Below are 118,731 nucleotides of genomic sequence, written 5' to 3'. Positions count from 1 at the left end.
TCCTCTGCCCTGCCTGTCCTCACTGTCTCTAAGGGAGAGGACATGTGCACGGTGAACCGTCTCCCAGTGCCTGGCAGCGGATGGGTGACACCTCGTGCCAAGGACCGGGCAGACCAGGGCAGGGGAGCATCTGCGTGTTTCTCTGATGCAGATTCCGTGCCGCGTCCAGGCTGGAATACGGAGTCCCCGAGTCTGGCCGTCCAGGTGGTAAGGACTTCGGTCCTATTACAGCTTCTGGGGCAGAGGAGGTGGAGCTGGTGGCGGGTGCTGGAGGGGGGACCCTCCCACTGACACAGTACATCCTCCTGGGGAGAGGCCGGCTCAGCCCCATCGGGGCGGACGTGGTCGGGGGCTGAGCTGGGTGCTTCCTGCAGGGCTCGGAGGATGACACACGCGGCCATGCGGGGCCGCAGGCTGGTGAGGAGACCACCGCCATCCTCGCTTGACCCTGCGCGGCGCCGGGGCTGACGCAGAACCACCTCCTCACCTGCCTCTTCAGCCCCATGGAGCCCGGACGGCTGGGTGTTCATGGTTGGGGCTTGAGGGGCTTTAAAGAACACCCCTCTTCGCTGTCCGGGCTCAGAACATTGCGGGAAAAGCAGACTCAGGAGCCCCTCAGGGGGTGTCAAAATGCCTGCTTCGAGCTGACCGGGGCCCGGCCTGAGTTCTGTCTGTGGCCAAGGGCGCTTGCTAACTAGTCACCCTGATTTCGACAAACACCACCTGGTCGCGGGCCCCAGGCAAGGCATGGGCTAGAATCCACGTGTCCTGCAGAGGTAGTTCCTGAGGAGCATGGGCTCAGTTCCGCCTCCCAGGCCCACCTTCAGAATAGTCCCTCCTCCTCCCAAGGGAGGGGCAGGGGTGTGGAGAGAGAGGCCGGGAGGATTAATCCTCCCTGATGAAGTTTCCCCACGTGGGGCAGGTGGGCCTCTGTGTCTTCTCTGATAGTCTCGTTCCTGGTCTACAGATGAGGACCTGGAGGCCCAGAGAGGGAAAGGGCCTTACTCCAACTCACACAGCTTGTATGTGGCAGAGCAGGGATTCAGCCCTGTGCAAAAAGGCAGAGATTGGGGCCTCAGTCTCCCCACCTGTACAATGGGGGGAGGGGTTTCACACTGCACCCTCTCCTCCAGCTCAGAAACCACAAGGCCTGAGCTAGAATCAGCTCCACCGCACGTCTGGTCACGTTTAACCTCCCTGCGCCTGCTTCCTATCTGAGCACAGCTGAACGATCCAGTGTGGACATCAGGGTTTGTCTGCCCAGTGTTTACAACAGCCGAGACTTGGAAACAACCTAAGTGTTTCTCGATGGATGAATGGACAAAGAAGATGTGATTATCTATGCAATGGAATATTATTCAGCCATAAAAAGCAAGGAAATCCTACCATTTTTGACCACATGGACGGACTAGAGGATGTTATGATAAGTGAAATAAGTCAGGCGGAAAAAGACAAATACCACGTGTTCTCATTTAATACGTGGAACAAAAACAAACAAAAACCACCAAACTTGTAGAAAAAGAGATCAGATTTGTGGTTACCAGAGACAGGAGGTGGGGGGAATAGAACTGGAAGACAGTGGTCAGAAGTTACAAACTTCAGTTATAAGGTAAATAACACTAGGGAAGTAACGCACAACACGGGGACGGTAGCTAACCTTGCTGTACGATACATAGGAAAGTTGCTGAGAGAGTAGATCCTAGGAGTTCTCATCACAAGGAGAAAAATTTTTTCTTTTTATTCTGTCTATATGAGCTGATGGCTGTCGACTGAACCTATTACGATAATCATTTCACAATATATGTAAATCAGACCATCATGCTGAATGCCTTAAACTTACACAGGGATGTATGTCAATTATTTCTCAATAAAATTGGGGGAAAAAAAGATTTGTCTGCTGCCACACTATATTTTGGGCATTTCCTGGTTGTTCTAGAACCATCTACATCTTTGGGTTTATTTTTTATTTATTTATTTTAATTAATTAATTATTTATTTTTGGCTGCCTTGGGTCTTCGTTGCCGCATGGGCTTTCTCTAGTTGCAGCGAGCAGGGGCTACTCTTCATTGCTGTGGCTTCTCTTGTTGCGGAGCACGGGCTCTAGGCGCACGGGCTTCAGTAGTTGTGGCTCGTGGGCTCAGCAGTTGTGGCTCGCGGGCTCTAGAGCACAGGCTCAGTAGTTGTGGCGCACGGGCTTAGCTGCTCCGCGGCATGTGGGATCTTCCCGGACCAGGGCTCGAACCTGTGTCCCCTGCGTTGGCAGGCGGATTCTTAACCACTGCGCCACCAGGGAAGTCCTCATCTTTGGGTTTAAAACATGTTTTGGTTGCCCGGATGGTTGTCCACACTCCTCCCTCTGTGTGCCCGCCCCCTCAACACCTCTTCAGCCCCGTGTCCTGGGCATCTGGGGGCGCCCAGGGTCTGCTGGTCTGAGTGGTATCGTCCGTCTCCTCCCAGCTCCCTCTCCCTCACCGGTCTCTCCGCATCCCCCCTTCCTGGCTCTGGATTTGCTCCCCTCCCACTCCATCCGTCTTCTTTATCTGTCTTTGCTGTTCCTTCCAGCTCACCCTCTGTCACCACTAAGCCGACCAGAACGATTCTCTGTACAACTTGAAAAGTGATGATTGTTTCCTTTCTCTTCTATTCTGCTACAAAGCCTTTTTCTTTTTATTTTTTCTCTTTCATTCTTTTTTCTTTTTTTAAAACACAACCCTCCAGCTCCAACCAACCACAGCCAGGCCCTAGGGGCCCAGATTCCAGCCCAGAGGGGTTCAGTTTGGAGCCCGAGGCAAACCCCACCGCCTGTCCCCCGCTGGCCTCAGCCTCTGGAAAACCTGCCTGGCATCTACTCCCCTGCCCCCAGGAAGGTGTCTTGTTCTCATACAATTCAGAGCAACCCTAAAACAGCCTCAGAGTTCTGTTGCCAGGAAAAAAAAAAAAACTGAAATAAAAATGACGGCTCCCCTAAGAGCACAGCAGTGTGAACACCAGAATTAACAACGACGTTAAATCAAATCTCATGCATTACGCAGAAAGGCTTACAGTGCGAAGCACATTTGTGAAATGTACGGTTCAAATTTTCTGACTCCGAGAGGTGGCCCCGAGACGTTCTCCTGTGGCTGCTTTGATAACAGTCTCCCTTTCACAAAAGATAATTGTGGAATCCTAGCTCCAGCAGGCGTGGCCCTGTCACCCTTCCCTTGTATCAAAGCACAATTTCCACAGCCAAAGAAAGTGATTACGGTGATAATGTGTTGGAGACACACGCGGCGCGTATCAGCCTAAAACAATGAAACATGATGCAGAAATGAGGGCTCCAGGGTGTCTCTATTGACAGGACGTGTGAAATAAATTGTCCAAACATTCACTTTTGCAGAAATGACGGAGATTTTAAGTGACTTGGGAGATTAGACTGGCTGCCCAGAACTTGTAGCTGACATGTACCAGGAATGAATGAATCCTGCCCAGAACAGAAACGTCTGTAGGCAAAGCAAGTGGCCGGTCTACCCTGAAGGGATCCAGGCTGCCGTCACTGGGGGAGCAGGCAGTGGGCACCCCGCTTCTGGTACGGCTCAAACTCACAGCCGTGTGACCCTAGGCAAGTCATGTCACCTAGTGCGGGGAGTCCAAAGCCGGAAGGCTCAGCTTGGGTCTCTGTCCTCCACGGTGGGAGTGAAGCCGGGGTAAGCTCTTTGAGCTTTTTCTTGTTTGTGTAATGGAAGGGCAGTCTCCACTCTGCGGTTCCCCGTGTGCTTTTCAGCCTCTGCTTTGTGCCAGGCAGTGCCAGTCTCACAGTTATAGAGGTGAGCGGGTTACACTTCCTGCCTTCAAGGGGCGTGCAGAATAGTTGGGAAGAAAGGCAAATAAATGCACAAACTACGTCTTTTTAGAGCTACTGCAGTATGCACAGGACTCAGGCAGGCGCGGGAGAAAGATGGGAGACAGGGGAGAGTCCCGGGCAGCTCCCAGGCTTGAGGTATGTGGGCCCCTGAGGGTGGGGTCCTCCCCTGGGTTGGATGGGATGGAAGAGGCAGGGCGAACCCTGCTGTTGGTTTGATAACAAAAAGCTTTACTGTTTTGTTATCAGAAAAATAATTGCTCAGGGGAAAAAAATTCACTGACAGAAAGTGCAAACAAAGTGAGCATCCTTTAAAATTTTACCACCCGGCGAGAACCATTGTTAATATTTTGAGGCATGGGCACTTTCCTAACACTGCTCGTAGAGATGTAAATTGGTACAATTACAATTTAGCAAGCTGTTGAAGTTAAAGCTGATCCGGCAATTGTAAGTCGAGGGAAAGAACCAGAAACGTAGGTACAGAGCATTACTGCAGCGTCATCAGAGCAGATAATTAGGCGAAGCCTGAGTGTCCATCAATAGAAGAAATAGCAGATGAATGAAAGTTACATCCACGTGATTGAATAGTGTCCTGCAGGTAAAATGGATAACCTGGATCTGTATGTTTCCACATGGCTAGATCTCCAAATATTATGCTGAGAGGGGAAAAAGTTGCAGAGTGATAAACACAGGGTGCTATCACTTATGTAAAGTTTTAAAACTCCCTAATCCTATATATCGTTTATGAATTGAAAATATTACACTTTTGGAACAATATACAGAAGGAGTTTTAAAAAAGTGACTAGGAAGGAGACATACCAAATTCCTCATGGAGGAGAAGAACAAAAGGGTCTTTAATTTTTACTTCATTCTATCTAAGTTTTTCTAAGGATTCTTAATATATCTAAGTGTTCTGCTTCCAGTATGGCTGAGTAACTCTGTTGAGATTTGACTTTCCCACAGACAACATCTATAAACTCCAGACAAAATACAAAAGAACAAAAGTAAACAAAGAGAAAATCAACAGTGACTGGAGAATGAACCAGGACAGATTCTGGAGGGAAGTCCACACTTGTAGAATGACAGGAGATAAGTTTACATTATGTGGCTTTTAACCCAAGCCAGGCCAGAGCTGTCAATTCTGATAGAATGGCTATGTCAACAGTAGAAAATGACAGTCTTTTTGGCTTGAAGAACAGAGGGCAGAATTTGGGACAACCAGAGTCACTAGAAGGTGGATAGAGGATTCCAGACAGGAGAGAGGCAGACAGGGAGAGCCTACATTTTGTGCATAAACTCTGCTGAAAGTTCTGCCTGATCCCTGAGCCACACAAGCAGGACAGACACCAGCTAATGATAAAAGAACTAAACTGATGTTTGAGCTACCAATTGACACAGCTTGCAGTTTGAGTTCATCCAAGTTCAATGTCTGCTAAAGCAAACAAAAACCAGCACTCTTCAGAGAAACATAACAGAACCCAGGGTCTCTACAATATAATTCACAACATCCAAGATACAATTAAAATTTTTTCATCATACAAAGAAATAGGAAAATGCAACCCCACTCTAAAGCAATCAATGGAGCTCAACCTTAAAATAATGCCGGTGTTAGAAATTGCAGTCAAGGATGTTAAAGTAGCTATTACACACATCCTCAAGTATATAAGGGAAAATATGATTAAAGTAAATGAAAAGATAGGAAATCTCAGTGAAAAATAAAAATAGAAATCATTAAAAACACAGGGAAATTCTATAAGAGCAAAATACAGTATCTAAAATTATTTTATAAAGAAAAGAAAAAGAAACCCGTTGGTTGTATACAATAGGAGAATGGAGTTGATTGTAAAGAGTTATCTTGAATCTAGACCAGTAGAAATTACCCAGTCTGAATAACAAAAAGTAAAAGGATTGAAAAAATCTGATCAGAGCCTTAGGAACCTGTGTGACAATATCAGAATGTCTCACACACACACATAATTGGAGCTCCAGAGGCAGAGGAGGGAGAGAATAGGGCACAAAACAATTTTGAAAATTAATGGCCGAAAAAATCCACAATTTGGTGAAAGACATAAGTTTTCAGATTCAATAATCTCAACAAACCCCAAGATAGATAAAAATCAAAGAAAAATACACCTAGACACTCTATACAGAGACTTCTGGGAATTATGCAGAGAACAAGGACACATTGCATACAGAAGACCAAGGATGGAAGTCAGCTGACCTATCAGCAGAAACTATAAGGCCAAAAGACAGTAAAACAACATCTTGTTCCAATACAATAAAGGAACAATAAAAGGCCAAAGGAGGGGAAAGATTTCAAAATAGAATTCTATATCAGCCAAAAATACTCTTCAAGAATGAATGTTAAATAAAAACTCTTTTTAAGTAAAAGAAACCAAGGAACCTTTTTCACTGGCCGATCTGCATCACAAAAAGGAATTCCTTCAAGGTGATGGAAATGACAACACGTTGAAACCTGGATGTTTAGGAGGTAATAAAGAATGTTGGAAACAATAAATATCCGGGTTATATAAAAGAGTGCTTTCCCTTCTTAATTTAAAAGAAGTAAACTGGATTGTTTGAAGCAGATATATATAATATTGTCTGATAGGATTTATAATATATGTAGGTGTAATACATATGACAGCTGTAGCATTGAATACAGCAGCAAGGGACTTATTTCAAGGTTTCTACCTTTTACATGAAGTGGTACAATATTAATCCTAAGTAAACTGAAAAGGTAAGGATGTATATTACAACCCCTAGAACAACTACTAAAAAATAATGCAAAGAGATATAGCTTTAAAAATAGATAAATTAAAAGTGACTTCTTAATCTGCCTGCCAATGCAGGGGACACGGGTTTGAGTCCTGGTCCGGGAAGATCCCACATGGCACGGAGCAACTAAGCCCGTGCGCCACAACTACTGAGCCTGCGGTCTAGAGCCCACATGCCGCAACTACTGAAGCCTGCACGCCTAGAGCCTGTGCTCCACAACAAAAGCCACCACAATGAGAAGCCCGCACACCGCAATGAAGAGTAGCCCCTGCTTGCCACAACTAGAGAAAAGCCCGTGTGCAGCAACGAAGACCCAACACAGCCAAAAATAACTAACTAACTAACTAAATAACTAAATAAATAAATAAATTTGGATTAAAGAGAAGTAAAGATAAAGTCAACTGAAAAAAAAAAAGTGACTTCTTAAAAATACTCAGAAAATTTTAAATAAGGTAAGAAAGGATAAACAGGAGGAAGAAAAGCAGAGGGGACAAAAGGAATAAAATAATATAAACGGTAAACCTAAATCCATCTGTGTCGATAAAATTATCTCTAGTGTTAATGTACTAGACCCTACAGTTAAGAGGCAGATATTGTCCAAATGGATAGAAAAAAAAAAAAAAAGGCATAACTATATATGCACTTTAAAGATAGGTCAAAAGTAAAGTGATGCAAAAATATATACCATGCACACAGTGAGCGTCAGAAGTCTGGGGTGTCTATATTAATAATAAATAGGCTTTAAGACAAAGAATATTACTAAACATAGGTGGCCTTTTATAATGATAAAATGGTCAATTTATTTAGAAGACATAACTATCATAAATATGAAAGTACCTAATAATATCACTTAAATACATAAAGCAAAAAGCCCACAACAGATTTAAGCAATTTCCGTAATTGTAGTTGGAGATTTTAGCACTATATTGCATCAACTGAAAGATGAAGTAGATAAAAAGTTGGTAAAGTCATAGATAGTCTGAACAACACTACCACCACCTTGGCGTAATGGACATTTATAGAGTGCTACACTCACCAACAGAAGAATATACAATCTTGTCAATTGTACGTGATATAATCACCAATACAGACCAGATTCTGGGACATAAAACAAGTCCCAATAAATTTAAAAGAATTGAAATCATGTGAAGACGACAATGAAATCACATTAGTAATAAAAATCATATCTAGGAAAAACCTAAATATGTGAAAAAAATTTTTGGAAGAAAAAGGAGCCACGTTTCTAAAGAATCCGTGTGTCAAAGAAGAAATCATAATGGAAGAGAGAAAATAATTTGAACTGAACAGTAATGCAAAATATCGACAATTGGGAAACAGAGATAAAGCAATACCTAGAGGGAAATCTAAATGCTTATTTTAGAAATAAATAAAAATAAAAAAGAATAGTCTAAAATCAATGACTAATGTTCTACCTTAAGAAACTATACATACAGGCAGACTTTGGAAATATTGTAGGTTTGGTTCCATACCACTGCACAAAAGTGAATACTGCGATAAAGTGAGTCACGTGGACTTTTTGGTTTCCCAGTGCATATAAAAGTTATGTTTGCACTGTACTATAGTATATTAAGTGTGCAATAGCATTATGGCTAATGAAACAATGTACATACCTTAATTTAAAAAGTAATTCGTTGCTAAAAAGTGTTAACCATCATCTGAGCATTCAGTGAGTCATAGTAGTAACATCAAAGATCACTGATCACAGATCACCGTAACAAATATAATAATAATGAAAAGTTTGAAATACTGTGAAAACTACCAAATGTGACACAGAGACATGAAGTGAGCAAATGCTGTTGGAAAAATGGTGCCAATAGACTTGCTTGATGCAGGGTTGCCACAAACCTTCAATTTGTAAAAAATGTAATATCTGTGAAGTGCAATAAAGCAAACTGCAATAAGGCAAGGTCTGCCTGTGTATATATTTGACGCCACCCGTTGGACACAGCTGATTATCCAGGCGTGGGGTTCTCAACCTACTGGGCCTATTTTATATATATATGTGTGTACACACACGCACACACACACACATATATATATACACACAAATCAGTAGAAGGAAGGAAATGCTAAAGAATGAAATAATAACAAAAAATAGACAACTACAGAGAAAATTAACAAAGCCAAACTTTACTTCTTTGAAAAGATAAATAAAATTCATGAACCCCTAGCCAGATATATTAAGATAAAATAAACCACAAATTAAGAATGAGAAAGCTGGGCTTCCCTGGTGGCGCAGTGGTTGAGAATCTGCCTGCCAATGCAGGGGACACAGGTTCGCGCCCTGGTCTGGGAAGATCCCACATGCCGCGGAGCGACTGGGCCTGTGAGCCACAATTACTGAGCCTGCGCGTCTGGAGCCTGTGCTCCGCAGCAAGAGAGGCCGCGATAGTGAGAGGCCCGCGCACCGTGATGAAGAATGGCCCCCGCTTGCCGCAACTAGAGAAAGCCCTCGCACAGAAACGAAGACCCAACACAGCCAAAAATAAATAAATAAATAAATAAAATATTAAAAAAAAAAACTTAAAAAAAAAGAATGAGAAAGCAATGATCACTTTAGAGTCTACAGAAGGTAAAATGATAATTAAAATATTATGAGAAATTTTATGCCAAAAATTCAAAATAGGTGAGATGAAAAATTCCTTGAATAATTCAACTTAACTGAAAGTGACACAAAATGAAACATAAAATAGTCTTGTATATTAAATACATTGAAATTAAAAAAAAAAAGTCTTCCCCCAATGAAATTCCTGGCCCAGATGGCTTCACTGGTGAATTCTAACAAATATAAAGATGCTCTTTCAGAAAATAGAATACTTTCCACTTGTTTAATAACATAATTTGACATTGCAAAGCAAAGAAATCTATAGTCAATATCTCTCACAAACATAAATACAAAAATACTTAACAAATATTAGTAAATCAAATAAAGCAATATAAAACAGATACTACATCATGACCACATAGAGTTTATCCCAAGAATTCAAGGTTGGTTAAACATTGAAAATTAATATGACTCACTGTATATAGAGAACAATGGAGAAAATCCACATGTTTTTAAATAGATGTTGTATAAGCACTTGACAAAATTTAGTAACCATTCATGATTTAAAAAAAAAAATCTAAGCAAACTAAGAATAGAAGAGAACTTCCTCTTTCTATTAAATAACATATGTAATGGTCAAACTGTTGAAACTTCTTCCCTAAAATCAGAAACAAGACAAGGATGCTTACGCCCACCACTTCCATTCAAATTATATTGGAGGTCCTAGCTATTGCAACAAGGCAAGAAAAATAATAGGCATAAAGATTGAAAAGAGAGAAGTAAAACTGTCTCTATTTGCAGGTGACATAATTGTTTATGTAGAAAGCCATGAGGGAGCTACCAAACAGCTATGATAACTAATAAGTGATTTAACATGGTTTCAGGGTATAAGGTGTTCAACCAGGAAACAGAAACCACACAATAATTTTAAAAGAAAAAGTTTTGTATAAACAATCACTAAGTATAACAGGGGAGTAACTATGAAGGTATAAAGTGATCCCTAAAGAACACTGCAAGAGAGTACCCAAGGAAGGGACACCTGGAAGGAAAACACCCCTTCCCCAGGGCTGGGATTCAGACCACTTTGGAAAAGTGTGGTTGCAGCCCTCTGGATGCTGAAGTTTGCTGGGTTGCCTGGGCAGAGCTGATCCACAGTCACTGGATATACTGGAAACACCCCGAGGGTTGCAGGTAAGCTGAAGCTGGTGGGTGGTCATACAGAGGGAATTGGGGCTTTAAATACTTCTGTAAGTTTAAAAAAAATAAAAGAAATGGCTCCCAGGTACTCCAGCTTACATGGACCTTGAGTGCTAGATGCTTCTTTCCTGATGGTGTCAGTGAAATTCCTGGGGAGCTCTCTCCCTGCATGGCTTGGGTCGTGTGGCCCATCCTTTAACAAAAGAGCATAGCTGGGGTGGCCCCGGCAATCTGAGTTCCAACCAGCCCCTCAGATGATTCTGATTCTCACTCAGGTTTGAGAACTGCTCCCCTAGAATGACATTAAAGGCATGCCTTATGTCCAAGTTTTGGATAATTTTTCTTGATCCCCCAAAAAACTGGTCAAATTACATTTTTGTAGTATTTGGCCAAATTCTTTCACATCAGTGCAGGAAAATGTGTTAATTAACACATAGCCTCCCTGTGAAATTGTTACAGTTTAGAGACATACGTTTTTGGCGAACTGCTAAGGCCAGAGAATTTCCTTCTGTCTGGAAATTTTGTAAGGAATCTAGGGTTGCATTTTCAAACGCAGCAACTTTGGCTAATGCTGGACCCAAGTTTACTTTGGACCCACCCTCCTCTATTTCTCTCTCATCTGCACACATGTACACACATGCATCCAAAGAGCAGTCTGCTTCTAAATGTTTAACCACTGGCTCTCTAGGAATGTAAAGCCCTGATTTGTGGCATTTGCCAATTTCCATGGTGTAAATACTCCCACCGTGGCCAGTTATAAACTATCAACATGAAGTCATGGACTTCCCTGGCGGTCCAGTGGTTAGGACTCTGCCCTTCCACTGCAGGGGGCGCAGGTCGATCCCTGGTTGGGGAACTAGGATCCTGCCTGCCACACAGTGAGGCCAAAAAAAAAAAAACAAACATGAAGTCAGCGAATGAGGATTTGGAAGAGACGCACACAGTGATTCTCTGGGGCTGGCGCGAGCCAGTGCCGTACTTCCAGAGGTGCCCGTCCCTGGCTGGGCCTCCCCTCCACTTGCGGGCGGTGCCTCCGCCTCACCAGAGCCCCAGCAGTGGAGGCCGTGGGGACAGTTCCTCCTGCTGACTTAACTCCAGGTGTGGGAGAAACTGCGGGTAGAAGCACATCCGCGCACGCCCTCTGGAGCCAGCCTTTCTCAGCCTGGTTTTCCTACCCCGCAGGGACCTGCGGGGCTGCTACTAGCACCGGTGGATCTCTGTCACCTGACGACAATAGGGACCCGTTCGGAGCTGCCCCGCCCGTAGGCGGGAGTCCTTCCGTTCTGTTTGGAAACCAGGGATCCTTGGGGGTGGGTGCCGGGGCCTCGTCACGCAGAAGGTGGCCAGTGGATATAGCAGCAGCTACAGCCAGCACCCAGCGCTCTGTGGGTCCTCCCAGGGGACAGAGCAGGCAGGTCAGGGTGTGGACGGTGTGGCCTGGAGGGTGGTCTCACACTCCCAGATGACAACCACCTGCCCAGACTTCTCCCCAGGACACGCCTGGGAGTCCCTGGGGGAGCCCCCAGCCACTGTCAGAGCTGCTGCTCAGGGGAGGGCGGGACATCGAGGTGGGGACCAGAAACCACCCAGCAGCATCACCAGAAACTGCAGGCACTGTTCTCGGGGAGCCATGGGGGAGTCTGAGAGATGGGTTGGGGGGCAGAGCAGAGTTTAGTTAAGAAGCCCTGCCCCCCACCGTGGGACATGCAGTCTGGGCTGAAAGGGTGGGGAGGGGCAGTGTGTGTCGTAGCACTTAGCTAGCCTGTGCTCCCTCATCTGTCCCCTCACGCCTTGGTGGAGTCACCCAGGGGCCAGGTCGCCATCCGCAGCCCCAGACTGGCCCGCTAGCCGGGTCAGGAGTGCGCATGCATGCAGCTTGGTCGGGGTGGCCACCAGCCAGCCCCACGGGCCCCACGATGTGTCCAGTGTCCAGTGTCCAGAGAGGCAGAGTGGCCGGGAACCACCGCCTGGGATGAAGTCACCTGCTGGCCGTGTGACCTGGGTGTGTCCCTTTAGGTCCCTGTGATTCGGGTTCCCTGGGAGGGGCTGACGTGTCAGAGCAGGTGCGAGGAGGAAGCCGGGTGGGGTGGGCACACGGCAGGTCGTCAGGGAACAGCCTCCTTGGCAGGATGATGTCACGGGCTCTCCACTCTGCGGGCTCTGTGGGGACGAGGCAAGGGGGGCAGCCCTGGGTGGTCCCGGGGGGCAGAAGCCGCAGGGAAGCTGCTTGCAGACACCCTACGGAAAGGTGTCTGTTACGGGTTGAATTGTGTCCCCCTGCAAAGAAGTTGAAGTCCTAACCCCCTAGTATCTGTGAATGTGACCTGATTTGGAAACAGGGTGACTAAGTTTAAGTGAGATCATTAAGGTGGATCCTGACCCGACTTGTTCTTATGAAAAAGGGAAATCTGAACACAAACATGCACACAGGGAGAAGGCCATGTCAGGTGGAGCAGAGACGGGGTGATGAGTCTACAGAAGCCAGAAACAGATTCTGTCCCACAGCCTCAGAAGGAACCAGCCCTGCTGCTACCCCTTGATCTCGGACCTCCAGTCTCCAAACTCCCTGCCTTCGTGAAGTGGCCAAAACCATACGAAGGTGACTCATAGTAGGTTATGAAAGTCTCAGGAATCAGAGCAGGGAAGGAGAGAAAACGCCAGGTCTTGTTGAGGGAGCCTGGAGACAGCTGCACTGGGAGGGGACTGTGGTCATGTCCCCGAGCAAGTGGGAGAGCCAGCCAGGGAGACAGCTGGGGAGGAGCAGGCGGGTGAGGACACAGCACGTGCAAAGGCCCTGTGGCGGGAGCAGACCCAGTGGGTTCCAAGTAGCACCCGGAGGCCACGTGGCTGGAACAGAGCCATGAAAGTGGAGCAGAGCAGGAAGGGAGGCTGAAGGGGTCAGAGGAGGCAGGTCCTGCGGCCTTGGGGACTTCAGCTTCTGCTGAGCAAGGAGGGATAGCAGGGGTTTAATAGAGGCGTCGTCACACTGGCTGCCGGGCGAAGGGGAAGGTGACCACGCGGTAATCCAGGGGAGAGGATGGCTGAGACCCAGGTGGTGGTGTGGGTGGTGAGACATGGGCACATCCTGCTAATATTCTGAGGGCACAGATGACAGATGGCCAGTGACCAGGGGTGGAGGGCCAGCCCACATCTTAGGAAGGCTGAATCCCCCCAGGATGGGGTAGGTGAGGGAGGGGTTGGCCTGGTGGAGACCGAGCCGTTTGAGATGCCTGCTGACATCGGTGGGGCTGGCCGTGGGCAGCTCGAGTCCATGGCAGCGGTCAGGGCTGCAGATGAAGGCCGGGGAGCCACCGGCACAGAGACAGAAAGCCAGGAGGCTGGACAAGGCCAGTGAGAATTCAGGAGTGGAGGGAGCACAGACCCGGGGTCCACAGCGTTCAGCGATCAGGCAGAAAAGCTGGAGCAGTCCGACTCTGTTACCTGGGCCAGGGGGGGACAGGACCCCCACTGGGGGCTCCAGGGGGCAGTCACTTTGTATCCAATCCCATTCTCTGGCCACAGCTGGTCCAGCAGTGGGCTCCTCAGCCAGCTGGGCCAACCAGAGCCCTCTGCACAATGTCTGGAGCCAGGATGCAGGGGGTCCGGCTTCCCAGTTGGGCTGTTCCCGGTTTGACTAAGCCCCAGGGCGGTTGTGGGAGCTTGGTACCGCCCGGGAGGCAGAGAGAGCGGTCACGTTGATGTTGAGACGGGGCAGTGTGGACACGGCCCCTGGGCTCCACACAACACCCGGCCTGGGTTCTGGTACTTGCGACCATCGATCCTGGCCCTAACAGGTGTGCCCGCACCTCCCGGGGCTGGGGGATCTGTGCATGGAGGGCGCCCCAGAGCTCTCTCCTCTCTCCCTCCCTCCCTCCCTTGGGGTGGGGACCTGATCAGGAGGCAGGACCCTGATTTTCAACCTCTCCAACTCCCATCTCCCTGCCCCATGTGCTCCCAGAGGCCTCTCTGTTGAAGGCAAGGAAACAAACCACAGGGCTTTGAAATCATCCATCGAGTTTAATGCATCGTACAGAAGGAAAACTACATGGGCATATTTAAGACAAACACTTTTTCTCTAGTCCCACTATCCATCGGACGGTCCTCCTTGGTCCAAAAAACTAAGTCTCAAGACACATTGGCAGCTACCCCTCCCGGGTCCAACCTTTCATATCTTCCCGTTACACTTTTTTAAAAATTTAATTCAATCCATCCAAGAAGAAAAACAAACCAACAAAAAAAGGAACCTGAAGACATTTACATCGCAAGCCACGCGGTAATGCATAATTGGCATCTAGAGTAACCAATATATAAGACGTGTGTCTTACGGTTCACTTTGTTCATCAATAAAAGAATATAAAAATCTTGTTCAACCCAGTGTTAAGTGTATTAAAATAGATTTGTATCGTACAGCACAGTTTCTCCCGGAGTCGTGAAAATGACAGGAGGGACCATGGCAGTCTGCGGGGTTCCGGCCGGCCTCCTTGCTCTGCACCTGGCAGCGTGCGTGCATGCGTGTCTGGGGCCACGTGTGCACACGCACACGTGTGTTCAATGCAATTCGGCACCGTGTGATGTGCTGGGGGCGGGAGTCCTGTGGCTCCCGGATGCTCATCCTGTTGTGCTAAGTCCCTCGGGACTGGAGAAGCCAGTGGGTGTGACAAGCCCGCGTGGCCCATCCCGGATGCAGGGCAGCGGGCACCCTTCGCGCTCGTGGAGACAGCAAGAGGCACCCTTCAGTCTCCCGAGGCCACTGCCCTCTCTTCCTCCCCCTCCCCCCACTTCTTAAAAAACCCTCTGGGTCCCTCCAGTTTGGCAGCTCCCCCGCCCGAGGGGTTTTCCGTTCATCCCGGGCAGCAGAGACCACTGTGAGCAGGAAAAGAAGTCACCAAGTGTCCCCTTCACATTAAATATCTCACAATAAAAACGCCATACAAAAATGTAAAGTTATTTTTTGGCATAGTGTCTGTACTGGCAAGAAAAGAGGAATGGAATACTTTTATCGGCTCTTCAAAGGGAGGAAAGAAAAGGCTTCAGTCGTTAAGTTGAACGATTCAACCCAAAATAGAAAACCTGCCAAACGCCTCCCTGGCGTGGCTTCAGCTCCATCTCTCGCCCAGAAACTCCACGAGAAAAAGACATCGAGGGCAGGATGAGTCCAAAAAGTCGGCGGAGGGAGGCGCGGGGCGAGGGCGCCCCCCAGACCAGGGGGCAGACGGAGGCCTGGCTGGGCCGCAGCAGCGTCCCCTGGGGAGCTTCCTTCAAGTTAAACAGCTGCGATTCTGAACGCTAATAACACTTGACAACAGGGATCGGGCGTCTGGAAGGCCTGGCGTGAGCCCGACGGCCCCGTGAGGGCGGGCGGCTGAGTCTACCTAGATTTGCTACCTGCCTCTCGCCCCAACTAGCTCTACTACTTGGCTACGTCGTGTCCTCGGCTCCCCTCCCGCAGGGCACCTCGGCCCTTCCCTCTCCCGCGGGGGCGGCACGAGGCCGAGGAGACAGCTGTGCCCAGAAGCCGGAGGCCCGGGCAGCCCCCCGACGGCAGGGAGCTGACTCTGCGCCCCGACCTGGCTTCCGGGCGTCCCATCTGACCTGAAGGGCGCAGGACTCCATCCCCACCCATCCTGGCTCTAGGACTCTCACTCAGCTTCTTCTCCCTTCTTTCCTGTCTCTGTCTGGTTTTATTTTTGTCTGAAATTCATAGTGTTTATGAATTAAGGCTGACAGAACCCTCAGGTCTTGCGAGCAGGGTCCCAGTGACTTTCCGTGGGTGTGAAGACGGGTCCCTTGGGGTCAGTTGTGCCCCGGGGGGTGCTGGAGGGCAGAGTGCAGGGCCGCTGCTGAGGGCTTGGTCCAGGGCCCGGCCAGCAGCGGGGCGGGGCTGGTGGTCGTCATGGTGACCTGGAGCATCTGCTCGCCCTGTATCAGTCTCAGGAGGGCCCTCAGGCGGTCCAGGGACGACTGGGTGCCCCTCTGCTGGGCCAGCAGGCTCGTCTTAAGCTCCAGGCATTTCTGTCAGGGGGAGGGTGTCAGAGAGGAGGGGCTCAGAATTCAGTGACACAAGCCACCTGCGGCAGCCACCCCTCAGCACCTTCTCGGAAAGCCCCTCCCTTCCACCGCAGAGGCTGAAAGAAACCAGGAAGAGGGCCTCACGCACACCGGGCAGAAGCGAAAAATGGAATTAAACGGCAGCCAGACCCACAGGAGAAGTTTGTTTTAAACATTCAGGGCTGGAAATGATGTGCTTGTGCAGGAATGTGGGAACGTTCTGCCTCGTGGTTGTGAGGCTGCCTAGCTGACCACATCTACCTCTGCTGCTGGACGAAGCTCCGAGCCTGTTCTGGCTCAAGCGCAGCCCTGGAGAAGACCTTCAGGCCGCTGGCCGGTTTTCTGCTCTTCCTCTTGCCTGCTGTATTCATGGCTTTTTCTAGCCTTTTATATATCATGGCGACACAGTGAAGTGGTTAAGGACTGACACCTCAAGTTAGAGTTTTAATTATTTGCTGCCTGGGCAAATAAACTCCTTGAGTCTGCGTCCCAAACTCTAAGATAAGAATAATCACAGAGCCTCTTCATAGACTTATGGAGAGGATTAAATGGGATACTATATTTAAAGGGTTTTACCAGGGCCTGACACTGCTGTTACCAACATCACCACCATCCTCAGCACCATCAACATCACCATCATCATCACCTTCATCATCACCGCCACCACCACGACCACCATCACCATCATCACCATCACCACCATCATCACCATCATCACCACCTCATTATCACCACTTTCATCATCACCATCATCACCACCATCACCTCCATCATCACCACCATCACCTCCATCCTCACCACCACCATCATCATCACCACCATCATCATCACCACCACCACCATCACCACCACCACCATCATCACCATCATCATCACCACCATCATCATCACCATCACCATCATCATCACCATCACCACCATCATCATTACCATCACCACCATCATCACCACCACCACCATCACCTCCATCATCATCATTGCCATCATCACCACCACCACCATTATCATCATCTTGTTTATCACCACTCTACAGGGAAGAAATCACTGTGTTCACTTTATACAAGAAAAAACTGAGGTTCAGAGATGGTCAGGGCCTTGCTGAGGTCACAGAGCTGAGAAGGAGCAGAGCCAGATGCTCAGTTGCTTAATAACTATTTGTCGAATGAGTCACAGAGCTGCCTTCTCCACCTGCTGACTCGCTAAGTGATGGTGGTGAGTCTGTCTTCCCCTGGGGCCTCCGTAACCAGACAGTGATGCTTTGGCTCTACATGCCACGGTTCTAAGGGCAGACCCCGCGCCCCCGCCCTGCACACCTTCACTGCCGAAGCCAGGCGCCGGTCCCGCTCCTCCAGCTGCCGGTGCTCGCTCTGTAGCTCGCTGCCCCTCTGCAGCAGCTTCTGCTTCTCCTCTTCTTTGACTGTGAAAAAGAAGACCAGGCCCCACAGGGAACTGCAGGCAAGCAGGGGCTGGACCGCGGCTGAGCAGGAGAGGCAGAAAGAATCCTAGGCCCAAGCCTATAGGTCATTCTGGCCACATCCTCCTGCAGGGGCCCGTGGCTCTCGCTGGATGCACGGGGGCTGGAATTGCATCCCCGCAGTAACTGCCCTGCACACAGGGCTAGTCCCAGGGATCTTTGGCCCAGAACAGCCTCTGCTGGGCCCAAAGTGAGTCCAGCGGTCTAAGGGCGGGGGTGGACAAAAGGGAATCGGTGCCCTTTCCCAGCTCCCGAGGGTGTCTTACCTGTCTTGTGGGTGACGTAGGAGTGCACAATAGCCAGCATCCCGGTCCAGGGCACACCTTCGTCTTTCTTTAAGGCCTGGAGGGCAGATGGGGAACTGAGCCAGCGGACAGCCCGGGGCCCACCACGCCCTGGCTGTGTAACCCAGGCTGGCGGGGGGACGAGCTCCCTGGGCTGTCACAGCCACCCTCTCCCTAGGTCCCCACAAAACCCAGAGTGACAGGCACTCACGAGAGTTGCGTTCTTTGAAAAAAAGATGACCCCCCAATGATTTTACAAGTAATACATTCTGTAGAAAAGCCTACTTTTAAAAACACTGATACTTCCCCACTACCCAGCCACACACAGGTATTTTCTCCCAGGTTTTTATTATTCCGCACACTGTTTTTTCTCAGACGGCTGATGATCAAACTATACAGCAGCTATAAAACCTGTTTTTTTCTTTTTCTTTTTATTTATTTATTTATTTATTTTTGGCCGCACCACATGGCACGTGGGATCTTTCCCAACGAGGGATCGAACCCGCGCTCCTTGCAGTGGAAGCGTGGAGTCTTAACCACTGGACCGCCAGGGAAGTCCTATTTTTATTTTTTTAAAACATAATCTCACATAGTGAACAAATCCCAAAGAATCGCAAAATCCTTGTAAAAAATCATTTTCAATGACCACATCTCACTGAGTAAAGCGCTGGAATCTACTTCACCAACTCCTGGGGGGAAGCCAGGCTGTTTCCTTCTTCTCCCTTTTATAAAGAAAGGCTGAGGGGCTTCTTTTTGCACAGAACTTTTCCTGTATAGAACTATTTCCTTAGACTCTATTCCCCAAAGCAAGATGCCAGGTTTAAAAAGCGTACACATCTTTAACGCAACATGTAAGAGGGCCCACTTCACCGCACCATCACCGAAGGGGGTGTTGTCGTTTTTGCTAATTTGATAGCTTTTCATCTGCGTGTCGTTATCAGTGAGATCAAACGTGCTAACTGGCACTGTTTTTTGTGGTTTTTGTTAGTTCGGTTCTTCCCCGGGAAATCTGGAGTCACGACGTCAGACAGCTGCAGAGGGAACCTCTTCTCACTCTACACCCGTGGTCCTCAGCCGGCAGTGTCTGGGATGGCCATGCTGGGGCTGCTACGGGCATCTAGTGGGTGGAGGCCAGGGACACTAAACGCCCTGCAGTGCACAAGACGGCCCCCAAAATGGATTATCCTGGGCCAAACGTCAATTGTGCCCAAACTGCGAAGGCCTGTTCTTCAACCAACTCCTCTCCTCACCCCTCCACGGCCCTCCCAGTCTCTGCTCACGGGGGGGAACGACCCAGGAAGCAGAGATGGTCTGAGTAGGCTCAGACACTCTGCCTGGTGAAGGAGGGCCCTGCGGTTCTGGGAGATGGTGAGGGTGAGGGTGCGGCCGCTCCCCAGGGACACGGCCTCCTGTACCTTCTGCTGGCACTTGGGGCACACCCACACGCCCTTGGGTGCTGTCTTGAGGGGCGGATCCAGGCAGCTGAGGTGGTAGGCCCCTGGGCAGGTACCACAGGGCTGCAGGTTGGCCCCTCGCTTGCAGGCAGTACAGTGTTCATCGTGGGTGATCTCGTTCTGGAAGGGACGGGAGGGTGGGAGGCGGGTCAGCCGGGCTGGGGTGCAGGACCTGCCTGGGACCCAGCTCTTCCGCCAGGGTTCTCAGCAGCTCGGGAAAGGCAGGAGGAGGAAGGGTGATGACCAAGGGGGCACAGGCCTGGGAACCAGGAGGAGAAGCATCCGGGTCTCCTGCCTCAAAGCCAGCACCCCTCCAGGTCTGTGCGCTCCGCGCAGCAGGACTTGGGCTCAAGGCACCTCCTGTCCCCGCGCCCGGGCCGGCCTACGGCTACAGGGTGGCTGCAGACAAAGGCTGTCCCCAACAGCACCGATCGGCGACACCGCAGGGTTATGGCCGCAAACAACACGGCCTAACGGGAGTTTCGTCACGTGGTGCTTGTTAGCGGTGTGACTGTTACAGGCATGGAGGGACTGGAAATGTCCTTTACAATTAGATCTGAAACTTAGTAAAGAAAGACACTGAAAATAAACTCTGAAGCCGTGCCCACAAATGAGGTCATGATCAGCCAGCATCCTGGGAAGCAGGGACGTGGTGCATGCGTGGTGAGTTGGGGTCTCGCACGATCATTGAAATGTGGGTGTGTGGGGTGAGACCCTGAGACCCAAGTCCAGTCCCTTATGAGGTAGGGAATGAGGACCAGAGAGGACCAGCTCTGCCCAGGGTCACACAGCGAGGCCAGACAGAACACACTGGCACCCAGCATCAGCTGCTTCCATTCAGGCCTTCGTGGCTCCCGGTGTCCCTGCGTCCGGAGGGCTCCTGCTTGAACCTGCGGGCTGAGCCCTGTGGTGACGTCCAGCTCTGCCGGGCAGGCTGAGAAGTGGACTGGTGTTGTACAAAGGCCTCAGCACTGAGGACGGAGCCCGAGGCCCTCGGCTCCACTCCAGGGCAGCAGGATGCTGGGGTCCCGCGCCCCTTGCCAGGAGTGACCCTACCTGGACTGTATGGAAAGCATGCCCCCGCCCCCAACCAGGCGTGAAGACCAGGGGACACGTACCTTCCAGCAGGGGTCCTCATTGGCTAGCACAGGGAAGAAGGGTGGAGAGCATGTTAGAGGGCACGGGAGGAGCACCCATCAGGACTGGAGTCCACGAGGCCCAGTGTGAAAGGAGCATGATGGGAGTATCACAGGCCCCAGTGACTCCTGGGTCCTCACCCAGGGCCCGATGGGAGTGTCATAGGCCCCAGTGACTCCTGGGTCCTCACCCAGGACCTGATGGGAGTGTCACAGGCCCCAGTGACACCTGGGTCCTCACCCAGGACCTGATGGGAGTGTCACAGGCCCCAGTGACACCTGGGTCCTCACCCAGGGCCCGATGGGAGCGTCACAGGCCCCAGTGACACCTGGGTTCTCACCCAGGGCCCGATGGGAGCGTCACAGGCCCCAGTGACACCTGGGTTCTCACCCAGGGCACCATGGAAGTAAAGGTCTCTGCCCCAGTCATGGCCAGGACCCACCCAGAGATAGGTTGATCGTGGCCCCTGAGCTCCCTGAGGCACATGGCAGCAGTGAGCAGTCCAGCGGAGAGAACATCGCTCCAGGGATCCCTCAGAGTGACTTACTGTCAACTCGTTTTCAGCCATAACCCACTTCCATTCTAGTGAGTGATGCCAAACCACGTATTTTAATGATCACAAAAAACAGTTTTCTTTTTAATTTCTGGAAATCATACCATCGAGTGGGGAAAACAGTTCCTGCGTGTACACAGCACTCGACAGTTTACAAGGTGCTGTCACGTTCCCCCCTCCTGTCACTATCCCAGCTCTGAGAGGCCGGGACATTATGGGCCCGTTTCCACAGATCAGCAAACCAAGGCCCAGGGAGGTAACGTGGTATGCGAGGGCAAGCGTGGCCATGGCGCAGAGGGCCTGGTGAGCCGCGACGCGCTCTCCACCGGTCAGCAGCCAGGTGGCCGCTGCTGTGGACAGGGCAGGCTGGGTAGCCGGGCCGCTGCCAGCAGAGGGAGGTATGGCCCAGCCCAGCCCCACAGCTGCCCTGCGGGAGAAGCGCTTACCTCTTGCTGTGAGGAACAGGGGGGTGTTGAGATAGTTGGACGCCAGCCGCTTCCTCTGCAGGGGACAGAAAACCAAACCAAACCACCAGATCATGGGGAGCCCTCCTTGGCCACACTGACCCCGCCCAGGGTTCACCCAGGACAGGCTCCCCATCCTGGGCTCCGGACTCCAGCCGGACACCCGCGGCCAGAGGCAGAAACGGGTACAGACACAGGGGCGTGGGGAAGGGGAGAGACAGGTCGGCCAGGGCAAAAGCCAGCAAAGGCTCTGCCCAACGGGTCCATCCCTGCTCCCCGTGGGCACGTCTGCCCCATTCAGGAAGGACGGTTAGGGCTCTCCGATTGGGGCAAATCAGTAACAAAGCTGACATCTGGCTGTCCATCTGTGTTCCTCCTGTATCTTCTTTCTCAGCTGGTTCTGGGGTCAGGTGGGGAAATGAGGTGTATTATGGATTGGCTCACTAAACCCCACTTCTCGGCATGAGTTCCAGGAACCCTGACAACAAAGAGTGGCCCCTGGTGCCCAAAGCATCACGGGTAGATGGAAGTTCCTGGTATATTCCAGAAGGTGACTTTAGTCCTGGGCTTTAGCAACCACAGGCCACGTGGGTTCAGACCTTGGTGGTTCGACATGGCTTTGGCTGTGGCAAGATGGTTCTAGACTTGGGTGATGGGCTGTAAACCCAGCTCTCTCAATGTGATTGGGCCGTGTTCAGGGCCAAGGGAGGGACCCACGGAAGCGCTGCTCCTGGGCTGTGTCCAGGGCTCAAGGTCACAGGGCTTTGCGTCGGCTCTTGATTCGCTAATCAGGTCACCTCTGGCCGTGGCCACAGGCTTCGGAGAAGAGGTCACGGCCATGCCCACAGAGCAGCGGATGCTTCCATCAGTGAACACAACCAAGGGGACAGCGCCCGTACTGTACGGAGGACACACCGTGTCCCTGGGTGGGGATGCAGAAACGGCTCCGTGACTCTCACAAACGGGGCCCAGCGCTTGGGGCCATGTCTCAGGACACGGCTTGCTCAAAAAATTGGCGAGGAAGCGAGCGGGTTTAACACGTGTGTTCTCCGAGCAGGCGTCGGGGGACGGTACAAGCAAGGACAGGCGGGCGGGCCGGGGAGCTAGGCGACGCAGACACAGGTGGGCTCTCCCCACGGGGCCACCCACGGGAGCCTCCCTCCCAGCGAGGGCCAGTCTGTGAGCCATAGATTTGGGACCACTGGCCCAGGCTGATGAACGCCCCAGGGGAAGCGAGCACGGCATTTCGGTGACCCTCCTCCGGGCCCTGCAGAGTCTTGCTGGCCTCTGGAACATGCCAGGCCCTGGCCTCTGCAGACACGGCTCCACGTCAGGGGGCTGCCCGACTTTGGGGCCTTCAGGCAATGGCTTCTGTTCTAGGGGAAGATTCCAGGGAGTTTTTCCTAGGAAAGCCCAGAGCATCTGGGAAAGGCTGCTGGCAGCGTCTGCAGAGCCGGCTTCTGGGAGATGACATCTGGATTTTAGCCTAGAATTTTGGACTTTAATTTGCAAGGGCAAGAAGATCTCATTCTGGATTCAGTTCCTCCCTGGGAATGTGCTGATGGGAGGGGGCCAAGGTGCTCCCTGGAAGGCATCCTTAAGTCCTGACACTACATCACTGGCTGGTGTTTGGTTACTCTCACCATCTCCTTATAGGGCCGCAGCGGGCCCCGGGCGGGCAGTCTGGACGGGATTTGGACTGGGAGGGAATTCCCTGCCTTGGAGTTCACTTTAATGCCCTATTTTACCAGTTTCGGCTATCCGGGGAAAGTGCACGCTGCCCACCATGAGGAAGCAGTCTTGGAGCTGGGGTACCGCCGTGTGAAGGGGAGCTGGGCTCAGTGCGTCGGGAGGAAGGAAAGCTGGGCATGCCTGGCCATGTCTCTTGTTCCTGGCCTCGTGCCTCCACGCGGAGGGAAGTCAACTGGAGTCACGGCCGCTCCCTTCCCTCCTCCCACTCCACTCCTCCCCGGGGGAGACAAGGAACCACCCTCACTCAGCCCAGCCCCTTCCGGGCCTTTCTCTCTGTGGCCTCACATTCTCGGCTCTCCAAGTCATTAGCTTGGCAGAGCCGGCCGGGCTCCGCAGTTGGGCCTGAGTGGTCCCGGGAGGCCCAGGCGGCCAGCACTGCCTGCGACCAGACCTTATGCCGGATAATCAGGGTGAAGAATCAGCCGGCTGCGACCGGCATCCCAACCACACCCCCCAGGGCAGCCTAGGTGAGGAGCCCCACTGACATCCCGGTCCTCTGCAACTGTCTCTCAACTGATTCTGAGCCCAGGAGGTAAAGAAAGAATTATTGACGGCACTCCCTGAACTCTAATCCCTGGAGGGGCAGGTGAGGGAGGCCAGCCCAGGAGAGCCTCCCCCTTCCCTGGTGTGGAGACAGCGGGTCCCTCACCTCTGTCTCCAGGAGGCCGCTGTAGGCGGGGTTCGCTGTGCTTCTTCTCTTCCGCTCCTGGCGCTTGCTCTGGATTTCTGGAAAGGCACATATGCAGCAGTTACTGGCATCTTCCTGCCCCAGGACCCTGGATGCCTCCTCTGCAAACCCCGGGCGCCACCATCCCTTCCTGCCCTGCAGCCTCTCTGCCCAGCATCCGCGCCCCAGAGCGGCCCCGGGCGGGTGGGTGCCCCCGGAATCGCTCACTCTGAGGCAGGGCAGACCTGCTGGCCCCAGGCTGAGGGCCTGACTGGTGGGAGGCTGGGAGGTTCCCAGAATCCAGGCCCCTGCTCTCAGCGAGGCCCCATGTGCCATCATCCGGCCCGGGGATGTGTCTCTCATGGGACCCTGGGGACAGCAGATGCCCGTTGGTCAGACGCTGGCCTGGCTGAGCTGCAGGGGGGACTCCGGGCTCCTGGAAAGGGCAGGTGCAGCCTCTGTTCGGCAGCCTGACCCCCCGGGACGCCAGGCACGAGTCCTCCTGATGGGGCCCGGCGTGGTGGGCCTCATGCAGCTCGAGAACTGGGTTTTCTCTCCCCCTCCTCAATTTCATTTTCTTCCTTTTGCTTTGACTGCCAGGTGGGCCCTGTCTCTCTGTGTGTAGCTGTTTTGACATTATTTCCGCATCTCTGTCTCTTGGACCTGATTTCTTCTTTGAAACTGCCTCAGTATTATTCGTGTGTTTCCTGTAAGGCACCTCAGACCCTCTTTGGGAAAAGATAGGGTCCAAATAAATAAGTATTTAGGGTATCATGGGCGAGAGGGAGGAGTGTTTTCACAATGAGGATGATTTAGAAAAATCATAACATTCCCAAATGTATTCGCAGAGTGCTTTTATCTCAGTCGCCACGACACCCCTGCGAAGTCTGAAGATGTGGTCTTCCTCACGTTGTAGATGAAGAGACTGAGGGTCAGAGTGGGGAAGGAGCCTGCCCAAGGTCACCCAGCCGTAAGCAGCACGGCCAGGACCTGAACACGGGACTTCTGGCATGCATGTGCAGACCAGTCCCACTGCCCCAGGCTGCCTCCATGGCCCCGAAGGCAGGGCACAAATAGCTCTCAAAGGCCGCCAAGCACAGCTGGATTCCTTACACTCAAGTTCAAGCAGGCGTATTCAGACATTCAGATGGAAGGCTCAGAGAACCCCTTCCAGCCCTGCACAGCAGAAGGAAGGGGGCCACGAGCAGGGGCTGCTCAGATGAGACTTGCCCACTGGGGCCAGGTGAGTGGAGCCTGGGGGTCTGGGTGGCTGGGCCACACCCTTGTCCCTCTCCACCCACATCTCCACCCCAGCTGCCGTCAGAGAGCGAGTCAGACCCAGGGAATGCAAAGGGAGGCGGCCGTGGAAAGGCCTGGACCCACCTCCTGGGCACGTCTGACTCAGCTGTGAGCTGCGTGGGGTCTCCAGGTCCCTTCCCTTCCCCGGGCTTCAGTCACTCACCTGCTGTGATGGAGAGAACCTCCACCCGAGATTAAAGCCTGTAAGTGCCTCGGGCACTGGGGGATTCAGTTCATTCCCTTCCTTTCCTCGATTTTAAGGAGGAAAAGCAAGTTAGTTTTCCTTCCCAAATCCAGATGTACTTGGGGTGTAGGGATGTTTCCACTTCATAAAATATCTTTAGCGGTGAGGTCAGAATCGTGGAAAACACCCTGAGCTGGGAGTCGGGAGACCTGGATTCCAGCCTGGGCCTGATACTGACTGGCTGTGGGACCTTGAGCAAGAGAATCAACCTCTCTGGCCTCAGCTTCCCCACGAGTGCAACCAGAAGGTTGGTTTCCATGCTTTCCAGGCCCTTAGAGTCTATGACGATGCACAGAGCTCATTTGTGATTGCTCTTATCGGTGAAGTCAAACAGCACCTGTAGTATTACGCTGACCTGTCTGCTCAAATAATGTTCTGATTTCCACCGATGGGTTTGGGGGCAGACAGAGCCCATGGACCAGTTCGACAGCAGGGGAGGTGGTGCTGGGCACTCCTCTTGGTTCTTTACAACAATCCCAGGAGGAAGGGTGGGTTATTATCCCATTTCACAGACAGAGAAACTGAGGCCCAGAGGAGCTGGGTGACTTGCCCAAGCCTGAGTAGTTAGTAACGGCCGAGCTGGGCACCCTGCTCTTATCACTTCACTGTGCTGCCTCCAACTTGGGGGCAGGGAACCCACAAGCTCCCTCCAATAGACACAGTGGGTTTTGTGCACAGTCACAAGCTGGGAGAGCAGGCAGGCGCCTTGGTCTTTGTGGTTACCACCTGGCACTTGGCACCAACCGCACAGAAGGTGGGTAACACCCGGGCGCTGCCATCTGACCGGGAATCCAAGACCCACCGCTTCTGTCTGATGCCAATTCAGCACACCCCTGCCCCCATCCCGCAGACCAGGCCCAGCTCCGCCACAAGGGCCCTCACCTTCCAGATGCTCCGTCGTCACCAGGCCCAGCGCTACCATGAAGGCGATTTTCTGAGGGAAGGAAACGGAGAAGGGTTAATGCGGCTTTTCTATTTTGGGTTTCCTTAGTTTTCATTTAATGCCCTTTCTCTGTCCCAGGACACCACCCAGGACCCCGTATGACATCAATCATCCTGTCTCCTTAGCTCTTCTGGGCTGTGACGGTTTCTCAGACTGTCCTTGTTCTGGATGACCTTGGCCGTTTGAGGAGGACTGACCAGGAATTTTGTAGGCAGACCCTTGTCTGGGATTTGCCTGATGTTTTTCTCAGGATTAGACTGGGGTCTTGGGTTTTGCAGGGAGACCACAGAGGTGAAGGGCCCTCATCCCATCCCCTCGGTGCGTTGCACGTGCCGTCAGCGTGGCTGATCACTGTGACGTTGACCTTGATCACCTGGCTGAGGTGTGGCTGTCAGGCGTCTGCTCTGCAAAGTCCCTCTTTACCCCACCCCCGTCTACGCTGTCCTCTTTGGGAAGAGGTCACTACGCACGGCTCACATCTAGGGAGGTAGGGATTAGGTCCCACTGGTGCTTTTTGTTTTGGCCATATAGACTTTTAAAAAATTGTATGTAGAATTTATCAATATTTTCTTTTGTAGTGTCTGGATTTTTGCATCTTAGCTAGAGACTCTGAGTTTAGAGAGCAAGTTGCTTATGTTTTATCTTAGTACCTAGAGTTTCACTTTTTCCAGTTAAATTTTTGATCTGTTTGGCATTCATCCTGTTGTATACGGTGTATATGGATTCATTTTATTCCATGTGGCCACTCGTTTGTTCCAATACCATTGATTGAAAATTCCATCTCTCTGCTTTTCACTGATTTGAGGAGTGAATCATACCTAGATTATCATACAAACACACACACACACACACACACACACACACACACACGGCCTTCTATTCCGTTCCTTAAATCTTCCCATCTATTCATGAGCTACCACCTCACTTTTAGTTATCAAGGCTTTACAGTAATCTGATAGCATTAGAATCCCGTCCCTGTTTTTTCCTGTTCTGAGCTTCTTCGGTTCTTCTTGTTTATTTTTTCACGTGAAATTCAGAAACCATCTTTGGTAGTTCTGAGAATGAGGGAATCAGTTGGTGTATTTCCTGGGATGATGCTAAAATTATAACTTAACTTAGGACATAAGGACAGCCTAATATTAAATTTTCCTCTCCAAAACCACAAGGTGTTTCTGTTCTTTCTTTGTCTTCAGGAGTTTCAAACTTTTCCTCAAACAGGTATTGATTATCACGTTTATTCCTTGGCAATTCATCCTTCTGTTGCAATCGCAAATGCAGTTGTCTAGAAAGCTTCTAACAGGTTGCTATGTGTTTCTCTAAAGACTACTGACGTTTGTAAGTTAATAACACACCCGCCGCCATGCTGAATTCTCTTATTGTCTGCAGCAGTTTTTCCATTGAGATTCTCCTGGGTTTTCTACAGCATCTCAAATAGCGACTGTTTACTCCTTCTTTCCAGTTTTTACTTCAAAGCTGTTAAAAATAGTTTGCCTCAATTTGTCAGCTTTAAATCATATTCTTCGATCCACTGACAGTTCCAACTCTACAAACGTGACAGTCTGAGAGCTTATTCCTCCTCTCTACCTTCTCTCCCTCGCTCTCTGTTCACTTAGGTGAATCTTACACATTAATATTTATGTGTCATCTTATACATGTAATATTTACATTCTGTTCCAGCACGCTTACCCTGTTTGTTTTACTCTGTAGTTAAATATGCACGACGCTCAACCAGCGTTGGTGCCAAGCTTTCCCAAGCGTCTCGTGGTTGATGGGGGTTGAGTTTCTAGTAGTTTCTCACGAACGGCTCATGGGAACAACATTTCCTGAGTTCCTGGCAGATTTAAAACCTTTAGTCTGTGGCCTTTCAACGTGAAGGACATCTTGGTTGCACATAAGATCCTTGGGTCCCCTTCTCCCTTCCCGCTCTCCTGTGTTCTGGACTGAATGTTGCTGTGGAAAAGTTAGAAGCCGGCCCAGTTGTTCTCCCTCTAAAGCAACTTGATTGCTTTTGCCTGGATGCCTACGGATCCTTTTGTTTCCATTAAAAGTCAGTGACTTTACTGGGCTGTGACCCAATGTTAACCCAGCACACACGTCAACTTCCCCTGGTACCTAGTGTGTCCTTGCAGTATAGAAATTAAAGTCTCCTTTTATTTCAATAAATTTTCTTGAATTACCTTTTTTTAAATTAAAAAAATTTTAAATTATTATTATTAATTTTTGGGCTGCTTTGGGTCTTGGTTGCTGCACGCGGGCTTTCTCTAGTTGCAGCGAGCAGGGGCTACTCTTCGTTGCGGTGCGCGGGCTTCTCATTGCGGTGGCTTCTCTTGTTGTGGAGCACGGACTCTAGGTGCGTGGGCTTCAGTAGTTGCAGCACACGGGCTCAGTAGTTGTGGCTCACGGGCTCTAGAGCGCAGGCTCGGTAGTTGTGGCGCACGGGCTTAGTTGCTCCACGGCACGTGGGATCTTCCCGGACCAGGGATCAAACCCGTGTCCCCTGCATTGGCAGGCGGATTCTTAACCACTGTGCCACCAGGGAAGTCCCTTGAATTATCTTTTAAAAACAGTGAAGCATCACCACGCCATGAAAAGTCAGGCCCATCAGATTCAATCCTGTAAGACGTGTGCTCACGTCAACACAAGACTACTAAAAATGACTGAGGTGGCCACAGAGCTGCTCAAACAGGGATTCTGAGGTCCAGCGAGCTTCAGCCAATTGATGCCAGCACAGGCTGCAGTTTGGTTCCACCTGGTTTCAATGTCACTTCTAGGGTCCTGTGGCTGAATGGACAGTGGCCTCTAGGAATCTGCCAGTCCTGGCACCCCCTTCACTGGCCTGAACTGGGAAGACTGGGCTGGGCCAATACCAGTGGAGCCCATGCTCTGCCTCCTGGTTCCCCACTCAGCCTTCTCTTCCCTCCAGCCCTTCCTTCGCAGAAGATAACTTCAGCCCACCATCACTGACATAACAGAAGCAAACTGCCTACCACATTATAGCCAAATTCATATCGCAGGGAACCGTGGGCAAGTTTTACTGTAGCTCTTCTGCCCCGTCATCTCGCTTTTCTTCTTTAAAGCCTCCAATTATCCACCTGTTGTATCTTCTTTGCTTGTCTTCTCTAGGTACCACTTCCTAATATTTAAAAATCCATTCTTTCTTTTTTGTTTTGTATCCTTCTCTCACTCCTGCCTCCTAGGTCTTACTGTGTCTTCTGCTGTGTCTATGGTGCCCTGTGCTCCTCCAGTTATGTATTTATGTGATGGTCTTACTATTTTTTCCTGAAATTTTTCAGCTCACGTTTCCCTCTCTCTAGTACTTCAGCCATTTAGCCATCTTTTCCTTCAGTCCTTGTCTTTCAGCACTGCAGTTTCCTTCTTAGTAGTGATTATTGTATTCATTTCTTTCTTTTAATTCATAGTAGAATACTGGACTTTGGGGGTAGTATTTTTTATTTATGGTAAACATCGCTTCTCTTTCTCATATTTCTCCTTACGGTGGCTTTGTACTGACTTCACTCTTCCAATACGGTGCCTCAGTGGGATTCTGTTTTATCACGCCTCCTTGCTGCCCAACAAGGTCAAGGAGGGTCTGTGGCATCTCCTCTGCTCCTGGAGGCCTTACGGAGGTTCTCTTTCCATATTCCTTTGTGTGGTCCCAGCCCTGTCTACCCTAAGTGCAGCTCATAGACACTGCCTGTCCTTTTGCACTTGAATACAGACTTGTGATCCTCAGTATGGCTGACTCTTTCTGCAACCTGCAGCTCCCTGGCCTTCAGCAAGGCCCCGCCCACACCACTCAGTTCTGCTGCTTCATATATATATGAATACATAATTTATACATATATATATATAATTTTATATATATATAAAATTACATAATTTTCTATGCTTCTTTGTATCTCTGTGGTGCCATATTCCAAAGCACTAATAACCTCTGTTCATCCTGTCTAGTAATTTTTTTTTATTTCAATCACCATGTTTTTCATTACCAGATTTTCAAATAATTTTTGTAACCGTCTGATGTTTTATTTTCATGATTTTTTTGCTTCATTATTCCTTATTTATTTCAAGTGGATGTTATTCCTTTATCTTTAACTTCTTTGAGTATCCTAAACATATTTAAAAGTCATTGCTATGAATACGCCACAAAATTAGCTTTACCTTGAATAAATTCATGTTCCAAAAGTTGATTTTATTGATTGTCCTTCTTAGCATTAGATTGCATCATGTGTTTTACAATTCTGTCTACAGACTCACCTTGGGCACTGCTTCTTTTCTTCTCTGTTTTATGTTTCATTTTCTCTCCCTACTGCTTACCTTCATCTTATAACAAGTTTGCAGTCACCCTGGCCTTGCCCAGCCCAGGGGTGGCCCCAGGATCAGGCTGGCTCCTGGACTAGCAGGGAAGCCTGGTTCTGCTCCTCTCTTGCCAGAAGAATTTTGGGGACCCACTGCCCCTTGGGAGCTGCCTGGTCACCCTCATCTGATTCTGAACCTGGGGGCCACAGTCTGGAGCATCCGTCGTGCTCACTGCCTGTGTTTCTGGGACACAGTGATGCACAGCTATATCTTTACCACTGGCTCTTCCTGCATGCTATCTGTTGTTGCTGAGGGTTTGCAGCAAAGAGGTATGGTCCAAGCGAGAACTCAAAGCCATCCCAATGGGGGCTGTGCTCTGATGGGTTTCAAGAAGGGGGGTGACCAATACAAAATTGAGGAGACCCTGCCATTTTTGATGATATGGATGAAACTTGAAGGCATTATGCTGAAAGAAATAAGGCAAACAGAGAAACACAAATGCTCTATGATTTCACTTATACATGGAATCTTTAAAAAATGAACTCTTAGCAACAGAGAACAAATTGGTGGTTGCCAGTGGCAGGGGGTGGAGCTTGGGGGAAATGGGTGAAGGTAGTCAAAAGCTACAGATTTCCAGTTATATGATAAATAAGTACTGTCCAGCATTGGACTGGAGTTAACAATACTGTCTTGTAAATTTGAAAGCTGCTAGGAGAGTAGATTTTAAAAGTGCTCATCACACAAAAAATAAATAACCATGTGAGGTGATGGATGTGTTAACTACAATCACCCTGGTGATCATTTTGCAATATACACATATATCAAATCATTATGTTGCACACCTTAAACTTATACCATGTAATATGCCAATTACATCTCAATAAATTCTAAATGGAAGAATTTTTTTAAAAAGAAGAGGGGTGACTTGGTTGTTTCTGAATTGCCGAAAGATCCTTCTAGCTGCAGGGAAGAACCCATCTAGGGGTTGGGAGCCTGGGCAGGGCCAGGGCAGGAACCGGGGCTGTGGCAGCAGGGATGGTGTGGAAGGAGGGAGCATCTGTGTGCACGGGTCTTGCCCAGACAGGCGGCCGGGGCTGGCGTGTGGCAGGGCTGGAACAGGGCTGGAACTCCTGCTCTGGCTGTCATTCCAGACATGCTAATCTGAGGGTGACCAGCTTGGACAGATGCTGCCTGAGGCCAGGATAATGAGTAGCACAGAAAAGGCCAGGCTCTGTCCTAAAGAAGGCAGAGGACTTGGAACAGGAAAGAGCTGATGGGGCCTGGGGCAGAAGCCTGGAGCCCCGATTCTGTCTGGGTTGAGTGGCGGACATGCTAGCCTCTCTCAGTCTGCCTCCTTGTCTGTACAATGAACACTGTAATTCCTGCCCCACCTACTTCGCAGAGCTGCTGGGAGGATGCGGGAGAGAAGGGGAGGAAGCACGGTTAGCTATGAAGGCTCACTCGGCAGAGAGGTGGGCTCACCACACGGGTCCCTTCGATGCCTTGGGTGGGCACTGTCATCTCATCTCATCTCACAGGCGCCTGTGGGCTCAGAGGTGCTGGGCATGTGGGGTGTATGGACACTGGGACCTCGACAGCCGCTACCCCAGAAGCCACCGTAGAGCTGAGCCTTACAAACAACCGTCAGTGTCTCTTGACCCCAAATCCACGCCCCACCCCAGGACCCCTGAGCCCGCGTCTGGCTCAGCTGGTGAAGTTTCTGGGGCAGCTGCTGCTCTGGCCTCAAGCGCTCCTGACTTAGATTCTTCACGAATAGGTTCAAAGGCCACCACGAAACCCGCGTCTGTGCAGCACGACTGCTCCCAGCCCTCTTCTGAAAGCAACTTTAATAAGGATTTTTACACCAGGACATGTTGTAATTGCAAGTTCTATTTAAGTCATTACACGTATTTACACTAATTATGTAATTAGATGTAATTATACTAATTGTATAAATGCACAATAATTGACTAAGATATACTTTGAAAGAACAAAGAGAATCTACCCAGAAAACCTTCCCAAAAATTAAGGGTGCAGCAAACCCCATGGGAGGACAGAAGTGTGCTCATGGGAGCCTGAGCTGCGAGCTGGCCCCAGGCCTCACGCCGCTCACGGTAGGTGCTCATACACTGCCACCGAATGGAACGGATTGTCTCTCTTGAGACAAAACTGGGCCTGAGGCCACAGAGGAAACTGGCTCCATCTCAGCCTCGGTGAGTGGTAGACTCTATGAATTCCCAGCAGGCTTTCTAGACACGTCAAAGGACAATAGCCAAGTCCCTCTCCTGCTCAAAGATATTCCATGGCTCCCCACTACCCAAGGAATCAAGTTCCACCTCGGCAGCATGCGTCGGGTCTTCCAGGATTGGGCTCCGATGTCTATCTTTAACCCCATGTCTAGAAATTCTCACACACACATGCTACCCACGGTCCAAACAGACCAGCTGACTTTCCTGGGAGTGCTGAGTCCTTTCCCCTCTGCCCGGGCAGTGCCCTCCCCCTGCCTCTTGGCTCTTTTACTGAAACCCTACCTGTTCCCCTAGTCCCTTCGATTGTGCCCCCTCCCCTGCAAGGCCTTCCGCAGTCCCTCCAGATGGAAACACGGCTCTCTCCCTCTCCCTGGATCTCCCACAGCTCAGAATCTGTAACTCTCTGATGACACCTGACATTTTTTTAACCCAAGTTCAAGTCCTAGTGGCCGTGCCTGTGTCTGCCAGTAGGAGTGAGTTTCCCTGGAGCCAGGACGAACTACATCTGCCCCATCTCAGTGTCCCTATCCTCAGCCCAGAGCCTGGCCTGCAGCAAAGGCTAAGACATGATTGACAAATAAATGAATGGATGAATGACTTCTTTGGATGACAGCACTTTGATAAAAAGAATCAGAAGGAACTGGAGGAGCCCAGAGGGATCTCTTCTGCCTGCTGGGGATGGGTGGTCAGGGAAGGCTGCCTGGAGGAGATGGTTTCTGAAGGGAATCTTGTAAGATAACCAGTCAATAGGGAGAGAAATGGGGGCCAGACAGGGGCAGTCACATGGAGAAAGGCCCAGGGGGTGGTGATTTTGGCCCAGGATGGCTGAGGATGCAAGCAGGAACACAAGGACGTCGCTTGCTGTAACCAAAAATTCCACAAAGAGCTGACATTTAAGGCCTTCAGGGTCCTGCTGTGCCACCTTCAGACATTCAGTGAACAGTGGGGTGGAGGGAGGAGCAGGGCTGCTTTAGGGCCACACGTGCCAAGAGCAGCGCTGTCCCCTGGACGGAGGGTCCTGAGGACAGGGGGACGGGTGGGGACAGCGGGGGCTTGGGGTGGTAGGTAACAGCCAGCAGTGCCCAGGCACTGTTCTGGGGCCTCGGCAGACACTGACTCATGGGATCCTCCCAAAAACATCGCCAGGAAGGCAGACTCGCCCGTGCCATCCTCACAGATGAGGAAACCGACGCGATCTGCTCCCCACACCCGCGCACCCCGCCACAGCTGCGCTGGGATGCAAATCCAGGCAGTCTGGTCTACGATTGGTGCTACCCACTGCCCCACGCTGCCGCTCAGCCAGCAAATCCGGGACACACAACGGCTGAGACCTCGGCTCACTGGGCCAGTGCTGCCTGGAGCTCCCACTCTGCCCAGGGCGGCTGTGCTCTGGGCTTGTCGGAGTGAGGCCCGTCCCCACTCCCTGGGCAGCCGTGTCCTACAGCGGCCCCCAGACCACAGCCACCCACCTCGGGGTTCTCCTGGCTCGGGGGCCGGTCTTCCTTCTTCTTTTTGGTGGCCTGAGCTCCCTGAGATGGCTCCTCTGTGGGCGGCCGCGACTCCGCCGTGCTCTCGGGCTGCGTCTGCACTTGAGGCTGAATGATGATGACCTGGAGACGGGGCAGAGGGGTGAGGGGGGAACTGGAGGGCCCAGGGAGGGCAGGCCCACAGGGCCCAGGGCCAGGAGTGTCTGCCCCAGACGGGCACGGGGCCTCGAATGGCGGGATCACAGAGGAACGAGGAGGCTTGCACCCACCTCTCCAGTCCACGGGGTGCCTGCACCCTAAGGAGAGTCTGCATGAGAAACGGTCCTGATTTAGGAACCAGAAGGCCTGGGTCCAATCCTGTGCTACTGTCTCCCAGCTGTGTGGCCTCGGGGAGGTCACTTCACATCTCTGAGCCTCAGCTTCCTTATCAGTAACACCTTCGCAATACCTACTTCCAGGCAGGCTGTGAAGATTCAGGCGGCAAGAACTCAAGGCAGGTTGGTTTCTTTCTCCCCAGTTCACATGCAGGGAAACTGAGGCTGAGAGGGCTCAGACGTGCTCCCTGCCTGAGGTCATCAGGTTAGGGAGCAGAGGGGCTGGGACCCTTCCCGGGTCTGTCTGGTTGCCTGCCCTGCCCCCCCCCAACTCCCACCCTGCCCCTTCCTCCCCCCCGACCCAGGCCACTGTCTCCGAGGTGCTCAAACCTGGCCTGGGGGTTTGGGCAGATGGGAGGAAGGAGGTCCCGTTTTGCTCGCTCTGAGGGGCCCTGCCAATCCTGGGGGGATGGAGAGGGGGAGGGGAGTCTAGACCCCACTCAGCATCAGGCAGAGTAGACCCGATCCAGCGGTCCTCATGGGGTTCAGGTCTCATTGGTTGGGGTGAGGTGCCTGGAGCTGAGAAGTTTGAGATTGACTTCTGCTGCCCGGCCTCTCCCTAGGCCACAATCTCCTTCACCTGTGAATCATCTATCTTATTTATTTTTTTGGACATTGAATTGGGAAAGAATCGTTATCTTTTTCATGGATCTAGGTAAAAGAATTTACCAGGAGCAGCCCTGGGTCTGGCCTCAACCAGGAGTGACTCGAACTGTTTTTCCCTCCTAAGAACACATAGTGACTTGTGAATTTTTTTCTTGGATACTTGCAGCAGACTTTGTTTTTTCTTCTTTCTTTTTTTCTGTGACTTGTGAATTTGAAGCTCTTATGCATGAAGAGAAAATGCATCCCATTTTTCTGCTGGCTTAAGGGAAAGGACTTTGTTCTTCTTTGTATCATAATTTTGAAATCCCAGAATTCTCTGGATGGAAAAAAATGCTCCCTTTTTATATTCATGGGAAGAAAACAGTAAGATCCCACGCAGAAAAAAGGGCAAAGAATATCCTCAGATGAGCCACATGGAAGGAGACAGCATTTTTGAAAAGTACAGGGAAACCTTCAAGTTCAATACTAACCAGAGGAATTCCACTTTCAACGACCAGCATCTGTTTGCATCAACTAAATGAGCAAAAAATGTTTAAAAATGACAACACTGAATGCTAGTGAGGTTGCAGTGAAACAGGCACACTGAACCAACATACGTCTGCTAAGCACCCCCTCTGGACCAGGTACCATCCTGGGGTGCACTTTTCCTCACTGGAACTTGCCATCCGACCCTGGCTGGTGATAACTCTTTAGGCTTGGAGAATCCTTGGGGATACTGTCCGTGAGTGGGAGAGCTCAAAAACATACCCAGAAATATACTGAGTGCAATAACATACGGCTGCAGGAAAGCGGCTGACACTCGGGCTGGGAAGTAGGGGACACGGGCCATAAGCAAGAGAGGGGCAGCCTGGTGGACCCTGAATTGGAAACAGAGGAAAAGAGGCCAAAGAGAGGAAACGGCACCTCCTATGCAGCCCCAAACACCTCACACAATCATCAAGGAGCTCAGAGGGGAACAGGAAGAGGATCTTAGTTTTAGTTTTAAATCTTGGCAACAAATCATAGATATTCCGTTCAGGCACCCAGGGTCCCAAAAGTCCTTGACTATCTCCCTCCATCGGCAGAGACCCTTCCAGTTGTCCACTTGGCCACACTTCCAACAGGTGAAGTAATTCATCCATCGACCAATCATTCTTTTCCTACTGGTATTAATTCATTCAGCCACACAGTCTTTTGCTCACATATTCATTCCCTTGTAACCCCATTATTCCCAGGCCAATTCATTCATTCATCCACACCCTCATTCACGCAGCATTCATTCTACCACTGACTCATTCATTCATTTGTACACGCCCCCCTCCCCCAATTCACGCACTGATTCATTCACTTATTGTTCATTCCCATGCTGTTCATTCAGTCCTCTGTTCACACTCCATCCATTCCTTTGGCCACCGAATCATTCTGCCATCCGGTCATTCATTCTGCCCGGGCCCCCTTCACCTGGCCCCTCGGGGAGCCTGCCCGCGGGCGCCCTCACCTTGTTGTCGGCACTGATGAGGAGGGGCTGGACTTTGACGCTGTCGCTGACCACGGACACGGCGGTGCTGGGGGCCATGGCGGTGGCATTGCTGGGGGCGGTGGAGATGAGGGCGTAGGCCACCCCGGCGCTGCTCAGAGGAGAGGTGACGGTGGCAGGCTCGGGAAGGGCACGGGGCTGGCTGCCGGGCGTTGGCACATGGCTCACGGTGTTGTTGGCAGTGGGGAGGGCTGGGCTGGGGTTCTTGATACTGACCACGGTGGCCTTCTGCAAGGCTGGGGGCTGCTTGGGTGGCCGGTCCCGGCCCGGGGTGATGGGGAGGCTGTCTGGAATCAGAGTCTTTGGCCTAACCTGGGGAGGGAGGGACAGTGGCACGGTCAGATAGACACACAGATGGGGTGATGACAGCCACGGCAGATGACAGGGGCACAGACATGACCTGGTCAGGGACTCCCACGTTAGAGGTGAGGAGATGGCAGCAGAGAGACCGTGGACCTGCCAAGGCTGCCCGGGTCCTGGGCGTGCACTGACTGGCCCGGGGGCTCTGGTCGCGGGTGTGTGCCTGTGTGTGTGTGTGTGTGTGCGCACGTGCATATATTGGGGCAGAGGGAGAGGTGGCCCTTGGACTTTTACAGTTGAGGGGTGTACGTGGGAGTGAAAACTCCTAGGAAAACAGCACTGACCTTGAGCAGAAGCCTTTCCTTGGAGCCCCAGTCCTGACCCTTCCTTGCTCAAAAGCCTTCCGTAGCTCCCCATGGCCATCAAGTCACTGACAGGCAAAGCTCAACTCCATTACTCAATATCCAAGGCCCCCAGAAGGCCCCTGTTGACGTCTCCAGTGCTATGCCTGCTCCCACGTCCCCTTCCAGTGCCGCCAGGCCTGCGGTTCCCGTCTCCCCACCGCCACCTGCCTCCTCTTCTCACCCCCGTGTCCTCACGCTCCAGGATCCTTCTGGGGTGCTCGCCCCCGAGGCCTGCCTCCACCCTGGACTACCAAGACGTCCTACCCTCGGAGCCCTGCTTCTAGCACCATCTCCTCCAGGAAGCCCTCCCGGACCCCCAGGCAGGCTATGAGCCTCCTCAAGGCTCCCATAGCCCCTGCGAATCCTTCTGACTCAGGCCGATCACTCTGGGTTCAAATCATCTGATTCCTTGTCTGTCCCCCTCCTGGAATCTGAGCCTCTTGGGGACAGGATCCTGTCTAATTCAGCACAGGTGGGCCTTCAGCGAGGCTGCCACAAGGACAAGAGGGCCCAGGGCAGCCGCCCCTCACTGTCCTCGAGCTGGGGGCATCTGCCCAGGCCTGCAGCCCCAGGACAGGCAGGAGCCGTTGTCGCCTGTGCAGCTGGCAGCCCCTCGCAGCTCAGCAGCAGGTGTCCCGCAAAGCTGCGTACTGGGCGGTACCCAGCAGGCTTCTGCTCCAGACCAGGCCCAGCTACAAAGGCTTTGAGCCCCGATTCAGTCCTCACGGCCGCCAGGGAGGCACTGGCACCAACCTCTCTGCAGACGAGGAGACGCAGCCCAGATGACTTGCCCAAAGTGCAGAGCCCAGTGGGGGACCCCGGCTGGAACCCAGGCCCATGGCCTGGCGTCTGCGCCATCTCCTGAAATATACCCTTTTGTCCAGAGTTTCTAACACTTTTTTGACTGTGACCCATATTCAAAAATCTCCATTAGGACTTCCCTGGTGGCGCAGTGGTTAAGAATCCGCCTGCTATGCAGGGGACACGGGTTCGAGCCCTGGTCTGGGAAGATCTCACATGCTGTGGAGCAACTAAGCCCGTGCACCACAACTATGGAGCCTGTGCTCTGGAGCCCACGAGCCACAACTACTGAGCCCGTGAGCCACAACTACTGAGCCCATGTGCCACAACTACTGAGCCTGCATGCCTAGAGCCCGTGCTCCACAACAAGAGAAGCCACCGCAACAAGAAGCCCACGCACCACAACGCAGAGTAGCTCCCGTTAATCACAACTAGAGAAAGCCCGCGCACAGCAACGAAGACCCAACGCAGCCAAAAATAATAAATAAATAAATGTATTTTTTAAAAAAAATCTCCATTACGTTGTGATCCAGTCCAGAAACAAACTGTTCACGAAAAAATGCTTATGATGCGTCTTGGTATTTTCTGCTGTCTTTTAGTCCAGCCTAGTTTATTCCATTAAAAAAAAAATCCTGGTCATGACCCACTAAATTGATTTCTCAATTCCTCAGTGTGAAAAACTGGGTCTGGTCCAAACATCGCCTCTGAAGGGCAGGCAGAGAAGGCAGGAGAGGAAAGGGACTCCCACGACGTCGCACCCAGCTCAGGGCTCACCTAAACCTCACTGCTGAGGGGCTGTGGATGGACAGACAGACAGACAGACAGCCCGGGGCCCACCCGCAAGCTGCTTACCTGAGGTAGCACTGCCGCTCCTTGCCCGGCCAACCTCTGCAAGGAGCTCACCTGAGGACCCGTGACAGGCACTGCAGTGATGGTTCCCAAAGCCTGGAAGACAGAGGAGGGCGGCACTGAGACAGGACACGGCACCGGGACCCACACGACCCCACCCAGCCGGCACCCGGCGACTCTCCCCAGCCTGGCGGCGCAGGGGTGCCTTGGAGACAGCGAACTCTGCTCTCCTCTCTCTTCATGGTAAGTTTTTGTTTGTTTGTTTGTTTGTTTTTTTAATAATTACTGTTGTGGGCACTTGCTATATGCTAGGCCCTGTGCTAAGCACCTCGATGTATGTATGTATGTATGTATGTATTTATTTATTTATGGCCGTGTTGGGTCTTCGTTTCTGTGCGAGGGCTTTCTCTAGTTGTGGCAAGCGGGGGCCACTTTTCATCGCGGTGCGCGGGCCTCTCACTATCGCGGCCTCTCTTGTTGCGGAGCACAGGCTCCAGTCGTGCAGGCTCAGTAGTTGTGGCTCACGGGCCCAGTTGCTCCGCAGCATGTGGGATCTTCCCAAACCAGGGCTCGAACCCGTGTCCCCTGCACTGGCAGGCAGACTCTCAACCACTGCGCCACCAGGGAAGCCCCTTAATGGTAAGCTTTTAAATCACAAAAGTAATATGTATCATGCAAGAAATTTTGGAAACCAGAAAAAGAAAGAGAATGGCATCCCCAGAAAACTATCACTGTCTCACATTAGCTTCCTTTTAAGTACGTTTTCTCTATAGCTGTACAGGGAATTCTGTAACCTGTTTGTTTTTTTTTTCATATTGATTCCCTGCAAACATTTTTTGTTATTTTATTTGATCTATGAACATACAAACATGCAAAGTGAAAAGGAGGGAGGAAGGGGCAGAAAGAAAATGAAGGAAGGAGAGAGTTTGAGAGACAGAGAAGAGGGAGAGAGAATAGAGCAGGGAAGACAGAGAAGGGAGAATAAGGAGTTTATTAGATTTATAAAAATTACCTTAAGTTTACAGAGTACACACAGCTCAATTTGCCTATAGTTGTGACCTGAATAATCCTGCCAAATTTCAGGACAGGCTATTTAGTAAACATGATGTATGTCTTGACAAAATAAAGGAGGCTACTAATAAGAACCAGTGAAGGTTAATTAAGAAAAAATCATGCTAAACTTGGAGCTTCCTTCCTTCCCAGTTTCCTTGGACTTGTCTTTTCTCATTTCTCCAGAGTGGAATCCACTCTCATTTTACCCAAAGACACAGCACCGCTCACACCAAACAGAATGTGATGTGTAACCTGTTTTTCTACTTGTACTTAAGGACACACGTAAGGTTTCCTGAAGTTGTTACCATCTCCATAAATCACTCCTTTAATGGTTATAGTCTTTCATTCAGCAGACATCATGTTATTTCCTCAGCCAATCCCATCCTCCTAGGAATTTGGGTTTTATTCCCATCCTTTTCCAATTAATAAACAGTGGTGCAATATACATCTCGATGGATAAAGCCATTTCTGCATCACAAAGTATTTCTGTAGGACAGAGTCTGAAAACAGGAATCAATGGGTAGGAATTTTATTTATTTATTTAGTTAGTTAGTTATTTATTTATTTAGTTAGTTAGTTATTTAGTCTGCGTTGGGTCTTCGCTGCTGCACGTGGGCTTTTTTCTAGTTGCAGTGAGCAGGGGCTTCTCACTGTGGTGGCTTCTCTTGTTGCGGAGCACAGGCTCTAGGCGTGTGGGCTTCAGTAGTTGCAGCACGTGGGCTCAGTAGTTTCAGCTCACAGGCTCTAGGGCGTGCAGGCTTCAGTAGTTGTGGCACTTGGGCTCAGTAGTTGTGGCTCACGGGCTCTAGAGCACAGGCTTAGTAGTTGTGGCACACGGGCTTAGTTGCTCCGCAGCATGTGGGATCCTCCCAGACCAGGGATCGAACCTGTGTCCCCTGCATTGGCAGGCGGATTCTTAACCACTGCACCACCAGGGAAGTCCATCAATGGGTAGAAATTTTAAAAGGTAGGACTATTTTTGGCCCTTGATATATGTCTCCACTGTGCTAATTCAGGAGGGGCCATGACCAGGGCTCACCCCAACACACCCTCAAATCTCAGCCTCCGAGTCAGGGCTCTTTCCAACGCATGATGGGATGGCCACACCTGCAGCAGGGTGGATATTTAGGGTGTGGAGATGGGAGATTACACCCTCCCAGGGACTCCAGGCCCACACAAATACAGAGGATGTGTTTTGGGGTGCCCGTTTGCCTAAGGTCCCTTTTCTAGGAATCAACACTACCTACAGCTGATGAAGGGGAGGTTCCACATGGCCACATTTGTACCCCATGAGCCTGCCTGATGGGGAGAGGCATCTCTCACTCAGGGCCAGCCAAACCACCAGTGACCAGAGAGGTTCTCTCTTGAACTTAGAAGCCAAATTCTTAACAAAGTGTTAGCAAATCAACCCCAGCAATAATATGAAGGATAATACATCCTGCATAAGTTGAACTTATCCCAGGAATGCAAGGCTGCATCACCATGTGAAAATCACAAAAAAATGTATGGTTATCTCAATGTATGCAGAGAAAGCACTGAACAAAATTCAACATCCATTCATGATAAATAATTTCAGCAAACTAGGAAGAGCAAGGAACTTCCTTAACCTGATAAAAGGCATCTATAAAAAATGAACAGCTACCATCATACTTAATGATGAATGTTTTTCCACTGAGATCAGGAATGAGACAGGGATGTTCTCTTACCACTCCTGTTGCCATTGGACTAGCAGTCCTAGCCAGTGCAATAAGGCAAGAAAAAGAAATAAAAGGCCTTCAGATTAGGAAGAAGAAATAAAACTGTCTCTGCAGTTGGCAGTAGTAACTACGTAGAAAATCTGACGGAATCTGCAAAAAAAGGCTGTTAGAACTAATAATTGAGCTTAGCGAGGTTGTAGGATACAAGTTCAACACACAAAAAGCAACTGTATTTCTATATACTAGCACAAACATTTAGAAGTTTAAAAAAATGTTTACCTGCCATTTGCAACAGCATCAAGAAATGAGGAATACTTCGGGATAAATACGACAATAGCTGTATAAGAGCTGTACACTGAGAACTTTCAAACACTGATGAGAGAAATTTTAAAAAGACCTGCATAAAGAGAGGGACATACCATAACCATGGATCAGAGGCCAGTATTATTAAGATGTAAATGCTCCCCAAATCGATCTATGGCTTCAATACAGCCTCCATCAAAATTCACCCCGAAAAGGGTAGAAAATGACAAGGTCCTTTTTAAATGCATGTGGAAATGCAAAGGACCCAGAATAGCCAAAACAACTTGAAACAAACAAAAAACATCAAACGAACAAAGTGAAGGACTTATATTTCCCAACTTTAAGACCTATTATAAAGCTACAGTAATCGAGACAGTGTGGTAGAGGTGTTAAGTTATGCAAATAATAGATCAACGGAAGTGAATAGAGTCCAAAAATAGACTCAAACATATATGGTCAATTGATTTTTCAGCAAAGGCTGCAAAGTCCATTAACATAGTGGAGAAAGGACAACAGTTTCACAAATGGTGTTGGAACAAGTAGATACTCATATATTAAAAACAAACAAGACATAACTAATCCATATGTCTCACATATTTTTTAAAAACCCAAATGGAGGGCTTCCCTGGTGGCGCAGTGGTTGAGAATCCGCCTGCCAATGCAGGGGACACGGGTTCGAGCCCTGGTCTGGGAGGGTCCCACATGCCGCGGAGCGGCTGGGCCTGTGAGCCACAATTACTGAGCCTGCGCATCTGGAGCCTGTGCTCCGCAACAAGAGAGGCCGCGACAGTGAGAGGCCTGCACACCGCGATGAAGAGTGGCCCCCGCTCGCCGCAACTAGAGAAAGCCCTTGCACAGAAACGAAGACCCAACACAGCCAAAAAAAAAAAAAAAAAAAAAAACCCCAAATGGATCAGAGACCTAAATGTAAAGCCTAAAACTGTAAAATTTCTAGGAGAAAACATAGGAGAAAATCTTTGGGGCTGTGGGTTAGGCACAGTGTCTTGGATACAACACCAAAAGCATAATCCATATAAGGACAAATTAATACACTAGACTTCAAAAAAACTAAAAATTCCTGACGTTGGAAAGACAGTGTTAAAAGAATGAAAAAACAAGCCACAGACTGGGAAAAAAACATGTGCAAATTACCTATCTGATAAAAGACTTGTATCCAGAATGTATAAAACAACTGTCAAAACCCAATAACTGGAAAACAAACAACCCAATTAAAAACTGATTTGAACAGAACACATCACTAAAGAAGATATGCTGATGACAAATAAGCAAATGAAGAGATACTAAACATCATTAGCTACAGAAATGCGAATTAAACCACAGTAAGGCACCACTATGCACCCATTCAGACGGCTACAATAAAAAAGGCTGACCAAGTCCAGAGCTGGTGAGGGCGTGGAGCAGTGCATGCCCTACTCTTGGGAACATAAAGCAGTGCAATCACACTGGAACAGTCTGGCAGTTTCGTAGAAAGTTAAATATACATTTACTGCTATGGACTGAATGTTGATGTCCGTCCCCCCAGAATTTGTACGTTGAAACGCTAATCCCCAGTGTGATGCTTTTGGAGATGGAGACTTTGCAGGTGATCAGGTCATGAGGGTGGAGTCCTCACGATGGGATTAGTGCCTTCATAAGGACAGACCTAAGAGGGCTTCCTTCCCCTCTCTCTCTGCCACGTGAGGACACGGCAAGGAGTCTGCCATGGTTTAAATGTTTGTGTCCCCCTAAAATTTGCCTGTTGGAATCCTAACTCTCAATGTGATGGTGTTAGAAGGCAGGGCCTTTGGGAGGTGCTTAAGCCAGGAGGGGGGAATCCTGATGAAATGAATGGGATTCGTGCCTACAAAAAAGGCTGCAGACTCTTAGCTCCTTCCCCCAGGCAAGAATACACCAAGAAGTCTGCAGCTGGAAAGAGAGCCCTCACCTGACCATGCTGTCACCCTGATCTCCAACTTCCGGCCTCTAGAACTGTAAGCAATAAACTTCTGTTTACAGTAACCACCCAGTCTGTGGTATTTTGTTATAGCAGCCCGAATGGACAAAGACAGCATCCATCTGCAAATCAGGAAGAGGGTTTGCACTGCAAACCAAATCAGCCAGCACCTTGATCTTGGACCTCCCAGCTTCCAGAACTGTGAGAAATAAATGTCTGTTGTTTAAGCGCCCCCCCACCGCCCCCCCCCAGTGGGTGGTATTTTGTTATAGCAGTCCCAACTAAAACATTCTACCCCTAGGCATTACCCAAGAGAAGTGAAAGCACACTCCCACACAGAGGCTTGTTCCGGAATGTTCACAGCAGCTCTACTTGTGATCGCCCAAACTGGAAACAGCCCAGATGTTCATCAACAGGTCCACAGATGAACAAACTGTGGCAAATCCACCCAATGGAATATGACTCAGAAATAAAAAAGGAATAAGCAATTGATACACACAACGTGGATGAATCTCAAAGTAATTTTGCTGAATGGAGCCAGACAAAAAAAAGACTTATTGTTGTATGATGCCATTTATATGAAATTCCAGAAAATGCAAACTCATCTAAAGGGATCAGAGGTTGTGTGGAGATGAGGGGATCGGAGGAAGGGATCAAAGACACAGGGAAATTTTTGAGGGTCAAGGGTGTGTTTACTATCTTGATTCCGGTGATGGTTTCACAGGTGTAGACCTATGTCAAACATCTTGCACACTTTAAATATGATAATTTATTGTATATATTATTCCAACAAAGCTGCTAAAAATAAACCCCCTATTTCCCCCCTTATAGCTCTCTGTCCCCGCAATGAGTGTCATCCTTCTCCAAATGACACAGCAGAGGCTCACAACCCACAGAGCTGCTTCTCCTGATTATGATGGGATGGTTCCTCCCTCCTCGGGAATTTTCCACCTGCCCTAAGTGGGCAGAACTCTGAGGTTCACGTCCTTCTAGCCAGCTGCTTGCCTCTCTGCATGAAGCCAAATTATCCACATTTAACTGGAAATTCACTGTGGACGTTTGTTGGAACAGAGCTTTATATGCAATGCAGAGAGCATCCAAACAGACACGGTCACTTTAAGAGGAAGCGTCTCAATCCACAGTGCCGTTTTCAGCCCCTCTCCAGCACCGCTAGGTGAGCCCTGCCCAATGCCCATTTTAAAGGCTCTGCCCGTCTTCTGCAAAGGGATGCGCGTAGAAGGCTGTGCCCTCCCTCCCCTGGACCTGCTGTCTCGTCGTCATCACAACCCCTGGGCCCCGGCCCAGACCTGGGCAGGTGAGAGGCAGGCACGGAGGGAGCACCATTTGACTCACAAGCTTCCAGACGATTCCATCAACCTGGGGACCACAGGATGAGAAGAAGCTGGCCTGTCCATCCAGCAGGTTCTGTGATGAAAGGCCCACACGGGCACTTCACTCCATCAGTGGGAGGAGTTGTGTGGTCCCCTGGGTGCAGGGGTTCCTGCACGGGTGACGGGCAGCCAGAAGATCCCAGGGCCCCAGGAACACAAGGGCAAGTCCATGCCCAACACCTACAGGAGCCAGAGAACAGGCACAAAGCTGCCTTCCCCGGGGACTCCCTTCTGGCTAAGATCCCCAGTCAAGCCCTCCAGACGAGGGGTGTGTGCCGTCTGTGTGTTTTTCCAGTCCGTGTGTCTCTGCACATGGCAAGGCGTGAGGGTTGCTGTGTGTCCGGGTGTGTTTTTGTACCAGCTACTCCATTCCCTGGCATCCACTTGGGCGCCTGTGTCCTGTGTGTTTCCATATGGATTCTCCTCTGGGTACCTCTTTTGCTCTGGTCCGTGTGTCTTGCGGATGCCACCGTCTGTGGTTCTAAGCCTTCACTGCAGGTCGGCGCTCAGTCCTCTCTCCTGACTTGGGACACCGGGGACATGGGTCCACACACCTTAGAAATTCGCAATCAGGGAGGGGGAGGGAGGGGACCACGAGAGGGAGGGGTGGGTGGAGGCTGCTGGGGGGGCAGAGACCCCGAGGTCGGAGTGGGTAGGGGGGAAGATAGGGGGAGCTTTACTTTGACCTCGTTCTCAAATACTCAGTTACCAAGAAAGAAACAGGACCCGCCACGGGGGGAATACCGAACGCCTGCGGGATGTTCACAGCACAAAGATCGTTCGCTTGCTGACTCCATGAACTAAAATACTGCCTGACTCCAACCCGACAGCTGGCATTTATACGACTGCCAGGGACTCGGGGTGCCCGATGGCTCATTAAGGAGCACCTTACCGTGTGTGGGGTGCCCTCTGTGCCGCAGCACCAGGAGGAACACGGAAGAACGGATGACTCCCTGGGTCAAAGCCCAAAGTCCCAGGCTTTGGGGAGGAGTTTGCTACAAAGAGGCAGCTGAGCAGGGTCCCTCCGCCACCCCGCTTCTGGGAACCGTGGGTTTCTTCCGGGAACGCCAAAGCCCCCTTCCACCCCCTGTCCATCCTCTGATCGCCACCTATTTGCTTCTCTTCGCTCCAAGGCTTACCCCAGAGCACGTTTTTCCACATCCTTATAAACCTTTAATTAACAAGCTGAAGAGACATTTTATCTGGCAGGGCCTGACCTTTCTGCTCCGTGTTGGAATTTATCGATACCAGCAGCAACAATCATCTCAGAGGCTATTTCACCAGCACCAGAGAGTTTATAGCCGCAGTTTTGTCAAGAAAAACGAGCTCCTATGACCGCGGTCACAGCTCTAAGCATTTTAAGGGGGACAAAAAGGGGCATGAAAGTCAAAGATAACTTCACATTTTTCCTCCATCGGTGGAGTCCCTGGGGCAGCCTGGGAAACCCTGGAGAAGCCCGCTCGCGACCGAGGCAGGTGGGAGGCGCCCAGGAGGCAGGTGTCTGTACGCAGGGTGGGGACGGACTGGGCTTGGGGCTGGGCTCGGGGTTCTGGCTCTAACACCAGCCACGTGTGGCACCCTTGCTCTCCGTGCCCAGTCTCCTCGTCCACGACAGGAAGAGTTCCCGCTGCAGGGGCAGGAGGGGGCTAAAGGGAGCGGGCCTCAAGCATCAGCACAAAGCCTGGCGCACGTCTGGGTGCAGGAAGCAGGGCAGACCCGGCTGTGCCCGGAACTGGGGCGCCGAGCGGGTGCCTGGGAGGGACGTCCACCCTGGTGTCCCGGCAGGGACAGCCTCGGGGTCAGCCTCTCCAGGTGCCAGTCCTGGAGTGGCCCCTCGCTTGTTGGGCCAACCTGGGGAAGGCCCCTCTGCTCGCCAGCTCCTATCTCCCCGTCTCCATCGCGGGGTGTACGTGCTCACCTCCCCCGCAATAACCAGAGTAAAGTACACAAACATGAGGAAGTGTGAAGAAGTAAGAACGGGAAACCAGTGTCCCAGGCTTCCTGCTGTGCTCAGTTCAACAGCTTTCTCCCTCGTCAGGGGACAGAGCCCGGAGCCAGCCTGCATCCAGGCCTTTCACCGTGTGGCTCAGGAAAGGGAACAGGGTGGTGAGCAGGGCGGGCAGTGCCCGGCCTCACAAAGGCTGCTCTCATCCCAGACCCCGACCCGATGGCTCAGAGCTGGCCTTTCTCAGCTCTGCTGCCCTGCTGGATGGTGGATCCTGGAGTCCAGCCCAGGTACCGGCCTGAGCAGGAGCTTGGTGAAGTGTCTGATGGATGTCGTCAGACAAGGAGGGCCGGGGGCCCCCAGGGTCCAACTCTGGGACCCTGACAGGAGATGCTCAGGGAACCGCTGAGGGGCAGGGGAGCAGGACTCCTTCAAACCTGCACACACGGTCACCCAGAGCCCCACTCCACGAGGCAAGCCTGCCCCCTGACCCCCTGGGCTTGGCTCCAGTTCCTGTGCCCAGCGAGACCCCAGACCTCACAGAGCCCCCCTCCCAGCGGGACCCTTGGCGTGTGTGAATGGGTTTTGAAGTGGCCCCGTTCTGTCTATGTAAACGTGTTCCCAAAGCAGACAGAGAGCCAGTCTTGGGGACCAGTCCGTCTCCAGGACTGGACAGGACAACAGCACGCGGCACCCCGAGCCAGGGTCCGCCCCGGCCTTCGTCTGCCACATCTCGGGCACCATCCGTGAGCAGGCCTCCTGCCCGGGCTTTCCGAACGGGCCTGCTAAGCTGAGTCCAAGGGCCTTGCACGCTGGCAGCAGGGAGACTGGCAGTCACAGCCAGCGGCACGAGAAGCGCCAGAGCCACGCGGCCAGCTGTGTCTCCCACGCGCCCTGGCCCTGGGACACGCAGCAGGTCGGTGAACTCAGTCCTCTTTCCTGGTTGCAGGAGGAGAGGAGGGCAGGAGTGGGATGGGGGCCACACTGAGCCCTGCCCCACGCTCCACGTGGCCTCAGGGCCCCTCCCCCAGGCCACGTGGGCAGGGCTGAGAGGAGGGAGAGTTCCCCAAGCCTCACAGCCGGGGAGGCAGAGACGCCGGGCAATGCCCCACCTGGACGCCCTTTTCCAGAACTTTCTCCACTCACGGGACTCACAATTCAGGGCTGACCCCTGCTCTAACCCGGCCTGTCCCTGGACAGACCACGCGTCTCCTCCTGACCCTGAACCCAACCTCCGACCCCGACCAGCTGCATGCCCCGGGGGTGTCCCCCAGCCTCTCCGTCCCTCAGTTTCCACAACTGTCAACCACAGACGACCTCACACCAACCTCTCAGGACGGCTGTCAGCGTGAGCTGCCGCAGTGGGCGGGAGGGCACAAGGCAGACCAAGCTTAGCCCTGGACCAAACGCAGACCACACACAGCCCCTCCAGGAGCTTGGAGTGGGTGTCCATCCCCAAACTGGCAACATTCACACGTTTTCGATTTAACGCTGGTGGCACAGAGGGTTTCCCTGGAGTGTGAGTTTGGGAGGCTGGTGGAGTGGGGGCATTTACAGACACTGAGGGCTTCCACACGCCTTTTCCCCAGCCTGACCCACCAAACCCAAACCACCGACCCTCAGACACGTGCCCCCAGAGGAGACCCAACCCTGCTTCCGGTTGCACCCGGGACACCAGAAGCTTTTTTTTTTTTTTTTAAAGATTGATTGATTGATTGATTGATTGCTATGTTGGGTCTTCGTTTCTGTGCGAGGGCTTTCTCTAGTTGCGGCAAGTGGGGGCCACTCTTCATCGCGGTGCGCGGGCCTCTCACTATCGCGGCCTCTCTTGTTGCGGAGCACAGGCTCCAGACGCGCAGGCTCAGCAGTTGTGGCTCACGGGCCTAGTTGCTCCGCGGCATGTGGGATCTTCCCAGACCAGGGCTCGAACCCGTGTCCCCTGCATTGGCAGGCGGATTCTCAACCACTGCGCCACCAGGGAAGCCCACCACCAGAAGCTATTTTAAGAACTTATTTCCGTTCAGCACTGGCAGAGCTGCCCGCACAGAGGGGCTTCTCATATGATGGCATCAGGGAGGGGTTGCCGTGGCAAGAGCCACCTGGGAATGCAGTGGGGGGGATAGTGGCCGTGTGAATGCACGTGTGGTCTCGCGCTACCTTCTGGGGGACACTTGGCTCTCACGATCCGGGGGGCCCGGGCTCCTGTCCACAGGGGGAGGGGGCCGAGCGCCTTGACCCCGTGAGCACCGACAGTCACCAGAGAGACACATCCTGCCCTCTGAACTCCCGTCCACGTGTCATGACCCAATCACTGGGCAGAAAGGGCCACAGATCACCGCTCAGAGGCTGCGGGATATGGATGGAGGGAAAAGTTTTCTGTTTTAAAATCTCAGAACCCAGAGGAGAGAAACGTCTCAATCGGTGCTCAGTGGACTTGCCAAGGGAGCTCTGCTTTCCCTTCAGAGAAACCAAACGACGTGAAGCGAGTGTCTGGTGGGCACCACGCAGTCTCCCCCTCGGTTTACAGGTGGAGGAACTCAGGCCCAGAGGCTGAAGGCATTTTCCTGAGGCCACGGGACTCTCAGCTGAAAGCTCAGGCCTCTTCTCGGCTAAGAGCAGGCAGCCGCGAGAAGAGAAGGAATGTGCTGCTGGAGAAAGGCTGGACCCTGCCCTGCCCCGCCCCGAATGGGCCACGCCATGGTGCAGGACACACAGGACACACAGGAAACCACGATGGCTCCTCGTCCGCTAACCTCGCTCGGAGCCCGGAGCGCCAGCAGACACAGGAAGGAAGGCCGTCAGGAGGTCAGGATGACTAGCCGAGCCATGGATGACTCAGATGTCAAGAGTCCATCCATCCAAGGAGGTGCTGGGCCGGCGGGCGGTGGAAGGGCGGAGCTGAAGAGGGTTGTGCAGGGCCAGCTCCCTCCCACAGGAGCTGTGGCGTGGACATCAGTCTCCGGTGGCCCTGGACATCCCAGTGGCCCTGGACATCAGTCTCCGGCTAAGCCAGGTCCTTCCTGAAGGCCTCCTGGGGAGAGGATGCAGCCTTCACTCCCGTCTCCTACACCCAGTGCTGCCCGTGTGACCTGGGACTCAGTCTCCCCATCTGAGAAGTGGGAGCCCAGCCTTCCCCTCTCATAGGGCTTCTGAAGACTTGGGAGTGATATTCATGGAGCTCCAAGTGGGTCCCAGGGCCCCCTCAAGGTGAGGGCAGCACTAGCCATGGACGTTGGGATTAAGCCCCAGAAACTGGCACCACTGCCCTGGGGAGGGAACAGGCTGGTCAGGTGGCCACAGCTCGGTGTCTCTGGTCTTCAGCCCCCTCCCCACCAGGCCGCTGCTGTGGGACATTCAGGAGGGTTGGGTTTCTCCTCATCTGTATGAAGACCAGTGTCTGTGTCAACACAGATATGCAGATAAAACTCTAGAAAAACCGACAGGGAAGCCGCCCTAAAGAAATGACATCCACATGATGTGTTTCCTGTCGAGACTGCATTGAACAAGGTGGGCAACGCTCCTAAGAGAGCTCACCTGCCACCACAGGGCAGCCAGCGGGGCAGTCTTTGTCCACTGAGGCCCTGGGGCTGGAGAGGGACATCCCGAGGCCACGCTCTTGACCCAGAGCCTTGAGCCTTTGCCCTCTGCCGAGGTGTAAGGGAAGGTCGTCTGTGCCCCCAGGGCCCACCCCAGGATACGCTTCCTGGTTCCTTCTGGGGAAAGCCATCACTCGAGAGCAGGGAAAGCAGGGACTTCCCTGGTGGTCCAGTGGGGAAGACTCCGTGCTCCCAATGCAGGGGGCCCGGGTTCCACCCCTGGTCGGGGAACTAGATCCCGCGTGCATGCCGCAACTAAGACCTGGAGCAGCCTAAATAAATAAATAAATAAATATTTAAAAAAAAAAAAAAAAGAGCAGGGAAAGCAGCCGTCCAGCTGGTCACCTTCAGCCACCCGCCCCGCCCACTTCCGGAAGCACAGCCCAAATCAGTTCACGGCAAAGGTCTGCATCCTGAGTGGCTGGGGATACGGTCCTCTGCACAGGAGCGACTTGTTGCTGTGTCTAAACAGCAGGGGGTTTCGCGCCACGCCTGGACCGGGCAGGAGCTCGACCAGGGCTTCTGTGTCTCTTCATCGCCCACCAAGAAAGAAAAAGCAGAAGCTGAGTTTTGCTAAAGGAAGCCTGCCAGGTACTGCCGATTCCCTTCCCATTTACCAGAGCATTTACCTCTGCCATGCCTCCTCCCCACCGAGGGATGTCGAGAAAGGGGGCCGGTGCCCCACGGCCAGCCTCTGGTAGGGCCCGGCTCTCGCCAGAGCCTGAGCCCTTGGCCACCACGTGGCCAAGAACCCCAGACAATTTGCGGGGGGGGGTTCCTGGGACCCCCGTGTCCTCAGTCCCTAAATGTCCCTGCAGGCCTGTCCCCTGGTTTCATCCCAGGTGGGCTGCCGGCCCCTCCCTGGCATCCCCTGCTCAGGTGCTCACAAACATCCTCGTGGTGCAAGGTGAACCCTGGGCTGGGACTCTGGGCCGGAGGAGAGGATTCGGGATCCGGAGCTTGGTGGGGAGGAGGGCCGGCGAGCGCGGCCTGGGAGCCGGGAGCCCGTGGTGTGATTAGCAGCCAGCGGAGGGTTTCCGGGCTGGGCAGGGAGAGCCGAGGCCGGGTCACAGCCTGACCCTTAAGGGGCTCAGACTTCATCACTGGAGCGGTGGTCCCCGAGGAACGAGGCTAACCACCCATAGACAGACGTTTCTGAAGCACACGTCCCTCTGTCTCCTCATCTGACCTGCGTGGCTGGGCTCCAGCCAGCAGCGTGGACACAGAGCAGGAGTCACCCGGGACCTGGCTCCCGGCAGGAGGAGGAGGAGGAATGAATGCCCTGTGTCCTGAGCGCCCTGTGTCCTGAGCGCCCTGTATCCGGGCACAGTGCCCGTGACCTCGATTAACCTCATCTGGGAGGCTGGTGTCCCACCGTGGGCCCTGGGGTCAGGTCAGGGCAGCTGGGGCCCCGGACGCTCACCGTCAGGTCTGCGGGCCTTCAAGGACGGTAGGGAAGGGGGCGTCCGCTCCTCCAGCCCCTCCGCCGGCCGGGAAAGTGTGTGCTGAGCTGCCCAGAGAGGGGGCCCTGCTCTCCACACCCCACGAGGCTCCTGCCTCTGTCCGGCTGGGTGATCAAAGTGGGGCAGTAGCCCCAGACGTCCAGGAACCACGCCGGGCGCCCCGGGAGAAGGCGGCCTGCTTCCCGCCCTGCGCCCACTGAGCGCCTGGGCAGCTTCTCGAGCTGCAGTTTTCCTCATATCCTTATGGAATCACTCTGATGCGGGGCAAAGACAACAACGAAGCTGCAACGTCGCAAGTACCAGTAAGTATTAATATAACATAAGCACCACTTTCCCTGTCGTGTGAAACCAGTTTATTATTCACAGACGAAATCCGATTGCCGCCTTTATCACCGTCGGGACCGACTGAGACGTTCCCTGTGCTGCCGGCGCACTCTGCTGGCCCCAGCTCCTCGCCCCCATGCCTGCTCTCCGCCTCCACCGGCCCCGAGCTCGTCCCCATGGACCCCCCATGAGCCTCTGGGGGTTCACGTGAAAACCCAGGGAAAGGCACGTCTGTCTTTGCTGCCCCATGTCTCCTCCCAGCCCACGCCCATGTCCACAGCTGGGACCCAGCACATAGCCGGGTGGGGACCAACCAACCTGCACTTGAATTTCACTCCCCTGTTGGCCTGGGTCACACCAAGCGCCCCTGTCCTCACCTCCAAAGCAAGAGGATCAAGAACCGCTTTCCCAGGACCTCCCTGGTGGTCCAGTGGTTAGGGCACCATGCTCCCAATGCAGGGGGCCCAGGTTCAATCCTTGGTCAGGAAACTAGATCCCGAATGCTGCAACTAAAGATCCCGCATGCCACAACTAAAGATCCCGCATGTCGCAACTAAGACCCGGAGCAGCCAAATAAATTAATTAATTAAATAAATATTTAAAAACAAACAAACAAAAAAACAACCACTTTCCCTGTTCCCAGGACCAGAGGGGTGGGTGGGAGTCACCTGGCACCGAGCCACTGGTATGAGTCATTCAATGGGTCCTCGATTCACAAATGCACATCAGGGACCAGGTGTCACAGTGACAAGGGAGGGGGAGGGAAGGACTCGAGGGGGACAGCACTGGCACCAGAGAGGGCAGCGGGGTCCCCTGATGAAGTGAAGACCAGCACGCCCAAGCCTGTGGTTCCCCTTCTGGGCACACCCGGGGCCACCCGTGCCCACGTGCGCAGGGACCACACGGGAGCAGTCTCACGACAGCACTTGCAATGGGCAAGACTGGGAACAGAGCCGTCGGACCATCTGCAGGGGATGGATCAACGGGAATGTTCTCAGGATGGAAAACCTCCCAGCCGCCAGAGTGAATGAACCGCCGTACATGTGTCTCCGGGTGAGCAGGGGCCTCGGATGCCGCACCTGGAACTCGGGCCCTTCCCCGAGGGTGACGCAGAGCCAATGCAGGCTCTTGGCCGGTGTAAGGGGCCGAGCGGGGCTGCTGCAACGGAGGCAGGACCCGAGGCCAGGTGTAAAGTGCGAACCGTGGCCCAGGGCGGAGCCCTCTGGGGCTGGGGCAGCGGGGGGCTGGGGTGGATTTTCACCTGTTGGGACATGCCAGCCGCCTCCCTGGAGGGGCAAGGGGTCAAAGTGGTCAACAGTGCTGCAGAGGCCGGTTTAGATGTCCCCTCCTGGTGCTGGCCACGGTCGTGAGGCTCCTGCCCATGGGCGCCCACACCCTGGGCATCCTGCTCTCTCCCGGGGTTTGGGGAGTGGTCCCCAGTATATTGCAGCTCCCGGGGGGAAGGGAGCTATACCCAGGGGACTCTCGGGAGACCATAACACTGGGTCTTTAAAACAAGAACCCTCTTCCAAAACCCGCTTCTTCAAGCCCCACGAGGGGAGTCATTTTCCGAGGCTCGGATCCCAGGGTTGCTGCCAACTCCCCACCTCAAAGCAAACCTGTTTACTGAGCGCGCCTGGGGGACCAGCTGCTGGCACAGGTGTCTCCAGCCAGGCTGGGTCCCGGTGACCCCGACCGAGCGGGGCCAGCGAGGCAGGCTGCCCGGGGTCACTTAACCAATGCAGAGGTCTTTACAGGGGAGGCCGTTCTTAATCAGAAAGCCCCAGAAAACACAAGTGGCTACTCGGCGCTGACATTTAAAACACCCTTTCAGCAGCCCCCAGTGTGGCAAAGTGGTTTAATTAACTTGAAAGGGTGTAATTTTATGCTATTTAGCAGGAGATACACACTCTAAATGGCATCGTGGACTAAGTATTGGGGGCTGTGATCTTGAGAGTGTGGGAAAAAGACAGCCACGAGCCCCCGGCAACCACAGGTGCGGGGTGGGTGCACGCCGGAAACCTCCCCACAGACGGCAGTCTCTGAAGCCACGCGGGATCTGGGGTGGTGGTGTCCACAGGGCCAGCTACGTGGCCGCGTCCCATCAACTCAGCTGGGAAGCAAACGCCGTGTCTGAAAGAGAACTGAACTTGGGGGAGGCTGGAGCTGGTCAGGACCCCCTGTCGAATCCCCCTACCCGGGCCCCCTGGGTACCTGTATCCCGAGGGCGAGGCACCCGCCTTGCTGCCCGGCTCTGCCTGTGGGGCACGTCCAAAGTCACAGGGATGGGGGGGCGGGCAGTCCTGGATGGCAGCCCCTGCCTGGAAGCTCCCCCGACCCCACTGAAGGGGCTGCCTCTTAGGGAGGAGGCCAGCCTCTCAGCCCCGAGGCGGGATGGGTGAGGTGGTGTCACCCACAGAGGACCCAGGGGCTGGGGCTGCAGCCTCACGGGGACCCTGGGAAGACCCTGGGGCCGGCTCTCCTTCCTCTGTCCGTCCCCTGGAACGACGCAGCAAAACCCGATACCAGAAGGGCGTGGGTTCCTGTCCAGGGCTTCAGGAGAGGGGTCACCGGGGCCGCTCCCTCCCCCGGAGGAGAGGGGCTGCCCCCCGGGCCTGGGGCGAGAAGAAGGCACGGAGCGGCGGGTGCCGGCCCCTCTCCGTCCCCTGGGCCCCATGGACCGCCTGGCCCCCTCGCCTCGTGCCCCCCGCTACCCCAGGCTCGGGAGCAGTCGTGTCTGCTCCTCGGCAGGAGGCTCCGGAGCCGCTCCCCAGGCCCTGGGGGCCTCAGGCAGCCACCGCCCACCGCACGTCTTCAAAACGAATCACAGTGACGGCGAAATGCAATCCACAGGAGCGTCCTAACGGCCTGCCCCCGCCCGCCCCCCGCCAACCCTGGACATCCGGAAAGCAGTCGTTTAGGAAACCTAATTTCCACGTGTGATCGGCTGGCGCACGCCCCCACTGGCCCCGGCTTCATCATCCTGCCGCCTCCGACGGCCCAGAATCTAATTTAGGGGACGCACATCTGCACGGCGCACCGGGGAGCCCGCTAACGGCCACGACTCGCTCCCCTATCGGCAGAGGCCCCCTGTGGCGAGCCTCAGGTGGGCAGTCGGGGGGTGGGGGGAGCACCGGTCCCCCAGAGGCGCCCAGCTCTCCAAAGGGGGGGCCCACAGGTAAGACTGAGACAGTTTACTTACGGTGAACCGGAGAACTGAGTGTATGGCTCGATGGATTTTGACAAATGCCTACAGCCAAGTAACCACCACCCAGACCAAGATCCAGGACACACTAGCAACCCTGGAGGCTCCCAAGAGCCCTGCAAAGAGGGTCTGGCTGGGGGAGCAAGGTCCTGCCCTTGGCAATCGGCTCCTGGTTTGATTGTCTGACCCAGCAGCCAATAGAAAAACAGGACTAAATCGCCACTACTTTCTCAACCTGCCGGCACTAATTGGCACCGTTTATTGAGCAGCTACCCTGCGCCAGGCCCCATGTGGACAGAAGGGAGCAAGGCAAGGTGGCCACCCTGCCTGTGGGGAACAAGCTCCAAGCAAGTGCTCGGCCAGGATGTGAACCAGGATCCGACGCTGCTCAGCCAGTGGAGATGCAGGTGGATGGAGGTCCCGCCAGGAAGGCAGGGGTGTGAGGGTGTTGACCGTTGTTGACAAAGCACCTCTGTGTCTAGGTGGCTTCCTCGGTTCTGGGAGGTGAGTTCAGGACCCCGGCGTGCAGACAAGGAAAGTGGAAGGGGGCAAAGTGACCTGCCCCAGGCAAGAGGCTGGTGAGATGCAAGTGGGAGGGGACCTGAGGGGGACCCTGGCCCTCAATGTGGGGTCCTTCCACTACGTCAACCTTGCCCTTCCTACTCTTCCTCCTAACCCTGTCCCGCAGGATGAGACCAGGCCAGAGGAGGAAGGGAGGACACACGGAGAGGAGCTCGGGGTCCCTGCGGGGTTCAGCGCGGTCATCTCAGACACAGGCTGGGGTACAACAGTGCACTGTTATGTGCCAGACCCAGCCTGCTCAATCACAGCAATGGATTATCTGGGAACTATTAATGGGCTAGTGGGTGGGCATGTGACCCAGCAGAGCCAATCAGAATCCTTCCCTGGGAGTGATTCTCTGACACAGAGAGAGAGGCCATCCTCCTTGCTCAGGGACTGGAGGTTGTCCCCCAAGCCCTGGGGCCCCAGAGCATCGCCACTGGGCTGGTTCACACTGAGTAGAGGGGAGAACACAGGATGGGAGCCCCGTATATGCAGCTCTATGCTTTAGAAGTGAGAGCAGTGCCTGCTTCGCCCAAGGGGAAATTCCTGGGGCCCTTGAAATCTTGACACCTGGTTAAACATGCCCACACACAATATAAATACCTACTCTGAATCAAGGAAAAAAGCAGAGCCTTCAAAATGCCACTCCAGCCAAGTGCCCACACGTACGAGAGCTGCCATTGATGGTTCCCAAGAGAGTAGTGGAGATCAGTCCACTGTCACCTGCACCCCCAACACGCTCCCCAGGAGGCCAGCGGGGAGCAGCAGGAAAGCGGCCTGGGGCCCTGTAGTCAGAGCCCGGTCCTGCCACCGTAGGGCCATGAGACTCTGCACAGGTTACCCAAAGCCCCTGAGCCTCCGCTTTTCTCATCTGTAAAGCAGCGACACATAACGTCCACACAGGTTTGCTGTGACAGGTAAAAGAGAAGAGTGTGGCACACACACCTGGAGCCTAGGAGTCCCGGAAAAAGTGGTAGCTACCATGAGAGGGAGGACAACACGGTCTCAGGCAGCTGGGACTTTGATTAGGCTCCCTACCCTCCCGAGCCTCAGTTTCTTCACCTATAAAATGGGTGTGTGGAAAGCAGATCCACAGGGTGGTGAAGAATCAGTGAGATTAGGAATGTAAGGAGTTCAGCTCACGACGGGGTGGTCCTGCCCCGTCTCTGCCCTCCCCCAGGATGCCCAGGCCTCACGCAGAGCCCGCCGAGCTGGACCCAGTGACCTGCTGAGCTGTGCCGTGCCTGGGGATGGGGCGCCCCCAGCCCGCTGCCCTCGGAGGACACTCAACACTCTGTCCTCTCTGCTGAGGTCTTTTTTAGAAGGGAACAGAACTCCTGACTGGAAATGAGTAAAGTGTTAAAAATAAGCTTTAGAATTTGAGGTAAATGTGCTGGGGAGCGGGGAACAGGGAGGGACAAATCCTCGTAGGCTAAATGTAGTGGAAAACACCTCCCGGGAGAGTCCCGAGGAAAGCAGCGCGGCTGTCTTCGCTCCTGGGATGAACGGTGAGGGCCATGGCAATGGGGCTGGGCCTGTTTCGTTACCCCCACGTACAGGCGGCCTTGGAGGGCTCCTCCCAGCAGCATCCGGTTGGGGCAGGGCTGCCGGGGCAGCGGGGACAGGGACGGAGAAGCCACTCGCAAACAGACCAGTTCAAAGCATCTCCTTGCAGAGGCTTCTGTGGGCACCCAACCACAAGGCCACACGCTCTCCCCCTGACCTGGCAGGAACGCTGGCCCCTGGCCGACAATTCTCATCTTCTCACTGTGCACGCACCGACCCCCAAACCCCTCTCCTCTGAGCTCCAGACCCTCTCCTTCCTCTCAAGCCATCTCTTCCTCCTGGGTTCCCACGGCAGGAAGGGGTCCCCTCACTGTCCCCCGCTGCCCGTGTCACACCTGGGCTCACCCTTGCCCCTCTTCCTGTCCTGGAAGCCTTCTCCATCTCCCCGGGCCAGGTGGGAGCTGGGGCCCTCGCAAACTGCTGGGGAGTGGGAGATGGTGCAACACTTTGGAAAAGAATTTGGTAGTTTCCCTAGCAAATCAAACACACCCTGTGCCCTCGGACCCGGCAATTTCACACTCCTAGGTACTGACACAGAAAAATAAAAAAGTGTCCTCAAAACAACGTGCACACCAATGTTCAGAGCAGCCTCATTCATAATTGCCCCAAAGTGGAAGCAACCCAAACGCCCATCAGCTGGAGAGTGGACAAGCGAGGTGACACATCAGGGCCACGGGACGCACAGGAATGGACGGCAGGTATGCCAGCATCAGGGAGGGGCCTCGAGAGAACGCAGGGGGACAGGAGGGCCATTTACTGACAGTTCCACCCACACGAAGTTCACTGAGGGGAGAGGAGCAGCTGCCCTGGGGGAGAGCTGGTGGGGCAGGTGCCTGAGACAACTTCCAGAGGAGATGGGAACGTCTGTATCTCCATCCCCAACGCGGTGTAAGTTACTTGGGTGTACACAACTGTCAAAACTCATCAAACAGTACAATTAAGACCTGTAAATTTCAATGTTTGTAAATTATATCTTAAAGAAAAAGAATTATATATTTAAAAAAAAACAGCGAGAGCTGTAGCTCCAGCACTCATGGGAAGAAAGGAAAAGGGGTGCCACTGGAGGGGAGCGCAGACCCACGCCCAGCTGGGGGGAGAACGTGGATCACCACACCCATCCCCCTGCCACCTTTCAGAGGCTTCACGGGCACCTTGCTGCATTTGGACGGGAATCCGCAGTCCTAGTTATGTCAATTAGGGCCTGAACAGCAAGGTCCTGTCTCCAGGGGGGGCCCCGGGGCCGGGATCGGGATCAGGGTCGGTATGATTTCCGAGTAGCGCTGAGGAAAGCACTGGAATGGACAAGGGCCATTTATGGAAATAAAATGCGACGGGCCTCACAATCGTGGACAGGACTTTACCGTCCTGTTACATACTTTTGTTCTCATGTCTCTGAAAAGCATCAAAAGCACCTGAAACAGCAGGGAAGGGGTGCCGGTTGAGGACTAAGAGGGACGGAGGACGCCCCAAACCTCACTCAGGCTCCTGGGCCGGGCATGTGGCGCCTGCAGCAAACGCGCAGAGCTGCACCAATCAACGGCAGCACCCGCAGTGAAGGGACAGCTCGGAGATGCAACAGGGACCAGAGGCTGCACACGTAGAGGCAGGGAGGCCAGGGAGGAGGTGCAGGGGGCCCCAGGGAGGCCAGGTGATATGAGGGACAAGGCATGGAGACCTGGGGGTGTTTTAGGCAGGACGTGACACAAGTCATGAAAAACCCAGCGAGAGCCCAGAGTTCATTGGTCGGGACAAAGCTATGAAAAAGGTGAAGTCCCTGTCTTCAAGAAACGCACAACCAGGGGTTGGGGGAGTACAGCGCGTGGGCAAACTACTGCCGCTCTGAGCCTCGATTTCCCCATCCGTAAAAGGGAACCGTCAAGGTAAAACGCAGACGTGCCCAAAACATGGCCACCCTCCACCGGGCACCATGCGGTTAGATCACAAGGAAATTCATGCCTCCTCACGGCAAGAGGGCCTGATCCTCTGGTCTCTGGGCAGGCCTGCTCCAAACCCTCCAGGCAACTTAATTATTTCCACACTCCAAACATGAAACCCGGTCCTTAAATTCCGCGGGAGCCTGTGTCCTCGGCACAGTTCTAATTATCGGCGTTAGCACTGCTGATCTGCCGCCCTCCCGCTGCGAGCGACTTCCTAGGTGGCCGTGGTCCAGCACCACATCTTCCCCATCCTCGTGTTAATAAGCCAGAATAATGAGGCCGTGCCGAGCACCAAGGCTCACTGGATAGAAAGATATTTTAATTTCACATTTGGGGTCTCAAGTTATGAGGGACGACCAGAGGGAAGAGGAGGCACAATCCCAGGGGGCCAGAGCAGGAGGCCGATACCGCCCGGGTCAGTCGGGCTATCGGAGGATGTCGTGGACCTGGGATGCGAGGCGGGGCTCTCGGGGTTGGAGGGGGGGGGCTTTCTGTTCAAGCTGCACAGATGAGTGGGCCCCTCGCACCATCGCTGCCTGGGTCTGTCCCTGCACACCCGGGGGGCCAGGACACAAAAAGGGGCCCAGCTCAGAGGGAGCCCATCTCATCGGCCCTCACTCGGGGGGAAAAGGAGCGTCACTCTCAGCCATGACCCCTGCCCTTGGCCAGGGAGCCCTCCAAATGCACCCACACCTGTCCCCGGTGCCCTGGAGTCCCCCAAAGTGCCGAGGGTGAAAACAATGAACGAGCAGCCCTCGAGGAAGGAGAGGACCAGACAGGAGGCCAGGGCGGGAACAGACACCAACAGACAAACCCCCTCGCGAGGCCTCTGTGCACCTGGGATGCCTGATCCCCAAATCGCCCTCCTGCGGCGTCAGCTGGGCAGCGGTGCGGCAGACACACGGGGGCTCTCCCACCACTGGGACCTCCCCTTCCCGCCCACTCGCTCCAGCCAGGCCGGGGGTGCGGCGGGACAAACCAGGGCCCGAGGCCTCCAGGGAGGCGTACCTGAGGTCCAGGGGGAGCAGGAGCGAGGGGTGGGGGCGGGGCTGCAGGGCATGGAGGGAAGGAGGGTGCCCACCTGACCTGCAAAGGGGGACTGGCCAGCTTACCACCGTTCAGTGCAATTTAATTTCGTGTTAGTATGCCAACTTCTAAACATTCCAGCTTGTTCCAATTTTTAAAAGCTCAACAAATATTTGTTGAATGAGTAGAGGGATTAGAGAATGATAATTCCAGCATTTTTACCAAGCCCCTGCTGTGTGTCACGCAGCCCGGAATTTATTTACTACTTCAGAACCCCGGAGAGCACTCACGACGACTGTTCCCTTTCACACAGGAGGACACGGAGGGCCAGAGGGGCTGAGTGACTTGCCCAAGGTCACTCGGCTTTGAGCCCGAGAACCACTGGAGGGAAATCCCAGAGACCCCGGGTCGGGGGGCAGCAAGGACCACCAGGTCCCGGCTGCAGGCTTGCCTCCCAGCCCCTCCCCATGTCCCCGGCACCAGGCCTCCCCGCGAGCTGCATGGCACTGGGCTCACAGCGAGGGCCAGGTGTGGCGGTCTGCCCAAGTGGGTCAAGCCAGCCTGCCCCTTTGTGGCTCAGGTCCTGCACCTGCAGGCTCGCCCCCTCCTCTCCTGCAGCCCTGCTTTTCATCTCAATTGCTCAGAACAACAGGCGCAGGAGGCGGGGGGGCAGAAAGACCAGAGGATTACAGGTCTCACGGAAGCCTGGTTCTCTGACCTGCTGCTGGACACGGAGTGTAAACTAGTGAAACTCGGCCAACTCCACCAGCCACACTAACAGTGGGGGGACCTCAGCCTGGACTCTCAGAGCCTCTCCTCCATTCAAAGACCTGCGCTGTGCACCTACTGTGTGCCAGGCACGGGAGCTGTGGGCAGGCCTTTGGTCCAGTCCGTGGTGACAGGCCAAGGTCAGGGCACTGGGGGCCGTATCAGAGGGAGTGGGGAGGCCCTGCCCAGCCTTCGGAGCTGCACTCACTCCTTCATCGATTTCTTCCTTCCTCCCTTCCTTCGTTCAGCATTCTGTTCCAAGCACAAATCCGTGCAGCCCATCCTCAAGAGCCTGCAGTTCAGTGGGGACAGACCGTCTGCTCTGTTCATGGGAGGCAGAGGGAGCATGTCACCTTCCCAGAGGAGGTGACAGTGAACCAGACCACAAAAGGAAAGGGCACAGTTGAGCAAAAGCCTGGCCAGGAGCAGGGGGCCTTGGGGATGGGGAGTAGCCTGCGCCAGACAGCAAGTCTGGGGCCAGAAGGGCCTCGGAGGCCAGGCTCAGGGGCCACACTCGTGCTGGCACTGCCCGAGGGTTCACTCCCCTTTCCCAGCTGGATTCAGGAAGGAGACTGGCATTCACCTGAAACCTAGAGGTGGGACCTGGTAACACAGCGCCAGCACCACTCGCGGGGCAGTGGGCTGGCCCCGAGGGTGCCCCAGGCCCCAGCAAGGCGGAACACAGAACCTGGGGCAGAACAGCCACAGGGACACAGGGCACAACGGCCCTGGTCCAGGCCCGTGACGGGCGCGGCTGGTCTCCCCCTGACAACCCTTTGAAAAGGCACCAGTCTCATCCCCACTCAACATACGGGAAACTGAGCTTAGTGACTTGCCCAAGCTGGGAGGAGTAGGGGGCTGGGTCTGAACTGGGCGCCTGGCCGCAGGGCCTGTGCTCTGACCACTGCTCTAACCACTCTCACAGCTGTGCGCCTGCAGCTCAGGCACAGCCTGGCGTCTGAGCCGAGACCCAGGGCAGCAGCAGGGAAACCACATGGGGGACAGGACCGCCTGAGCTGCCAGGGAGACATAAGTACGTCTTTGGAGACCAGCCGGGGAAGGAGGTGGGTGTGCAGGGACCTGGTTCACTTCTAGCAAAGCACTCGTCTCAGCTGGACCTCAGTTTCCCCATTTGTATGATGGGCCCTGAGGTCCAATGTGAAGGGTCAACGCAGGAAGAGGGTGTGCAGGGCTCCCCGTCCGTCCTCTGTTCCCTACCGACAATTTCACCTTCGGTAACAGGCTGAGCCCCTTCGAGCCTCAGTTTTCCCATCTGTGACATGGGAATGACACCACCACCCACTGGTAAGAATCAAGTGGGATGTGGGTTGCGAGGTCGTTTTATAGACTGTGAAGGGCTCTGAACCTAGGCAGCTTGACCTACCACTCGCATCATCGGGCTACGTAAACTCTGACAACGAACGTGCTCTAAAACCACATCCCTTCGAGGGAAATTTAGGGAGGAAATAAGCTTCGTTTCCACGTGCATCTCACTTCCGGGCCTTGGTGGTGTCAGGGATGGCGTCCTGGGCAGGGGGTGGGGGTGGGGCGTGCCTCCAGACCATATATTTGCCTCTAAAACCCACTTCAAGCTATTCTTCCTCCCCCAGTCACTTAAAGGCCCTCTGGAGTCTGGGAATGATCATGACTTGATGACGGCCACCAGGAGGCCCTCACAAGCGCCTGGTCATCAGGAACACGATGCATTATTGCCTCAGTACAGGGACAAACCGGGGACCCACTGACAGGCACGAGCAGAGCTGGAAGAGGTACTGACAGTCACACAGAACGCCCAGCCACACCCGGCCCCTGCCTGCCAACCAGCAAGCTGACCCAACCCTGGGTTAGGCCGGCACACCCTGGTTCCCCATCGGTGGATATGGGCGTGGGACGCCAGGCCTGTAGGTGGCGTGTCCCCTTGCGGAGAAGGTCCTCAGGGCAGGGGAGGAAGAAATGGGCAGGGCTCCTGAGAGTGAGTGAATGAGTGAGTGACTTGAGGAACGACGTATTCTTTTTTTTTTTTTCATATTTATTTATTTATTTGGTTGCACCAGGTCTTAGCTGCAACTCGCAATCTCCTTAGTTGTGGCAGGCATGCTCCTTAGTTGCAGTACGTGGGCTCCTTAGTTGTGGCATGCAAACTCTTAGTTGAGGCATGTATGTGGGATCTAGTTCCCTGACCAGGGATCGAACCCAGGCCCCCTGCATTGGGAGCACGGAGTCTTATCCACCGTGCCACCAGGAAGTCCCCAGGAACGACGTGTTCTGAAGCCAGAAATAAAGTCGTGGACATGCAAAGAAGGACATGGGGAAGAGCGTGTCAGGCTCGGGGTCAGGCAGAGCGGGACCCTCGCTTGCTCACTCATTCTCGCCTTGTCCGGCATCCGCCTCTCTGAGCCTGTTTCCTCCCCTGTAAGCCGGAGCAAGATGCTTACCTCATAGGATCACACGAGATTTCTGCATAAAGGTTGGACTGTGCGTCTAGGACCTGCTTACTAACAGCCCCCTCCTACCTCCTCCTGCCTTAATTTCCTGTCAACTGCCGGTGACGACGCTTGAACGACATAACGAGTAGAAAAGCCCTTAGTGCGCAGAAAGGGCTGCAGGAGGAGGGCTCGAGCTCTCACTCAAGAGTAAATTCTTTCATATTTCTCCCGCATCTTAGGAGGCCCATAGGCTCCGTGCTTCCCCGGGAAGAATGGGCAACGTGGTTTTCTCAGGAGCTGGTAGGAAGAGGGTGAGGGAGAGATGGGGGTCTGATCCGGCTCCCCCCTCCTCTGTGAAATGGGGCGATTTCATTCTGGCCGGATGATGTGAGGTCTGCTGCTTCCCGTGCAGACACACACCTAAATCTGCACCTCCTCCACTCCCGAGACGGAACCCAGAGCTCATGAAGCTTCTGCTTTCTACGAACCCCCTGCTTCGTGAGTGAATGTGGCCTGGGTCCCGGGACAGCAGTGGGCAGCCTGGGCTTGTCTCCCATCCGTGGCCCTGGCCCCAGATCTCTGCTCTGCTCGGGGCTCCTGCACCTGGGCTCAGGGCAAAGCACCTCTGAGAGGGTTGCAGTGGAGGCAGGGACAGTGGTGGGGGTCCTGGGATTCCCATCTTCTGCCACCCGACAAGGCTCCCCCCAAATACTGATGGCAGGGGTAACTGGTCCCTGCTTACCTTGACCTTGGCAGACAGCTGTGGGCAAGCACAAGGGGGGCAGCCTGGACACACCCGAATCTTGGGGCTCCACAGAGGGCTGACGGTTGTGCCTTCTGCCCGGATCACTCTTTCCTCGCTCTGCCTAAGTCACCACTTTATTCATTGCACGAGGCGGGTGGGCTTGGAATCTTGGGGGCATTGAAAACTCAGGGCCCCCCTTGGTCGGCCCTCAGGAAAGCTGAGCAGGGGGTGCTCAGCCTACTGACCTAGCCCCTCCCTATTCTGGGGACCTTGGGGTTTCTTCCGTAGCAGCCCAGGGAGAGCGGGGGGTGGGCGGGCTGGGTGCCAGGGGCCCACGTTCCAGGCCCGACCCCGGCCTGAGCACTGGAATCAGAGGAGACAGTCCCCGCTGTGACCTCCTCAGGGACACCGAGGACCCCCGCCAGGGAAGAGATGCTGGTCCCGCACCTTGGGACAGGAGACACTTGCTGGTCTCAGTGTGGCTTCCCAGTTTGCTTGGTTTTAACTGGAAACTGTAACACGCGGGCGCTCCACCCTGGAAGCTCCCCAGGGCCCCCTCCAGTCGCCCCCAAGTCTTCCGCAGACCCAACCAGTCACGGGCACCACTGGGCTTTCGTGGTGTGATCGCTTTTCGGTTTCCCATGTTCCCTTTCATTTTATTTCTCCTGCTCTGAGTTATTAGTCTCTCTGCTCACAACATAATCCCAGCCCCGGAGAGATCTTCTAACGCAGATCTTCCAGTGCGCTGGGGAGGGGAGCGGAGCGGGGGCTTCCTGCTACAATGGAGGAGCGGAGCGGGGGCTTCCTGCTACAATGGAGACTCCCCAGGGGAGCCCGCCCCGACCTCGGCCAAGACCCGCAGCTTCCAGGTGTGCGGGTTTGGCTTCCCGGGGTTATGCTGCCTCCAAGCTGCGACTTTGTCTTATTTGATTTGGAACAAAGGCCCTGAAGGTGCCCCCTCCCCCATCAGCTGGGGTTCCCCGCCTGCCTCCTCTCCCGGACGGACTCGCCCTTCTCCCATCACTGGTCCCAGGCCTCAGGCCGGTCCTCCAGCTTCAGTCCATCTTCTTCAGGAGCTTGCTCTGCCCCTGGCAGGGCCTCTGCTTTTGCAGGGAGTAAGGGAAGCTGCACAACCCACGAGGTTAAAGCAGTGCTGTCAAGGTCTTCTTCCCTGAAGGCACTGATCCGCCACAGCTTCTTCCTTTCTCTCTCCAAATCCCCTTGGAAGACACTTTCGCGGTGCTCGTTCAGCACTTTCCAGCCCCTGAAAGAATCCGCAGCCACCAGCACACATCGGCCCCTCCCTCCTCTGGGCCCGAGCACCTTCATCTCAGAGACACTGGGGGACTTTGAGCCACTCCTGTGAGCAGGTGGTTCATCTTCACCTCTGAGCTCCGCACACACAGGCATCTTGCCCAATTCTCTTCTCTTGTCCTGGGAAGACTTGGGTTATAACGGTCTCAGCGAATGAAGCTGCCCCCTCCCCAGCAGAGCCTCTGTGGCCAGGGGCCCCTCAGGCCAACCCAGCCAACCTGAGCCACACGGGATGTATCTCCGTGTTAGGTCCTGCCCCGACTTTACCAGCTTCCATCCTGTCACACTTGCTTCTCCGCAGGCATCTGTTTGGTCTCTCTGGGGCCATTCGGGTCTCCAGATTAACTGAGAAGCACAAGACCATCATTTCACCAACGGCAACATCCCTTCCCGCACCAAGTCCATGGAGTCTACCCCATCAGGTTCAAACCCTCCCCCAGCGCACCTGCAGAACACACGTGGGAGAGCAAGGAATGCTGACTCGGATTCTGCTCCTTCCGTCTTTAACAAGGGGGCCCCGGGTCCCCGGAAGGCCACCAGGCTTCTATGGCTCACAGGTCAAATCAGGCCCATTGCCTGTTTTTGTACAGCCCCCCAGCTAAGATTTGTCAAATGGTTCGCGGCGGCGACGGCAGTGGCGGGGACGGCGGTGGGAATCAAATAAAGAATAATATTTTGGGGGCTTCCCTGGTGGTGCAGTGGTTAAGAATCCGCCTGCCAATGCAGGGGACATGGGTTCGAGCCCTGGTCCGAGAAGATCCCACATGCCATGGAGCAACTAAGCCCGTGCGCCACAACTACTGAGCCTGCGCTCTAGAGCCCATGCGCCACAACTACTGAGCCCGAGAGCTGCAACTACTAAAGCCCGTGCACCTAGAGCCCAAACTCCTCAATAAGAGAAGCCACCACAATGAGAAGCCCGCGCACCGCAACGAAGAGCAGCCCCCTGCTCGCCACAACTAGAGAAAGCCCGCGTGCAGCAACAAAGACCCAACGCAGCCAAAAATAAAATTATAAAAAAAAGAATATTTTGTGTCATGTGGAAATTTCATGAAATTCACATATTCGGTGTCCACGAATCAAGCTGTACTGGAACACAACCGCACCTGTTCTCTCCGTACTGTCCACAGCTGCCTGACAGCTAGCTGCAGAGCTGAGCAGTTACGACAGAGGCCCTGCGGCCCATAAAGCTGAGAAGATGCACCATCTGGCCCTTTTCAGGAAGTCTGTTGACCACCCCAGCTAAGCGACGATGAAGGACATGTCCAGATCCAACCATGTGTACATACGTGCAGATGACACGTTTCTTTCTGGGGCTGCTTGTGACTTACGGGGACACTTGGAGGTCAAACAAGGCTAAAGCTCATGGCTGGGCCTCACCATCCACTCCATTCAGGAGGAAAAGCCTTGACTGGACCAAGGGCCCCAGACGGGATAGCCAGAGGGACAGGTCACCCACAGTAGAGCTACTACGAAACACAGCTAACTCAGAACCCAGGCTGCCAGTGTCAGGAGGGATGTGAGGGGTGCTTTTCGAATGCAAACACCTACACAGCACTGATGAAGCTGGAAACAGAGAAGATTCCATGGCAGAGGAGTGTGGTGGCCTTGTGACAAGTTGAGAGCAGCCTGGACCACGAGGGGATGGGGCTCTGGGCCTGGGCTAAACAATCCCATGGGCTCAGGTTTGATTCTGAGCTCTGTCCTTTCGTACCTGCGAGGGTCTCGGGAGGGCACATACCCTCTGGGCCTCATCTCCCCCACTGTCTACTCTGAATGACTCCTGTAAGGAATAGAGAGAACAGACGTGAAGCAGAAGGACAAACTCCAATGCAGGGCACGTGCTCAGGACACCGTAGCTGCTGCTATTATTACTAGTCTGTCTCAGCTCAGCTCCCAAACAACATAGTGGGCTAAGTATTCTTATCCTTGTTAACATCTTTTGAAACAGACTCAGAGAGGTGATGTGACCTGCCCGAGGCCACCCAGCAAGATGCAGCTCATCTGGCTAGACCTGGGCCTTCTGACACCAGATCCACTCCATCCAAGGGTGTGTCCTGGGGAAGAGCTGTCCTACCCAACTGTACAGGTGGCGCTGGTCTGGCACTTCAGTCAGGCTTTGAAGAAGGGGCAGATCTTGACACACGGCACAGGGGCTGCCCTCCGGGGACAAGAAAAGGGATGTCCAAGGCAAGGAGGTGTGAGCCAACGAGGACAGCAGTGCCATGGGGTGGGTGGGCAGGCAGGCAGCCCAGCAGCCACGGCCAAGCTAAGCCCAGAGCAACCACAGGATGGACCACAGGCCAGCGATCCAGCTGGCTCAGGCCTGAGTGGGCAGAAGGTGGTGGCACGGTCCCTGGTCAGAAGCAATGGCTCTGGACTTAGCCTGGTGCAGAATCCTGTTCACTACTCCTTGGCTGTGTGACCTCGGGAAGATGAGGAACCTCTCTGGGCTTCAGTTTCCTCATCTGGGTAATCACGACCTGTGATCGCAGGATGGTTGTGACCATTAACTGCGATGATACAGGAAATGATGGAGCAGATGCTCTGTTTATGTCCCGAAGCAAAGTCCCAACAGGCTGGCCCCGAAGGCCAAAGATCCAGGCTCCTCCGTGGGAAACAAAGTGAGGTGAGATCTCCTAGCAGGAGGACAAGGTTTTGCGAGCCGGCCTGGGGAGGAGCTGAGTAGGAATGACAGAGACAGGGGCTGTCCAGATGGAGAGCAGGCCCAACCACCCGGGCACCAGATCGATGGGGTGGAGGCCCGACCGGGTGCTTGACAGTCAGGACCGTGTCACCGTCACAAGTACATCTTTTCCTCATTACTCAACTCTTAACGGGGATGACAGCCAGGATTAAATAGTAAGTCATCTCCAGCCCCATTACAGCCCCAGCAAGATGGCTCCAAATTAAATCTAACAGTCAATGAAATTGTCAATATTTAATTTACTCATTGCAGGTGGCAATGCAGCCCTCGTGACACTATTGTTTAATGGCAGATATACTGGGATTTATTACGCATCATGGGACTCAGAATTGGTGGGCTCTCTGCACGAGGCAGCCGCTGGGCAGGCCAGGCGAGCGGGGGCTGGAACCCTGGGGGACCCTCCACTCACTGCTCGGAGAGCACGAGGCCCTCAGGGAGCCCACCCCACGGCCACTGCTGGGCCCTCCCAGGGCAGTGGTTCCCATTTCTGAACCCCTCTTTTGGCCTTCTTTGGAAACAGGAAACTTAGGAAGAATTAAGGGATGGGTGGTACCTCCTGATCCTCTCACCTCCCTCACCTGGTCTCCCGGGAGCTGGGACGGGAGGAAGGGCTCTTCTGAAGGCAGCATTCCAGATGCTTTGGAGCAACATCCTGCATCCTCCTTCCCCCTGGTGGGAGCCCTACCTGTGGCCACTGCCTCCCCTCCTGCCACCCTCCCCTATATCCTTCCCGCCCTGCTCCCTCCCCAGGCTTCCTCCAGCCCCACCCAACACCCAGGATGCTTCCCTGGACCCACAGCCACGGCCCGGCTGCCCCCGCCCTTCTGCAGAGGGACCGGATTCCACTGCCCGGGCTGCGAGCACAGCCAAGAAGTATTCACCAGCCCTTTTGTGGGTCAAGCACAGGACGGCGTTCTTTACAAGGATTAACTCTCTTTGAAAAGTTTTTTCCCCCTGATTATACGCACAAAATACCTTATGAAGGCCAAAAGCAGGTTCATGCAGTGAGTGACGGGAATCAGGCCTGTGTGGAAGGGCTGGTGTGCGAGGTCCCGGGCACTTTGCTGCTGTTCTACCTCCATACCACCTCCAGGGGGAGTTTCTAAATTAATTATTATTTGTATTTAAATAACGCATGTCCATAATCAATAGTCAACTCTCTCTCACAACTACTTTTCCGGCCTTTAGTTTTCATTGGCTTGGTTTTCTATGATCCTCTTGCTACTTTTTCCTGAATTCCCTGATTGAATTAGAAAACCCTTTTCTGTACAACCAGGTGTCAGTTCCTTTTTCTTCTGGAAGCTTCCATCTCCTGCTCCAACCTAAAGGGGTTTCTCCCAAGGTTACTGGGCCCCTCTCCTGCTGTTAGATGCCCTGCTTTTCTGGGCTTAATCTTTTATTTTGGTAGAGCACCTCACCCAGAAAGGCAGCATGTGAACACATTTCCAAGGCCTTGTGTGTCTTCAAGCAGAATTCTAGGCTGGAAAGCATTACCCTCCAGCTTTTTGAACACCAGCTACACCGGCTTCTGGCTTCCGGGGCCACTGCTGAGACAGCTCCTGCCTTCCTGATTCCTTTGCGAGTGATTGTGCTTTACGGCTCCCCAAGTTTGATCCTAAACTCAAACCCCGTGCTCTGGACTTCATGGTGGTGCAGTGCCGGTGGACAGTCAGGCATCTTCAATCTGGAAACTTGTGCCCTTCAATTACGGAGAATGTTCATATTTCTTTGGTCCTGTTCTGTCAGTTTCCCTGTTTTATCTGGAATTCCTCATCAATTTCTTGCATTGCTCTTATCCATTCCCACCTATTTATCATTTTTATTCTACTTTTGGAGAGACCTCCCAACCATCCTGTTGATTACTGAATTCCACTACTGTCTATTTTATTTCCAACGGTTCTTGTGGGTCTGTGGCTGTTCCTCCTTTTAGCACCTCTTCTGATCTCATGGATGCTGCAGATTGCCTGATTTCTTGGAGGATTTTGATTGAAAGTTTGCAGGAGCTTCTCCTGCTTCCTGCATGGCCTCCTCATCCTCTTTTTTTAAAAAATAAATTTATTTATTTATTATTATTATTATTTTGGGCTGTGTTGGGTCTTTGTTACTGCGTGCGGGCTTTCTCTAGTTGTGGTGCACGGGCTTCTCATTGTCGTGGCTTCTCTTGTTGAGGAGCACAGGCTCTAGGTGTGCAGGGTTCAGTAGTTGTGGCACGTGGGCTCAGTAGTTGTGGCACATGGGCTTAGTTGCTCCACGGCATGTGGGATCTTCCCGGGCCAGGGCTCAAACCTGTCTCTCCTGCATTGGCAGGCAGATTCTTAACCACTGTGCCACCAGGAAAGCCCCTCTCCTCATCCTCTTCAACCCTGTTTTCTGCCTGTCTTGGTCTCTTCCTTGTTAGAAGCACCCCTGAATGCACAGTGACCACTGACGATATGCTCCCATTTCAGAACAAGGGACTGGAAAGCCTTCTGGGGGTCTGTCTGCATCACCAAAGTTTTCTACAAAACGATGGCCCTTTGTCCTGATCCATCGTCTCACATGCCTACTGGATCCTTCATGTTCCAACTACGGAACTTGTCACGATTCCTGGGCCCCTTGGTGCCTCAGTGCCTTTGCTCCTGCTGTGGTTCCTCTTCTAACTGTGCTCCAGATGAAGGATCCCACCCCAAGCCCTCTGGAAGTGTCCACTCACTCAGCAGGCATCTGTAACACCAGCTGCAGTGGCTCGGACCCCCAGAGGAAGCCAGGGGGCAGGGGTGGGGAGGTGGGCAGGTGTTAGAGACATGCAGGAGAGGGCCCAGGGGCTCTGGAGGACAGCGTGCTGGGTGCAGCGGAAGGACCCAAGGGAAGGGAGAGCCAGAAGGTCTTTACGAAGAGCTGAGAATTGAAAAATGTGCGGATGGTAGATGGGTGAAGAGGAGGGAAGACGCTCTAGGAGAGGAAACAGCTTAGGTAAAGACCAGAAGCGGGAACAAGGCCAGTGTGTTTAGGGATACGCACGGATGCGGTCCAACTGGAGCGAAGGCAAGGGCGTGGGGCGAGCCAGGCACAAGTGAGCCAGGCCAGCTCCCCAAAGTCGCGGGAGCCCCGGGATCGGAGCAGAGCGGACACACCGCCAGTGAGCAGTTGGGAGCACACCCTCCCAAGGTGCTCAGGCGACCACACGCTTCTCCACATGCCACCCTCACTGAAAGCCCACTTCCAAGGGCGTTTATTCACCATCGTGCATCCAATGTCCAGCACAAGGCCTGGCACAGGGTAAATGCTAAACAAACATCCACCTGGAAGAAAACAACCATCCCGAGACATCCTTGGAGGCTGAGTCCTCCATGAGCCAAGGGACCCACTTCCCGAATGTATTTCTGCTGATTATTTCCAGTTGTCCTAGGCCTGCAGAGACGATCCCCTGCCCACCTCCATCCTCGGCTCCCTAAGTTCAATGTCAAACGCTGGCTTTGAGAGAGAACGTCAAGACCTCTTTTCTTTTTCTCACTGCCTGAAAAATTAAGGAAATCTGTTTGGCACAAGGCAGTTTGGTGGCACTGTGCAGACACGGCGGGCCCTCCTGTTCCTCAGGCCCAAGGCCACCCCCTGTCTGCAACACCCCCCCAAAACCCTGTCTCTCCTCTGCCAGTCAGAAGTCACTTCTGGCTGCTCCAGCTTCCGGGCTGCATTAGGGGATGTGTCCTGCACCCCCAGAGCTGCTGGCTCTTTCAAAGGCCCGGTCTCCCCAAAAGCTGTGTGATGGTTAATATCATGTGTCAGCTTGACTGGGCTGTGGGGCTGCAGACAGGTGGTCACGCCTGATTCCGGGTGTGTCTGTGAGGGCACTTCTGGTTGGGATTCACACCTGAATCCATGGACTGAGGACAGCAGACCACCCTCCCCGATGTGAGTGGGCCTCACCCAATCCACTGAGGGTCTGAAGAGAACAAAAGGCTGAGAAACGGGGAGCCCCTCCTGCCGACCGCTTGAGCTGGGACATCGGCCTTATCCTGCCTTTGGACTTGAACTGATGTGGGCCCTTCTGGGATCTCAAGCCCGTCAGCTTCTGGAGTGGAACTTACACCACCAGCTCTCCTGGGACTCCAGCTGGCCGGCTGTAGATCTGGGAATTCTCAGCCTCTAGGACTGCCTGAGCCAATTCCTTATCATAAGTCACACACCCTTGAACAACTCAGGTTTGAACTGCATGGTCCACTAATACGCAGATGTTTTCAATAAATACAGACCATAGTAACTACACGACCCGAGGCTGCCAGAATCCGTGGATGGGGAACCAAAGAAACGGAGGGCCAGCTGGAATATTACAAGTGGATTTTTGACTGCTCAGGGGGTCGGCGCCCCTAACCCCGCATTGTTCAAGGGTCAACTGTGTATCTATCTATATCTACACTTTATCTATCCCCATCCTACTGGTCCTGTTTCCCTGGAGAAGCTAACACAAGCTGGGTCACTTGTACCCCCATGTCTTGCTCACAGGGCACACGATGTTGGATGGATACAAGGAGAGCTGCTCTCATTCCTCATAGAACAGGGGTTGGGGTGCAGGGCAGGGGACAGAGGAAGGCAGACCCTATTCACGACGTGGCCAGAGGCCCGAGGTCTCCCAGGAATGCCTTGCTGGCCTGATACAGATCGACACACTGCAGGACTGTTCTTCCAAGCGCCAAGGTGACCACGATGATAAAACCAGCAATGATTCTGCGAGTCGTGCAGCATCTCGTGGTTGACAAAGGACCGGCTCCTCCACGCGCATTTGATTCTCTCAGCAACCCAGGGAGCAGGTGGCGCTAAGTCCATTTTGCAGATGGGGAAACTGAGTTCTCTGGGTGGCAAGCGCTCACCCCAGGCCTCACCTCGTAGCAGAATCAAGGTCTTGCTCCAAGCCAAGCGCCCTCTCCATGGGGACCCTCTGCCAGCTGTGAAATGGGTTCCCGGCCCCCTCTTCATCTGAGGATGAGAAGGGAACGGTCACATGAGCCTGGGCGGCGGTCCAGGGAGTGAGGCAACCGCTGATGAGTACAGGGTGACTGTCACCCGGGAACGTTGGACATGCAGGGCATTCGGGATGAAGCGACTCTTGCTGTTCCAGCGCCTACGGGTTTGTTTTTACCCAGAAAAAAGCGACTGCTACGAAGGCCCCTCCAAGGAGCCGGTCCGGTGGCCCCAAGATGGCTCAACTGCTATTTCTGCAAGTCTTTTGGGGCGATCATTGGCATCATTATCATCGTCCCAAAGCCAGAAGTGCTGCTCAAGGAAAGAAGGTGCTTTCTAAACAGCCAGGCAGAGCTCAGACGCTAACCGCTAACCAAAGACTCCGCTTTAATCCCGAGATCCCGAGGCCCTTCCCTGACCGCCAGCACCACGGGAGCCAGGAAACTCTCGTAAGGGCAAACACCCACAATGTTAGGGTCCACCCCAAGCCCGCTGCTCGGGGCTTCTCTCTCCACATGGAGGAGCCAAGGACCAGCCCCAAAGATCAACTCTGTGAACGTGCGTGTGACCCGCCTTCAGCTCAACTCACTGAATCCATGATGGAGAAAAGCCTGGCAGACAGAGGGCACTCGACGTTCTCTGAAAGGGCACCGGCTCCAGAGAAAGACGGCCTGTGTTCCCACCCGAGCCCCGTCGCGTCCAGCTGAGTGTTGGGAAGGGTCCTGGAGGTCTCAGCTTCCCTTCAGCACCACGAGGCCAACGCGAAGCCGTCTGGCTGGGCTGCTGCCAGATGACATGATTCCTGACGCAGGTCCCAGGCCTCTGTCCTCCCCGCATGGTGTTTACCATCATCTCCCTCAAAACACAGAACCCGCCAAGGCACTCTCTGCAGTCGAGTCCCTCTGCTGACGGAGCGCCCAGCCTGAGAGGGCGGGGACGGCGTGTGGCCCACCCCTGGCCCTGACCCCGCCCACTGGGCGTCCCTTCCACACCCCCCCTCCGGCAGTAAGACAGCAGCCCCCCCACCCCACAGGAGAGGGCCCCACTCACTGCGCCCCGCATTCAAACGAACCAATTATGCTAATTTCAGCTACAGTGATTAATAAGTACGTTTTAAAGGGATACACCTCCCAGGGTGAGCTTTCTGGGGGAAAGTTCTTGCCTGCAGCAAAGGTTCTAACGTGGCTTTAGACAAGAAACGGGTCTCCTCGACTTATTTATGTGGCGGTGGGAGGATAAAAGCCCTTCCATCCCCGGGTTTGGGCCCAAGTCACCCGTAGCCTAAAGGAGAGACCTGCCGCTGGGCCTCCCAGAGACCCACTAAACACTGAGCTTGAAGCTGCCTCTCTGGATGGTTCTCCGAGCGGAGCCTGTGGCTCAAACCTATTCTCGCTGCGTTCTGCTGTGTGAGCCCGGGCAAGCACCTTAACCTCCCTGATCTTAGCTTCCTGCCCGTACACTGGAGGTGAGGTGGTCGGGAAACGATGCACCGCAGGGCTCATTACCACCCTGTCTCTCCTCTGTGGTTGGTGGGCCTCCCAGCTAGGCTGCCTCGTCTGGCGCGGACGCCGCAGCTACTCTGAGTCTCAGCCGTGGAATCCATCGGCCTGAGCCACCAGCCTGGAGGTGGGCTTTGCGGGACTTCCCCTCCCCCAGCCTCCTGCCCCTCCCCACCCACCAGATGCTGGTCCTTTGGGATCTGTGCTTGCACTACAGCCCCGGACAGCACACCCCCTACCATGCTCCCCGTTCCCACCCCTCCAGCCACTTCCACCTGGGCCTTCCTTCTGGAGAAGGGCAGGGGAGGAAAACAGGATTCCCAGCTTCAAAATGCCCCCATCGGAGCTCATCCCCCGTTCCAGCTGCAGCCTCGCCATCCCTGCCCCTCCCTCCTCACCCCGCATCCCATCTCTTCAGGCTCTCCCCACGCTTTCTGGCCCTGGGCCTCCTCATCATCCCCTCTCATGCCTCCAACTTGCAGCCTGCGTTCCCAACTGTCCTTCAAGACCTGTCCAGTGGCTCCTCCCCGACTCCTTTCCCAGCCCCGTGGGCCCAGCTGATCCCCCACGTTCGGGTCCCCTCCATCGCACCCAGCCCTTCTCCAGACGAGGGGCTGTGCCTGACCCAGGACCCAGCGGGCAGGGCCTCAGGAAGGGTCTGTCCAGAACCTCCTCCTGCAGGGCCTCAAGCCTGGCGTGGCCAGCCCAGGGGGGCAGGGGAGGTGTTGGAGCCGCTCTCCGAGCACGGCTGAGACACAGCTGGGCAACGGAGGCAGAGGGTGGACCCTGGAGCAGTGTGGCCTCGGTCAGCCACGCGAGGCACCCCCTCTGCCCCAAGGCCCTGCTCTGCTTGTACATGGTCCCCTGCAGGCTGAGGCCATGCTGCCCACTGGCTGGGAAGTCACACGCGAGACAGAGCCAGGTGCCAGGTGATGGCAGGCACGAGCCCACCCCGGCAGCCTGGGTGCAAGCAGAATACCAAGGACTCGCCCACCCCACAGCTGCCCACCCCCTGCACACACCACTTCCTCCCACGGGAGCTGGAGCCCCAACCAGGATCACCTGGATACCGTCAGTGGGTGCTCAGAAGGTCAAGGACGCTTCCTGTGGCCAGGGTCACCCCTGGCTTCGTGGAACCAATTGACAAGGGTCTGAGCAACACGGCCTCCACGTGATGGTGGTGCGGCCTGGCCCCGCTCCCGTCAGGTAGCAGGAGATCCCTAGACAAAGGGCGTTTCCAGCACCAAGGACACCCTGCAGGTAGCGGCACAAACATCTAACAGCTGTGGGGTTCCTGCCCCTCAGATCCCCCCCCGCCCCCCCGCAGTGCCCGCTCCTCGTCAGAGGCCCGGCACAACACACGACCTGTGGAGTCAGGAGGCCTCGGGTTCGACCTCCAGACCTGTGCTCACCAACCGACAGAGCTGCGTGAGGGTAACAGGAGAGCAGGTGTGTGAAAGGCCAAGAAGCCAGGTGGAGCTTGATAATAATAAAGTCTAGCGTTTGTTTGCCATGTAGGCTGTACGTGATAAATCTCCACCGCCGCCTTTGCTCCTCATCACAATCCTATAGAGGCCATTTTACAGATGAGAAAACGGAGGCACAGAGAGGTTAATTAATTGGCCCAAGGACATCCAGCTACTAAGTGGCAGAGCCGAGACTTGAACCCTGCCTCATTTCTCGGGCAACCTTCAGGGTCATGGCTCTGTCACCCTCACGTCCCCCAACAGCACGGTCACCTCATGAAGCCACAGGAGGTGAATTCTGGAAAGGCCCAGAGACCACAGCCCCCTCCGAGCATTTGATACTTGGGAAAAGCAGAGCCCAGAGAGGCCGTGTGGCCAGCCCAAGGGCACACAGCTTGCTCGTGAGAAAGCTAGGACGGCATGCCTGCCTCACCGCTCAGCATGCCCACTTCTAGGGAGGCACGTTAAAAGGGTCCTGAAAAGAAAGAAAAAAAAAAAGGATCCTGAGATGGCAGAAAGGTCGGCAAATCCTGACCCTCCCCACGTTCGAGGCCCTGGGCAACATGACCTGGCGGTGCAGCCCCACCCCGGAAGCTGGGCTGGCCGTGTGACCTGCTCCTGCAGAGAAGGGCCGGGGGACTCCTTCTCTGCACACTATGTTCTCAGGATGGACTCCAGCATCTCCCAGTCCACTCTGCAAGGCTACTGGGCACATGCTGGTACAACACCATAGGCAGCATCTGGGCCAGGTGAGAGGACAGGGCTGGGCAGGGCCAGGTGTGCTGGAAGGCAGCCCCGCCGCTGCCCACTGCATAACTGCCGGCGACGCACCAACGCAGACCCCTGAGCCAGCTCAGTGTGGCACGTGCAGGCGACCCCCCCCCCCCCCGCCCCGCACAGAGGAGTGACCTCTGCACCGCTGCCACCCTCAGCAGCAGCAATTCCCAGGCTGGACTCACCCGCCCTCCCTATAGCTGTGGGCTCGGCGGGCAAAGGTGGGGCTGGGCACCTGTGTGGTCAAGGCTTCCCCGGCTGCTCTGGGGAATGACGCCTTCGCGTCCGGGTCCGGCCTCCACTTCAAGTGTTCCCCTCCTTGCCCCCAGGGCTGGACGGGGCAGAAGGGGGTGCTAACACACCCTGGGAGTCTTTCACTCACAGCGTTTCCTCATTCAACACCCCTCACCCCATGCCCACAAAGCCTGTTACAAGTCCCTGGGGTGTGGCCCTTCTCCACGCACTGCAGCTGGTTTCAGGGTTTCAGCCTCTTGCAGGGGCCAATGAGGGCTGGCCGGACTGGCCCGAGGCACCCAGCACGCAAGGCAGACCCACCCTCCAGAGTCGGGAAGATGGAAAGAAGGGGCTTTACTTTCCACCCTGGGCGTGTCCACGGTGTGTCCACCACTGACCGCAGGTACCTGCAGACACCCGAGGGACCCAACGCAGCCCTGATTACCTCCAGGACAGGACGGGCAGCCGAAAGGGGGCCTGGCCTTCGGGCAGTCTGGTTTCCCCACGCTGTCCCGCCCGCCCGCCCGCTGGAGAACACATGCCTCTGTCTCTGGGAAGCCTCCGCCATGTGCCCAGTAGACACTCTGTCCCCTGGGTCCCAGTGTGCCGTGACTTGAGTCTGTGCTGACCCTTCACACACAGGGGTTGGGTCTGTCTCCCTGCTGGACCGAGGGCGCCCTAAGAGGTGCTGCATCCTACAAGCCTCGCGGCCCACCTGGGCACCGGACAGGCGCCCCACAGCTGCAGACAAACAGAAAGGAAGCCGGCTCGGATCCTCGAGGCTAAGCGTTCCCAGGTTAGGGCGGGGTGGGGGGGTGAGGAGGAGGGTCCCGCGGGCTCACGAGGGGGCTGCCCACACCGTGGCAGCGAATGCTCTAGAGCGAGCACCGATGCCACTTCGTTCACACGCAAGCTCCCACACTGTGGCAGCGAATGCTCTAGAGCGAGCACCGATGCCACGTCATTCACACGCGTGAGCTCCCTGACGGACCACAGCTGAGTCTTGGGGGAGCCCTCAGAGCAGAACACATTAATGAGAGATAAAGGCTGGGCTTTGAAATTCAAATGCCTTTGCATTCTTCACCAACTTCTTCCGAGATGACTATGACTCAGGTTGGTTTTTCCAGACCTAATGGCTTTGATGTTGTTAATGAAAATATGAAAGGTGATTAAGGAGAACTCCTTTTCTGTTTTTTCCTCTTTCTTGTTTTCTTTTTTTTTACTTTGGGAAAATGTATAATGAGTTATGGATTTAGGCATTTTGCCCTACTATGCTTTTCATCATTTTGTTAAGGGGGGGAAAAAAACCCTGAAAAGCCAAACAAGTCTGGAACCTAGTCCTGGCTGAGCTGACTTTCCGAGTCGGTGTAGGAAATGGGTGGGGCTCTTACGGCCCACAGGGCTGAGCCCAAACTCCTCTGCGTGGCATAGCTCAGGGGTGCTCTGGGCAGAGCCAGGTGCAGAGCTGGGACGTGTAAGCCCTCACTCAGTCAGTCAACAGACACTGAAGGAGCACTTCCTCTGTGCCTGGCCCTGGTGGAGCTGTCCCCCTGGGACTAATACGATCCCAGCCCTTTCCCTCTCCAAAGCAGTGCACCAGCTCCACCTGAGCTGTGTGGGTGTTTGCCCCAAAAGACAGGGACCTCCTCACTCAGCAGGGATGGTGTCTTTGCTGCGAGACAACTGGGGCCCTAGTACAGCCTGGTACCTGGCAGGTCACAGGAGGGGAGGCAGGGGATGGAGGCAAGAGGCTGCCTGGACACACAGACGGACAGGTGGCTACAAAGACTCCCAGCTTACCAGGAGCAGAAGCTGCGCAACTGGGTACTGGCAGGAACACTGATATGGTAACTTCAACAAATTGCTAGAAGCTGAGTGGAGAAGAGCTTGAGAGCTAAAACCTCCTAGGGGCCAGTCTAAGGGTGGGGGTCACATTTTTGGGTTTTACCTCCAGGAATCCCATCAGGTTCTCACAGTGAAACTGAAGAAAAATCCTCTCACGTTTGGCAAGGGGAGGGGGAAAGTAACTATTCTGAAATATAACGAACACATATTGAGCACCTACCGTGTTCCCAGCTTTGGCAAGGCACCGTGAAAGGTGGATGGGGCACCGTGGGAAAAGAATGTGGCCCCTGTTCCCAGAGCTGTGCAACCAGCAGGGGAAGACCTAGCCCAGCACTGTGCAGTCAGGGAAGACTTCTCAGAGGAGGTGCCAAATCAATTTCTAAAGGATTAGCAGGGCGACTTCCCTGGTGGCTCAGTGGTTAAGAATCCGCCTGCCAATGCAGGGGACGTGGGTTCGAGCCCTGGTCGGGGAAGATCCCGCATGCCGCGGAGCAACTAAGCAAGCCCATGCACCACAACTACTGAGTCTGCGCTCTAGAGCCCGTGCTCCACAACAAGAGAAGCCTGCGCAATGCAACGAAGACCCAACGCAGCCAAAAAATAAATTAAAAAAAAAAAAAAGGATTAGCAGGTATGTCAGAAGAGGCAGGAAAGAGACAACACAGAATGAGCAGAAACAATACCGGGTGCATATGTTTTGGACATTTGATGAATCATCCAAGTCTACGGCCCGGCAGGGGCAGTTATGTCCGTGGTGCCCTGGACTAAGTTGACCCCTCCTTGCCCAAAAGCACCATCAGCTCTGGGCTGGGGTCACAGCAGTTACGACAACAGACAGGAGTGAAACATCAGTTCCACTCTTGGCCCTGAAGTGTTGGTGTGCGATGGCGTAAACACGCATATGTGTAGGGACACAGGGGTCTCACGAACATGCCCTGACGTGACCCACGCTTACCTTCTCACAGACACAACCTGCACACCCAAATGTGCTGCTGCCACACAGCACCGGCTCCCTTGGACTTAGGATGAGTTGTTGTTTTTTTTAATGTTGATACATTTCTTTTTTTTAATTAATTAATTTTTTTATTATTTATGGCTGTGTTGGGTCTTTGTTTCTGTGCGAGGGCTTTCCCCACTTGTGGCAAGCGGGGGCCACTCTTCATCGCGGTGCGCAGGCCCCTCACCATCGCGGCCCCTCTCGTTGGGAGCACAGGCTCCAGACGTGCAGGCTCAGCAACTGTGGCCCACGGGCCCAGTCGCTCCGCGGCACGCAGGATCCCCCCAGACCAGGGCTCGAACCCGCGTCTCCTGCACTGGCAGGCAGACTCTCAACCACTGCACCACCAGGGAAGCCCTTAAGTTGAGTTTTGTCGCTAGACCAACACTGTGCCCACAGCTGGTCACTTCCAGACCTTGTCACCACCTCACCAGCTCTGACTACAGTGTATGACACGTCAGGTCAGAAATCAAGGAGAAAGAAGGATAGGTCTTCAAACAGCAGGAATCCTTGCACCCACGCTGGGCTCATAGTTCAAATCAGAGCTGCCCAGCGTGAATGTGATTTAGGCTTCATAAGGCTAGGGTGGGATATGGAGATGAAGATGCCAACCAACTTGTTTCAACTGATGGAATGTTTTCCTTGTTATTGAGAGTCTAGATCGTATAATACTCCCAGTACCCAATCATTGAACAAATAAATAAAAAAGAAATGTGCATTAACAGATGGGTGGTGTTGTGACCAGAAGCAGATGCCCCAGAATTTAAAGCTGAGAGAATCCTCTCCTGGACGGATGACTCCCCACCCTCGCCTCTGCCCTCATGCCTCCTCCACCTGCTCCCCAGCTGCATGCATGTCGAGGGCCTTGCTTCTCACTTCACTGAGAAAAGAGCAGAGAACTTTCCAGACGCCGCTGCCACCACCACCACCATGTGCATCAAGCCACCCTCTCCAGAGACTGATGGTCAAGGGTCCAAGCTCCTGGCTGAGACACCTCTGCTCCCTGCACCTGCCCCACCCCTGCGACAAGCCCAAGGTGATGCTAGCACCTTCCTGGCCTCGTCCTCCTCTGGCCACCCTGAGGCTGGTCCTGAGCAGGAAGTGCAGGTGGCAGACGGGCAGGTACCTTGCAGAGCAACAGCGGGGCACCCCTCCGCCCTGCCCCCTGTGCCAGCAGCCTAGGAAGTGTGTGAAGAGCCTGGTGACACTAGTCACCACTCATGGTGTCCTCCACATGTCACATGACTCCCAGAGGCAGGACGAATCTGGCTTCTCCCACCCTGACCTGCTCACCCTAGCCCCCGTGACCATCCTGTCACCTAACTAGACACTTCACAGAGACACGTGCTGAACCCACCTGTGTTGTGGAAAGGAGCCTCTTGCCCTCCCACAGCACAAAGGGTTTCCTAACCAGGACATCCACTCCCAGAGCACATGCTGGGGACCATGGCAGCAGCTTCCCGGCTTATCTCCCCTCCAAGGAAGACAGGAGGGAACTGAGGCTCCAAGGCTCTAAGAGATATGCCCAAGCCCACACAGCTAACAAGCGCAAGAGGCAGGATTCCAACCCAGGGCTCCGGGCTCCAGGCATCCTCATTCGGCAAAGCTGCCCCACTCGGCAAGGTGCGCCTGCGCCCAAGCAGGGACGCGGGGGGGGGGGGGGGGGGCGCGGGCGCTGTCCGTGGTGCTGAACCAGCGCGGGCACAGCCCTCCTCCCGCTGGAGTCGCCAAGGCTCCTTCTCACCTTGCCCAGGAGGGGGCGCTAATCAGTTCTGCTTCATTTCCAGATTCATCTCGGTTAAAAACAAAACTTTTAAAATGTGGCCTTTACGCTACTTTAGGAAAAAAAGCAAATTTATGACTTATGTTTCACCATATACACAGCTGGCTTCATACACTTTTGACCATTCTGCCTTATTTCCGAAAGTTACACAACTTTTTTCCTCTAGGAAGCTGGAGGTGCCCTGTCCCTGGAGGTTTTATGGCCAAGGACAGCCCTGACCCATCTGCCTGCCTAAAGCACATAATCTCACAGTGGGTTTGAGGCAGGATGCCCCATTCCGCAGGTTCACTTTATTAGGGTTTTTATTAAGTACTGAAGAGATACTAGAAATAATAAAGTCCATGACATTTAAAGAATAACAATACCATCTGTGTACAAAGTACCAGCTTAAGAAAAGAAAATGAGGGATTTCCTTGGTGGCCCAGTGGTTAAGAATCCGCCTGCCAATGCAGGGGGCATGGGTTCGATCCCTGGTCTGGGAAGATCCCACATGCCGTGGAGCAACTAAGCCTGTGCACCAGAACTACTGAGCCTGCGCCCTAGAGCCCGTGAGCCACAACTACTGAGCCCGCGCTCCACAACAAGAGAAGCCACTGCAATGAGAAGCCCGCACACTGCAACGAAGAGTAGCCCCTGCTCACCGCAACTAGAGAAAGCCTGCGCACAGCAACGAAGATGCAATGCAGCCAAAAATAAATAAATTAATTTAAAAAAAAAAAAAGAAAATGAACACTAGCTTTGAAACACCCCTGCCTGCCCTCCCACATATGAGTAACTATTATTTTGTATTTATCATTTCCTGACTTTTCTTTATAGTTTACCAAATATGTTTATAAATATAATATACATGTATATATACCATATACATATTTATATATATTTATAAATATATGTTTATGAATATATATAAATATATAAACATATATATATTGTTTTACATGGTTTGAACTTTCTATAAATGGACTCATACCAAAGCATTTTTCTGCAACTTCCTTTTTGGACTCAAGTACGCTTTCCTAAGTTCACTGTTGTCATTGTATGTCACCTGGCTCATCCCTTTTTGCTGCTGTACAAGCCAGGCATGTACCTGTTTATCAATTTACCATCAGGGGGCATCCAAGTTCTCACCGCTTTTATTTGTTGGGAATGTGCGGGTCTCCTAGTACACCTGTGCAAGAATTTCTCTAAGGTATATACCTAGAAGTAGGATTTCTGGTCACTGGGTGTGTGTATCTATCTTCAGCTTTACTAGACGACTCCAAATTGTTTTCAAAATTCTCCAGTTTCTGGCCCACAAGCACTGCATCGAGTTCAGGTGGTCCACACGCCCACCAGCCCTGGACACTGTCAGCGCCTTCCACTGAAGTTAATCTGATGAGGAGGAAACGGAATCTCACTGTGGTTTTCACCGGCATTTCCTTAACTCAGGTAGGGCTGCAGAGAGGCTTTTCACATGTTGATCAGCTATGCTTTTCCTCTTCTAGGAAGGCCTGTCCAATCCCCCAGGTCCGGTAGGAAAGCTCTGGACCACGGTTTCATTCCAAGGGACCAAACACGTGTCCTTTGGGGGACTGTACAGGCTAGTGTTCTGTGTGGGCTCTGCACAGAGTCCCCTAGCGAGGCAGGCCACCCACCCACCCTAGGGACCTCGCTTTACAGAACTCATGTTCCCAGTTCACAGCTGAACACTTCTTTTGCTGCCCCCCCCAATAATAATCCCTTAAACTGAAACTGAACTTTGAGTTCACAAAGCATTTGCTCAAGCTGTACCCCTTCCAGCTCCCCTGACACTCCCACCACATGGCCTCGGGCAGCTCTGGACAAACAGCACCCCTTCCCGGTTCCTGTGGGCAGACCACATCTGTCTTTTTCTGCTGCACTCGGTCCGGACCCTCCTGATGGCTTGGGGGCTGTGGGGATGGGGAGGAGCTGCCCCTCTGAGCAGCCCTGGCAGATGCAGCTGCTGAGGCCAAGTCTACCCGTGCTGCCAGGGAAAAGGGTGGCCACACTCCAGAGGCTGCTCTGGTCTCTAATGTGCCCAGGCAGCCTGGGGCCATCCGGGGCAGCCTCCTCCCAGCCATGAAGACGGCCCACACTGCTCCCTTCCTGCAGTCCCTGGAGGGCAGCCAGAGGCAGAAAGGAAACATGGTCTTACCTCTGCCGGCTTCTCTCTCCACCTCTCCCCCAAAGGATGCACCGCACCTCTGCGCCTGGGTCTTCACTGCACCCCAGGCCTCACGGACACGCCTCTCCCCTCCTCACCCTTCCAGCTCTTTCCCACCTCAGAGGCAGACTCAGCATCCATGATCATCTCTACTTAACGAGCGCTGAGTTTTCAGAAACTTTATCTCACTAAAGCCTCTGAGATGCGCCCAGTTTAGTGTTTGGGCTTCCAAAATATCTCTTAGCACTTTTTTTTTTTTAAACCGAGGCGAAACTGACATAAAAATAACCATTTTAAAGTGAACAATTCAGTGGCATTTAGTACATTCACAAAGCTGGGCAACCACTACCTCCCATCTAGTTGCAAAACATTTTCATCACTCAACAAGAAGCTCTCGGCTGCTTCTGCAGGATGGCTGCTTCTCTGGCGTCCCCACCGCAAGTCTGGAAACTCCTGGAGGACAGGCAGAGTCTTGGGCATTTCCATCCCATCCTCCATCCTTGTCAAGGTCACTGACAACACACGTTGAGGTCAACTAACTTGTAAACATGCGGTCACATAGTTCCTGGTGTCTCCTGAGTCTATGCCAGCACCTTACAGCACTACTGGCATGCACCATGCATCAGCAAAGGCACCCCAGAGGTCCTCGCTGCAGCCCTGGCCGGGCCCTGGTCTCGGGGAGAGAGACCACAGGTAAACCTGAATGAACAGCGTTGGGAGGGGCTGTGTTATGACAAAGGACCTGTAAAGAGATGTGAAGGGAACGAAGCCACCCACGGCTGCTGTCATCAGTGGTGCCAACGCAGGGCAGGCTGGGAGGGGCTCGGGCTCCCCCAAAGTCAAGCCCACTGCCTCCCAAACATCACGAAGTCACTTTACACAGCACCAGCAGGTCTGGCATACGTCTCTGTGATGCGACTAATTAGCTGTTACTCAGACTTGCTGACAACTGGGCTGGGGTCCTAGGCGCTCCGGGGAGCCGAGTCCCTTCACAAGGGTAGACGTGCCCTCCCAGTCTAACCCGGGACCAGGAAGCAACATCTGTCACCCGGCACTGCCACCCAGAGTCATCAGCACAGCTAATTACCGCTAATTGTAATATCGTTTCTGTCTTGCTGCTAATACATTTAGACTTGCTAATCAAATCAAACCATTCCACCTTGCCGCGCTGCTTTCCAATAAACATTTCTGCAAAGCGAGAAATAAATAAGTAACTCCCGAGCTTTGTTCTCTCCTCTCTGTAGCCACTGTCTGCAGAGACGTGGGGGGTACCATTTATTTGTCTCTGGGACCAAAGGCATAGAAGGAATCTCATGCGGAACCGGCGTTTACTGTCCAGAGCTTCCAGAGAGAGAGACAGACAGAGGGAAAGAGACACCTGGGGACTGGGAGGGAAGAAGGGAAGTAGACATAGAGGGAGGCAGGGAGGGAGGGAGGGAGGGAGGCGAGAAACTGTCACAATGGAGCCTGCATGATCTGTTAAGCACCCTTCCTGTGTCCCCTTCACCCTCTCGGGGATGCAGTCTCCTGCACCCCTGGCTGGACCGGTGGCTCCTTCTCAGGACCCCACAGACCTCTGAGCCCCCCACTTCCACTCACCAGCTGGGCTGCTCTGATCTGTCGCCAGACCTGGCTGTGAGCTCGTCGAGGGCAGGGGCCCTGTGCTGCTGGTCTGTTTTCCCAACACTGAACAAACAGCCTCACGATTAGGCAGAAGCCCCTCTACTTGCCTGCAGACTGAGGAGACCGAGGTGCTGAGGATGCCAAGCACCCGCCCAGCACTTGCGATCAGTAAAGGGCAGGACCTGAGAGTCAGTCCTGGGCAGGGCTGGCCCTGCACCTGTGCTCCTGCAGGAAGCGGGAGGGGGAGGGAGGTGGCGCTGGCTCCTCATGGGCCTAAACAATAGCCACATGGGGACCGATGTGGAGATGTGAAGGCTACGGGGCGCTCTGCTCAAGGACACACCGGCGTGACTCTGAGAATTCTGGAATGGAAACTGACAAAGGGTTGACCATGAATGCAACTTAATATAAACGCATCCAGTTACTATAGCAATCCTGCAGAAGGATTTCCTCACCCTACACACCCACCCAGTGCGGAGAGAGGGGCTTGCGTTACACCAGGAGGGTAGGTGATCACAGAGTTTCCCAGCCACGGCCCTCAGCCGGCTCCCCTTGCCTCGGAAAACGCCAACTCCGACCACCCTGCCAGCCTCGAGAGCACAGGAGTGGGGATGGTGGAAACAGGTCCTCGTGGATGGGTCTGCAGGCCTGGCCTGGACCAAGTCATTCCCCCACCCCCAGGCCAGTGCTTTTGTCCAGATGACAGGAACTGTCTGGCATCCCCGTCCTCTCTGCCTCCTGTCAGCTTCTGTTTATCTGGCAGCAGAAGTGAGGGAGAGAGGGAATGAATGAAACCATGGAGACTTCGCAAGGCTGGTTTGCCGCAGGGAGAGTGGGGAGGAAGATGGGTGAGACTAAGCCCGGACCACTGACTCTGACCGGGCACATCCTTGCCATCACTGGCCAGCGATCCTGGGAGGCTGCTATTACTAAACCCATTTCACAGATGAGGAGCCTGAGGCTCAGAAGGTCATCCAACCACCAAAAGAGGAGGCAGGGCTGCCAGCAGCGACTGGGCAACTCCAAACCCATGTTCTTCCCACGCCTGCATGGTGTCCTCCAGCAAATCCCCCCGCCCGGCATCTCGTAGCCACGGCTTCTGCCCAAGCAATAGCCACATGGCTCAGATACATAACTGAAAAAATGAGAAGCTCACCCTGCATCAAATGAGGCTGTCGATTTTCATTAATTTCAGACTTTGTGTGTTTCTGGCAATTATTTGTAACAAGGTTTACAGAGGGCATTTAAAATTAATTGTGATTTTTATCTAGAAATCAATGCTTATTTTTTAAGTAGCTCATTAGGGGTGAGTATGTATTACAGGAGCTTCAGGCTCTGTGTCAGGAAGGAGGCACCTGGGGCGAAGGGGCAGCCGGCAAGAGAAGATGTCTCAACTGCGACGGCGAGATCAAAGCCAGCGGAGTTAGGAGATGAAGCTCCAGTGGACGAAACAAAATCTGATTTGGATGGAGCAAAGGCAAGGTGGGGGGAAACCTATGCAATAACCTAAAATGGGAAAAGAGAGCCGGGCTGCTTTCACTCCTCAGCCTTGGCTGGTGACTCTTGGCGAGGACCAGCCGCCCAGGCCACTCGGCCCGGGGAGCTCACCAACCCGGGCAGAGGCTGCGGCGGTGGCAGCACCGTGAGCGGCAATGGCCCCGCGAGGAGAGCAGAGCAAAGGCTGTGAGGAGGGGCGGCCCGCGGGTACCAGCGGCAAGCCTGGAAGAGCCAGGACAAGGGGCACGGGACCCAGGCCAAAGGGCAGGTGATGACGACTCTAGATTATCTTTTGCATTTTCTGTGTTTGTTTTTTAAAGTTTTAAAAGAAATATGTTTTAAAATTCAACCTAGAGGGACCAATGCAAGTGAACGGAAATGTCTAAATACATCAAATATAAGGGACAACAGCCTGACATCAGACTATTCACAAACAGCCCTCCTTCCACCTCTCCCTCTTTACGTAAAGATGTCACATGATTAGAATCGAGTACAGTCCTCTGAGTTTGAATAATAAAACCACTGATATTTGCAGAAGCCTTACAGCTAGTAAAGATATTGCTACTTCCATTTTGCAGGCAGGGCAAATGCGGTTCAGGAAGTTTCCACGCCTTACCCAAGTGTGTGAGATGAGTAATCTGAGGACTCGAGCTGGGCCTCTCCTTCCAGGCTCTAATCTCCTCAATCTTTCCCTGAGGTTATAGCAACGGATGACAACCACCACCACCATCATCACAAAATCACTATCATCACCACCATCATCAACACCACCACCATCACCACCATCATCATCAACACTGCCACCACCATCACCACCATCATCACCACCACCACATCACCACCACCATCACCACCACCACCATCACCACCATCATCAACACCGCCACCATCACCCCCATCACCCCCATCACCACCATCATCAACACCGCCACCATCACCACCACCATCACCACTGCCACCATCACCACCACCACCACCATCACCATCACAATAATCACCATCATCAGCACAAAATCACTATCATCACCACCATCACCATCATCATCAACACCATCACCACTACCATCACCACCATCACCACCATCATCACCGCCACCACCATCACCACCATCACAATAATCACCATCATCAGCACAAAATCACTATCATCACCACCATCACCACCATCATCACCGCCACCACCATCACCACCATCACAATAATCACCATCATCAGCACAAAATCACTATCATCACCACCATCACCATCATCATCAACACCATCACCACTACCATCATCACCACCATCACCACCGCCACCATCACCACCATCATCACTGCCACCACCATCACCACCATCACAATAATCACCATCATCAGCACAAAATCACTATCATCACCACCATCACCACCATCATCACCACCACCATCACCACCATCATCAACACCGCCACCATCACCACCATCACCACAATAATCACCATCATCAGCACAAAATCACTATCATCACCACCATCACCACCATCATCACCACCACCACCATCACCACCATCATCAATACCACCACCACCATCACAATAATCACCATCATCAGCACAAAATCACTATCATCACCACCACTATCATCACCGCCATCATCAACACCGCCACCACCATCACCACCATCACCACAATAATCACCATCATCAGCACAAAAGAGGAACAGATCCAATAAGGGCTGAAGAAGCATGCTGTCCATACCTTTCTGTTTGGTCAGGTGGCTAGGGGACGGGTTATCCTCTCCCTGAACCCTGGTTCTCACACTTCAGGGGCTCCAGAATCTTGCGGGGAGCCTGTCACACACACTCTTGGGCCCAGTGGTGAAGCTCCTGGTCACACAAGTGTGGGGTGACACCAGGCATCTGCTGGCAAACGAGCTCCTGGGAGAGTCAGGTGCAGGCAGTCAAGGGGCAGGCTCTGAGGGACCCTGAGCGAAGATTCAAGCAGGGCCCGAGTCTTTGCAAAGCCTGAAACCACTAGTCAAGGGTAAAGGGTCACCTGAGAGTTAAAAAATATGTTAAGTAGCAATTACGTCAGTGAAAATACTTGACAAGTATACTTATCTGTATTCAATCTTGCTCCACAATTTATCAAGTACATTTTTAAGGTGGTAGGATTACTTATTTTGTTGTTGTTTTTCACTTAAAGTTTTAATTTTCAAGAAAAATCATATACCATTTTCCACGCCTGTGATTTCCTTCCAGGACCTCAGCGGTGCCTGCTGGCGGCCAACAGAACTGCATACTCAGACAGAAGAGCAACAGACAGCTTCCAAGGAGCTGACCTGGGATGTTCAGACCTACTGAGTGACATCAAATGTCACAAAAATAACTGCAAAGAAAGATGCATTTGCACTGAAATGTGCAATCTGAGCCCCACAGTCTTTACAAGTAATGTTGGCAGCATTTTGTGTTTGAAGTCATCTTGTTTTTAACTCTGTAGGGGGTTCCCAGGTGGTATACAAGGGACTTTGTTGCCTGGGTGTCAAGATCCGTGACTTTAGAACTTTTAAAGCTTGTTTCTTCTTCTTTACACAAACATCTTGTCTTTAGGACATAATATAACAGCAACAACATTTCCATCACGTTTACGGTTTCTAAAGCACATCCTCTATCCATTAATTCAAATGTAACTGCTGTGAGCCTGTGTGTCAGACACAGACATTTTACTGAGGAGTCTGATCGCCACAAAGTAATAAAGCCAAGACTGAGAGGCACTAGCACCTGATAGGCGTCTCTGTTCCCTCCAGTGTCTAGTGGGGATGATATTTCCTCATAGGAATGTGTTGTGATGGTAAGTAAGCTAAAGTGGAAACACTCAGACCTACCACAGGAAGTGGCCAATACATGGTAGTTCCACCATCATCACTGACGTTATCATCACCATCACCATCATCATCATCACCATCATCACCATCACCATCATCACCATCACCATCATCACCATCATCACCATCACCTTTATCATCACTCGCATCATTACATCACCATCCTCACCATCCCCTTTATTACCATCATCTCATCATCCTCACCACCAATATCACCAGCATCACCATCCCTGCCATCCCCTTTGGCCCCATCATCATCACTACCACCACCACCATCACCACCGTGACCATCATTACCACCAGTAGGACCCAATCCACATGAATCCAGAGGTGCCTTTCTTGAGGGTTAGGAGCTAATCTGGGCTTCGGGGGGTGGGCAGGATCTTGTTCAAGGGAAAAGGGCAGTCCAGGCAGGAGCGCTGCCCTAGGTTAAGACCCGTGACCCACAGGCATTTAGTATGTCTGGGAAATGGTCAACAATTCCGTGTTGGGAGATGAGGGTGAAGAAGTTATCTGAAACCAGAAAATGAAAGGCCCTGTCTATTGACTGCAAAGAACTTCTGAATGTTCTTCCTCAAGTTACTGACTTACAGACTGTGTTCCCTGCTGCCCCAGGTGTCTCCCACCTGCCAATGGTCCTGGAGTTGGACCTGAGGCTGTATGGTGGGGCTCTAGGCCCGGCCCCAGCTTCAACACAGCAGCTCCTGTCTGACTCCGCTCACCTGGGCAAGAGGTTAAGGAAGATGTGAAGCTCTTGCTGTGGGCAGTGGGGTGTGGGACATGCTTTTTAAGCACAGATTAGTCACCTAAGGACTATACTTTAAAAAGCAACCTTAGTGGTGGTGTGGAAGACAGACCCTAAAGGCAAAGAGAGCAGTCAGGAGGCTGCTGAGAGGTGAACTGGAGTAGCAGAGGCAGGAAAAAGTGAGAGAAATATTTGGAAGGTGAAACTGGCAAGACGGTGGCAGGGATGAGAGCTGAGGCCGGTGGGACTCCAGAGAGATGGGTGTCTCCGAAGCTCAGCAGCGGAGGATTACGGCCTGGCCTAGAGACACAGGGTGAGAACTCGTTTCTCTGGAACCCTCACTGTGCACCAGGCTCTTTGCTAAGCTCCTACCATCCATCACCCTGCCCCATCCTTTGAGTTCTACGGGCAAGTACTCGTATTATCTCCACTTCTCAGGTGAGTAAAAGGAAGCTGAAGGATAGTCAATAACCTGCTGAAGGTCACAAGACAAACAAGGATCAGAGATGGGACCTGAGAGTTGAAACCACACGGAATTGTTCAGGGTCAAGGTTTAGAGCAAGAAGTCTCCCCGTCTTCTGACCTCCTGGAGCACAGCTGGCTGCCATCTCTGGTCATCACATCCTGATCCCAGGCTGCTGCCTAACTGCTCTCCACGGTAATGAGGGGCTCCCTGACGGCAGACACTGAGGCTTATGGTTCCTAATTCTATGGAGCTCCCAACACACACACACGCACGCACTCCACTGCCTACTGGTCGATGGATCATAAAGGTCTCCCCCAGTGGGTAGATGGATGGATGGGAAGTCTGAGAACTGACGGGCCTCAAAGCAAGGTGGACTGCCCTGAAACTCAGATCTGTCCAGGCCTGGGTGGACTTGTCAGGAGGTAGTAAGCTCCCTGTCACAGAAAGGACTCAACCAGTGGGAATGATGAAGAGGGAATCCTTGGAGAATTTGGTCAGCATCTGTCAAATTTATCTAGAAAGCAGAGCCTAGAGGTAACATACTGCAGAACACCATGAACTACTGACATATCTAATCCCACCAAGAAAAGACTTTACTGTAGAAGACAGAACTGCATTTATCTGCACACAAAAACAGACATCCTCCGGGTCTTCAAAATAATCACAGCCAACTGTACGTTTTTGTCTGCTACTTCTTATGTCATTTTGTCCTCTGCTAGAGCCCAAACAACAAAAGTTGAAGAAATACTAATGCCAGAAAGAGAAGTTTAATTGCGAAGAGTCTGTGGATTGCTGCTCTTTTCTGCGTGTCGGGAGGAACCTGTGTACAAGCCGGCGGGGGCGGACCTCGCCCTGGGCCCGGCCAGGCCAGCACAGCGAGGGAACCCAGCTGAAGAACCACTCAAAGAGCCAGCCACTGCGTGAGCAGACTTGGGGAACCTTTCAACAATGACATCCCTGAACCCCTGGTCAGGAAACGAGCAAGACGCGGCCGTGGTGACAGTGGCTCCAGGAAGCGGCCTCCCAAGCCCATGGGCCTCCCTCCTCTGGGTTCTTACCCATGGGGGCCGTGGACATGGCTTTTTCACCCGTGAAACGTGACCTTCCAGTAGGTTAATATATGTGGCAGTGCTGGATACACCAAAACACCGCTGTATAAACGTCAGTCGTTACTGAGTGAGAGGACTCCAGGGAATCGGTCCCATATCTGCATTAACTAATCATTGTAAGAGAAAAAAATGGAAAATAAATCACATACTGTAACGTCTGCACAAACTATCACAAGCAAGTTACATGTTTAATGTCCGTTTTTTTTTTAATCTATTTTATTTCATTTATTTTTGGCTGCGTTGGGTCTTTGGTGCTGTGCGCGGGCTTTCTCTAGTTGCGGCGAGCGAGCAGGGGCTACTCTGTTGCGGAGCACAAGTTCTAGGCGCACGGGCTTCAGTAGTTGTGGCTCGGGGGCTCTAGAGCGCAGGCTCAGTAGTTGTGGCGCACAGGCTTAGTTGCTCCGCGGCATGTGGGATCTTCCGGGACCAGGGCTCGAACCCGTGTCTCCTGCATTGGCAGGCAGATTCTTAACCACTGCGCCACCAGGGAAGCCCATTGTCCATGTTTTTAATGTCAACACAAAACTCTAGTGGGAGAAATCCTTGCAGACGCGAACTCCCCTTTGTAAAGTGTGCACTGAAGGAGCCGACAGGCTTCACGGATGCTTCTGCTGCATCCACATGACCCACACCCACCTCCACAGTGCAGAGATTGGCCAGGGGCTGGGAAGCCAACAGGGACACCCCAAGTTCCCTAGAAGATGATGATGTCAAAACTAGGGATCCCAAGGTCACAGGACGTTGGTCGGATGGAGGGGGCTGACCCTAGACTGTCTACACTCGGGACGACCCAGGGAACCGCTCAGGCTTCTCTCTGCCGTGGGTTTGTCTAGGATGAAAAGCAAAAGTCCAACCCAGCAATTCCACTTCTGGTATGTACCCAAAATAACTGAAAGCAAGGACTTGAACAGATACCTGTATCCCCACGTTCAAAGCAGCATTATTCCCATGAGCCAAAAGGTGGAAATCACTAAAACGTCCATCAACAGGTGAATGGATAAACAAGAGGTGGTGTATACATAGGATGGAATGTTATCCAGGCTTAAAAAGGAATGAAGCACCGACACAGGCTACAACATGGGTGAACCTCGAGGACATTATGCTCAGTGAAATAAGTCAGATACAAAAGGACAAACATTGTACGATCCCACTTAGAGAGGGACAGAGAGTCATCAAATTCAGAGACAGAAAGTAGAATGGCGGTTGCCAGGAGCTGGGGGAGGGGGATGGGGAGTTGTGTTGAGTGGGGACAGAGTTTCAGTTTGGGAAGAGATGACGGTGAGGGGTGCATAACATTGTGAATGTACTTAATGCCACTGAATTGTCCACTTGAAAATGGTTGGGATGGTAAATCCTATGTTTTATATACTTTTTCCACAATGGAATATTCAGTGTTACTTAACAAATCCATGGCGTGTTAACAGAAAAAGAAAAGGCAAAAGTCCAATAACTGCCCGTCCGAGGCGAGCTCTGTGCACCTCCGAAGGGAAGCTGCAACGGTCAACAGTGGGGTCAACACAGGTCCCCCTCCTGAGCCCACTTCTGGGCCTGCCCACCTCTTGGGGCTGTCACGGGGGACCTGTCCATGAGGGGCAGGGACAGCCTCAACTGCTGTCCAGAGCAGTGCAAGCGGGCTTTACACCAGCTGGGGCACAAGTCAGCCATGAACGTTTGTAATTTTCGCCTTTGTGCACCAAGGATGTGAAGTGAGAATGAGTAAACCTTCCTGGAGAAGGAGGGGTCTTTCCAGAGGCCGTGTCCTGGCTGGCGGCTGGCTCTGTGCTGCCGCTCGCCGCCTCCATCACCTCCCCAGCTTCCCCCACCTCCCCCGCCTCCATCGCCTCCCCCCACCCCCCCGCCTCCAAGTTGTGCCCCATGCGGCCCCTCCTCCAGCCTGACTCTTGGCTCTGCTGGCCTCCATCCAGGCACATGGCAGGAGGACTCACCTGGGGACACGGGACAGCGTCCCCACTGGTTTTTCTGTGCTGGCCAGGGGGTCAGCCGGGTTTGGAGGGGGAAGGGGCTGCCAAAAACCCTGGACTTCCCTTCCTTTGCTGCCGCCCAGAATGCACTTAGTAAACATGTCGATGAGCAACCTAAAGAACGGAGCCGTGGCCGGGGCCACAGACTGCTCAGACTGCTGGGCCGACTCCTGGTCGGAGGGGATCCCACTTGGCCCGGTCTAACCCCACGTGCAAACATCCCCAGCATCCCTCACTGTGGCGGAAGCTTGTTACCTCCTGGGGTAGCCAGCTCTCTCCATGCACACCCTGATCCTTCGAAAGTTCTTGAGGTTAGGACAAAATTCAGCTCCGTACAATTCCCATCCCTCCACGCCCTCTGCAGTCTTAGGAAGTACCGCTAACTTCCCCTCCAGGGAAGGATTCTGCAAGGGTTTGGACAGAGCCACCTGAAGCTTACGTGGCAGGTAAGGACAGCGCTGGCCTGCCTGCCGGGTCAGAGTGGATGCTCGGAAGGACGGTGGTGATGGGCGCAGAGCAACGCGAACGAGCTGCAGCCTGAACTGGACTCAGCTGGGAAGGGAGCGGACAGCAGGAAGGGAAGGGAACGGGCAGTGTGAGCGCGGCCGAGCCAGCTCGAGGTCAGGACGGCGGACCGGGATCCTCCATCCGCGGCTGCAGGACTCCTCCTCCAGCACAGCCCAGGGGACGGGAAAGCTCTGGGCTCGAAGACCTGGCTGGGGACCTGGAGCTGGTGACGTGGGAAAGTTACTTGGCCTCGCAGGGCCTCAGTTTCTTCATCTGCAAAGTGGGGATAAGAGGGCCTCCTGCAGTCAAGCAGATGCTTCCAGAATCCAGGTGCTGCCCCTCACTCGCTGTGGGCCTTGGGCAGGTCACCTAATCGCTCTCATCTGTCGGTTTCCTCATCTGTCAAATGGGCAGATTCACACCCTAATGCTTCCCAGCGAGAACTGAGCACCACCACCCCTACCGGAAGCTTCACCCCAGAGGCTTGTACCGGAGCCCCCGTGACAACTGGGTGCAGCTGCTGTCGGCCTGCTTGCTCCCCCTCCCTCCTTTCCTCCCTCCCTCCCTCCCTCTCCCCGCATCTCCCTCTCACTCTTGTTCTCAGAGGCCGTGTCTTGTGTACATCCAAGTCCCTGACATCTGCCACAGGGCAGGACCTAGTGAATTAGGAGGGGTGGATGGAGCGGGGTGGGGTGCAGGGGTAAAAGGACACGCAAGCACCTATGTGGGGTAAAGCAGACTTTTACTGATGATGACAATATTGATAATAACGATGACCCCAGGCCACCTCCTCCTCTTTACCTCTCAGGCCATGGTCACCTGGCGCCCAGGACACAATGGTCACTCACTGAATACCGGCTGAATGACCAACGGTCTTTCAACAAATGTTTCCGCAGGTCCACACTGAAGCACCTGATTAAAGAGTGGCCCAGGGAAAAAGGATTCCTTTACAAGCCACACATGGCCAGTCCCCCAGGGGCCAGGCCATTGGCCAGCTCCTGCAATGTGCCCAGAGCCAGTGGGACAGGAGAGGCCTCAGGGGGGCCCTACCTCACGCAGCTCCCACTCCCTAGTAATCACCGGAGCAGCAGCATGGGGGGGGGGGGCGGGTACTGGAGGCACAGAACAGGGGCCCAGGGCAGTGGGTGTCACGGAGGCACTGCCTAGAGGACGACGGTTAAACCCCGACCTGTTGGCAGGGTCTGGGAGCCAGGAGAGCACACGTGCGCGCGGCCCGGGACACGGGGCAGAAGAGGTCTCTACGGCCAAGCCTGCAGAGGCAGAGGCAGGACGTGGACCCATGTGTGTCCACTGGGAGGCAACTCCCACGGCTCATCCTGAGTCTCGCCTGGACTCCAGGACCTTTTGGGGGGAATGGGATGCACGTGTGCAAAGGAGCCACTTGGGCAGGCGACTTGCTGGGCAACCAGCTACACAGTTTGGCGGGATGACATCCCGCCCTTTGTCACGTGACCCTTGGGGCCTCTTGCTCATACTGTGGGCCCCACACCCAGCCCTCCGAGCCCACAGGCCGGATTTCCCCTTGTGTTTTTTCACCTCATCCTCACGATTACCCTCTGAGGAAGATGGTAAAGTGTTAGCCCATTTTACAGATGCAGAAACTGACTCAGAACGATCAAAGCTTATCCATCAGCCCTGGGGATGCGGCAGGGATTTGGCATCCTCACCCTCAGTGCAACAGGGACCCCCCCCAATCCGCCACTCCCCGAGGTGCCAAGGGCCACACGGCATCAGATACGGGGAAGGGGGGCGTTGGTGAACCTCAGATGCCATACACACGTGTGGCGTCCCTGGGCTGGCAGCACGCTGGCCCTGCTGGCAGGGGCCAGCTGCTTGCGCAGGCTGGGTGTTCTGTCCTGGTGGCAGCCAGTATGATACACAGTCGGTGCAGGGGCTGGGGACCCAGACCACCCTGGTTCATGTCAGCCCAAGCTAAGCCCCTGGATGAGTAACTGCAGCCCTCTGAGCCTCAGTTTCCTCCCCTGAAAAATGGGGACGGTGGAAATTCCCTGGCGGTCGAGTGCTTGGGACTCCGCACGTCCACTACAGGGGGGCCTGGGTTCGATCCCTGGCCGGGGAACTGGGATCCCGCAGGCTGTGCGCTGCGGCCAAAAAAAAAAAAAGTAAAGAAAATGGGGACGGGAGTAGGACTCAAAGTTGTTGGAAGCAGTAAAGGCACATTCTCACCTGCCACAGGGGAGTGCAGGATCCATCCTCCCACCCGCAGAAGGTAACGTGTTCAGCAGACACAGCAGTCCACCCCTGCAACGGGGCAGGTTACCTTCGTTTCTCCATCTCGGCTCCTGGCTGTAGGGAAGGCGGCCCTGGCAGGGTCAGCAGGGAGAGCCTCCACCTACTTGGACCCCCAACCATAATCTGAGGCAGGCGTGACTGGCTTCAACTGGTAGATATAGTGGGTTAAACAGTGTCCCCCCAGAATTCACATCCACCCAAAACCTCAGAGTGTGACCTTATTTGGTAATTGGGTCTTTGCAGATATAACTGGTTGAGCTCATACTGGATTGGGGGGCCCTAAATGTAATGACTGGGGTCCTTGTAAGAAGAGAAGACACAGATTCAGAGGGAAGATGGCCACGTGAAGACAGAGGCAGAGAGACCAGAGTGGTGCGGCCGCGAGCCCAGGAGCGCCAGCAGCCCCCAGGAGCTGGAAGCGGCAGGAAGGATCCTCCCCTTGGCTCTGGAGGGAGCGCGGCCAAGCCGGCACCTTGATTTCAGGCTTCCGACCTCCAGACCAGGAGGGAGTAAATTTAAGCTGCCCGGCATGTGGCGCTCTGTTACAGCAGCCGCAGGAGCCTCATACAGCAGACAAGAGAGAGTTAAGACTCAGGGGAGGGAAGTACCAGCCGAGGTCCCTGGGCTCAGGAGCAGCCAGGCCGGAAGGTCCCCCCAGCCCAGTGCCCCAGCCCTGCTCCTGTGCTGCCCTCCCCCATGTCCACTTCATCTAGAACACTTCCCATCCCCACTTACAGGCTTGCTGATTACGAGGAAAGATTTGCAAATGTCCCTACTTCCGTCGTATCCAAATTAGTGTCAAAACAGGAAAGAAGTCCAGATAAAAATACCCAAACCCAGGGTGCGCTGGGGAGAGATTCAGCATGTCCACAAGGCAGCCTGCGACACCGGCATCCGAGCTGGGCGGCCGCCCACCTTCCAGGCTGGGGCCACCGTCCCTCCTGCCGGCCAGCAAGGTCCCCTGCCCCCGGCACCCTGTTTGCCTTTTTCATCAACTAAACAAAGCAGAAGGGATGCAAACCCAGCCATGAAAAATCGGGTCAGTACATTCCTCCCTCCAGTCCCCAAAGAAAGTCAGAGTGGGGGGAGCTGGGGGGGGATAAATTACCGTGCCCGAGTCCAGCTGCACCGGGACGTAATAAAATGTGTTGCTAAGATACAAGTGCCAAAGAAGTTCATTAAAGGACACTTTAAACCAAGCTGTCAGACTCTTCTCCCTTTAAAGGCTGCTTATTTGGTACCGTCCCTCGTGTTTATAATTAGATCCGCGATATGAGAGCGCAGCCCCCATTCAAGCCCACTCAGCAGGCTCATTAATAAACTAACTTCAACAAGCCACCGACTTGGGCTGGGGCTGGGGGCGGGACTGTTTTATTTACAGAAATATGTTTGAGCGCCACTTCTGTATCTAAATGAGAGACGAAGGCTCTTGAAGAAACCCAGCGGCCCTCTAGTCGCAGCATCATCGACTGTTCCCCCCATAACAGCGCTGGGGGCTCCAGGGCGGCGGGCTCGCTGGACCTCAGGGCTCACGACCTGACTCCAACTCGCCCCGTGGCTCTGAATGTAGGTACCACGCGGGATGGTGCGCGGGGGACACGGAGGCAGGGACTTGGCAGATCACGGCCAGCCTGATGGAGCCGGAGGAGGGGACTCGGAAGGGCGACCAGAGGATGCAGGTTCGGTCTGGGCTGCGGAGTGTCCTTTGGGACAATGCGTCTAGAAAAGGCCGTAATGTACCACCCACATCTAAACTGCAGATTTCTCATAAACATGGGTTTCTGGCTCCTCTTGAAAAAAATCAAAAAAGCAGGCTGCCTGGGGCCCATGCCAAGTGATGGCAGGGGTGGTACTGGCCTGGCCGCCCCCTCCCAATCTCCCCATCCCCTCGCGCCGCAGGGCATGACTCCCCAGCAGGCCCGGCCCTCGGCAGGACGGCTCTCCGGCCCGCCCGCAGCGTCGGAGTCTGTGATTCTGTGAGGGTCAGAGCATCTCAGGTTGCGGTTGGTCAGGGACGGAACCCCAATGAGCCTGGGCTTTTCTGAACCACAGAACCTCAGCACAGGGCCAGCCAGCCTGGCCTCCCATCCAACTGGCGTTGGTGCCGCTTCCCCTTTGCTATGAGGTGCTGGCTTGGCGGTCAAAGGTCTCAGAACAACCAATTCTAGCCCCAGGCAGATCCCTCTATAAGGGAATTCCACCAGACCTGGAGCTGAAATTGGCCTTCTGGTACCTTCCAGCTTCTAGTCAAAATTCTGCCCCACGAAAGGGCCGCTTCCTCTTCTTCATCACGGCCAGTCGGTGATTTAAAGGTGGGGGTCAGCCGTGCTGGAGAGACCAGTCGCCGCCCTGTTCCATCAGCTCTCTGACCTCCTCCCTCACACTCACCTGTCACTCACTCTCCCGGCCGCACTGGCCTCCGCGGGAAACGCCAGGCATGACCCATCTCAGGGCCTTTGCACGAGCTGTTCCCTCTACCTGGGACACTCTTCCTGCACAGAGCCACAGGGCTCACTCCTCCAGCCCCAAGGCCTGAGGCCCCTCTCGACCACCCTATTTAAAATAGCCACCTGCCCCCAGCCCCGCACGCCTCCCCCGCTCTACCCTCTGCCAGAGCACTGGTCACCTTCCCACCAACTCCGTAACTCATTTATGATGTTTTTTGCCTGTTGCCTGTTTCCCCTCTTGGATTGCGAGCACATCTCAAGGGCCTGTTCTGTCCACTGCCGTGTCCCCAGTGCCCGGCACAGACTGGGCGCCCAGCAGCATGTGCCGAATGTCACCACTCAGTACCGAGCGGAGGCTGCCACCCTCGCCATCCGAGCACTCACTTCTGCACACGCTGGTGGGCACGCCCCGGAGGAAACACAAAGGAGCACGAGACACAGGGGCTCCTTCCAGCCCCGGACGCCGCACCTCCCTGGCCTCCCAGGCCCCAGACCCTGCTCTAAGACCCAGCCGGGCACTCTTTGCCACGTGCCCACTTCCCAGCGCCTGCAGCCGTAACAGCGTCCAGGGCCCCTCTGACCTCTGTCCACAACAACATGGCTGACTGTTTTGTCACCTCTCTTGTCGAGCCAGGACAAGCCCTTGGAGGAAACTTCCTGAGCCCATGTCCCCTTGGCAGTGACAGCTGGGAGAAGGACGTTGGTGATGAAGGCACAGAAAACTCTGCACTCAGCGGGGCCGTAGCTTAAGGAATAATGCGGCGTTCATCTGGGGTGCGTTTATCACCACTGAGACGCATTAATCACGGAGAAGAGTTAGTGTCACTGATTGTAAGGAATGCGGCTTGTCACCTGGTAACCTGCATCTCACAGTAAATTCTGGATCACAGTCTCTAATATGTATATATTTTTAACTGCATTTTCAAGTTCATTTACATGTGCAGATTGGCTTTCCGCCTGAGTGACATCGAAAAGAAACACACCCCTCTCCCTTCCTCTCTCTGCCTGCCCCACCCCTGCCTCGTTCTCTTTCCTGGGGCAAAAAGCTTCTCCCCAAACTGATGGCAGCGTCCCCCACGGATGGCCTGCTGGGATGTATCCCCCAGGGAGGCCCCAACAGACACCCCCCCATCTGCCATTTCAAGTAACTTTCTGCTGCTTCCACCGAAGAGATCAAAAGGCAGCCAGTATTTCCCCTAAAGATTGATCCCCCCCCAAGTTAGTGTTTTTTATCACCTTTTCTACTTTGGAGGGTGACTTTGCAAAATCTGATAGACGCTTCCCTGTTTGTGAACGTGTAGGTTATGGCCTCGGCCATACACACGTCCACAACCAACCTCCACCCCCAAGTGCAGACACGCGTGCAGGCGGTCTGGGCGGCAAGCAGGCCCGGCAGGTACTCATCTTCCTGCAATGTACCTGCACCTAGAGATCGAGAGTCAATCTGATGCAATAAGTGTCATAAAACGGACAGTTCCAGAATGCGCTGTGTCCTGCCAGAGCTGCCACCCCGACTTGTACCAACCGGAAGCCAGCTGCTCTGAAAGTATGACCACCTCCTGAAAACCACCGTGTTGTGCCCCAGCGGCCCTACTGTCGGCACGAGGACATCGTGTGTGGGACCCCAGCATGTCTCAAACAGCGGCCACCCCTGTGGGCAAGCCGCTTCTGAAACAAAACACCAGCCAACAGAATCTAATGGCTTAAAGGAAAACCACGGGCTTCTCGTGTGGCCGCGCTGCGGTCAGGAAGACTGGCGCCCCGGGGCCCCCGGGTGCTATCACCACCTCTACCCAGGGCCGTAGTTCCAGCTGGAAAAAGGGGGCTTGGGGAGGTGCCCCGCAAGCGCCCCCCGGCCTTGCACAGCCTATGTTTTACGCCGTCAGACCAAGTCTCGGGTCCAAAGACCAAATCCCAAATTTAGGGCCCGGTCCCAGCTGCGGACACACCCGTCCGTCCGTGGAGACAAAGAAGCAACCCAGAGGTCTCTGTCCCAACAAAAAGCTACAGTTGCCCGTCTACCTCTCCACGGCAGCAGCATCTCCGGAGCGCTGCCAGATCCCTGCTTCTCGTATGATTGTCAATAAACTATACTGATAACAGCTCCCCTATTACTCAGCTGCCCCGCTGCACGCCAGCCAGGAATTACACCTGGCACTCGAGACACGCGTCCTCATTGACCCCTGGGACGACCCTGCCAGGGAAGCAGCACTGTCCCCACTTTGAGACAAGGACCCACACAACCTGACCTTATCTTACCTGGGGGCTAAGGACCACTCAACCCCGAACAAAAAAAGAAAAAAAAATCCCCCATGGATGTACTTCTTTCTGCTGCGCTTTAACAAGACCAACACAGGTGCCAAGCAAAAAACGAAAAGCAAAGCGCAGCCCATCTGAGGCTTCAGGGACGCCCGCTGGTGGCAGTCAGAGGTCATCACCAGAACAAAGCTGCATCAGCAATTTCTCATCACACACTCGGAAACTACTACCAAACGATAAGTAATGACCCAAAGGGAAAAAAAAAAACTTAAGGAAGCATGTTCGTTCCTTTGGAGAATAGAGGCCGTTTCAAAATGAGAAAGATGCCTCCAGCTTAAAGTAGAAAACAACAACAACAGTGATAACAGGAAATACTGAAGGAGCCAAACCAGAGAGGGGCTCAGGCCACAGCGGGGAGGACAAAGCAGAGCGTGGAGGAGTATCTGCTTCGGGGTCAAGTCCAAACCTCCCGCCTGCCGCTGGCTCAGCTTCTACACTGCCGAGACCCCTCACTTCACCCGGCCTGCCCCACGCTCCCCAGCCTGGTGCCAGAGGCGGAGACCGGATGCAGACCCAGGCCCCCTCCCAAGTTCCACGACCTTCCACTTCAGGGTAAAATTCCCACTCGTTATCACAAACAGCTGCCAACCTGCTGGTGGTTCTCTCTGACGTACTATCTCCATTTCCTTTTACCGGAACACATGCCCTGGAGTTACATGACACACCAAACTTTTCACATGCAGGGCACAAAGTGTTGTCATGTCTCCGCCACATGCTCCAGCGTAGGGGCTAAGATCATGAGGCCACAAGGGCCCGGAACTGGGCCGCAGCTCCTCCTCTTGCCAGCTGTGTGATGTCAACAAGCCACTCAACCTCTCTGGGCTTCAGCCGCGCCCCCCCCCAAGTAAAATGGTAATTAAGAGCAGGCCTTCCCTAAAGGGCTGTGTGAACAGTGACGGAGTTGGTCCGTGGAGAGTGCTAGAAGGGGCCTGGCCCAGGGTCAGCATCAGATGGGAAAGCTGTGACTTGTGACGCCCGGATCCCACCTGTTGAGGACTCACCGTGGCCCGAGTGTCACGTCTCATCTCATTTAATCCTGCCAGCGCCATGTCCGCATCTTTTCCCGAGCACCCCACACGCCAGCGCTCGGCTATCTCACGGGCGCTGCACCGTTACCCCATTTTACAGCCTTCAAAGCATGAAGCGGGGTTCACAACTCCAGTCTACCCAGTTGTAAAGCCGGTGCTTATTAACCTCTTTCTTACATGCCTCTCGGAGACAAAAGTGAAAAGTCTTCTTAGTGGGACTCTTCTGCAAGGAAAGTCCAATCCAGAGTCCCATTTCCTTACAAGCTGTAAATTCCGAACAGTGTGGAGAAGACGAACAGCAGCTGCACCCTCCTCCAGAAAACCGCCTCTTCCCCCCAAAGCCCTCCCGTGTCTGCGGCAAGGGCCTTGGAGGGCGAGACAACAGACACCCCGCGAAGGGGCCTCCTCAAGCCCTCCATGCGTGACCAGGGCGTGCCCGCGACGCTGCCCCGAGGGCAGGGCCCCCCGCCACGTGCTCAGGCCCCGAGCCGGGCTCGCTGGCGGACCGGACGGCAGCCACGTGCAGCATCAGCTCGCGCAAGTGGAGCCCGCGATTCGGTCCTGGATAGACAAAGGCGTTGGAGGAAACACTGGCTAAATCACAGGGCTCATAATCATAGCCAGCAGCTCTAATGAGGCATCATGGGATTACCAAAGTTATTATCAGAGTCATCGCCTTGAAAAAACTCAAAGTTGATTGAAATCAATTGTACAGTTCCGACAGCAGGTGTTTTAGGAGGCGAACGTAGCAGAGCCACCTCCTTGGGCTGGCAGAGGAGGCGGCGCAGTCACCGTCACCCTCTACCAGGAGGAACGAGCAGCATACGCCCCGAAGGGGGACCAGCAACGGTGCAAAGGCTCCAGCCCCCCAGGTGCAGGGCAGGGCGTGGCGGGGGCGTCCTGGGGTCGCTGATGCAGCCAACGCAGTTCTCTTCAAATCAACCCCTGTGCTCTGCTCGGTAGTATAGATGCACTTTCTCATCTTTGATCTGACTCCATCTCAATAACCCAGTGAGGTAGTTTTTACTACTACTACACCCACTTTACAGAGAGGAAACACAGCTCAAGGAGGCAGAATGACTTGCTCGAGGCCACACAGCCAGAGGCAAAGAGCTGGGATAGGAACCCTGGTGTCCTGACTGTCGGGCCTCTGCTCTTCCAGCTAGGCTTTGTCAGACCCTAGAGGCAGGGGGCCAGCTAGAGGCCAGGCAGGGACTGAAACAGGGGGCACCCTCTCCGGGGGTCCCAAGCCATCTGACCTTGGGAAGCTGCCCTTCTCTCACCTGCCCCGCCTGACCCAAGCCGTGAGATGATCACGACAATCAAATAAAAAGACGTGATGGAACAGACCCGCTGAAGAATATCAGTGCTGCAGATAGCAGGGCGCTGGATGTGCAATGTCTCTGCTTCTCCACAGGTGCAAATGTCACCTCCTGACAGTGATCCCATGCACCTCATCACAGCACGTCACCCCGTCTGCTGCTGGCTGAGCCCACTAGCTAAACCTCTCCTGCAGAGAGCTCACGGGAGAGGCAACGGTGGATACGCCAGCCTCCCCAGCTACGTGTGAAACTTTCTGCAAGCAGAGACCAAGCGAAACCACTTCGCAAGGGTAAAGCCTTATAACAGGAGATGCCGCTATTACTAACAACAGCACGTCACCCACCATCACCCCCGCATCCTCTACCAGACAAGAGCCCATTAAATGTTTGTGGAATTAAACTGCGTTGGTCCCAAGAGACGTCCGGAACACAATGTCAAGTGTCAAAAGCAAGTTTAGGCATAGCATGCTTAGTAGCGTATCCACTAAGCATGTTTATCCATGTTACAGACGCCGCGCGCGCACAGAACACATCCTACGGACACACCTCAGAGCCAGTGCTGTTCTCGTCCACACGTAGGATGGGGCAGAAGAGGGGTCACGTTTTATGACTCTCATGTCTGCGCTGCGAATTTTTTCCCCAACAAGCAGGTGTTGCTTTTACAATAAAAACTTTGTTAAAAGTCGAATTCTTCCTGAGCTCCTAATGTTACAGAAATAATAGCAAGAATCACTGCCTTCCTCAGCAAGATTTTACTTTAGCAGGAGCGTGGTAATTATTTGTCTTATTTCAACAAATCCTTCCTCTCATTTTAGTAATATAATCCTGGACAAACTGTCAACTGATGTTATATACACTGCATAGACTTCACGCATATTTATTGGCACGAATCAATACACAGTTGACCCTTGAACAACGTGGGTTTGAACTGCGCGGGTTCACTTACATGCGGGTCCACTTACACACAGATTTTTTTCAGTAGTGCATACTGCCGTCCTATGTGATCCACGGGTGGTTGAATCCACGGATACAGAGGCCCTGCTTTATATGTAGGATCAACTATATACATAGTGTCTGTGCAGAAGGTCGCCACCTCTGACCCCCGCGTTGCTCAAGGGTCAACTGTAATTACTATTTGTTATTATACACTTTACAAATAGTATAAAAACAAAGTCAACAATAAAAATATAACCTATAAATGTAAGTATGTTATATACACACACACATTTTTTTCCCTTAAACCAACCGCGCAGAGATGCCCACAGAGTCATCTTCTAGAGGGTTCCAGAAGTGTCCCCCCACTAACTTCTCAGCCCTACGAAGCTCTGGTGAAGGCAGGAGGGGGAGGGTCAGCACAAGTCCCTGCCCTCACAGCCTGTTATGTGCCGGTCACCCAGGGTCCGGCAGCCTCCTCTCCTCTCCCACGTCACACACGGGTACCACCATCCCCGCAAGAGCCTCCTACGCAGGTGACAGACATCAGGGAGCTCACATGGCCGGCAAGCTGGGAGTGAGTTCAGGCCTCCTTCACGCTTCTCCCTTCTAATCTCCCCTCAGCACCAGAGCCCTGAAAGCCCCCGGCCATTTCCCAGCCCTGGCACAAAACCCAGGCCCTTCACCTGGCATTTGGTGCCTTCCTGGCTCCGGCCCCAGCCTGCCTTCTCTGCTGTGTGTCTGTCTGTCTGTCTCTCTCCCATGGTTCAACTGCCAGAAACTCGCCAGCACCTGCAGGTTTTCTCAGGCCATTAGCCCTCAGCTGGGCCAGCGGCTCCTGTCCACGACCCCAGGCGTCCTTGAGGACCCCTCGCCCCCAGGAAGCTGTTTTCCGTCTCCAGGGGCCCGCAAGGCATGGTTTTCACAGAACTATTCTGGAATTTCCTTGACACACGGTTACCTACACCTCACTCTCTTGTGAGGTTTCCGAGACCAGGGAGCTTCTAGTCTTATTCATCTCTGCCTGCTCATTCCAAACATACGATTTTAAAAATCTGTTTACTGCAAGCCTACAAAGGACGACTCCCAGGGACGCCTCCTGGGCCACGCAGCTCATCACCACCAATCCGCACACCCATCTTCTGACAGTCAGCTGCTCGTTCAACCAATACGCACCCAGACCGACAAGGCACAGCTCTCAGAGCACAGGGGGAGGGGGTGGAACAGCGAAGCCCCCGCTCCGCAGGGAGCTTACGGTCTAGCAGAGATATCGGACTTGCATGAAAAGATGAGGACGGATAACGGTCAGCAGTCTCCAGAACAGGAAGATGCTTGCGGTACCCGAGGCCCTGCTGGGTAACAGCCAAGGAGCCGCACGGTCAGGGGGTCGGGGGCCGAGCGGGGGTGGGGGGGGGGCAGGGTCAGCCCTGCAGAGAGCAGCGGAAAACCACTGGAAGGTCTCAAGCAAGGGAGCGCCGTGATCTTGTTCAAGTTTTAAGACACTTACTCTGGTGGAGGATGAACGAGAGGGGGCACGAGGAGATGCAGTACACTGTTCACAAGAGGCTAAAGGTGGAAACAACCCCAGTGCCCATCAGCTGGTGAATGGATGCAAAACGCGGTCTCCCATACAACGGACTATTATTCAGACATAAGAAAGAATCGAGTACTGACACGCGCTACAACTTGGATGAACCCTGAAACCATGCTCAGTGAAAGAAGCTCGTCATATGAGACCACATGTTATATAACTCCATTCACATGAAAGTCCAGAATGAGTAACTCTATAGCGACAAAAAGTAGATTTATAAAGACAGAGAGTAGATTAGCGGTTGCGTAGGGCCTGGGGGTGGGGTGTGCAGCGGGGATGATACCCAAAGGGTTTCTTTCTGAGATGATGAACATGTCCTAAAATCGGTGGTGGTGATCGGCTGTAAACATCTGTGAACGTACAAAACAATACTTAACTGTAAACTTTAAATGAGTGAATTATGTGATTCGTGAATTATATTCCAATAAAGCTTTTTTTTTTTTTAAGGCGGATGCAGTGTGGAGGCTACTGTAATCTTCCAGCTAAGAGATGATGGGGGAGGGACCAGAGGGGTGGACAGATGGAGAGGAAGAGGGGCCCCAGGAATATGGCTCAGATCAAAGTGTGGGTCTGGGAGACTCTGGCCGTGGGAGGGGGAGTCAGGGGTCAAGGCCAAGCAGGTGGCAGCGGGCAAAGCCAGGACTGGGCCCCTGCCCTCTCAACTCTCAACCCCACGCTCTTTCCCAGAATATGAAAGGCGGAGCTTGGAGAGACAGCGTTAGTTTTCTCTTTCACATGTAATGGTGCTATTTGAAGAATGCGATCTTGAACTCTAGGTCAGGAAGATTAAAATTTAGCCTCCTGGATGAGAGCAGACTCGGGGGCAGAGCTTGGACAATGGCATATCCTTTTACTGAAGGACTGAAAACAACTGGGGAGCTTTCAGAATAAACCCACCCTGCAATTTTGTTTGGTGGACGCTTCCACTGTGGAATCCCTCTGGTGTCCAACGTACAATAGCTAGTGAATCACAGTGAAGACGTGATTCAGCGCCTGGGCGAATGCCACATACGTCATACCTTTCAAGAAGACATATTTTTATTGCTGCACTTGAGGACATCCCCTCGGAATCCGGAGTCCATCAAGTCGACGGATGGAGCAGCACACAAGGCCCCAAGTTCACCGGGGTGGAGGCCGGTGCTCTCTCGGCCACGCCAGCTCGGAATGCAGTTGCTACAGGAGGCTCCTCTCACTCTGTGAAGCTGAACTTGCATGAAGTTCAGGTCTGAAGATGCCTGCTTCATGTGGCATCTACATGTTGTGCCGAGAACTCCAAAGAGGGAGGGAAAAAAAAACAAACCCTCCAGGATTTATGATGGGTCTGTCATTTACACGGAAGTGCTTGTTGCTTGACAATTTCGATGAAAATGTTACTGCCTCTCTGCATGTGCTGCAAATTCACAGCGTAAAACCACTGGAGCAACTAATGAAGTCTTCACACATCGTATCTTGTTAAAGACAAGGAAGGGGTCCATCTTCCACCGGAATCACAACCCAGTGGTGAGGGGCTGCCCCACCTGGGAATGCAGCCTGGCCAAAGCGGGCTGGCCCACAACTCAGATCTGACCAACTGCCCCACAGCTCTCTATTTTATTTTATTTTTTTAAGTTAAAAATATGAACTCTGGGGCTTCCCTGGTGGCGCAGTGGTTAAGAATCCGCCTGCTAATGCAGGGGACACGGGTTCGAGCCCTGGTCTGGGAAGATCCCACATGCCGCGGAGCAACTAGGCCCGTGAGCCACAGTTACTGAGCCTGCGCATCTGGAGCCTGTGCTCCGCAACAAGAGAGGCCGCGCCAGTGAGAGGCCCGCGCGCTGCGATGAAGAGTGGCCCCCGCTTGCCGCAACTGGAGAAAGCCCTCGCACAGAAACTAAGACCCAACGCAGCCAAAAATAAATAATAAATAAATTAAAGAAATAAATATGAAAAAAAAAAATATGAACTCTGTTTTCAAATAGCACGGTCCTATGGAAACTGGTTTCTTGTTTATCCCTTAGTCCACCAATGGTGTGAGAAACGCTGGACACTTACACTGAATTTGTATCTCTCTACTTCTGACCAACAAACAACCCATCTTCTTCTAGGAGTCCTTGATAAACATCTTTAAGCACTTGTCCATGTTTCCAGAAGTAACTAAATAAATTCCAGTACCAAGGGCATGAATGGGAAATTGGTGGCTAGGCACCAAAAAGTATTACTCGCTGCTACTGTATCTCTAACAAATGTGGATAATGGGGTCATCTGTCCGTTTTACTATCAAGCTCATCATCCTCATGTGCACTTTTAATTGAAACGTAACCTTTCTATCCCATATTCCAAACGGGAGCAGGACAAAACCACATCTCCCGAGATGAAGATGGTGTGAGTTTTTCCCCAAGCACATCACTAAAGGGATACTACCTTTACTCTTCTGTTGAGTTAAAAGCAAACTCTGAAACACTGGCTTTTTAATCCCTGATCCGGCATTTCAGCTCCTCCTGGGCAGGCGCTGGGGTGACCAAGCAGAGCCTACTCCTCTTCAAAGCCCTGCAGCCCAAATCACCTCCAAGAGCTCATGCATCGACCTTTCCGCAGCCAAGCTGCCAATCTCCACCAAACTCTCCCAAGGAGAGAAAGACAGTAAATGTTAAGTCTGCCCAACTCATTTCATAGGTGACCTCTGAAGGATTTCACCGCGGAGCTTGGGAGAGACAAGGCAGCTTTATTAGCATGCTACACCACAGCCCCAGGCCCTCCCTCCCTCTTTTATGAGCCCTTGCTATATAAAATGCCACAAAGGAAAAAGGAGAAACAACACACTTACAGTTACAAACACAAGTTCCAATGGCCAGGACAAACGCTGGATACTTACCAGATGTTATTTTCAGTCATTTAAAAGAGAAATATTTTTAAAAGGCCAGAGAACAAAAGTTTTTGTTTTTTTCTTTCTTTCTTTTTAAACACACACTCACACACACACACAAAAAGATGGAGGTACATTCCGTTCACAAGCATCCTTCTCCGAGTTCTAATTTAAAGGCAAAGGCAGCCTGGAGTAGGACAGTTCCTTCGCCGAGCGGCACCGCAACCTTCAAACACGATTTTCAAATGTTTCTCTCTGCCTCATCTAAATTCAAGCATGACAAATAATAAATAGCCACTCATTTACTATCATCATAAAAATTTAAACAGCCTTGAAATAGTTGCTACAATACAGAGATGATCAAACCTAAGCTCCGAAAAGCCACTCCAAACAGTAAAACTACTGCCATGTAGAAGCATACATAAAGAGACATTGTTGCGATAAAAGCTGCCGGATTATTGGATTTTCTCTCTCTCGCTTTTAAATCTTCTACTCCGAGCATAAGAGTCAACAACTTGCCGTTTTACCCAGTGAAAAAAAGGCTTAGTAACCCTCGGCTATCACACTGTACCAGATTTGGTGGTGGATTTTTTTTTTTTAAAGAAAGTATTTGATTTGATTCCACACAGTGATTAAACATCTTTGTGCTCAGCGGAGAAGGGTCTTCCAACCCCTCCCCCTCCAAAAATGGCATCAAAGCAATCAAAATGGTAATGCCGGGCCTGGGTCCCCTCCCCCCGCGAACTCCCCGACTTCGCCGGGGCCGCGCGCCGGCCCCCCCCTCCGGCGGGAATGGAAGCTTCCACTCCTGAGCGGGGGCGCGGGCCGGCCGGGCGGGCGCGCGCGGCCGGGGAGGGGGGCCGCGGCACCGCCAGAAAGGGGTTAATGCATTCCTCCCAACCCTCCCGTCCAGCCGGGCGCCCCCGACCAGGCGCGGACCCGCGGGAACAGCCATCTTTCTTTCCGCAACCCCCCGCCCCCTCCTCTCCCGCACGCCCCCTCCCACCACTTTTCAACTTTAAAGACTCGAAATGAACACCCGGCCTCCGAGTTCTCCCCCGCCAGTCTCGTCCACGTCTCTCCCCGCACCGCCAATCCCTCCGGGGAGGGGGCTTCTGCACGGGCCGCCCCCGCCGGGAGTTGGGGGAAGAAAAAGGGGGCCAGCTCAGCGGCCGGTGGCGGGGCGGGGGCGGGGGCCAGCGCGGGCCAAGTTTGATGCCGACGGCGGCGGCCGGCATTCCGAAGGAAGCGCGATCGATGGCCCGGGGGCGCGGCGGGGCGGGGGCGGGCCCGCAGGGCGGGCGGAGGGAGGGGAGGGGGCAGCGGGGAGGGCGCCGGCGCCCCCGCCCCCGCCAGCCTCGGAGCCCCGAGAGCGCCATTGGCTGCGCCGCTCAAAGTTCTCGGCTCGGGGCCGCTCGGGGAAGGGGCGGGAGTGCGTGTGCCGGCAGGGAGCGCAGGGGGAGGGGCGGAGGGGGAGGGGAGCGACCGGCGGGGAGGGAGGAGGCGGGGGCGCGCGGCCGGCCGCGCTCCGGCGGCGGCATCTGTTCGTGGTGCTGAAACCCCTACCGCTGAGCTCAGCGCAACTAAGTCACAATGGACAACTTTTCCTCGCCGAGGGGCCGGGAGGGGTCGGCGGCCGTGCCCCCCATCGCAAGGAGCTTCTTGCGTGTCCCAGTCTACACCTGATGCCCGGAGACCAAAGTTGGGGCAGAACTGGGGGGGTCCTGGGGGCGCCTTTCTTTTGTTCCCCGGGAGCTGGCGTCAGGTTCCAAGAATAAAAGTGATGCTGGAGAAGTGGAGGGGAGGGGGGCCCGGAGGAACGATTCTTTAAATAAGATTTGTAACGGAACCCAGAAATCGCTTCCAAGTAGTTTGGTGTCCAGGCCCGAATTACCGCCCCCTCTCCCCCCACCCTCACAACAGCGTGAGGCGGGGGACACTGAGCCGGGAGAAATTTCCACATTCCAAAAACATGTCCACCAACTCAAAATGGACGCCGGGCTGCTCGCCGCCTTTTAAGTGCAGCTTCTCTCTTTCGGCCACCGCGGGAGCCGCGATCTCCCCCCTCGGCCTCCAAGAATCCGGCTCTTTCTTTCCAGAAAAGGGGGGGCGGGTAACTTTGAGGGCTGGAGAGACTCCTTTGGGAGTCTGAGCGCGCGGCGCCGAGGCCGGCACTTTTCAGGGTGCTGCCAAAGTGCCCGGCGACCCCTCCTCCCCACCCCGGGCGGGAGGCGGGGGGCAGGCTCCAGCTTGCTTACTTGTTTGTCTCTAAGCGCGGCGATCCGCGGCTGCCTCTCGTGGAGCTGTTTCTTGAGGTCGCCGTTCTGCGGAAACACGGAGGAGCGGGCTCAGGCCGGCCGCCCCGGGCGTCAAGTGCGCCCGGAGCCCCGCGGGCCGCAGCCCCCGGCCCGGGCCGCCAGCCGCGCGCCCCAAGTTCCCCCGGCCGCGTCCCGCACGCGCGGCGGCCGGGCAGTGCCGCACGGGGCCGCTTACCTGTGGCTGCCGCCGCATCTGGGCAGCTCGCGGGGCGGGGCGGGGGCCGTGGCCACCCGGCGGCGCGGCCCGAGCCGTGCAAGTTTGCAGGCCGGGGTACGTGTGCGAGTGAGTGTGAGTGTGTGCCGGGGGAGGGGGGAGGAACAAAGAGCCAAGTAAACACGGCGAGTCCGTGTCGAGCAAAGCTCATAAATATTCAAGTCGCGTCCTAATCTCCCCAACACACACACGCGCACGCCGCAATACCGCTCGGGCTCCGGCCGCCACGCCGCTGCTCGCCCGAACAACAATCGCCAAAACTACTTTTGCAAACTGTGCAGGATTGCACCGGCGGATGGGGGCCGGAGGGGGTCGGCGCACACACTCTCACACGCACCCCGGGCAGGCGCACCAAGGGGTCCCCTCCCGGGACCCCTGTCCTGCAGACGCTGCTCGAGAAAGAGAAGACACCAGGCTCGGGTCCCACGGGCCCTCGACCCCCAAACTGTGCAGGATTGTACGAAAGGCGGGGGCAGAGGGAAAGCCCAAAGGGGGGTCCGTTCATGTACATACTCCCCCCGCCCCTGGGGCAGGCTCAAGGAGGGGCCCCTCCGAGCCCCTCCAGCCCTGAAGACCCTGCGACGGGGAAGAGGACGCGGGTCTCCGGTGCCTGGAGCCCCGACCCCAGGCCCGCAGCCCCCGACCGCCTACCTGGTGGCGCGCGAGTTCCACGGCGAGCGCCTCGGGCCGGCTCTGCAGCTCCATCCCGGCAACTTGGGCAGCACTTTGCGCTCACTTTGGCCCCGGCTCCGGGGAAGTTGCGCGGCTCCGCGGGGGCTGGAGCGAACGGGGGCCGACCGGGTCTCCGGGGAGGGGGGGACACGAGCCCCCTCCCCCACGGCCAAAAGGGAGGCGGGTTCTGGCGAGGGGGAAGAAAGGCGGCCGGGCGCCGCGGCGCCGATCCCGCGGCCGCCCCAACTCCTCAGGCTGCCCGGCAAGTTGCGCCGGGTCCCCAGGCTGCCGGCGCGGCCCGGCGCATGGCCCCCCGGCGCCGGGAGCCCCGCGCAGCCCCGCGCGCGCCCGCCCCGCCGCCGCCGCCGCCCGCGAGAGCCGCCAGCCAGCAGGGACTATATTTCCTCCGGCGCGCGCCTGGATCTCGCTGGGCCTCGGCAAAGTTGTACCGCGGCACGATGCTAATTCGGCAGTGCCCGGATGGAGCGGGCCGGGGCGGCGGGGGGCGGTGCCGGAGCCCGCCGCCCGCCCCGCCCCCGCCCCGCCCGCGCGTGCGCACTGCCGCCCCGCCGCGGCCCGGCGCCTGGAGCGCAGAACAAAAGTGGCGGCGCGGAAGGGCGCAAACTCCCGAGCCCGCGGCTTGGGGCGCCAGCCTCCGGACAGCTTGCGCCGGCCGCTCCTCCTCTTTTCTGCTCCCGCCCCCAGCCAAACCCGAGGAAAACCGGACGCCCAGCTTGAGGCCGGGGTTGGAGATACTTTCCGGTGGGAGGGGAAATGTCCACTTTTCCATTTCTGTTCTCCTCTGGCTCTCGCCGATCCCTCTTTCCCCCTGCTCCCTCTTTCTCTGTCTCCGTCCGCCTCCCTCCCCTACTGCCTCCTGTGCACTGGCGCTGCGACTTGGGAGATTAAATTACTCATGTCGCCAGATTCCGCCACCGCCTGATGGCCACCGTGTTATTTAAACAGTATGAAAATTGATCTCTTGACTGTTCCTTTAATGATTTTTTTTTACACTCACAATTAAACTCTCAACAGATGTCATTGGACTTTTTAAGACTGTTGTTAAAAATCGTAAACGTGCCCGGTCAATGTGACATTAAACAATTATAACTACAGCTGCCGAGATCGCATTTCAAAACTCTCAGCCCCGCAGCCAGGAGGTTAATGTCTCCGAGTCGATTAGCATCGTGGAGTTACCATCTTTACCAATTAACGTCGGAAAGCTTTGTGCCGTATCGGTAGCATCCTGGTATGTTTGAGAGACGCTGGGGAGAAATGGTGCAACCGTATTACTCAAAGTAAACGTTAAACGTTTACACCGATACATCATTATAGCTTCGTATTCCTCTGCAGCACAAAAAATACCCAGGCACAGGCAGTTAACAAATGGCCCCTTTCAGCATGTGCCAACATGCCGCCCTTGCTTCTACTGTCAGCAGAAGTTGTTGGAATTTTTTTCAGGTCGGGACCCCAGTGTTGTTCTGACCTCCTATTCAGGACATTTGCCACAAGTGACTTGTGTTTCTTGGGCCCCCCAAACACCAGGGGCTTCTCCTCCCCACCCCCAGCACCTAGCCTTTGGGAAACACTCAATGAGGAATCACGGATTACTTTGTGAGCTTTGTTAAAAACTCACAAAACTAATGCGTGTGCTAAGTGCTGTCATCGGTTTCGTCTAGCGCCTGCTGGGGAGAAGCAGGGCTCACCAAATGCAAAACAAAAAGTCTGACTCCGGCTTCTTCCACTCCAGGTTCAGCCCAACTTGGATGGTGTCCCCTCTACTTAGCACTTTAGCTGGCCTGGACGCCAGCCAGGGAAAGTGGACTGTCCAGGGACCAGTGTTCCCAGGGCCAGAGGGAGAGTGCATGCGAGAGGGTTCCTATTGTAATCTCTGTAAATGTCACTGGCTTTTTAGTAAAATTTCATAATCATTTCATTGGCCATGTATGTAATTAAATCAACAGAGAGGATATTCAAGCTGTCCATGACCTACACAGCCTCAGGCAGATGCTGGCTGGGGAATAGTACTGTTTGCAAGTTTCCGTCAATGATCCTCTACATGCCTCTCTGTTGTTTTCAGTTACCTAATTCCTGAGCAAGTGACAAAGGCCTAGGGCTGGGTGCTCTCTGACAGTGAGGGAACCGGTTATGTGGAGAAAAAAAAAAAAAACCTACAAGGAGTCCTGTTCTGCTGCTGCAGACACACTTTTCCCTGAAAGCGTCCTGCACGCCGGGACACCCTCCCTTGTCCCATGCTGTGCCCTCCCTATGCCCTCCATCTGGAATGCCCTTTCTCTCAGAACCCACTTTTTAAAATCCTCTTCATCCCCCAAGAGTCACTTCAAATGCCACCTTTTCTGGGAACTTCTTCTAATTTCTACACATCAGTTCTTCACTCCTCCCACTGAAGACTCACCATGAAGAGCTTACTTAGCAAGGGGGTCATTCTGCCCCAGAGTAAAGGTAACTGCTTCCCCGCTGGAGCCTGAGCCGACTCTGAGTCTGGCTTGTGGGCAGAGCACGGTATACGGGTGTTGAAGGAAGGCACAGGGCCCTGGAGCCAAGTGGGTGCTTACCTGATGAATAAGTGAGCGAGGGGATGGATGAATGAAGGCTAAAAGGAAGGTAGGTTCCATTTTTGGAAAGGTGGGCTGTTAATCATGGCCATAGACATGAGCCGTGTCTGCAGTTCATCCCAGCGTCCACATTTCTCTTACTTGCATGGTGGTCAAGGGGACAGGGGCCTGGGCTGGAGCTTGGATATCTGGGTTCGAGACTTGGGTCCACCTCTTGAGCAAGTTACTGAACATCTCCTAGCCTCCATTTCTTCGGATGTAAAATGGGAATTATCCACCCAACCACAGTTACCCCCAGACCCACTCGGCTCCTCCTGGCCCCAGACCTTGGCTGCTTGCTCAGTGGAGAGCCCCAATCGCAGTCTCTGCCCACCCCCGGCTTAACTGGCCTCGAAGTGAGGGCCGGAGCACAGCCTCGGCCACGCTCCTGCCACAGGGGGAGCTGCAGTGGCGCCAGCACCGTGTCCAACCCTGTGGACCCCTGGGGGCCCTGCTGCTTCCGCCTGTTCTGGCTTCTGAGTGAAGCTCTGCACCTTGGGGTGGACCGACCAACGGGTTGAAAAACACAACTCGGAAGTCCAGGGGAGCGAGTTACTTCATCAAATGAACTTGGACCAACTAGAAACAGGATTCAGCAAGGAGCCAGCAAATCAGCATCGCTCCATCCCTAGCTGGTTAGAATGCTCTGGGGCCCAGTGGGCCCACCAGGAGGCCTGTTAAACATCCCACAGAACCCAGCAAACAGCTGTCATTCGTGGGAAGCGGCAGACAGCTCAATAGTCCGTCCCCGTGATTTTTCTCTCCTTCTCTTTCCCTTACTCTTGCTGCCCTAGGATTGCACGTCAGAAACAGACTTTAAGCTTGATTTGGCCTCTGCTTTGGAAGGACCCCTGACTCAGAAGGGGAATAGCTATAGCTCTCATACGCAGCGTTCTGGTGAGGGTTAATGAGAGCACGTCTACAAAAGCCCTTAGTCCACTGGAAAGAACCAAACATCTTCGTGAATATTCTCAGACTAAAGAATGAGTCTTCAGTTTCTTCCCCCTGGGAAAGATTCCTAAAAGGCCAAGGTGAATGTTGAAAAAGGACTTCACAAGCAGCTCAGGGAGGCAGGTGCAGATTCCTGGGGCTACCACAGCCTCAGCACAGAGGAAGTGAGGGTTTGGGGGGGGGCTTGAATGTCTGAACAGGCATATGAGTGAGTTCTCAGGGAGGGTACAGATTTGACTTCCATTAGTGTTACTGTTGTAGGTACCATTTATTGAGAGCCTTCCCTCTGCCCTCTCTAGAAGGCATCCTGTATTTCATTTGATCCTATGAAGGTGAGTACAGCTATCCCCACTTTACAGATAAGAACACTGAGGCTCAAAGTGGTTCAGTAACTTTCCTAAGCTGCAGATGGGGTATCCACACGTGTCAGGTGCCTAGGACTGTCCCGTTTATGCCTATTGCCCTGGGTAATACTTAACAGTGCCCCCTTCTACTCTCAAATGTGTCCCTGCTTGGATGATGAATTACAGGGTCAGCCAGCTGTAGGGATGGAGACAGGATTCACCCTCCAGTTTTCGTGACTCCAGGGCCTGCTGTCTTCCCAATGCTCCACTTCATCTTATCCTGGCACGGTTCCCCTTGGTCCAGAGCTGTGGCTGGAGGTCAGGGACGGTGCTGTCTAGAGCCTGGGATGCTGGTGCAGAAGACTCAGGCCTCACCCGCGTCGAGGCATAGAGCCAACAGCAGTGTGACAGACTGTCACTCTGCTTCCTGCAAAGTAGGTGGCCAGACCCCGTCCGGTCACTTGCCTACCAGCTCAAAGGCTGCGCGGTATCATACCTGGGAGACATCTGCCGGACACTGGCAGGCTCAGACCTGTACCCCAGCTGCCCCCGTGCATCTCCTTGGATGTTGCTGGGCATCTCCACTCAACACATCCTAGTCTGAGCTCAGCAGCCCCACAGGGCATCGGCCCCACCCATCAGTTCCTGGAGTCATGCTCTCCTCTCTCCAGCCCCATATCACACACACTTCTGGTCATTAGTTAAGATGAAGTTGTACTGGATCAGGGTGGGCCCTAAAGCCAATGTGACTGGTGTCCTTATAAGTAGGGGAGCGGAGAGAGACACACAGGGAGAAGGCCCTGTGATGACGGAGACAGAGG

At 54.0% G+C, this 118,731-nt stretch overlaps 1 protein-coding gene and 1 long non-coding RNA gene across 4 annotated transcripts; one reads left to right on the top strand and one right to left on the bottom strand.

Moving 5' to 3' along the window:
- Positions 1-14,400: 14,400 nt before the first annotated feature.
- On the bottom strand, positions 14,401-114,321 carry PHF21B (PHD finger protein 21B). 3 transcript variants are annotated; one of them, XM_007189180.2, is made up of 13 exons: positions 113,980-114,321; positions 113,055-113,120; positions 39,587-39,679; positions 37,191-37,541; positions 34,716-34,856; positions 26,638-26,689; positions 24,195-24,271; positions 21,776-21,830; positions 20,758-20,780; positions 19,601-19,759; positions 18,168-18,243; positions 17,741-17,844; positions 14,401-16,391 (listed from the first exon to the last, which is right to left on the bottom strand). In XM_007189180.2, exons 1-13 carry the CDS (start codon positions 114,031-114,033, stop codon positions 16,173-16,175), a joined length of 1,470 nt encoding a protein of 489 aa, XP_007189242.2. In that variant the 5' UTR covers positions 114,034-114,321; the 3' UTR covers positions 14,401-16,172. The 3 variants fall into 3 exon arrangements, with proteins under 3 accessions (XP_007189242.2, XP_057413614.1, XP_007189243.2); XM_057557631.1 differs by lacking the exon at positions 113,980-114,321 and adding an exon at positions 113,290-113,335; XM_007189181.2 differs by lacking the exon at positions 34,716-34,856.
- Positions 23,847-30,733, top strand: LOC130709300 (uncharacterized). Its single transcript, XR_009009813.1, has 3 exons — positions 23,847-24,077; positions 25,061-25,455; positions 26,777-30,733. It is a non-coding gene; the product is annotated as an uncharacterized LOC130709300 (long non-coding RNA).
- Positions 114,322-118,731: the final 4,410 nt, after the last annotated feature.

Source organism: Balaenoptera acutorostrata, chromosome 11 (genome assembly GCF_949987535.1).
Source record: "Balaenoptera acutorostrata chromosome 11, mBalAcu1.1, whole genome shotgun sequence".
Classification (NCBI taxonomy): domain Eukaryota; kingdom Metazoa; phylum Chordata; class Mammalia; order Artiodactyla; family Balaenopteridae; genus Balaenoptera; species Balaenoptera acutorostrata.
This window is presented reverse-complemented; position numbering and strand designations above follow the sequence as displayed.

Bases quoted from the DNA above. Each gene is read 5' to 3' on its own strand.
- PHF21B (XM_007189180.2), bottom strand. From the start codon at position 114,033: ATGGAGCTGCAGAGCCGGCCCGAGGCGCTCGCCGTGGAACTCGCGCGC. The intron at 18,244-19,600 runs GTACAGGAGGCC...TCTGCCCTCCAG, and splicing joins GCCCCAAGTGCCAGCAGAAG to GCCTTAAAGAAAGACGAAGG. The intron at 17,845-18,167 runs GTAAGACACCCT...TCTTTTTCACAG, and splicing joins CTACGTCACCCACAAGACAG to TCAAAGAAGAGGAGAAGCAG.